This window comes from Lactuca sativa, chromosome 1 (assembly GCF_002870075.4).
Source record: "Lactuca sativa cultivar Salinas chromosome 1, Lsat_Salinas_v11, whole genome shotgun sequence".
NCBI classification, from domain to species: Eukaryota; Viridiplantae; Streptophyta; class Magnoliopsida; order Asterales; family Asteraceae; genus Lactuca; species Lactuca sativa.
Window position 1 is genome coordinate 115,657,869 of NC_056623.2, and position 144,179 is coordinate 115,802,047.

Genomic DNA, 144,179 nt, shown 5'->3' on the forward strand with positions numbered 1-144,179 from the left:
GTTAGAGGCCAACGAACGGGCCATAATCGACGTTGCGTACAGTCATGAGCGACTGGCAAGCCTTGGGTAATGCCTTCTGCCACCCCTCTCTCTCTCACTCTCTCTCTCTCCCCATTTCCTTGCTTTTTCGAGCAACTGTGACGTAGGTCATGTCCTCACTGTTGCTGCCGGCGTAAGCGACCGTTTCTGTTAGCTCTGACGCCGCCAACCGCCAAGTTGGTGGCTGAATGTTGTGATCTCATGTCGTGTTATGCGTGTATGCTGCTAAAATCATGAAGCTTGTGGAGTAGATAACATTTTGGCCGAAGATGAGGCAAACCACCATGGCTGCCAACGATGTTAGCAGCCGCTAAATCTCTTCCTCCCGCCACCACTAACCACTGTGAGGAGCACATTGTGCACATGAATTAGTATGTGTATGAATGTATTTATTGGGTTTAATGTGGTATGGATCTCTCTTTTCCAGGAAAACAGAAGGAAACTCATCACCACCACAATGAGGTGGCGGCCACCATCTTCTGCCGTCGTTCTACCACTGCTAGCCACCATCTTGGGTGGTTGTGTGCTTTCGGGTGCGATTAAATTGATGCTTGGAGTGATTTTGGTATTTTTTTTGGCATAAGATCATAACCACCACCACCGTGAGGTGGTGGCTGCCGTAGTGAACCATTGCCAACCACCACTGCCCGGGGTGGTAGTTGCTGGTACCCGACTTGATTAGACTTTAATTAATGTAAAACTTAACTATTGGATCAATTGATTTTGTGATTTCGTTGGAAACCCTAATTAAGGTTTAGAAAAACCCTAATTTTGGATATGTTAGTTTTGGATTTGTCGGGACCCACGTTTGGACCATTAGATTTGAAATTTTGAATTGCACCCGAACGCATTGTATATTTGGATTACTGGAGTGATGGACCTAATGAATTAAGTCCTTATTGGATTAAATCCTTAATGGGTTAAGCATGAACACTTAACCCTAATTGTTATTGTATGTGAAAACCCTAATTGGGTTTGGGTTTTTGTTGGGCCATTTATTGGACTAAGTTGTTATGGGCCTTCGTGGGCCAATTGAGAACATATTTATGGACTAAGGAAATTATTAGGCTTTAGTATAAGGCCCGTTGGAAAGGCATAGGCCCAATTTGGAAAATTAGGCCGTAAGTGGGCCATAATTGGGTCTTGATGATTATGAGATATTTTTCCAACAGAATGCGAAGTGTTGGACTAGAATTAATGGTTGGGCCCTTAAATAAGTCCATGTAGAGGTTTTGGCCTAATTTGAAAAATTAGTCCATATGTTGGGCCTTGGTTGATTATTGGGATTTTTGGCCTTCAGAGTGTGAGTTTGGGCTTGATTTTGGACCAAGCTAGGTTAGGGGTAAAATGGTCCATTTACCACAAGTGTATGTATTAGAACCCAATTATTAATTTGGTTTCGTTTTGATGATTGACAGTTCGGGAATCTGTTAACTAGCAGCTAGAGTTTTATCTGCGGGACTTCAGCAGTGCCAGGTGAGTCTCCTCACCATACCAATGGGTCTAAGGCACCAAGGCCGCCCAATTTATTTAGTTGAGATGATTATTGTTGATGTACTATCGATACATTTTGTATTTATGTGAAGACTAAGTGGGGGTTCCCATGACAATTGGTTATATGTGGTATGCTAGTTGATTGTGTGGTATTTGGTATGCTAGTTGTCTTTGTGATACTTACGTGGAAGACCTCGGGGGGTTCCCAAGGCATTTGGAAATAAGGCCATGTGGGGGTTCCCACGGCATTCCAGGCTAAGACCATGTGGGGGTTCCCATGGCAGTGAGCTAAGACCATGTAGGGGTTCCGATGGCTTCCGGTGTAAGACCATCAAGGGTTTCCATGGCACCTTTTGTTGGATTAGGGGTCTAAGCCCATAACTATGATTGTTATGTACTTGACACGGCATAAGCATGGTCCATTTGGGTTGCAACTCCATGGAGCAAATTGATAGGATGGATATTTGAGAAAGGGGTTATCTATGATTTATTAATATATTATAAGTATAATATATTAATTGAGAAATCTTATTATTTAATTAGTATTGATCACGAATTAATTGGAATTAATTTAGTGATCAAAAGAGACTAATTAAATTGACGGGGACTGATTATGTAACTTAGTGATACATATGGTTTGGGCTATTGATCCACGATGAACTAAGCTTATGTGAAAGTCCATGAAATATTAGTCCAAATGAATTATGGATCAAATGCCTATGTGTAAGAATTAGGGTTTGCTTATGACTCTTGGAATTCTACACTATATATGTATTCCTCTAAAGCCAAAAATCGTGTACTATGTGTGCTTAGAAGCCCTAGACGATTTTTCTGTCTCCAAACCTATCTACCAAGTTCGTCCTCTTGTTCTAGGTGTGTTGTAAGACATTTGAGGCATCACACTTGAAGTTCTAGGCTCTTCAAAGACCAATATCTACAAGCTACAATTAAGAGGTATTCTTCTAACTTCCTTTTATGATTCATATGATAAATATTATGCTAGTTGTAGGCTTCATGCTTTGGAAAATTTTGTTGCATGTATAACTAGAGAAAACTTAGATCTAAAAGCTATTAGGGTTGTATGTGCACAATCGGAGTATTATAGTACCTAAAATCCAATAGTGGTATCAGAGCCATGGATGTTTTCTTTTATATAGATGCATAGATTAATTGTTCAAAGTTGAAAAAGTTGAAAATTTGCATTCTGACTAAAGGACTCGACGAGTCCATACATGAACTTGATGAGTCCATGTTCATCAGTGATGAACTCGACGAGTCCACTATCCGACTCGACGAGTTGGATCACCTGTTTGCAATTTTTCGGGTTTTTTGGCCAAAATTGGATTAGGATCATTACCACAAACTATTTTGTATCATAAAATCTGTTTTTTCTGGTATGGTAGTGATTATCCTCATCTAACTAAGAGGTAAATTGTCAAATTATAAAATAATTACAAGATTATATGATAAACTAATTATTTGTGTAATTTGATTTGAAATTATCTTACTACAAGAGTTGTATTATGATCAAATTGGTAACAGATAAAATGGTTATTTTATAAGTTTAAAATTTGATCTAAATGTTTTTAAGGAGTTACAAAACTTGTCATCATGTTTTGGAACTCAAAAGTCTTTTAAGGCGTTACAATATTTGTCATCAAATTTGGAACTAATTTTTTTAAGGAGTTACAATATTTGTCATCAAATTTGGAACTCAAAAAGCTTTGAAGGGTTTGATAACTTGTCCTCAAGTTATGGAACATAAAAAGTCACATTCATAAAAAAAACATTAACTCCTTAAGTTATGGAATTCAAATGTTATTGAAAAGTTACAAAAATGGCTTTCAAGTTTTGAAAGTTGAAAAGTCACAATTATGAAACATTGAATTCTAAAAAAAAAACCTAGTAATTTGAAAAGTTTTCAAAAATGTAAGGGTTCATAACTTAAAATTAATTAAAAAGTTTTGATTTTGGTTTAACATCTTGATGTTTTGAATAGTTCAAATCAAACCCTTATGTAGTTTATTAATTTAATTAAGTGTTTAACTAAAAGAGAATTAATAAATCCATAATCATATGGTTTAAGTTAAATTAAATTAAGAGTATAATCTATTAATAGATTAAACCATCAAGTATTTTAAAAGTGTGAAATACACCTTTATAATATATAACATTAAAAGTTTAATATATTATATATGTATAATTCAAAGTCAGTTTTACCGTTAGTAGGCCTCATTCATGAAGCTAATCTATAAGGGGGTATAAGAAAAACTGCCTATAAAATGGCAGTTGAATGGGTATCCACTCTCACCCACTTCTTCCTTGATTGGTGGAGGGTCGTTAGCCGAACGGGTAGGATGGGTCACAAACATCCATTAAGAATATAATGAAAATAAACTAAACATTTATAATATCCCAATCTTAGTTACTTAGGAAAAATGTGAAAATGGTGTTATTCCATGAAATTGCACTTTGCACCTTGCTAAGTCGTTAGTAGAGCATGTGTGGTTAACCGACACAATAATTTGGGACTAGAAAGGGTAGGAAAGGGTAGCTTGACGTTAATCATGGATCAATGGAGCGTGTATGGTTAACCGGCACATAGATTACATGTTAGGTAACATCGAGAGTACCAAGCTAATTTGCATGGTTCTTCACACCTTGCTTGTGATCCTGGGCATCTCAGTCACAAACTTGAAGGGCATAATCGATATTAAACATGCCAATGTAAAGTTATATGAATGTCAAAAGATCTAGGAATTTCTATTCATGTAAAACCTAAAATTCATTTTCCTTTTTCATGGTGTAAATTGGTAAATCGTCATTTACCTACCTTCAAATATTTTGTAATTGGATTACGACATTCCTCTTCCAAATTGTAAATTATTGTGTTGGGTCCTAGCCTTATTATTTCATTTTGGGTGTTACTTTAAGGACTTAAATCAATTTTTTTGAATTTCTCCCTGTAGGTGTCTAGTTCGGACAACTATGGTCTCCCCAAATCTTTTGGAAAAAGCTTTCCTCATGAAGATGATGTTCCACGATTGGATCGTCGAAATGGAAATCATGCTTCAGTTCGTCCACCTCCTCTAATAGTTCTCCCTAACCCACTTGTTCGTCGACTTGAAAAGTTCAAAATCACTCAAGCCCTATTGGCAAGCAAACATGAATATGGAAAGGTTGTATGTGCTCATGTCTTGTACATGAAGATGCATATTGACAAGCTGGAAATGTTGGATGTCATGTTCCCAAGTAAGTTGGATGTTGGCTTGGTTCTTCATTCACTTCCTGATTCATATAGTTAGTTTGCTAAAGACTACTAGGTGATAGATCACAACATGACCCTTATCGATCTTACCTATTTGCTTATTGTTGTTGAATCAGAAATGATTTGGTGCATTGGTAAAGCAAACCCAATTGGAAAATCTACTTCCCAAGATGGCATGGACATAGGCATCGACATGGATATCCCATAAATGATTCCTTCTCCTAAAGGAAAGGAATTGGCCATGGTTAAAAGTTTTGATCATAAGAGAAAAGACAGTTTTGAGATAGTTCCATGTGAAAATGCTAAAGAGTCCATTTGTTTCTACTGCCATTTGAAGGGACATTGGAAACGAAGCTGCTCTGACTACCTGAGAGATCTGAGAGAGGGTAAAATCAAATTGTATGGTTCTACTTTAGGGTCAAAGAAAAGAAAGAAAGCTTAAAGGAAGAGTAAGCAGAGTCTGATCGCGAAGAGATGGATTTCGATCGCATGGTTTGATGATCAGATTTTTGCGCTGCTACTTTAGAGTTATGACAGATTGCTTAGAAATATTTAGGAACATAGTTTTCATATGTAGTTTCATTGTAAAGACAAGTTTTTCCGCATTTTTATAAATAAAAAAATTTTTGTTTCTATTTTTTCTTACAATGGCATTTCTTAAAATTTGGTGTTTATATATTATTAGTAATACTGTGAATGGATTTGATTCTATCGTTTGTGGTAATGTCAAGAATTTACCAAATATGAAAGATTATCATAAACCAAGCTTCAATTAGACAGAAATTTGGAATCATGCAACTTGTATTTTATAATGAATGAGAACCTTCATCCTTGGGAAATTAAAACTAATTCTTTGTTCACATGTATATGTGAGTCAAGTGAAGGACTAAGGGATTGAGTACACATCATTGTGCACTTTTCAGGTCCACCAAAAAGAACAATAAGACTATTGGTTATGATTTACTAGAAGTTTGGTAAATATGGTTATGCTTACAAGGTTAAGTGTGATTCTGAATCATTGAAAAAGTTTCAATGTATAGTAAAGTGAATAAAAAGAACTAAACAGGTATAAAGATTAAAAGTTTCTCCAATCTGAAAGGAAAGGAGAATACTTCAGTATCTTGTTTTACGATCACTTTAATGATTATTAAAACCATATCACTATTGATCCTCTAAGGACACCTTAGTGCATTTGTATTACTAAGAAGAGCAATCGGGAATTGTTGAAATACTTAAATCAATTAAGGTGAGTCATACTTCATTCCAAAATCAAAGTCTTAGAGTCATACTCCAAGATTATGACTTGAGTGACATATATTAAGTAGGTTATAACACATTCAAATTGGTAGTTGTGATATTTTGTATAAAACAATGACCAACTAAGACCAATTGTGTGAAGTGTTATTCCTGATATTAATTCGCACTAACTCTTGAATATTTGTTTGTCAAGGAATGTTTTTGTTGGATCTGGTGCCTTCACCGGTGCAATTTGATAGGATGGATTTTTGAGAATAAGGTTATTTGTGATTTATTAATATATTACAAGTTTAATATGATAAAATTATTTTATTAGTATTGATCAAGAATTAATTTAGAATTAATTTTGTGATCAAAAGATCGTAATTAAATATATAGGAATTGATTATGTAAATCAATGATTCTTGTAATGTGGGCTAATGATCCATGACTGTATAGTTGGGCTTAACCAATAAGATAATCCATGGATAGTCCATGGAGGATAACCCATGGAGCATAAGAATGTGAAAATTCATGGATCATTAGGGTTTACAAAGTGTAACCCTAGCGTTTGCCACATTATAAATAGAGACCCCATAATCCAAAATTGCCTACACACTCTTTGGAGTCAAGTTGCTTATTCTCTTAAATCCTCTTCTTGCATATTGGTGTTTGTGAACCCTTAGAGGCATCACACTTGAGGTGCTGAAGCTTTTAAATGTCAAGAACTCTACCCTACTCACGAGGTAAGCATCCGAACCAAAGTTGAATATTATATAGCTTCAATTGTATGCTAGATAGGGAGAAAGCTTTGGAAAACAAAATGCATTTAGAATTAGAGAACACATAGATCCAAAGCATTTAGGGTTGCATGTGCATAATAGGAGTGTTATAGTGCTCAAAACACAACAATGGTATGAAAGCCTAGGATTGTTTCTAATATATTTGATGCTTACTTCCTTTTCAAAGCATAAAAGGTTGAAATTTTTGCCTCTAACTGGTGAACTCGTCGAGTACATGAACAGACTCGACGAGTCCAGTCAGTAAATAGGGCAACACGGCAAGTCAATTTATGCAATAGACGAGTTGAAGGCCCTGTTTGCATAATTTTGAGTTTCTTGGCCTGGCTTGGATTAGGAACACAACCACAAACTATTTTGGATCATAGAAAATGTTTTTTTTATGATATGGTATTGCTTGTACTCATCCAACCACAAGATAATTGTCAAAGTTTTTAAAATAATTGTTGTTTTATATGATAAACAAAGTTTCTTTTAAAATTGTTTATTTGAAATTGTCTTGATTATGAGTTTAGTTAGATCATGAATAATGTGATAATTTAGTTGTTTGAAAAATGATCTAATTGTTGTTTAGTGACCTCCATAACTTGTCCTCAAGTTATGGAAAATGAAAGGTCTCTTCATTAAAATCAAATTAAACTAATAGGTTATGAATGTGAAGAGTTTTGACAAGTTTTAAAACTTTCCCACAAGTTTTGAAATTTGCAAAGTCTCATTAAATGAAACTTTAATTCCAAACCCTAGAGTTTTAAAAGTTAATATCTAACTGTTATACTTTATCATATTATAAGTTTAATATATATATATATATATATATGTGTGTGTGTATGTGTGTGTGTGTGTGTAAGAACAAGTCAGTCTTACCATTAGTAGGGCCCATTCACAAAGCCGGTCTATAAGGGGGATATAAGGTTACTGCCTATAAAATGGTGGTTTAATGAGTGTCCACTCTCACCCACCGCTTCCTTGATTGGTGGAGGGTCGTTAGCCAAACGGCTTGGATAGGACACTAGTTCTCCCTCATTAAAAGTATAATGATAAAGTAACAAAAATTTTATTAAATTCCCAATATTTGTTACTTTAGGAAAAATGTGAAAATGGTGCTAATCCATGAAATTGCATTTTGCACCTTTGTTAAGTCGTTAGTAGAGCATGTATGGTTAACCGGCACAACAATATGGAACTGACAATGTGTGACAAAGGGTAACTTGGTGTTAATCAAAGATCAATGGAGCGTGTGTGGTTAACAAGCACATTAATTAGGTGATCTGTAACATTGGGTGTACCAAGATAATTTACATGGTTATTCATACCTTGTTTGTGATCCTCGACATCCCAGTCACAAACTTGAAGGGTACACCGAGATTTAAACATGCCATTGAAAAGTTCAATGAATATCAAAGATCTAAGGATTTCAAACCAATTAAAACTTAATATTCTATTTCTTTGTTCCAATTAAGTTAATTATGCATGTGAATTCAATGAGTTCTCATTTTGAACGCATAAAAGGCAAGGCACCTTGATCAATGGAAAGTACATTGATAGGAAAGGGTGAGCTGCTTAACTACTTGGAAGACATGGTGGGCAACTGTGCTACCATAAGGCAAGGAATCAATACTAAGAAAGTTCGGTCCATATGAGTTTGAATTTGTCGTAAACTTTGGTTTTAACAAATTCACATGGATAGGAACAAATACACCATTTAAATCTAAGTGTCATAAGATTTCCTCCTTCATGAAAATGATTGTGAGGAAATGCTTTCACTAAGAAAGATTTTAAAAAGATAGTGATTGTAAAATTGCATTCTCGAATTTGATTATGGTTACGGTATCCCTTTCCATGATTTGAATTGTGAGGTTTGGCAATTAGTCTTAATTGTTTAGACACATATATGAGCTATCTAAGACAGAGGTGTATAAGTTCAAGAAGCCTTGATAAAAGATTATCAAAGCACTAGGTATTAGAAATATGAACTTAAGAAATTCAATAAGTATTGTTTTTTTTCTGGAAGTTTAGCCGGTTTCTGAATACATGGCATAGCTAGTGGGAGCATAAGTGTTATGTTTATAATAATCATCATGATAGTGGGATCATAAATGTTATGACTGTATGATTATTAAGGCACGTATTGCAAGTTGGCAATATTAATTATAGAAAACAAGAGTTATACCTTGCAAGTCGTAAGGGTTGTAAAGTTGTTTTGCTATAATTAAGGGAGAGAATATTATGCTTCATTTCAAATCTAAAGGCTTAGGTTGAGAAATGTTAATAAATTTAGTCAAAAGTACATAGTGTGTTCTCAAAATTTCGATTATGATTATGACATTCCTCTTCACAATTCGAATTTTGAGAACATAACAAATAAAATATTATGGCAGAAGATTGATAAAGCATCAAATCTTTATGTAAGACATTATGCATCGTGTCCCATACGCTTCAGATATAGGATCGATTTCAAATGCTATAATATTTGACCATTCTAAAATTTTCCAAATGTCTAGCGCATTTAGAGGGAAAAGGGACTAGAATCGGTTTTGACTAAAATAATTTAACAACTATCAAAGGACAATCCAAAGTTCGACGAGGATTGGTTGCTTGTGAGTAGTTGGAAGCATGGTATTGAATGGACCATATCGACATTATTATGAATAGATAAGATTCTATTAAGAATAAGTTGTCATATGGAAAATATGGAAATGTATCCATATTGGGAATTGAATATTGAAAATCTATGACTAGATTAGAAATTTTTATGCAAAACGATGTTCAAAGAATGTACTTTGAGTGAGAGACATCACGTCTATGGAATTGTCTTGTAACAATCTCTGATAGAGGACTTTGTAATTTCATTGGCAATAGTCATTGTGACTTTTGTGCTATGACATTACGAAAGGATCGTTGCATAAAATGTTAGAATCTAACATATTCTATAATTAGCAAGAATTTGATATTCTTACACTTATTAAAAAGGATTTGGAGTTGTGAAATGAGAATGATTGGAAATGTGTTCAATTTGATCAATTTCACAAAGTAAGAACCATAGGTAAACATTGTGTGCATGCTAGGAGCATGGGACAAGTGTTGTCATTCAAGTAAGAAGTTGATTAACCGAAACGACAAATAATGAGTAATCGATATGGTGATAAATAAAAGGTGTTTTATTTATGCTCAAAGGGTTGAGGCCATATGTGATTAGTATTATTCTTGTGTTTCACTTTGCATGTTTTGACTTCCTGAATAATTTAATTGGTTAAGGACAGTCAAATTATTCAAACAGGCCAAAGTCGTTCATATGTTGGAAGTAGGTATGAGTGAAGACTGTCGTGAAATGGTGGGTGGAATGTCTAAAACAGTATTAGACATAAGCAAATGTTTGCTGCAACGTTCATGAGTGCTTATGAATATGAATTTAAGCATTGGATCAAACCCACACTCATTTGGATCACTCCATGAATTGGATCACGAGTGATTGGTGAGACGATAACATCTTATATTCTTGAAACCGAGATGTGTGAGTTGTATCTTGCAAATCGGTTGCACATTGATAATATGTAAACGCACTAGTAACTTGGTGTTACAAGACATATTGTTGTGTGTGATTCGGTGTGTGAGTGCAATCGAACATTGTATCAAAGTTTATCCGTTCCTTTTATCCAAAGTAGGATAAAAGCGATATCTTTGGGCCCCTCGATGATTTAGTGATGACAAACGTAAATGCTCGGCTGGGCTAGGGCTAATTTGATTTGTTCAATTAGTTAGTCGTCATAAATCGGAAGTCGAGAAATAGTACAAAGAGAATGATTAGAAATCATATCTCACGATATCTAGAATGGAGGAATATATGATCCCTTATCTAAAGGACACGCGTATCTGATTGGATCAGAGTTGACAGCGGCTTTGGAAAGCTACGATTGCAGATCAGGATCTGAAGTCATACGCATAATAGTTATTAGACTTATCCAAGTGGGAGACTGTTGGATTAGTGTCTAAGTCCATAACTATTTTGGTATGTACTTGACCCGATGGTGCATGGTCCTTTTGGGTTGCCTTCACCAAAACAACTTGATAGGATGAATTCTGGAGAGAAAGGATTAAATATGATTTATTAATATATTATGAGAATAATATATTAAAGGAGAAATCATATTGTTTAATTAATATTAGTCAATAATTAATTGGTAATTAGTTTTGTGACTAAAAGAGATTAAGTAAACTTAAGGGACTGGATTTGTAATTATAAGACAATTGCAATTTGGGCCATGGATTGACTTATAGTAAGGGGTGGACGAATTCTATGGGAAACCCATAAAAAATCGTCCAAGGCCTTAAGGAAAGGGATCAATGGGTTGTTTAGGGGTTAAGCATCCAAATTAGGGTTTCCTTGTTAGATAACCCTAATAGCCTCACTATAAATAGACCCCTTATGACCTAAAAACATGGCTAAGACTTGTTCTAGGGTTTCACACGTTTTTTGGGCAGCTTCCATTCTCTCTCCTCTTCATCCTCTTGCTTATGGTGTTTGTGAACCATTAGAGGAGTGACATTTGTGACTCTAAGCTTTCTAAAGTCATTACAAGGAGATTTGGGATTGTTATTGCTACATATCAATCAAGGTAATATCTTAAACCCATTCTTATGTTAATATGATTACTTGTATGCTAGAATTAGGGTTTATAGTCTTGGATAACTTGCATGTACAATAGAGAAACCTAGATCCAAGCATTAGGGTTTGTATGAGCACATAGGATGTTCTTATAGCTAAAACCCATCAGTGGTATCAGAGAGTAGACTGGTTTCAATTGTATTGATGCATTGTATAATTGAAAAATTCGATTTTTGTGGTTCTGGAGGCTAGACTCGCTGAGTCCATAGATGAACTCGCCGAGTCCATGCTGACTCGACGAGTCCATGCCTGACTCGGCGAGTCGGCTGGTCAGATGGAGGGTAAACCGGGATTTCTTGCTGTTTTTGCTTAAGGATAGTTGCCTTATCACATTAGATCAATATAAATCCGATTTTTTGATATATATGACTATATTCTTGATCTAATTGAAGATATTTATCAATTAATAAAATATTTGTTTCCTTATGTGATAATTGATTAATTATTTTGATTCAGTTGGTAAATTGTTTTGCAAGAAATCATTAAATAAATCAAATATGGATAATTATGTGATTAAATGTTAATTTAGATTATTTGTTATTTGATACTTGTTGTTATGAAAAGTTTCATGTTTTCCCCTTTAGGTTTTATAGTTTAAATTTGAGCTCAAAAGTTTTGTTGTTTTGAAATTTAAATAGTTGAAACCCTAATGTTTTGAAGGGTTTCAAAACTTGCCCTAAAGTTTTGGAATTTAAATTTTGAATTAAAAGTTTAATTTTGATGTATATTTAAATTCTGAACCCTAATGTTTTGAAATGTTTCAAAAGTTGCCCACAAGTTTTGGAATTTAAAAGTTGATTAAAAGTTTAATTAGGAATGTTAAATTCTAAAACCCTAGTATTGTTTTGAAAAGTTCAAATCACACCCTTATGGGTTTATTAATTAAATAAGGTGAATATTTAAAAGAGGTTTAATAAATCCATAAAAGTTTTGGTTTACAATTTAATTGAATTAAAAGTATATTTGTTAAATTTGACCACCTAGTATTTTAAAAGTGTAAAATACACCCTATAATATATATATAACATTAAAAGTCTAACATTATATATATGTACGAGTAAAAGTCAGTCTTACCGTTAGTAGGCCTCATTCACGAAGCTGGTTTATAAGGGGTGTTTAAGGAAATTGCCTATAAAATGGCGATTGAATTGGTATCCACTCTTACCCACCGCACTCTTGACTAGTGAAGGGTCGTTAGCCGAACGGGTAGGATAGGACGAAACGTTCCATTATAAGTATAATGAAGTACAAAAGTAACTAAATGTTTTTCAAATTCCCAATCTTAGTTACTTAGGCAAAAGTGAATTGATGCAATTCCATGAAATTACACTTTGTGCCCTTGCGAAGACGTTAGTGGAGCGTGTGTGGTTTACCGACACACTAAATGGTTCTAAGCAAAGGTAACAAAGGGTGACTCAATGTTTGTCATTGTTCGGTGGAGTGTGTATGGTTTACCGGCACATCGAATAGGTAACTGTAACATGTGAGGGCACCATGTAAGTTTGCATGGTTATTCACACCCGCTTTGTGATCCTCGACATCCCAGTCACAAACAAGAGGGGCATATCGAGATTTAAACATGCCATTGAAATGTTCAATGAATCTCAAAGGATCTAGGAGTTTTCATAGATTTAAAACTTAATTTTTTTTTTGTTTTTCATGGTGGAAATTAGTGAATCATCATTCACTTACCTTCAAATGTTCTGCAATTTGGGTTACGACATCCCTCTCCCGAGTTGTAGAATATTGTGTTGGGTCCTAGCCTTAGTATCTCATTTGGGTGATTTACTAAGGACTCAATCAATCAACTAAATTGAATTCATTTTCTCCCGTTTTGTAGATGTCAAAGTATGACAACTATGGTCTTCCCAAATCCTGTGGAACAAGCATTCCACATGAAGATGATATTCCATGATTCGATCGAGGAACAAGAGATCATACTTCACTTCCTCCTCCCCCTCCAATTATTCTCCCTAGCTCACAAGTTCGAAGGCTTGAAAAGTTCAAGATCACTCAAGCCCTTTTGGCAAGTAAACATAAAGAAGGAAAGTCGGTGTGTGCACACGTCCTAGGGATGAAGTCACACATTGATAGGTTAAGAATAATGGGATCCATTGTCTGTGAGGAGATGGCGGTTGATTGGGTTCTTCAGTCGCTTCCTAACTCATATAGTGAGTTCGTAAGAGAGTACTATATGATAAACCCCGATGTGACCCTTATAGATCTCACCTATATGCTTATTGCTGCTGAATCAGAAATGGTTTGGCGCAATAAAAAAGCAAAGTTGATTGGTGAATCTGCCTTCAAGACCTCTATGGATATGGACAATGGCAAAGAAAAACATGCTATGATCGAAAAGTTTGATCATAAGAGAAAGGCAATGTCTGAAGTAGTTCCATGTCATGTTCCAAAAGAGTCAATTTGCTTTTATTGCCAAGAGAAAGGGCATTGGAGACGAAGCTTCCCCATTTACCTAAGAGATCTAAGAGATGGGAGAGTCGAAACGTATGACTCTAATATAGGTAAAATCCATTAACTAACTCTTTTAAGCTTCTATTCTAGATTCTTAATACATAACGTGATAAGATTGCAATTGATGTTTTGTAGGATCGAAGAAAAGAAAGGAAGCTTAAGGGAAGAAGTGAGCAGAATCTAACCGTGAAGGAATGGATTTCGATCGCATTTCTCGAAGATTACATTCTTGAGCTACTACATAGAGTTAGAATTAGATTTCTAAGAAAAATGTATTAGCATAGTTTTTCAATGAATTTCATTGTAAGGACAAAATTTTTCCGCTATAAAATAAATTTTGATTTTATATTATTTATTTATCCTTGCAATGGCGTATATGAAAAAATGATGTTTGAATGTTTCTATTATTAGCAATAATGGATTTGGTTCTTATTATGTTATTTATGAAAAGTCGAGAATTTACCAAATAGGGAGAGTTTCTCTTCACCAAAGTTTCAATTGGACAGAAACTTGGAATCATGCAACTTGGTTGCACGATGAATGAGAAATTTCATATTTGGAAATTAGACTAATTCATTGACAAAGTGTCAAGTGAAGGACTAGGAGATCGAGCACACAAAGTTGCGTGTTAATCAAGTCCACCATAAGAGTAACAATGATATTCGTCATGATTTACTAAAGGTTTAGTAAATATGATTATACTTACAAGATTAAGTGTAATTCTGAATTGATTGAAAAAGTTTAAATCAATAGCAGAACGAATAAGAAGAATGAAGTAGGCAGAAAGATAAAAGTTTCTCCATTCTAAGAAGAAGGGAGAGTACCTTTTATGCTTTATGATAGGTCTTAATGATGAAGAACCATATCTCAGTTGATCCTCTAAGTGAGTCTTAGTACAATTTTATGTCTAAGAAGAGGAATCAAGAATTGAAGAAATGGTTAAATCAAGAAGTCAATCATACTTCGTTCCAAAACAAGTCTTAGAGTTAAGATTGTGACATTAAGTGATAAGTATTAAGAAGGTTTATAACATTCATCAAATGTGGAGAGTTATGATGTCTTGGATAAGACAAAGACCAACTAGGACCAAATTTATGAAGTGTTTTGATAAAAGCTACACTAACTCTTGAATATTTGTTTGTTAAGAAATGGTAATTAACAAGAAAATCGTATATGTCAAGGAGTAAGTGGGAGTCTTAATGGTCTTGAAAGGTTTCAAGAACAAATAGAAATAGACCTTATTGATCATCACTAGCACACGAGTTGAGGTTTACAACCTATTGTGTTGACATTATTTTGTTTCTGTGTTGTTCCAATTAAGTTAATTATGCATGTGAATTCAATGAGTTCTCATTTTGAACGCATAAAAGGCAAGGCACCTTGATCAATGGAAAGTACATTGATAGGAAAGGGTGAGCTGCTTAACTACTTAGAAGACATAGTTGGCAGCTGTGCTACCATAAGGCAAGAAATCAACACTAAGAAAGTTCGGTCCATATGAGTTTGAATTTGTTGTAAACTTTGGTTTTAACAAATTCACATGGATAGGAACAAATACACCGTTTAAATCTAAGTGTCATAAGATTTCCTCCTTCATGAAAATGATTGTGAGGAAATGCTTTCACTAAGAAAGATTTAAAAAAGATAGTGATTGTAAAATTGCATTCTTGAATTCGATTATGGTTACGGTATCCCTTTCCATGATTTGAATTGTGAGGTTTGGAAATTAGTCTTAATTATTTAGACACATATATGAGCTATCTAAGACAAAGGTGTATAAGTTCAAGAAGCCTTGATAAAAGATTATCAAAGCACTAGGTATTAGAAACATGAACTTAAGAAATTCAATAAGTATTGTTTTTTTCTGGAAGTTTAGCCGGTTTCTGAATACATGTCGTAGCTAGTGGGAGCATAAGTGTTATGTTTATAATAATCATCATGATAGTAGGATCATAAATGTTATGATTGTATGATTATTAAGGCACGTATTTCAAGTTGGCAATATTAATTATAGAAAACAAGAGTTATACCTTGCAAGTCGTAAGGGTTGTAAAGTTGTTAATAAATTTAAAGGCTTAGGTTGAGAAATGTTAATAAATTTAGTCAAAAGCACATAGTGTGTTCTCAAAATTTCGATTATGATTACAGCATTCCTCAATTCGAATTTTGAGAACATAATAAATAAAATATTATGGCAGAAGATTGATAAAGTATCAAATCTTTATGTAAGACATTATGCATCGTGTCCCATACGCTTCGGATATAGGATCGATTTCAAATGCTATAATATTTCACCATTCTAAAATTTTCCAAATGTCTAGCACATTTAGAGGGAAAAGGGACTAGAATCGGTTTTGACTAAAATAATTTAACAACTATCAAAGGACAATCCAAAGTTCGACGAGGATTGGTTGCTTGTGAGTAGTTGGAAGCATGGTATTGAATGGACCATATCGACATTATTATGAAAAGATAAGATTGTATTAAGAATAAGTTGTCATATGGAAAATATGGAAATGTATCCATATTGGGAATTGAATATTGAAAATCTATGACTAGATTAGAAACTTTTATGCAAAAGGATGTTCAAAGAATGTACTTTGAGTGAGAGACATCACGTCTATGGAATTGTCTTGTAACAATCTCTGATAGAGGACTTTGTAATTTCATTGGAAATAGTCATTGTGACTTTTGTGCTATGACATTATGAAAGGATCGTTGCATAAAATGTTAGAATCTAACATATTCTATAAGTGACAAGAATTTGATATTCTTACACTTATTAAAGCGGATTTGGAGTTGTGAAATGAGAATGATTGGAAATGTGTTCAATTTGATCTATTTCACAAAGTAAGAACCACAGGTAAACATTGTGTGCATGCTAGGAGCATGGGACAAGTGTTGTCATTCAAGTAAGAAGTTGATTAACCGAAACGACAAATAATGAGTAATCGATATGGTGATAAATAAAAGGTGTTTTATTTATGCTCAAAGGGTTGAGGCCATATGTGATTAGTATTATTCTTGTGTTTCACTTTGCATGTTTTGACTTCCTGAATAATTTAATTGGTTAAGGACAGTCAAATTATTCAAACAGGCCAAAGTCGTTCATATGTTGGAAGTAGGTATGAGTGAAGACTGTCGTGAATTGGTGGGTGGAATGTCTAAAAGAGTATTAGACATAAGCAAATGTTTGCTGCAACGTTCATGAGTGCTTATGAATATGAATTTAAGCATTGGATCAAACCCACACTCATTTGGATCACTCCATGAATTGGATCACGAGTGATTGGTGAGACGATAACATCTTATATTCTTGAAACTGAGATGTGTGAGTTGTATCTTGCAAATCAGTTGCACATTGATAATATGTAAACGCACTAGTAACTTGGTGTTATAAAACATATTGTTGTGTGTGATTCGGTGTGTGAGTGCAAGCGAGCATTGTATCAAATTTTAACTGTTCCTTTTATCCAAAGTAGGATAAAAGCGATATCTTTGGGCCCCTCGATGATTTAGTGATGACAAACGTAAATGCTTGGCTGGGCTAGGGCTAATTTGATTTGTTCAATTAGTTAGTCATCATAAATCGGAATTCGAGAAATAGTACAAAGAGAATGATTAGAAATCATATCTCACGATATCTAGAATGGAGGAATATATGATCCCTTATCTAAAGGACACGTGTATCTGATTGGATCAGAGTTGACAGCGGCTTTGGAAAGCTACGATTGCAGATCAGGATCTGAAGTCATACGCATAATAGTTATTAGACTTATCCAAGTGGGAGACTGTTGGATTAGTGTCTAAGTCCATAACTATTTTGGTATGTACTTGACCCGATGGTGCATGGTCCTTTTGGGTTGCCTTCACCAAAGCAACTTGATAGGATGAATTATGGAGAGAAAGGATTAAATATGATTTATTAATATATTATGAGAATAATATATTAAAGGAGAAATCATATTGTTTATTAATATTAGTCAATAATTAATTGGTAATTAGTTTTGTGACTAAAAGAGATTAATTAAACTTAAGGGACTAGAAATGGTAATTATAAGATAATTAAAATTTGGGCATGGATTGACTTATATTAAGGATTGGACGAATTCTATGGGAAACCCATAAGAAATCGTCCAAGGCCTTAAGGAAAGGGATCCATGGGTTTCTTAGGGCTTAAGCATCCAAATTAGGGTTTCCTTGTTAGATAACCCTAATAGCCTCACTATAAATAGACCCCTTATGACCTAAAAACGTGGCTAAGTCTTGTTCTAGGGTTTCACACGTTTTTTGGGCAGCCTCCATCTTCTCTCCTCTTCATCGTCTTGCTTATGGTGTTTGTGAACCATTAGAGGAGTGACATTTGTGACTCTAAGCTTTCTAAAGTCATTACAAGGAGATTTGGGATTGTTATTGCTACATAACAATCAAGGTAATATCTTAAACCAATTCTTATGTTAATATGATTACTTGTATTCTAGAATTAGGGTTTATAGTCTTGGATAACTTGCATGTACAATAGAGAAACCTAGATCCAAGCATTAGGGTTTGTATGAGCACATAGGATGTTCTTATAGCTAAAACCCATCAATCATTGCCTCCATGATCACAACCAAGATGATGGATGGTGAACCCATCACGACCCACTGTGGCTCATTATCAAATTTTAGGCTAGCAAGAAATTTTTAAGGTTGCTTCTAAGGAGTTCATAGGCATGATTGCGGAGATCATTGAGAAGAAGATGTGGTTGGGTGCACTGGGAAGATCTGACGTGCTGGTCATCGAGAAAGACTAAATTTATGCTAGCCTCAAACCAAGGGGGAGACTGTTAGGTCATCTTTTATTTTTTGAGCTAGGCATCTATCTGTATGAGTCTTGTTATTTTGTGTTTATGTAATTGGGGTGTTTGCATATGGATGAACCGAAAACATGTTGTTTTCAGTTCACATGGTGTATGTGGTCATACACATGTTTGCGGCCGTGAACCCGTTTGCGGTCAAGTATTCCTATAAATAGGTGTCAGTCTTGTCAGAGTGGTGTTCGTTTGTATGTGTGTGTTCCTTTGTACCTGACGTTTAGGGCCACATATAAACGTGTGCATTTTGGAACTTTCTTGCTTCTACTACTTTTTGTGCTTATTGATCTTAGCTTGATCTTGTGTTTGATCACTGGTTAGATCATGATTTGTGGACTTACACTACTCATAAGAGGGATGCGACAAAGGTATATTGTCATATGATTGCAACCATGATTGCAGAGCTACAGAAGTCCTATGAGGACTACTATCCTTATGAAATGTATCATGATTTGATGGAAAAATACCATCGAAGTGCTCGGCAGGAGAGGTATGAGATCATTGCCTCCATGATCACAACCAAAATGAAGGATGGTGAATCCATCATGGCCCACTTGCAAAAGATGCAGAGATTCATGGACCACTTGCTTAAATTGAATGTCAATTTTGATGAAGAGTTGGCGATATATATTATTCTAGACTCTTTACCTCCTTGTTATGATCAGTTTCGTATGACCTATCATATTAACAAGGAGAACGTCACTCTTAGCAAGCTTCAAGGCCTTTTAAGGATGGATGAAAGCAACCTAAATGGCAAATCGGTTGTGCCTACTCCTACTACTACTTTTGCCCCTGTTCTGGCAAACAGACATGGAGAAGGAAAGAAGAGAAAGGATCCCTCCAATACCCGCAAGGGAAAGTCTCTTGATGGATCCATTTCTAGTGAGACGAAAGTTGGTTCTGCTAATTCCTCTAATCTGAAGGATGCAGAGTGCTTCCACTACCATGAAAAAGGGCACTAGAAACAAAGCTACCCAAAGTTCTTCCAAGACCGAAAAGATGGGAAAATAAAACCCTCATTTGTAGGAATTTACACTATTCAATCTAAAAACTCATCAGATGCTAAGTCTTGCGTCCTTGTTACATGTTGTGGATTTCACATTTGTTCTGATTTGTATTGACTAAAAAGAAGTAGGGATGTGGAGCATGGGAAAATAAACTTAGTCATGGGAAATAGGAAAATGTCGCCTGTAACCAAGATTGGAGTTTATTCTTTATTGCTTAGTAATTGTTTAAATTTAGATTTGAATAATTGTTGTTACTCGGCCAATTTGGCAAGAAATATTATTTCCTTTCAGAGTTTGTACAAACAAGGTTTTACTTTTTCGTTTAATAATGAAGTTGGTACTATTAATGCTTATTACAATGGTGTATTTTATTTTGAAGCATTACCTTGCAATGGTGTGTATGAAACTGTGAATGTTGTAGATAACTTAGGATATACTGTGTTACACATTGATTCTTCCAATAATTTGTATAAATCATGCTTGTGGCATTATCATCTTGGACATGTCAAGAAGAAGCGCATAGCCCAACTCTAAAAGGATGGAGTTTTGGAGTCATTCGACTTTAAGTCGGATGACAGTTGCCAATCTTGTTTACTTGGAAAGATGAGCAAGTCACCCTTCACTGGTACTTGTGAAAGGGGTGAAGTTCTATTGGATCTGATACACATTGATGTGTGTGGACCATTCACAATCGCCACAAAGGATGCTAATCGCTTCTATGTGACATTTACTGATGATTAAGGTAGATATTGCTATGTCTACTTAGTCAAGAACAAGTCAGAAACCTTCGAAAAGGTCAAAGAATTTAAGCAAGAATTGGAGAATCAATTGGGTAGAAAGATAAAGATGTTGCAATCCAATCGAGGAGGAGAGTATCTTAGTATTGAGTTCCGTGACTACCTTAAGGAATGTGGAATTATTTTACATTTGACGCCACCTAGGACACCACAGCTTAATGGTGTGGCTGAGAGGCGCAATAGAACCTTGATAGACATTGTTCCTTCCTTGATGAGTAGAGCTTCGTTACCTATCTCATTCTGGGAGTATGTCTTAGAGACTGCCGCCCATATCTTTAATCTAGTCCCTACCAAAAAGGTTTCCAAAACACCTCACGAGATGTGGACTGGGAAGGTTCCCACATTAGACCACATAAAGGTTTGGGGTTGCGAGGCTTTTGTGGGACGCGAGACTTATGACAACCTTAAATCTCGGAGTGAGCAATGTATTTTCATCGGCTACCCATAAAAGTCCTTTGGGTATCTCTTTTATAGACCGAGTGACAATGTTGTCTTCGTCGCGAGGAGAGGATTCTTTTGTGAGAAAGTAATCATATGCCAATGGGATAGTGGCAGACAAATTGACCTTGAAGAGCTTCAAAAGTCAACAGTGAAGGAACCTCAAACACTAGCACTCAACCCGAGGAGGAAACTCCGGTTGACCCAATTAATAAGTGCCTACCTCTGAGGCGTTCCAGTAGAGTTAGAGTTCCACCTGAGTTTTATGGATTCCATATTACTGCAGAAGGTGATACATTTATCAGTGATAACACACTGGTAAATCTGGATGAACCTAACAACTACAAGGAAGCCATGGCAGACCCCTAGTCTGCTAAATGGAAAGCGAGATTCAGTCCATGTATGACAATCAAGTTTGGAACTTGGTTGACAATGTTTTGGGTCGGAAGAGAGTCAAGTGCAAATGGATCTTCAAGAAGAAGACTGACATGGATGGGAATGTACACACATATAAGGCGCGAATGGTTGCGAAGGGCTTTACTCACACTCCAGGAGTTGACTATGATGAGACCTTCTCACCAGTAGTGAATATTAAATCTATATGGGTTACGTTGTCCATTGCTGCATTTCATGACTATGAAATATGGTAAATGGATGTCAAAACTGTTTTCCTTAATGGAAAGTTGGCTGAAGATGTTTGCATGAGTTAGCCAGAGGGTTTTGCCAATGCAAAGTATCCTAATAGAGTGTGTAATCTTGATAATTCCATTTATGGATTAAAACAAGCATCTTGCAAATGGAATCTTTGTTTTGATGCGAAAGTCAAAGAGTTCGGATTTTCGAGAAGCAAAGATGAGTCCTGTGTAGTCAAAGCTAGTGGGAGTATAATGATCTTTCTGGTATTGTATGTAGATGACATACTACTCATAGGAAATGACATCCCCACCTTGCAGGAGGTTAAGTCGTGGCTTGGTAAGTGGTTCGCTATGAAGGACCTCAGAGAAGCTGCCTATATCCTAGGGATAAGGATATTGAGAAATAGATGTATAAGACTAACAGGACTTAGTCAAAGTACCTACTTGTACAAGGTGTTGAAACATTTCAGCATGGAGAACTCCAAGAAAGGTTACTTACCTATCCAAGGCAATATCAAACTGAGTAAGACTCAGAGTCCGAGTGTAAAGGCTGAGATAGCATAAACGAGTGATATACCATATGCTTCCATAATTGGTTTGATCATGTATGCTATGACCTGTACTCGACCTAATGTGGCCTTTGCTTTGTGCATGGTCAACAGATATCAAGGGAACCTTGGTAAAGCTCATTGGATTGTGGTTGAGAACATTCTTCAGTAACTGCGGAGGACTAAGGACTGGGTCCTTACCCTTTATGGGGGTGATGAATTGAAAGTGACAGGGTATAGTGACGCCAGCTTTCAAACCGACATAGATAATTTCCGCTCTCCGTCATGCTGGGTGTTTAACCTGAATAGATGAGCAGTGACATGGAAAAGTTCTAACCAGGAGATTGTAGCTGATTCAACGAGCGAATCAGAGTACATAGCAGCAAGTAAAGCATCGAAGGAGGAAATATGGTTGAAAAACTTCATCGGAGACCTTGGAGTTATTCCTTCCATAAGGGAGCTTGTGGAGATTTTCTACGATAATGAAGGGGCGGTTTCCTTAACCAAGGAACCAAGAGATCTTGGAAGATCCAAACATATCGACATAAAGTACCACTTCATAAGTCATCAAGTAGAAGAAGGGCACCTTGTAGTGAAGAGGATATCGTCAGAGGACAACCTATCAGATTCCCATGCAAAAGGACTGATTAGGGTTAAGCACTTGCAGCATGCAAGGAGCATTGGGCTAAAGGACAATATTAGTTTTAGTGATTAGATAAATTGAAATGTGTAATATCTCAATTGTAATTAACATTTGATGATGAATAAAAGGGGTTTTATTTATAAGTAAAGTTACTGTCTTGTGTCAATCACTTACTATTGTTTCATTTTGCATGTTTTGACTACTAGAATAATAAGATTTATTCAAACTATCCACAGTCGATCATACTTTGGAAGTAGGTATGAAAGAAGACTGTCATGAGTTGGCTTGCAGATTTGTCTATGGAGTTAGGCATAGCAACAGGTTTGTTATACCAATCATAAGTACTTCTGAAATAAGATTTGGAGTATTGGATCGACTCGCGCTCACTTGAATCACTTCAAGGAATTTGTCTCGAGTGATCGTGAGACAATTATATCATATAAATCTTCAAAACAAGATATATGAGTTGTTGACTACAAGTTGGTTATGCATTGATTGCACGAAAATGCATCAGTAACTTTATGTTATAAAACGTGTCGTTATATATTCCATTTTATCCTAAGAGAATTAAAATTGATATCTTAGTCCCCTCGATGATTCTGTTTTGACTTATGTGTCGGCTCGGTCAGAACAAAATTAATTTGTTCAGTTGTGTTCTTTGTCAGACAAATCGAAAATTGGGAATCAAACTTGTGGACAATAAGTATGACATTGTTCCATATATTTGTTCGGTTGATATCTTAAGAACAAAGGACTATATGATCCCTTATCTAAAGGATGTGTCACTGACTGGGTCAGAGTTGACAACGGCTTTTAAAAGCGTATGATTGCTAAGTCGGATCCTGAGGTCACATTGGGAGCTATAAATATTAGACTTATCCAAGTGTGAGACTGTTGGATTTGGTGTCTAAGCCCATAACTATAACTGGGATGTACTTCACCCGATAGTAGCATGGTCCTTTTGGGTTGCCTTCACTAGTGCAATTTGATAGGATGGATTTTTGAGACTACGGTTATTTGGAATTAATTTTGTGATCAAAAGAGACTAATTAAATATATGGAGATTGGTTATGTAAATCAATGATTCTTGTAATGTGGGCTAATGATCCATGACTATATAATTGGGCTAAAGCAACAAGATAATCCATGGATAGTCCATGGAGGTTAATGCATGGAGCATAACAATGTGAAATGTCATGGAGCATTAGGGTCTACAAAGTGTAACCCTAGCATTTGCCACATTATAAATAGAGACCCCTTAAGCCAAAATCAGCTATACACTCTTTCGAGTCAAGTAACTTATTCTCTTAAAGGCTCCACGATCCTCTTGCATATTGGTGTTTGTGAACCATTAGAGGCATCACACATGAGGTGCTCAAGCTTTTAAAATTCAAGAACTCTACCCTACTCAAGAGGTAAGCATCCAAACCAAAGTTTGATATATATTGCATCAATTGTATACTAGATTGGGATAATGCTTTAGAAAACAAAATGCATGTATAATTAGAGAAAACATAGATCCAAAGCATTTAGGGTTGCATGTGCACCATAGGAGTGTTATAGTCCTCAAAACCCAACAGTTTCCTGACAACAGAAACGTATATATCAAAAGGATAGTGGGAGTGTTAAAGATCTTGAATAGTTTCTAGAACTAATCAAGAATAAAACCTATTTGTTTATCACTAGTGCACGACTTGAGGTTTGTAACCCATCGTGTTGACATATTCTTCATTTTGTGCCCATTCAAATTAAAGTTGACTATGCATGTGAGTTCTATGAGGTTTCAATTTTTTCGATAAAGTTAAGCACCTTGTTCAGTGAAGGTTCATTGATCAGCAAGGGCGAGCTGCTAAACAACTTGGAAGACATTGTAGGCCCTAGTGTTACCAAGTGGAAAAAAATTATGATTGAACATGTTCAGTCCATATAAGTTTGAATTTCTGATAGACCTTGTCATACGATAATGGTTAGAAATAATAAATTCACATGGATAGGAACACATGTTGGATTAGGTGTCTAAGCCTATAACTATAAGTGGTATGTACTTAACCCGAGAGTAGCATGGTCCATTTTGGGTTTCATATCAGTAGGACAATTTATTAGGATGGACTTTTTAGCAAAGGTTATTTATGATTTATTAATATATTATAAGTGCTAATATATTAACATGAAATCATATGATTTAATTATTATTGATCAAGAATTAATTTGGAATTAATTAAGTGATTAAAAGAGACTAATTAAAGCAATGGGGACTAATTGTGTAATATATATATATATATATATATATATATATATATATATATATATATATATATTGGGCTTATGATACCTGATGGACTAAGTTTATGGAAGAATCCATAAAGAGTTAGCCCACTAGATTCATGGATCATGGATAATAGGTGCAAGGGTATGGATTAGGGTTTACCATGAATGCTACAACTACATATATAATATCGCATGACCTAAAATCGGCCCCTACATGTTCTAAGAGTTCATAGAGCCGATTTCTAGTGCAAGACTATTCTCTCTCAAGTCTTCCTTTGTGCAAGGGCGTGTTGTGAATCCTTGAAGGCATCACATTTTAGTTGCTAAGTTCATAAAGGCCAAAACTACAAGCTACAACTAAGAGGTTACTCTATAAGTCATTTTTATTTTGATTAAGTCAATAGTATGCTAGTTGTAGGCTTAATGCATTAGAATCAATATTGCATGTATAATTGGAGAAAACATAGATCCAAAGTATTTAGGGTTGTATGTGCACCATAGGATGTTTTAGTATACAAAACCCTACAGTGGTATCAGAGCCTAGGATTTTTTCTATTATATTTGATGCATGGCTTAATTATCAAAGTTGAAAAATCGATTTTATGGCCTCTGACTGATGAACTCGCCGAGTCCACTGGCTGAATCAACGAGTCCACTCAGTATAAGTTCAACTCGACGAGTCATGTTCATGAACTTGACGAGTTGATGCTTCTGCTGGTAGAATTTCGTGTTTTTTTTGCCTGTTTTGGATCAGGATCATTTCCACAAAATGTTTTAGTTCATAAAATTTGATTTTGTTGATATGGTAATGATCATGCTCATCCAATTAACAGATAATTGTCAAAATTTCAAGATTTGTATTAGTTTTAGGCTAATTTCTTGCAAATTTTTAATATGAATTATCTTGACTTATGAGTTTAACTCGAACATAGGTAAATTATTTGACTATTTTGTTAGTTAAAATTTTGACTTAAATGTTTTTAAAGTACTCCATAACTTGTCCTAACACTATGGAACATGAAAAGTTTTTCATTAGAAACCACATTAAACTCATAAGTTATGGAAATCAAAAGTTTTTCAGGAGTTACAAAACTTGACCTCAAGTTTTGGTATTTGAAAAGTATGAAATTTAGAAACTCTTGTAATTAAAAGGTGTAACTCTTGGGTGCAGAAATTAAAAAAATTAACTAAATAATTTTTAATTTTGAAATTTTATATTTAGAACCTTGAAGTTTTTACATAGTTCAAATTACACCTTATGGACTTTATTAAATTAATTAAAGTGTTCGATTAAAAGGGGTTAATAATTCCATAATGACATGGTTTAAGTTTAATTAAATTAAGAGTGTAATTTATTAATAGATTAAATCATTTAGTATTTTAAAAGTTTAAAATACACCTTTATACTATTATAATATTAAAAGTTTAATAATTATATATATGTATAAGAGAAGTCGGTCTTACCGTTAGTATGCCACATTCACAAAGCCGATCTATAAGGGGGTATTAGGTTAGTGCCTCTAAAATGGCAGTTTAATGGGTGTCCACTCTCAACCACAACTTCATTGACTAGTGGAGGGTCGTTAGCCGAACGGGTAGGATAGGACATTAATTCTCATTAAGAGTATAATGAAAAATACCAAGTAACTAACATTTATAAATTTCCAATCTTAGTTACTTGGGAAAAATGTGAATTTGGTGCTAACCCATGAAATTTCACTTTGCACCTTGCCAATTCGTTAGTGGAGCGTTTGTGGTTAACCAGCACACTAACTTGGAGTAATAACAGTGGCAAAGGGTAGCTCAATGTTTGTCCTAGATCAATGGAGTGTGTGTGGTTAACCGGCACATTGATTAGGTGATAAATGACATCAAAAGTACCAAGCTAATTTGCATGGTTATTCACACCTTGTTTGTGATCCTCGACATCCTAGTCACAAACTTGAAGGGCACAATCGAGATTTAAACATGCCATTGAAAAGTTCAATGAATCTCAAAGGATCTAGGAATTTCAATTCATTTAAAACTTAATAATCAATTTCATTTTTCATGATGGAAATTGGTAAATCGTCAGCTACCTACCTTCAAATATTTTGCAATTGGATTACATCCCTCTCCGAATTGTAAAATATTTTGTTGGGTCCTAGCCTTAATATTTCATGTTGGGTGTTATATTAAGGACTTAAGTCGACTAACTTGAATTTCTCCCATTATAGATGTCTAGGTTAGACAATTATGGTCTTCCCGAATCTTATGGGAAAAGCTTTCCTCATAAAGATGATATTCAACAAGACAATCAAGGTGAAAGATTAATCCCTTCTTTCAGCTATAGTGGAACTTCACTTCCTCCACCTTCTCCAATAATTCTCCCTAACCCACAAGTTCAAAGACCTGAAATTTTTCAAGGTCACTCAAGCCCTATTCACAAGCAAACACCAAGATGGAAGGTCTATATGTGCACATGTCTTGGAGATGAAGTCACACATTGACAGGTTGGGAATGTTAGGAGTCGGTGTCTCAAGGAAGTTGGCTATTGAGTGGGTTCTTCAATCACTTCCTGAGTCGTATAGTATGTTCATTAAGGACTACTATATGACAGATCACGACATGACCCTTAACGATCTTGCCTATTTGCTTGTTGTTGCTGAATCAACAATGATTTGGTGCACTGGTAAAGCAAAATTGATTAGAAGATCTACTCCCCAAACTTCCATGGACATTGACAATGGAAACATTGGAAGTCCAGAAAAGCTTTCTCTTCCCAATGGAAAGGGATTAGCCATGGTCAAGTCAATTGACCAAATGGTAAAAAGAAAGGCTCAGTCTGAGATAGTACCGTGTACCATTACAAAAGAGTCCATATGTTTCTATTTCCAAGAGAAGGGGCACTGGTTGCGAAGCTGTCATATTTACCTGAAAGATCTCAAATATGGTAAAGTAAAAAAAATTGACTCTACTTCAGGTAAAATCCATTATCTAACTCAATTAAGTTCCTATTTGGAGATTCTTAATGCATGATGTAATGTACTTACATTTTGATGTTTTGTAGAATCAAAAAAATGGAAGGAAACTTGAAGGAAGAGTAAGTTGATTCTGATCGTGGATTTTCAGCTGCTGCTTAAGAGTTATGATAGATTGCTTAGGAATAGATAACATTGTTTTCATATTTGTTTGCATAATAAGGATAATTTTTCCGCAATTTTTATAAGTAAAGAAAATTTTTGAAATTTATCTTATTTTAAGTTTCCTTACAATGGCATTTATGAAAAATTGTTGCTTATATGCTTCCATTGACAACAATATTGGAAAATGGATTTGATTTTTCGTATGTGGTAGTGTCAAAATTTACAAAATAAGGAAAGATTCTCATCACCCAAGTTTCACTTGGATAGCAACTTGGAATCATGGAATAATTTGTATTGTGTGATGAATGAGAACCTTTGTCTTTAGGAGATTCAGACTAATTCCTTATTCATATGTGTATGTGAGTCAAGTGAAGACTAGGGGATCATGTACACTTGGTTGTACGCTGATCAAGTCCACCACAAAGAACAATAAGACTATTCGTTATGAATTACTAAAGTTTAGTAAATATGGTTATACTTACAAGATTAATTATAATTATGATCCATTAGAAAAGTTTCAATGTAAGGTAGAACGAATAAGAAAATTCAAATTAGGCAGAAAGATAAAGTTTCTACAATCTGAAAAGAAAGGAGAGTACTTGAGTATTGTGTTTTATGATTATCTTAGTGATTATGAAACCATATCACAATTGATTCTCTAAGGACATCTTAGTGCATTTTATATGGCTAAGAAGAGGAATCGTGAATTGTTGAAATGGTCAAATCAAAAGGTGAATCATACTTCGTTCCAAAATCCAGTCTTAGAGTCATACTCCAGGATTGTAACTTCAGTAAAATAATCTTAAGAATGGTTTATAACACTTATCAAGTGTAGAGTGAAATGTTCTCTACTATTGTTCATTTGGAATTGGTAAGTTGTGATGTTTTGGATAAAACAAAGACTAATTGTCAGAAGTTGATAAGAAACTACACTAACTCTTGAATATTTGTTTGTCAAGTAATGTTGCTTGACAAAGAGAATCTTATATGTCAAGAGGTCAGTGGGAGTCTTAAAGATCTTGAAGAGATTCAAAAACTAATCAGGAGTAAACCTATTGTTAATCACTAGCACACGACTTGAGGTTTGTAACCTATCATTTTGACATATTATTGTTTCGGTGCCCATTCCAATTAAAGTTGATTATGCATGTGAGTTCTATGAGTTCTTAGTTGTTTGCATAACAACTTGGAGGCAGTGGTAGGCCCTTGTGCTGCCAGGTGGCAAGAAATTAAGATAGAACAAGTTCAGTCCATATGAGTTTGGATTTGTCAGTAACCTTGTCTTGTGATTATGGTTATGACAAATTCACATGGATAGGAACACATATACCATAAAATCTAAGTTTCACAAGGTTTCTCTCAAATTAATGAAAATGATTGTGAGGAAACGCTTTCACCAAGTAGATATTAAATAGTTAGCAGTTGTGATGTTTGCATTCCCAATTTCGATTATGATTTCAACATCCCTCTTCATAGTTCGAATTATGAGAAATGGCAAAAGCCTGAATATTTGAGACTTATTATATTAAGATCTAAAATTTTTTAGACACATAAGTGAGCTATCTAAGGAAAGGTGTATGAGTTTGAGAAGCCTAGATAAAGTCTTATCGAAGCATCTCGTATCAGAAATCTGAACCTTGGTAAGAAAGTCATTAAGTATTGATTTTCTTGAAGTCCAGCTGATTTCTGAGTACATGTCAAAGCTAGTAGGAGCATAAGTGTTATGGTAATAAGAATGTAAGTATTATGCTAGTGGGAGCACAATGATTTATAGAAAGCAAAAGTTTCAATTTTAAAAGATGCAGGGTTTCAAAGGTTGTTTTGCTATAATTAAGGGAGTGGAATTCATACTTAATTTCAAATCTAAAAGTTTAGATTGATATTTTAATTATATTTAGTCAAGGATATATATGAATGTTATGTTGACAAGATTTGACATAAGGAAATTCTAAATATGGAAATGTTAAAGAAAGAGACTGGTAAAGTATCATGTCTTTATGTAAGGCATTATGTATCCTATCCCATATGCTTCAGGTATAGGATCGATTACACATGCTATAACATTAATCTCTTCTAATTTTCCAAATGCCTAGGGCATTAAGAGGGAAAAGGGACTAGAACGGGATACGACTAAAATGGTTAAGCAATTGTCGAGGGCAATCTTAGGTTTACCATAGATTGGTTGCTTATGGACAGTTGGAAGTATATTCTGAATTTTTGGAAGGACCATATTGACATACTCTGAAAAGAGTTAACTCTCATTCAGAAGTGATAGTCAAAATGGGAATATGGAAATGTTTCCATAAGTGGAAGTGATTCTTTAAATCTGTGTTAGATTAGGAAACTTAATGCAAGAAGGATGTTCGAAGGAATGCACTTTGAATGTGAGACATCGTTTCCATGGAATTTCCCTCCATTGGAATACTTTGTAGTGTATGTTGCCAAGTCTCTATGACTTTTGTGCATAGTCATTACAAGAGGATCATTCCATTTAAGTTTATAATCTAACAGAACACGGTAAATGACAAGAATTTGGTATTCTTACATTTACGGTAAGGCTTTGGGATTCTGAAATGAGCATCATTGAAATGTTGTCTATTGATCTATTTCACAAAGAGAGGACCGTAGGCAAACGTAGTGTGCATGCTTGGAGCATGGCATAATCATTGTTTTAATTCAAGTATTAAGTTGATTAATCGAAACATTATACAATGAATAATGTGTAATCAATATGGTGATTAAATAAAATGTGTTTTATTTATATTCATAAGTTCTGAGACCATATTGGATTCGATTATTCTGGTGTTTCACTTTTCATGTTTTGACTTCCCGAATAACTAGGTTATTAAAACTATCCACAGTCGATCATACTTTGGAAATAGGTATTGAGGCAAGACTATCATCAATCTGACTTGTAGATTTTCTGATGTGTTTAGACATAGCATAAGTTTTCTACAACATTCATGAGTACTCATAAGGTTTGAGTATTGGATTAGGCTCATGCTCATCTGAATCACTTCATGGATTTTATCAGGAGTGATTGTGAGATGATAATATCTTATATTCTTGAAACCAAGACATGTGAGTTGTAGTTTACAAGTCGGTTGCACATTGACATATGTAAACACGCCAGTAACTTGTGTTATAAAATATATTATTGTGTGTGATTTGATGAGTAAGTACAAGTAAGCATTTGAGTCGAAGTTTATCCATTCCTTTTAGCCTTAGAGGGATAAGAGCGATATATGTGGGCCCCTCGATGATTTACTGATGACAAACCTAAATGCTTGTCCAGATCTGGACTGAATTGATTTTCTCAATTAATCAATCGTCATAAATTGGAAATCAGGAAACAACAGATGGACTAAGAGAATGATTATAATCCATGTCTCAGTCTATATTATATCTTGTAGAATGGAGGAATATATGATCCCTTATCTAATAGACGTGTCATTGACTAGGGCAGAGTTCGACATCGACTTTTAAGAGCTACGATTGCTAGTCGGGTTGTGGAGTCGTACTTTCAATAATAGTTATTAGACTTATCCAAGTGGTAGATTGTTGGATTAGGTGTCTAAGCCCATCACTACAATTGGTATGTACTTGACCTGAGAGTAGTATAGTCCATTTCGGGTTGCATATCACCAGGACAACTTGTTAGGATGGACTTTTGAGAAAAGGTTATTTAAGATTTATTAATATATTATAAGTACTAATGTATTAATATGAAATTATATGATTTAATTAGTATTGATCAAGAATTAATTTGTAATTAATTTAGTGATCAAAAGTGACTAATTAAATCAATGGGGACCAATTGTGTAAATTAGTCATATATATATATACATATATATATATATATATATATATATATATATATATATATATATATATAGGGCTGATGATACATGATGGACTAAATGTTGGTTTTTTATCACTATAACACTCATATGGTGCACATGCAACTCTAAATGCTTCGGATCAATGTTTTCTCTAATTATAATGCATTTTGTTTTCCAAAGCATTCTCTCCATCTAGCATACAATTGAAGCTATATAAGATAAAACTTTGGTTTGGATGCTTACCTCTTGAGTAGCGTAGAGTTCTCGACCTTTAAAGCTTGAGCACCTCAAGTGTGATGTCTCTAATGGTTCATAAACACCAATATGCAAGAGGAGGCTTTAAGTGAATAAGTTACTTGACTCCAAAGAGTGTGTAGCTGATTTTGGATTATGGGTGTTTATTTATAATGTGGCAACTGCTAGGGTTACACTTTGTAAACCCTAATGCTCCATGACTTTTTCACATTCTTATGCTCCATTGGTTAACCTCCATGGATTATATTATTGGTTTAGCCCAACTATATAGTCATGGATCATTAGCCCACATTACAAGAATCGTTTATTTACATAATCAATCCCCATATATTTAATTTGTCTCTTTTGATCACAAAATTAATTCCAAAATAATTCTTGATCAATAGTAATTAAATAATATTAATATATTAAACTTGTAATATACTAATAAATCATAAATAACCTTCTTCTTAAAAATCCATCCTATCAAATTGCACTAGTGAAGGCAACCCAAAAGGACCATGCTACTATCGGGACTAGTACATCCTAGTTATAGTTATGGGCTTAGACACCAAATCCAACTGGATATGTCTAATAACTATAGCTGCCAATGTGACCTCAAGATCCGACTTAGCAATCATAAGCTTTTAAAAGTTGTTCTCAACTCTGACCCAGTCAGTGACGCATCCTTTAGATAAGGGATCATATAATCCTATGTTCTCAAGATATCAGCCAGACAAATACACGGAACAATGTCATACTTATTGTCTAGCAGTTTTTTTCTGATTTTCGAGTCGTCTGACAAAGAAGATAACTGAACACATCAATTTAGTTCTTACCGGGCCCGACACATAAGTCAAAACAGAATAATCAAGGGGCCTAAGATATCGCTTTTAATCCTCTTAGGATAAGAGGGAACATATAAACTTCGATATTATATGCTTGTACTAACTACTCAATAAATCATGCAAAACGACATGTTTTATAACATCAAGTTACTGATGTGTTTTCGTGCCACCAATGCATAACCAACTTGTAGTCAACTCATATATCTTGGTTTGAAGACTTATATGATATTATCTTATCATGATCACTCGAGATAAATTCAATGATGTGATTCAAGTGAGCGCGGGTTGATCCAATACTCCAAATCTTATTTCAGAAGTAGTCATGAATTGTGCAGGAAACGTGTTGATATGCCTAAGTCCTTAGACAAATCTGCAAGCCAAATCATGACAGTCTTCTTTCATACCTACTTCCAAAGTATGATTGACTTTGGAAAGTTTCAATAAATATTATTATTTTGGAAGTCAAAACATGCAAAGTGAAACAATAGTAAAAGATTTACACAAGACAGTAATTTTACTTATAAATATAAACCCTTTTATTCATCATGAAATTTCAATTACAATTTAGCTATTCCACGTTTCAGTTTATCTAATCACTAAAACTAATATCATCCTTTAGCCCAATGCCCCTTGCATGTTGCAAGTGCTTAACCCTAGTCAATCTCTTTGCAAGGGGATCTGTTGGGTTGTCCTCTGACAATATCCTCTTCACCACGAGGTGCCCTTCTTCTACTTGATGTCTTATGAAGTGGTACTTTTTTTCGATATTCCTGGATCTTCCATGATCTCTCGGTTCCTTGGTTAAGGCAACCGCCCCTTCATTATAGCAGAAAATATCCACAGGCTCCCTTATGGAAGGAATAACTCCAAGGTCTTCGATGAAGTTTTTCAACCATATCGCCTCCTTCGATGCTTCAGTTCTGCTATGTACTCTGATTCACACATTAAATCAGCTACAATCTCCTGCTTGGAACTTTTCCATGTCATTGCTCCACCATTCAAGGTAAACACTCAGCCCGACGTAGAGCGGAAATTATCTATGTGGGTTTCAAAGCTAGCGTCACTATAACATATCACTCTCAAGTTATCACTCCCACCAAGGGTTGGGACCCAGTCCTTAGTCCTCCTCAGGTACTTAAGAATGTTCTTAACCGCAGTCCAATGAGCTTTACCAGGGTTCCCTTGATATCTGTTAACCATGCTCAAAGCAAAGACCACATCAAGGCGAGCACAAGTCATAGCATACACGCTCGAACCAACTGCGAAAGCATATGGTACATGACTCATTTCTGTTATCTCAGCCTCTATACTCAGACTCTGAGCCTTACTTAGTTGGTATTTCCTTGGATAAGTAAGTCACCTTTCTTGGAATTCTCCATGCTGAAACGTTTCAACACCCTGTCCAAGTAGATACTTTGACTAAGTCCTATTAGTCTTCTAATTCTATTTCTAAAAATCCTTATCCCTAGGATATAGGCAGCTTCTCTGAGGTACTTCATAGCGAACCACTTCCCAAGCTAGGACTTAACCTCCTTCAAGGTAGGGATGTCATTTCCTATGAGTAGTTTGTCATCTACATACAACACTAGAAAGCTCACTATACTCCCACTAGCTTTGACATATACATAGGACTCATCTTCTCTTCTCAAAATCCGAACTCTTTTACTTTCTGATCAAAAAAAAGTTCCATCTGCGAGATGCTTGTTTAAATCCATAAATCTATTTCTCAAGCTTACACACTCTATTAGGGTACTTTGCATTGACAAAACCCTATGGCTGACTCATGTAAACATCTTCAGCCAACTTTCCATTAAGGAAAGCGGTTTTGATATCCATTTTCCATATTTCATAGTTATAAAATGCAGCAATGGACAACATAACCCTTATAGATTTAATCTTCGCTACTGGTGAGAAGGTCTCATCATTGTCAACTCCCAGAGTTTGAGTAAAGCCCTTTGCAACCAGCCGCGCCTTATATGTGTGTTCATTCCCATCGATTTCAGTCTTCCTCTTGAAGATCCATTTGCACCTGACTGTCTGCCGACCCGGTACATTTTCAACCAAGCTCCAAACTTGATTGTCATATATGGACTGAATATCGATGTATATAGCCTCTTTCCGTTTAGCAGACTCATGGCCTGCCATGGCTTCCTTGTATTTTTTTGGTTCATCCACATTTACCAGTGTGCTATCACTGATAAATGTATCACCTTATGCAGTAATATGGAAACCATAAAATTCAGGTGGAACTCTAACTCTACTAGAACACCTCATAGGTATGGACTAGTCAATTGGCTCAACCGGAGTTTCCTCCAAGGGTTGAGTGCTAGTGTTTGAGGTTCCTTCACCCCTTGAATCTTGAAGCTCTTCAAGGGAAATTTCCCTCCCACTGTCCCCTTGGCATATGAGTTCTCTCTCACGAAAGACTCCTCTCCTCACGACGTAAACAACATTGTCACTCGGTCTATAGAAGAGATACCCAAGGGACTTTTGCGGGTAGCTGATGAAAATAGATCGCTCACTCCGAGTTTCAAGCTTTTCATGAGTCTCGCATCTTACGAAAGCCTCACAACCCCAAACCTTGATGTGGTCTAATGTGGGAACCTTCCCAGTCCACATCTCGTGAGGTGTTTTGGAAACCTTTTTGGTAAGGACTGGATTTAGGATATGGGAGGCAGTCTCTAAGGCATACCCCCAGAATGAGATAGGTAATGAAGCTCAACTCATCATGTAATGAACCATATCTAGCAAGGTTCTATTGTGCCTCTCAGACACACCATTAAGCTATGGTGTCCTAGGTAGCGTTAATTATGAAACAATTCCTCATTCCTTAAGATAGTCAAGGAGCTCGATACTAATATACTCTCCTCCTCGATCGAATTACAACATCTTTATCTTCCTACCCAATTGATTCTCCACTTCTTTCTTAAATTTTTTTGAACTTTTCGAAGGTTTTTGACTTATGCTTGATTAATTAGACATAGCCATATCTACTGTAATCATCAGTAAAAGTCACATAGAAGCGATTAGCATCCCTTGTGGTGGTTTTCAATGTTCCACACACATTACTGTGTATGAGATCTAACAGACCTTCACTCCTTTCACAAGTACCAGTGAATGGTGACTTGGTCATCTTTCCAAGTAAACAAGATTCGCAAGTGTCATCTGACTTAAAGTCGAATGACTCCAAAACTCCATCCTTTTAGAGTTGGGCTATGCGCTTCTTCTTGACATGTCCAAGATGACAATGCCACAAGCATGCTTTATCCAAATTATTGGAAGAATCAATGTGTAACAAACACATTATATCCTAAGTTATCTACAACATTCACAGTTTCATACACACCATTGCAAGGTAATGCTTCAAAATAAAATACACCATTGTAATAACCATTAATAGTACCAACTTCATTATTAAACGAAAAAGTAAAACCTTGTTTGTACAAACTGTGAAAGGAAATCATATTTCTCGCCATATTGGCCGAGTAACAACAATTATTCAAATCTAAATTTAAACCATTACTAAGCAATAAAGAATAAACTCCAATCTTGGTTACAGGTGACATTTTCCTGTTTCCCATGATTAAGTTTGTACAAACCATTACTATGCACTTCTTGTTGACATGTCCAAGATGATAATGCCACAAGCATGCTTTATGCAAATCATTGGAAGAATCAATTTGTAACACATTATTTCCTAGGTTATCAACAACATTCACAGTTTCTCGCCATATCGGCCGAGTAACAACAATTATTCAAATCTAAATTTAAACCATTACTAAGCAATAAAGAATAAACTCCAATCTTGGTTACATGTGACATTTTCCTGTTTCCCATGATTAAGTTTGTACAAACCATTACTATGCATTTCTTGTTGACATGTCCAAGATGATAATGCCACAAGCATGCTTTATGCAAATCATTGGAAGAATCAATTTGTAACACATTATTTCCTAGGTTATAAACAACATTCACAGTTTCTCGCCATATCGGCTGAGTAACAACAATTATTCAGTTCTAAATTTAAACAATTATCCAATCTTGGTTACATGCAACATTTTACTATTTCCCATGATTATGTTTATCTTTCCGTGCTCCACATCCCTACTTCTTTTTAGTCCCAAAAAATTATAACAAATATGAAATCCACAACTTGTATCAAGGACCCAAGAATTAGCATGTGATGATTTTTTAGATTGAATAGTGTAAATACCTGCAAAGGAGGGGTTGATCTTCCCATCCTTTATGGCCTGCAAGTACTTTGGGCAGCTTTATTTCCAGTGCCCTTTTTCACGGGAGTGGAAGCACACTACATCCTTCGGATTAGAGGAATCAGCGGAACTAGCTTTGGTCCCACTAGAAGAGGATCCATCAAGAGACTTTCCTTTGCGACTCTTGGAGGGAGCCTTCCTATTCTTTCCCTTTCCATGCCCGATAGCCAGAATAGGGCAAAAGTAGTAGTAGGAGTAGACACAACCGATTTGCCTTTCAGGTTGCTTTCAACAATCCTTAAAAGGCCTTGAAGCTTGCTAAGAGTGACCTCCTCCTTGTTCATATGATAGGTCATAAGAAACTAATCATAACAATGAGGTAAAGAGTGTAGAATAATATATATGGCCAACTCTTCATGAAAATTGACATTCAATTTAAGCAAGTGGTCCACAAATCTCTGCATATTTTGGAAGTGGGTCGTGATGGGTTCACCATCCTTTATTTTGGTTGTGATCATGAAGGAAATGATATCATACCTCTCCTACCGAGCACTTTGATGGTATCTTTCCATCACATCACGATACATTTCATAAGGATAGTAGTCCTCATAGGAATTCTGTAGCTCTGAAATCATGGTTGCAATCATAAGACAATATACCTTTGTCGCATCCCTCTTATGAGTAGTGTAAGTCCACTAATCATGATCTAACCAGTGATCAAACACTAGATCAAGCTAAGATCAATAAGCATAAGAAGGAGTAGAAGCAAGAAAGTTCCAAAATCCACACGTTTATATGTGGCCGTAAACGTCAGGTACAAAGGAACACACATATACAACCGAACACCACTCTGACAAGACTAACACCTATTTATAGGAATAGTTGACGGCAAACGGGTTCATGGCCGCAAACATGTGTACGACCACATACACCATGTGAACCGAAAACAACATATTTTCGGTTCATCGATATGCAAACACCCCAAATACATAAACACAAAATAACAAGACTCATATAGATGAATGCCTAGCTCAAACCAATAAAAGATGACCTGATAGTCTCCCCCTAGGTTTGAGGCTAGCATAAATTTAGTCTTTCTCGATGACCAGCACGTCAGATCTTCCCAGTGCACCCAACCACATCTTTTTCTCAATGATCTCCGCAATCATGCTTGTGAACTCCTTAGCAGTAGTCATGCTTGCAATCATAAGACACGATACCTTTGTCGCATCCCTCTCATGAGTAGTGTAGGTCCACTAATCTGGATCCAACCATTGATCAAACACAAGATCAAGCTAAGAATAATAAGCACAAGAAGGAGTAGAAGCAAGAAAGTTCCAAAATGCACACGTTTATATATGGCCGTAAATGTCAGGTAAAAAGGAACACACACATACAACCGAACACCACTCTGACAAGACTGGCACGTATATAAAGGAATAGTGGACCCCAAACGGGTTCACGGCCGCAAACATGTGTACGGCCGCAAACACCATGTGAACCGAAAACAACATGTTTTCGGTTCATCCAAACGCAAATACCCTAAATATATAAACACAAACTAACTAGACATATATAGATGGATGCCTAGCTCAAACCAACATAATATGACCTAACAAGTAGTGTGTTCAGCGATTTGTTCAGGAGTGGTATGAGTTACATCAATCTTCTTAAGCTCCTTATCCAGGAAATATTCTTTTTCCTCATAGAGAATAGCCATTATGATGTTTCAAATCCAATCATTAAAGTTCAAGCCATCAAAAATGATACTCCCAAATTGGTTCATGGGGGAGAAAGAGCCTGCACGAATTGGTGTAGAAGCATTGTTTGGGATAGACATCTAAAAAGAAGAAGAACAAAGTTTAGATTAGATGATAATCATTAATATTACACTCAATATGACATATTAAGGCTAGGACCCAACACAATATTCTACAACTACGAAGACGGATGTCGTAATCCAATTGTAAAATATTTGAATGTAGGTAAATGACAATTTACCAATTTCCACCATGAAAAACTAAATAGATTACTAAGTTTTAATTGGTTTGAAATTCCAAGATCTTTGAGATTCATTCAACTTTTCAAGGGCTTGTTTAAATCTCAGTGTGCCTTTAAGTTTGTGACTGGGACGTCGAGGATCACAAATAAGGTGTGAATAACCATGAAAATTAGCTTGGTGCACACAATGTTATAGATCACCTAATCAATGTGTCGGTTAACCACACACGCTCCGTTGATCTATGAATAACACCAAGTTGCCCTTTGCCACAAATTGTCTATGCTGGCTTAGTGTGTCGGTTAACCACATATGCTCCACTAACAACTTAACAAAGGTGTAAATTGCAATTTCATGGATTAGCACCATTTTCACATTTTTCCTAACGTAACTAAGATTGAGAATTTAATAAAAGTTTAGTTAATTTATCATGGATTAGCACCATTTTCACATTTTTCCCAACCTACCCGTTCGGCTAATGAGCCTCCACCAGTCAAGGAAGCGTTGGGTGAGAGTGGACACCTATTAAACCACCATTTTATAGGCAGTAACCTTATACCCCCGTTATAGACCGGCTTCGTGAATCGGGCCTACTAACGGTAAGACTGACTTGTTTTTATAATATTATAAAGTATAAGGGTTGAATTTGAAGTTCTAAAACTCTATGGTTTAGAATTAAAGTTTCATTTAATGATACTTTGCAAATTCCAAAACTTGCGGGCAAGTTTTGAAACTTGTCAAAACTCTTCACATTCATTAGCTATGAGTTTAATTTGATTTTAATGAAGAGGCCTTTCATTTTTCATAACTTGAGGACAAGTTATGGAGGACATTAAACATCATTTAGATCATTTTTCAAACAACTAAATTATCACATAATTCATGATCTAACTAAACTCATAATCAAGACAATTTCAAATCAACAATTTAAGAAGAAACTTTGATTATCATATAAAAGAACAATTATTTTAAAAAATTTGACAATTATCTTGTGGTTGGATGAGTACGAGCACTACCATATCATAAAAAACATTTTCAATGATCCAAAATAATTTGTGGTAGTGTTCCTAATCCAAACCAGGCCAAGAAACTCGAAATTCTGCAAACAGGGTTTTCAACTCGTCGAGTGCATAAACTGACTCGCTGAATTGCCCTGTTTACTGACACGACTCGCCGAGTCTGTTCATGTACTCGGCGAGTTCACCACTAAGAGGAAAAAAATTCAAGTTTTTCATCTTTGAAAAGCAAGTAAGCATCAAATATAATAGAAAACAATCCTAGGCTCTGACACCACTGTTGGGCTTTAAGCACTGTCACACCTATGGTGCACATGCAACCCTAAATGCTTTGGATCTATGTTTTCTCTAATTATACCTACATTTTATTTTCCAAAGCATTCACCTTATCTATGTAACATCCCGTTATTTTGTACTTGTAAAGTTAACCCTAGGTAACCAAAGTCAAATTTGGGTCAACTAAATCAATATAATGCTTATTCTATGTTAAATGAGTTAGAATAATATTTTATAAGTGTTTACACCTTGTATTCAAGGTGTTATATGTTTATTAGGTGAAAACAAGAAGTTCGAAAACCATTCTCTCTTTCCCTTCGGACAGTAGCCTCGCGGCCGTGATCAGCATCAGCCGTGAACGAGGGTCGCAAAACCTTTGACCGTGAATGCCTTGCTGGCCGCAATCTAGCATCTCAGCCACCAACACCTTCATACCATAAAAGAGGTTCATGGACGTGAACCCTTTCGGACCGTGAACTAGCTTAGGATCATCAAGTGCTCTTCATTCATCAAGAACTCCGGCCATAAACACCTCATTGGGCCGTGAACCCTTCATCTGGGCCGTGAACACTTCAAGTCTTCTTGGACTGTGAACCCATCAAGGGCAGCGAACCTCTCTTGTGTGGTTGTGATCATCTTTCAGCTCTACATTTTCAATTCTAACACTTTATTGTAAGTGTTTGCTAGTTGCTAAGGATGTTTCCCTTACATATTAGCTTTTATAGGCCCAAATTTCATACATATATTTGTTAATATATGCTAAATAGGATCTATTTGAGCTCGGGACTTCACTTGGCATACCAAGCATCCTATATCAATATTTCATCCAATTCATTCACACTAAGATGAGTTGATATCACCGTATTTTCATAATTTTTACAGTTTTAAAGGGGGGGGGGGGGGGAATACAAGTCTAACACGTGTTACAAAAAATGGTTTCAAAATATCTCACCAAAATGGATTTCAATTATCATCAAATCCAATGGTGTCAAATTGTGTTAAAATGACATCAAGTCATCAAAAGTATGTCACAATGTTAAACTCTTTAAATAATTTTATAAAATTATATTTTTCCCCAAAATCATACATATATATATATATATATATATATATATATATATATATATATATATATATATTTATAAAATTATATTTAAAGGGTTTAGGACTGATAACTCGCTTTATTTTCCTTTCCTTATTTGGATGTGGGCTTAGATTATCTATTATTTGTCCGACTGTCGTTTAAATTTAGTTATATATATTTTATATATGTATATAAATGTAAAGGTTATTTCATTAAGTTTCATTACCCTTTGTAACATGTTGAGTAAGGGGTTGCATTAATGAACTTTTTGTATCAATTCAGGAAGTACATATAAATTATAATAGGTATAATTTATGATTCATAGAACATTAATTCACGATTCAAGTATCCTAGAGTACACTATTTCACAACAACAAGGGTTTGATTCAAAACTAATCAAGGGTATACATCTTTCAAATACATGTTAAGCATACTAGTTCTGGAATATACTATGCATCATTTATTTCAAAATGATTGGGTTTTCATTTCTATTGTACACGTAACGTCTATATGCTTTTTATGAGTCAATAGATTCAGGTTGTTTATTCATTTAAACAACATAGTTAATGTCTTGACATTATAAAAAAAATCTCTAGTCGGGGATCATATATATATATATATATATATATATATATATATAAGATTTAAAGGGTTTAGGACTGATAACTCGCTTTATTTTCCTTTCCTTATTTGGATGTAGGCTTAGATTATCGGTTATTTGTCCGATTGTCGTTTAAATTTAGTTATATATATTTTATATATGTATATAAATGTAAAGGTTATTTCATTAAGTTTCATTACCCTTTGTAACATGTTGAGTAAGGGGTTGCATTAATGAACTTTTTGTATCAATTCAGGAAGTACATATAAATTATAACAGGTATAATTTATGATTCATAGAACATTAATTCACGATTCAAGTATACTAGAGTACACTATTTCACAAGAACAAGGGTTTGATTCAAAACTAATCAAGGGTATACATCTTTCAAATACATGTTAAGCATACTAGTTCTGGAATATACTATGCATCATTTATTTCAAAATGATTGGGTTTTCATTTCTATTGTACACGTAACGTCTATATGCTTTTTATGAGTCAATAGATTCAGGTTGTTTATTCATTTACACAACATAGTTAAAGTCCTGACATTATAACAAAAATCTCCAGTTGGGGATCGAAACAATAGTGTATATTTCTATATAGGAATTGACAACCCCGCACTCAGACTACTAGCTACAGCCGGGCATACACGTCTATGAGTGACAGTTGTTATCAAAAGTTTTGACACCTTCAAAGCGTTGTTTTGGGCCATCTAGTCTCGTTATGGTTATAATAACTCATTAATACGGTTAGTGTATAATTAACTAAACATGAGTACCTTTTCAAAGTACTAGTTTACAAGAAAAAATTTACAATATTACATTAGAGTATACAATAACAGCTGGTAAATCCAGGCACACTCATTTTTACAGATTTTACAAAGGAATACAAACACAAAATCTTGGTTTAGAAACAGAACGGTTTTATGAGATTAAAACTACTTTTCATATACTACAGAAAATATAGGATTTTCGGGAACAGATACATATTGAAAGAATATAAAACATACTTTTAAACATAAATACTTATGCACTCACTCAACTTTATGTGGATACTCTCTTTTCAAATTGCTTTTATTCTCAGGGAATCAGTTGATAGGTACTCCCCGAGCTTTTGAGAAGATGGAGCTGTTTTCAGACATATCTTATATCTCTTCATATAACTATTTTTGGTGCCAATATACTATGATTGAACACATGTTAAAACGTATAGTTATTAATGCAATGGTTTTTCGTACTTTGCTTACTATAATGAACGTGTTCTGATACTAAAAATGAAGTCATCCACCCCCAGACGTTTCCGCTGTCTGGTTTGGGGGTGTGACAGATTGGTATCAGAGCATTGTTTATAGTGAACTTAGTATACCAATTCATAAAAGATAGACAAACTATAAATGCATTGGGGATGAGAGCTTTGACTACAAGTATAATTTTAAAATTTAAGTATTTTTACAAGAAGTATACTAACACTCATACATACAAGAACAATATCACAGTCATAGCAACTCAAAATTATTTGAATGTTGGACACTACAGTCCAACCTGGGCAGTTATGTAAGCATATATGGGATCAATATAGCCTGATCAACTATATTGGTTTGAGATATGACTAACATGTGTTTGGGAGTGATGGTAGTGTTGCAACATGTCTAAAACTTACCAACTATACATATACAGAAGAACTCTATAACATAACATAAAGTTAAAATACTATAGGAGTATTTTAGGCACTATATACCAAGAACAAACATGTGAAAACAAAAGAACTATTGTTGGTAGAGCTATAAATATTAAGTGTATATTGAAGTTACATATAATTAAAGTTTTATAGACATAGAATATGTGATCTAGCTTTATTTCATGTTCCTTGTTTGGTTGTGGACTTAGAGCAGGATCAGTTAATCGAAGGTCTATTATACCAAGTTATATATAATTAGTGTACACTTTATAGTTATAGAAGTACCCAATACCAGTCATCTCATACATAATTCTTTATCTGTTAACTATAAGTTTCTCTCATAGAAACTTGTATTAGCAATCCATCATTACTAATTATATTCTATATTCCTTATATCCTTATTCTCTCTAAGATAAAAATGGTTTGATTCCATCTACCTAGAGACCCGTACTTTCCCAACCATGGAAATGGAGGATGGCTCGAAGATGAGCCATAATAGAATCCTGAAATTCCCTTATATGACAACTTTGCATAAAATTTTCCGGAAGATACTGATTCATAATCAAAAGCCTATAATCCACCACCGGTTGCCTAGAATCCCAATCCATGACAAAACATCCAAGGCTCGATGCCTCTGTGGGCGGTAAACTTAAAAGGTGGAGTAATGAACCGGGTCAGAACCATCCTTACCAAGGAGACCGAAGCTTTAACAATCTGGACATAGGAGGCTCAGCAGGTTGATGCTGCTACTGGGGTCAACATCGTTCGTATTCACAACCTAGAAGATAGTCATAATGCGACAAGGGACCGTACTAATTTAATGATGAGAGAACTGGCAGCATCCCAAGCTGAAGTTAGAGAACTACGAGAACCAAAAATATCACAAGACAAGCATATGTATGAAATAGAACGCTAGTTAGCCAAATCCAGAGTCGGATCCAGTAGGAAGTAGATCATACTCTACTCGATCGCTACTTACTCTTTTGGTTATAGTTAAGTCTACGGATATGTTCTAGCGTTATTTTTCATGTTTTCAGTACGACCACGAAAATCTCATTTTGGTAGGTCGGCATAATGCCGATGTTTTCCCAGTATTGTGGTGTATTGTAAACCTGTTTAAGGTCATGTTTTCCAGACACTATGTACTTAATATACCAATACAATCGACATGCATTTTCATACTCTTTGAAATATAACCACTTAAATTAATATTATCCAGTTGCAAGTTTTACTTGTAGTAGACTTCTATTTCCAATTCCTTAAGAGATTCATTTTTGAATTAAGTGTTTTAGTTCTGAGATATCAAATTTTTGTTGATTGTTGATATCTGACTGCCTTTTCATCTTTTAATTCTTAAAGTGAAAGATGTCTCCATGGAGAAACCTAAGGCGTGTTAATGTTAATGAAGCGCCAACACCACCTCCGCCACCACATCCTCAATTTGACGCTGCCATGTTTCTGGTGGTGGTCACTGCATCCGTTGCAGCTGCTATGTCTGATATAACCACCACTGTCTCAAGTGGATAGGGGGTGACGTACACCCTTCCAATCAAGGTGATACTAACGGGAACCATCGAGAGTGTACCTACAAGGACTTTTCAAATGCCAAACCCAGGACCTTTAATGGGATTGAGGGTGTTATGGCGTTAAGGCAATGGTTTGAGAAAACAGAGGTAGTCTTCGAGATTTGCTCCTGCTCGGAAGGTAGCAAGGTTAAATACGTTGTTTGTACCTTTGATGATAGAGCAATAACATGGTGGCACGGCCATGTTTAGTCACTAAATCTAGTGGTGGCTAACTCTATAAGTTGGGAGAACATGAAGACTATGCTGATGCGGGAGTACTACCCGCGGGGTGAAACTATGGTTGGTTCTGACATAACAATCTACATGAATAGGTTCTGCGACTTAGCGATTCTATGTCCAGAAATGGTTGCTTTGGAGAGCAAAAAGATTGAAAGGTACATCTGGGGGCTGTCACCCCAGATTCAGGGAAGTGTTATTGCTTCCAGGCCTGTTACTTTTGATAGTGCCAAAGAGTTGGCACGGTCACTTATTGTTCATGGAGCCCGTCAAAACTCGATGGTTGCTGCTCCAGAACAACCGAAGGGAAACAACAATAGTAACAATAAGAACAACAATAACAACAAGAAAAAGAACGGCTGGAATAAAAGGAAGGGCAAATCTTCTCAAGAACCCTCGGGAAAGCAATAGTTAGCGGCGGTCCATGCTGCTATTGTACCTACTGCTGTTCCTTCTAACCCCGCACCAGCTAAGCCCTATACTGGTAATCCCCCCCAAATGTAACATGTGAAACTTTCATCATAATGGAAATTTCTAGGGAAATGCAGTGTCGTATCAGCAATAGAAAAAGGCTGACTACCCGATTCTGTAAATCACCACCCCAACCGATTAACCAAGTACCTGCTGATGGAGTATACCAAGCGTGCTATGGATGCGGTGATATGGGGCATTTCAAAAGCAATTGTCCAAAAGCTGGAAATGCCAATGGAGTTGGGAGGATTCTGGCAATGGGTCACAAAGAAGCTGTGGCAGACCCTGCGGTGGTCATGGGTACGTTTCTTCTCAACAATATTTATTCAGGCCTTCTATTTGATAGTGGTGCTGAGAAGAGCTTCGTGAGACATAATTTCAAACACCTGCTGAATCAAAAATCCCAACCACTAAATGAAACCTTCACGGTGGAAGTGGCTAACAAGAAATCTGAACAACATGTACATAGGATGTACCCTTACCTTGAATAACTTTTCTTTCCCAATAGACCTTATATCGGTCTCTATCAAAGGTTTGACGTCATTATTGGTATGGATTGGTTGTGCTCTAACCGTCCCGACATCCTATGATTCGAAAGAGCCATTCGCCTGAACTTGCCAACTAATGAACCTCTTATCATCTACGACAACAAACCCGGAACGAACCTTCAAATAATTTCTTGCATCAAGGCACAAAAGTACCTTCGCAAGGAGTATTGTGCTTTCTTAGCTCATGTGGTAGACAAAAAAGCAAGAAGTGAAAGACATCGCAAGCATGCCTGAGGTCTACAACTTTCCTGACATATTTCTCGATGATCTTCTAGGGGTGCCTCCCGAAGAACAATTCGAATTCAAAATCGACTTAATCCCTGGGGCTACCCTTGTAGCCAAATCCCCCTATCATCTTCCACCTTCTAAAATGCAGGAGTTGTCCATCTAGTTGAACGAAATCCTCGGCAAAGGCTTTATAAGACCAAGCTTTTCACCATGGGGAGCACTGATTTTGTTCGTGAAAAAGAAGGTTGGATCATTCCGTATGTGCATAGACTATCGCGAGATGAATAAAATTTCCCTCAAGAACCGATATCCTCTACATCACATTGATGATCTGTTTGACTAACTTCAAGGTGTGAGCTACTTCTAGAAAATAGACTTAAGATTCGGATATCACTAATTACGAATTCTGGAGGATGTGTAACAGCCCAAAATCTCAAGTATTGCTAAATTGCATTTTAGGGTGTTTTAAAGGAGGGACTCGGCGAGTTGGAGCCAGACTCGCCGAGTAGGGTCGCAGATTTGGTCGCGGGTTCGCGACTGGACTCGACGAGTCCAGGTATGGACTCGGCGAGTCGACGCTGTTCAGCAGAAACCCTAGCCGTTTCGTATTGGGTCGTATTTAAGGGTTGCATGTCGTCATTTCACGTCTTTTGGCCGATTGTGGAGAACCCTAGACGACTGTGGCATTTGGAGCAAAACTTGAAGGCCATTATTGACTTTGAAGGAATTGTGGTGCAAGAGGAGGAAGGATTTTGGCCAAAGGAAGAGCATGGGGGTCGAGTTCTGAGGTTTGGGGACACAGAGAGTATGTTTTCAGGTAAGGTTTCGGATCATTCCTGTTATTTTGATGTGTACACGAATTTAGGGTTTATGAAACCCATTTGGAGATTTGATGGATTATTATGTTGTTATACAAAGGTTTCTACCCTAGTAATAGGATGATTAGAGGTTCAGAAGTCCCCATGAGTGTGTATCTCGGGAAAAACGTATCTCAGGAAGCAGTTGGATCGACTGCATGGCGTGGACTCGCCGAGTCGGATGATCAGACTCGGCGAGTAGCTTGAAGATTCACTGGGACTCGCCGAGTTGTTCTTCAGACTCGGCGAGTGGAGTCGGGGTGGCCCCGCGATTCTTCCAGGAGTGACTCGTCGAGTCAAAGAGGATACTCGACGAGTAGAAGGGGAATCTCAGAGGACTAAAGGACGACCAGACTCGCCGAGTCGCCAGGGAACTCGCCGAGTCCAGTCGAGCTGACATTGGACTGTTGACCAGAGTTGACTGGTGTGATTATTAGGGTCAGTTAACGTGGAAGATAGAAGTATTAAACAAGGGATATATGATGTTACAGGGAGCTTGAAGCTCAGAGGATCAAGTGCAAGGGATTTTAGGAGTTGCTATTTTCCAGTGTTCGCGAGGTGAGTCTTCTCACTATACCTCACCCGGAAGGGTTTGATTGTGTGACCGGAAGGTCAAGTATGTTGTGTGTTATGTTTATATGCTATGAATGGAAAGTTAGTTGCTACGCGTGATATACATGCTTATATATGGGCCGGAAGGCAAGGTATTATGTGACAGAAAGGTCAGGTATGATATATGATATATGTGCTTTATGTGTTAGAGTATTTGTATTAAGTGTTATATATGTTATGGGCCGGAAGGCGATATGATGTGTGATGGACCGGAAGGTCGGCGTGGGTAAGGCCGGAAGGTTTACCCAGCAGGGACGGAAGTCCCCTGAGACACATGGACCGGAAGGTCGGGCCGGAAGGCAATGTTATGTGGATCGAAAGATCCGGGCCGGAAGGCGTATGTGCGTAAGGTATATTGGGGAACTCACTAAGCTTCGTGCTTACGTTGTTTACGTTATGTTGTTTCAGGTTCTTACAGTAACGCGGGATGGCAACGGTTCGATTGTACACACCGAAGAAAGAGTTGAGTTTTGGAGGATCCTGGTCTTCTTTTATAACGAAGATGAAACTACGTTTTGTAATTTGAATGTGAATAAGATTTTAAACAAGTGTTTTTAATATTAAATTGATTAATTAAATGAAAATTTTATTTTTGGAAATCTGGGTGTTACAGGATGATGTTCCCAAAACAGCTTTCAGAACTTTTTATGGTCTTTACAAGTTTGTAGTGATACCTTTCGGATTTACGAATGCACCTGTTGTGTTCATGGACTTAATGAACAGAGTGTGTCGTCCGTTCCTAGACAAATTCTTCATAGTCTTCATTGACGACATCCTTATCTACTCAAGAAGCGATGAAGAGCATGGCCAACAGTTAAGTGTTACAAACTCTGACAACAGAGAAACTTTATGCGAAGTTCTCAAAATGTGAATTTTGGATCAGGAAGGTAGATTTCCTAGGTCATGTGGTCAGTCAAGAGGGAATACACGTAGACCATTCCAAAATCAAGGCAATTGAGAACTTGTCAGCACCTAAAACACCTACAGAAATCCATTAATTATTTGGTCTTGCTGGGTACTCTCATAGATTCATCCAGAATTTCTCCCAAGTTTCTAAACCGCTTACCACCTTGACACAAAAGGGTGTAAATTTTAGCTGTGGAGAGAAACAAGAAACAGCGTTCCAAACGCTGAAGCGTGTCCTGTGCAGTGCACTGATTTTGTCTCTACCTGAATAGACAAAAGACTTTGTAGTGTACTACGATGCTTTTAATCAAGGGCTTGGATGTGTTCTTATGCAAAGAGGAAAGGTTATATCCTACACCTCGAGACAGCTAAAGACACATGATGTCAACTATACAACACATGACCTTGAGCTGGGAGCAGTGATATTTGCTCTGAAGATCTGGAGACATTATTTATATGGGACGAAATGAACTATATTCACGAATCATAAAAGTCTTCTACATATCTTCGACCTGAAGGAGCTCGACATGATACAACGACGGTGGGTGGAGCTACTGAACGATTATGAATGCGAGATTCGTTATCACCCTGGTAAATCCAATATAGTAGCTGACACCCTTAGGAGAAAAGAATACTCAAGACGCCGAGTAAAGTCGTTGACCATGACGATCCATTCACATCTGTCCACACAAATCAAAGAGGCTCAACTCGAGGCCTTGAAACCCGAAAACGTGGCATGTGAAACCCTAAGATGAATGGATAAGAACTTTGAAATCAGGGATGATGGATTCTATTGTTTCATGAACCGGATCTGGACACCAAAGTTCGGTGGTTATAAAGATGTGGTTATGAATGAAGCACACAAAACCTGATACTCCACTCATCTAGGTTTAGACAATATGTATATGGACCTCAAGAAACTGTACTGGTGGCCTAACATGAAGGCCGGAATTGCTACCTTTGTGGCCAAGTTCCTTACTTGTGCCAAAGTCAAGGTAAAATATCTGAAACCTTCAGGTCTTTTGCAACAACCTAAAATCCCTAAATGGAAGTGGGAACGGATTACGATGGATTTCAAAGTAAGTTACCCAAGACAACGGGCGGTTATGATACTATTTGGGTAATCATCGATAGATTGTCCAAATCCGCACACTTCTTGGGAATAAAGGAAACAGATAAGATGGTAAAACTAATAAGAACTTACATAAGATAAATAGATATTTTGCATTGTATGACAATATCTATTATTTCTGAACGAGATAGTAGATTCACCTCTCGTTTCTGGCAGTCTTTACAAAACTCTCTGGGAACTAGGTTGTACATGAGTACAGCCTACCATCCACAAACTGACAGACAACTTGAGAGGAAAATTCAAACTCTAGAAGATATGTTGAGAGCTTGCGTGATAGACTTTGCAAAGGCATGTGATACTCATTTACCCCATGTCGAATTCTCTTACAACAATAGTTATCACACTAGCATAAAGGCTGCTCCATTCGAAGCCCTCTATGGCCACAAGTGCAGATCGCCTTTGTGTTGTGCTGAAGTGGGTGATACGCAACTAGCTAGAGGTCAAGTTGCAGAAAATACTCTCATTGGTCCGGAAATCATTCGTGAAACTACAGAGAAAATCGTATGAATTTGGGAGCGACTTAAAGCTTCCAGAGATAGACAGAAAAGCTACGCTGACAAAAGGAGAAAACCTTTGGAATTCTAGGTTGGTGATCGAGTCTTGTTGAAGGTCTCACCTTGGAAGGGCATGATATGCTTTGGAAAGCGTGGCAAGCTGAATCCAAGTTACATAGGACCATTCGATATTCTTGCTAGAATCGGTCCAGTAGCTTAGAAACTTAGACTACCTTAAGAACTAAGTAACATATATCCTACCTTCCATGCCTCAAACTCGAAAAAGTGTTTATTCGACGAGACTCTTGTTATCACACTCGACGAGATCAAGGTAAACAAGAGCCTCAAATTTGTGGAAGAGCCCGTAGAAATCCTAGACATGGAAGTCAAGAGAACCAAACAAATTTGTATCCCTATAGTGAAGGTTTGCCGGAATGCAAAGCGGGGACCTGAATTCACTTGGGACCGAGAGGATCAAATGCAACAGAAATATCCACATCTTTTTACCTAGTCTTTTTGTAATACTTTAATCCAAATTTTAGTGTGAAATTTTCTCTAACGGGGGGATAATGTAACATCCCGTTATGCCTTGTATTCAACTAAATCTATTTAATTCTTGTTCTATCATAAATGGTTAGAATAATGTTTTATTGGTGTTTACGCCTTGTATTCAAGGTGTAATATCTTTATGAGGTGAAAACAAGAAATCCGAAAACCATTCTCCCTCTCCCTTTGAACAGCAGCCTCGCAGCCATGATCAGCTTCGGCTGTGAACGAGGGCCGCAAACCCTCGGAGAATGAATGCCTTTGCTGGCCACAATCTCGCTTCTCGGCCGCCACTACCTTCGGACCGCAAACGAGGTTCAAAACCGTGAACCCATCGGACCATGAACCCTCGCCTATACATATGAGAGTTAGCCATTTTCTCCTCATTTCTCACATTCCAATCGTAAACTTCCCCATTCTCTCATAAGTATCATCAGCCAAGAACAACTTCTCTCCTTAAGAACATGATAAATTCATCCTTTCTCATCATATTCAAGTGATAATCACAAGTTCTTCCTAATATCTAACAGGTATCATTTCTTGATCTTGATATCATTTCAAAGCCATCCTTCAAATCTTCTTATACTAGGCTGAAATCCATGAATTTCACTAGTTTTCATGAAGAACACTCATCTAAAAAACATTGAATCTTCTTAGGAACTTTCTTAGGATCATCAAGTGTTCTTCGCTCATCAAGAACTCAGGGTCGTGAACACCTCATTGGGCCGTGAACACTTCATGTAGTCTTGGACCGTGAACCCATCAAGGGTCATGAACCCCTCTTGTGTGGTTGTGATCATCTTCCAGGTCTACATTTTCGGTTCTAACACTTTATTGTAAGTGTTTCCTAGTTCATAAGGATTTTCCTTTACGTATTAGCTATTAGAGGCCCTAATTTCATACATACATATATATATATATATATATATATATATATATATATATATATATATATATGTTAATATATGTTCATTAGGAACTATTTGAGCTTGGGACTTCACTTGGCATACCAAGCATCCTATATCAGTCTTTCATCCAATTCACTCACACTAAGGTAAGTTCATACCCCCGTATTTTCATAATTTTTACAATTTTAAGGGGGAGGGGGGGAATACAAGTCTAACACAAGGATTTATGTTACAAAAAAATGGTTTCAGAATATCTCACCAAAATGGATTTCAATTATCATCAAATCCAATGGTTTCAAATTCTATTAGAATGACATCAAATCAACAAAAGTATTTTAAAATGTTAAACTCTTTAAATAATTTTATAAACTTATATTTTCACAAAAATCATATATATATATATATATATATATATATATATATATATATATATATATATATATATATATATATATATATATATACAGAGTTAGGTTCAAATGTTTTCACTATCTATTGTGTGCCCGTATGATTGATTCTGGACAAATCATTTTAGTTATTTTAAGAAAGTAATTAATGCATATTAAATGCTGAAGATGTAATTAATACCTATTATATCTTCAACATGTAATATGCATTAATTACTTTCTTAAAATAACTAAAATGATTGGTCCAGAATCAGTCATACGGGCACACAATAGATAGTGAAAACAAAATAACCTAACCCTATATATATATATATATATATATATATATATATATATATATATATATATATATATATGTAAATAAGATTTAAAGGGCTTAGGACTGTTAATTCGCTTTTTTTTTCTTTTCCTTGTTTGGATGTGGGCTTAGAGTATCGGTTATTTGTCTGACTGTCTTTTACATTTTAGTTATATATATATTTTATATATGTATATAAATATAAATGTTATTCCATTCAGTTTCATTACCCTTTGTTAACGTGTTGAGCAAGGGGTTGCATTCATGAACTTTTAGTTTCAATTCAAGAAGTACATATAAATTATAATAGGTATAATTTATTATTCATAGAACACTAATTCATGATTCAAGTATACTAGAGTACACTATTTTACAAGAACAAGGGTTTGATTCAAAACTAATCAAGGCTATACATCTTTCAAATACACGTTAAGAATACTAATTTAGGAATATACTATCAATCATCTAATTCAGAATGATTGGGTTTTCTCTTCTATTGTAACGTAACGTCTATATGATTTTTATGATTCAATAAATTCAGGTTGTTTTTTCAATTAAACAACATAGTTAAAGTACTGGCATTATAACAAGAATCTCCAGTCGTGGATCAAAACAAGTGTGTATAGATCTATATTGGGATTGACAACCCCACACGCAGACTTCTAGCTACAGCCGGGCATACACGTCTACAAGTGACAGTTGTTATCAACAGTTTTGACGCCTTCAAAGCGTTGTTTCATGCCATCTAGTGTCATTATGGTTATAATAACTCATTAAAAAGATATTAACAATACTGTTAGTGTATAATTAACTAAACATGAGTACCTTTTGAAATTACTAGTTTACAAGATACAACTTACAATATTACATTAAAATATACAATAACAGCTGGTAAAGCTAGGCACACTCACTTTTATAGGTTTTACAAAGGAATACAAACACATAATCTTGGTTTAGAGACAGAACGATTTTATGAGATTAAAAATTCTTTTCATATACAATAGAAAATATACGATTTTCTAGAGCAGCTTACATATACAAAAAACAGAAAGCATACTTTCAAACATAAATACTTATACAATCACTCAACTTAATGTTGACACTCTCTTTTCAAATTACTTGTATTCTTAGGGACTTAGTGACAGGTACTCCCCGAGCTTTTGAGAAGATGAAGGTGTTTTGAGACATATCTTCTATCTTTTGATATAACTATTTCTGGTGCCAATATACTATGATTGAACACATGTAAAAACTTATACCTATTAATGAAATGGTTGTTTGTACTTTGATTACTATAATGCATGTGTTGTGATACTTCAAATGAAGTCATCCACTCCCGGATGTTTCCGTCGTCTAGTTTGGGGGTGTGACAATCTAGCATACAATTGAAGCTATATGGTATAAAACTTTGGTCCATATGCTTACCTCTTGTGTAGGGTAGAGTTCTTGAGCTTTAAAAGCTTGAGCATCTCAAGTGTGATACCTCTAATGGTTCAAAAACACCAATATACAAGAGGAGGCTTTAAGAGAATAAGTTACTTGACTCCGAAGAGTGTGTAGCCGATTTTGGCTTATGCGGTCTCTATTTATAATGTGGCAAATGCTAGGGTTACACTTTGTAAACCTTGATGCTCCATGACTTTTCACATTCTTATGCTCCATGGGTTAACCTCCATGGACTATCCATGCAATATCTTATGGGTTTATCCCAAATATATAGTCATGGATCATTACCTCACATTACAAGAATCATTTATTTACATAATCAATCCCCGTATATTTAATTAGTCTCTTTTGATCACAATATTAATTCCGAATTAATTCTTGATCAATACTAAAAAATAATATTAATATATTAAACTTTTAATATATTAATAAATCATAAATAACCTTATTCTCAAAAATCCATCCTATCAAATTGCACTAGTGAAGGAAACCCAAACGGACCATGGTACTATTTGGTCAAGTACATCTCAGTCATAGTTATGGGCTTAGACACCAAATCGAACACTAAGTTTATGGAAGAATCCATAAAGAGTTATCCCACTTGATTCATGGCTCATGGATAATAGGCCCAAGGGTATGGATTAGGGTTTACCATGAATCCTACAACTATATATATAATGTCCCAGGACTTAAAATCGACCTCTACATGTTCTAAGAGTTCATAGAGTGGATTTCTAGTGCAAGAATACTCTCTCTGAAGTCTTCCTTTGTCCAAGGGTGTGTTGTGAACCGTTTGAGGTAACTTTATTACTCATTTTTATGTTGATTATGTCAATAGTATGCTAGTTGTAGGATTAATGCTTTGGAAACAATATTGCATGTATAATTGGAGAAAACATATATCCAAAGTATTTAGGGTTGTATGTGAACCATAGGATGTTGTAGTATACAAAACCCAGCAACACATACACCATAAAATCTAAGTGTGATAAGGATTCTATCCAATTCATAAAAATGATTGTGAGGAAACACTTGCACTAAGTAGATTTTGAGGAGATAGTAGTTGTGTTAATTGCATTCTCAAATTCGATTATGATTATGACATCCCTCTCCATAGTTCGAATTGTGAAAAATGGAAAATAGTTTGAACTTTCAGAACTTATTAATATAAGTTCTAAAATAGTTTAGACACACATGTGAGCTATCTATGGAAAAGGTGTATGTGCTTGAGAAGCTAAGATAAAGTCTTATCGAATCATTTTGTATCAGAAATCTAAAATTTGCTAAGAAAGTCAACAAGTATGGATTTCTACAAATCCAGCTGATTTCTAAATACATGTCAAAGCTAGTGGGAGCATAAGTGTTATGCTTGTAAGAATATAATTATCATGATAGTGGGAGCATGATTATTATGTTAAGTGTTGCTGGTTAGCAATACTGGTTATAGGAAACAAAGGTTAAGAATTTTCGCAAAGTTGCAGAATTTGAAAAAAATTGTTTCGCTATAGTAACAGAGAGGATATTTATGCTTTATTTCGGATCTAAAATTTTAGATTATTAAAACTTAGTCATTGATATATATGAATACCATGTTGAAATACTTCAACATTGGAAATTCTGTATATATGGAAATATTATAGCAAAAGAGTGGTCGAGTATCATGTCTTTTTGTGAGATATTATGAATCGTATCCCATATCCTTCGGGTATAGGATCGATTGAATGTGCTATAATATTCACTTGTTCTAATTTTCCAAATGCCTAGGGCATTAAAAGGGAAAAAGGACTAGAACCGGATATGACTAAAGTAGTTAAACAACTGTCAAGGACAATCTAAGTTTCGCCAAGGATTCGTCGCTTATGGGCATTTGGAAGTATAGTAATGAATGGACCATATTGACATTATTATGAATAGACAGGATTCAAGTAATAATGAGTTATCACGTGGAAAATATGTGAATGTTTCCATAATGGGAGTTGGATATTAAGAATTGATGAGAAAGTTCGAAACTTTTATACAAGAAGGATGTTCAAAGGAATGTACTTTGAATGTGAGACATCATTTTCGGGGAATTGACTTGTAACAATCTCCAATGGAATACTTTGTAATATCATTGGCAAAGTCTATGTGACTTTGGTACCTCGACATTACAAAAGGTACATTGCATGATAGTTAAGAATCTAACACATTCTACTAGTGATAAGAATTGGTATTCTTACACTAGTAATAAGAATTTGGAATTGTGAAATGAGTTTCATTGGAAATGTCTTCTATTGATCTATCTCACAAACTAAGGACCATTGATAAATATAGTGTGCATGCTTGGAGTACGGGATAACTAATGTTTTAATTCAAGTATTAAGTTGATAAATCGAAATATTATACAATGAATAACATGTAATCAATATGGTGATTAATTAAAAGGTGTTCTATTTATATTCAAAAGTTTTGAGACCATATTGGATTCGATTATTCTTGTGTTTCACTTTGCATGTTTTGACTTCCCGAATATTAAATTATTCAAACTATCCACAATCGATCATACTTTGGAAGTAGGTATTGAAGCTACAATGTCATGAATGGGTCTGTAGATTGTCTAAAGGTGTTCATACATAGCACAAGTTTGTTGTAGTATTCATGAGTACTCCTGTAATAAGATTTGAGTATTGGACTAAACCCATGCTCATTTGAATCACTTCATGGATTTTATCACGAGTGATCATGAGACTATAATATCTTATATTCTTGAAACAGAGAGATATGAGTTGTAGTTTACAAGTCGGTTACACATTGATGATATGTAAATGCACCAGTAACTTGGTGTTATAAAACATATTCTTGTGTGTGGTTTGATGAGTACATAGAGAAAGCATATGAGTCAAAGTTTATCCGTTCCGTTTACCCTAAGAGGGATAAAAGCGATATATGTCTGCCCCTCGATGATTTAGTGATGACAACCTTAAGTGCTTGGCCAAGCCTAGAATGATTTGATTTGTTCAATTAGCCAGTCATCATAAATTGGAAATCAAGAAACAACACTTGGATAGAAACAATGATTATAATCCATGTTTCATGTCCATACGATATCTAGAATAGAGTAATATATGATCCCTTATCTTATGGACGCCATACTAATAAGATCAGAGTTCGACAACGGTCTTTTTGATAGCTACGATTGCTAATCGGATTTTGAAGTCGTACTTGCAATAATTGTTATTAGACTTATCCAAGTGGGAGACTATTGGATTAGGTGTCTAAGTCCATAACTATGATTGGTATGTACTTGACCCGATATAAGCATGGTTCATTTGGGTTGCAACTCTCTGGAGCAATTTGATAGGATGGATATTTGAGAAAGAGGTTAACTATGATTTATTAATATATTATAAGTATAATATATTGAGAAATCATATTATTTAATTAGTATTAACCAAAAGTTAATTGGAATTAATTTAGTGATCAAAAGAGACTAATTAAATTAACGGGGACTGATTATGAAAATCAGTGACACATATGGTTTGGGCTATTCATCCATGATAAACTAAGCTTATGTGAAAGTCCATGAAATATTAGTCCATATGAATTATGGATCATAAGACTAAGTGTAAGAATTAGGGTTTGCTTATGACTCTTGGAATTGTACACTATGTATGTATTCCTCTAAATCCAATAATCATGTATTATGCGTTCCTAGAAGCCCTAGATGATTTTTGTGTCTCGAAACCTCTCACTCAAGTTCCTCCTCTTGTTCTTGGTTTGTTGTAAGACATTTGAGGCATCACACTTGAGGTTCTAGGATCTTGAAAGACCAATATCTACAAGCTACAATTAAGAGGTATTCTTCTAACTTACTTTTATGATTCATATGAAAAATTGTATGCTAGTTGTAGACTTCATGCTTTGGAAATTTTTGTTGCATTTATAACTAGAGAAAACTTAGATCCAAAAGCTGTTAGCGTTGCATGTGCACCATAGGAGTGTTATAGTACCTAAAACCCAACACCTTTATATGTTTATTTGTATGGCTTATAGAGTTTGCATATGTGTACTATTAAATTATTATGTGTTATGTTGGTACGACATTTGTATGGAAGACCTTGGGGATTCCCGTGGTAGTAGTTAAGACCATGTGGGGGTTCCCATGGCAGGTGGTTGAGACCATATGGGGGTTCCCATGGCAGTGGGCTAAGACCACGTGGGGGTTCCAGTGGCACCCGAAGTCAGAACTTGGAAGGTTTCCAAGACATCCTTATATGTTTATATGCATCACTTGTGTAGTTGATATGATTTATGTGATTTTGTGTATAAGACCTTGGAGGGTTTCCATGGCTCCCTTATATGATTGTTATGGCCTATGTGATTGATATGGTTTATGCGGTTATTTGGATTAGGTGGATTATGTGGGGTATGCTCTGGGGAACTCAGTAAGCTTCATGATTAAAGTTTTGTTTATGGTTTCATGTATAATTGTCTTGGAAAGGAAAGGCTCATCTTGATCACAGCGCACACACCCGTGTTTTCTGCATAATGTGATTTTGGGATGAACTATGATAAATGTTTTCAATTAATCCTGTTTTTGGAATGTATGGTGTTAGAAGATATCTGTGTTTTGACTGTATTGAAAAATGAAATTTTTACCCTTGGTTTTGTTGTTGTTACAAAGAAGTCAACTATTAACTCAATATGAGAAGAGTAAAGTAGCTCAATGACTTATGTGAATATTAGTCTGATTGGGATGAAATATTCGTAGTGAAAGTTTCATTAAGGCTTCAACATAAAGTCTCAGAGGCTTTGGTCAACATGCAACAACATGCTTCTAGGGACGCTCTGCTAGTACATGGAATCGGAGTTATATACTTGCCCCATTATTCCAAATTGAGATGACAAAATAGTGCCTAAAAACAAATTTTAAAAGTAACACACAAGTAAACAAAATATTTTTGGAGTTTTTTGATTTTTTGAAAAGATAAAATATAAACAAGAAAGAAAATACTTTTGTATTTTGAATTTTCTTTAAAAATAAATAAAAACAGAAAATAAAATATTTTTGTGTTTTAAGATTTTTCTGAAAAAAAAAAGAAATAAAATAATTACCAAAAATACATAATGTACAAAGGAAACATGATGTTTCGAGTTCCAGATGAACAGTAGACACTGTGCCGTTGCGAGCACTTGGACCTATTTGGAGTGTGAGCAGTGTCTTGTAAGTACTTTCGAGGGTTCAGACTAGTTCGGAACTTAAGAGATGCATTCTGATTACGAAGTTGGTTTTGGAACAAATTATGCTTCTATCATTCCTAAGCCTTGTAGAATTCGATTGAAGGTTGTTTCAGGTTAGGCTTTCATGAGGATATCAGCAAGTTGATCAAATGATCTTGTGAAATATACTTCGACGTTCCCATCTTCTACATGATCCTTTATAAACTGATACCTCAGTGCGATATGTTTCGTCTTTGAGTGTTGTATAGGGTTGTGACAAATCAAGATAGCACTTTCTGAGTCACAATAGAGTGGAATCCTTTTCATGTTAATGTCATAGTCTCGAAGTTGGCTTTGTATCCAGATGACTTGCAAAGTACATTATGTAGCCGTGATGTATTCAACCTTTGTAGTAGATAGGGATACATAAGTCTGTTGCTTTGATTACCAACTTACTAGTTTTCCATCTAGAAACTGACATCCCCTTGAAGTACTTTTACGATCAAGACCGCATCCTCCGAGATCTGCATCAAAAAATGCTTGCATAATGAAACTGGAATTTCAAGGATACCAATTCCGAGTGAAGAAAATCTTTTAAGATATCTCAAAATATTCTTCACGGCCGTCATGTATGGTTCACGAGGATTTGCCTGAAACCTAGCACAATAACAAACAACAAACATTATATCTGGTTGATTGGATGTTAGATACATTAAAGATCCAATTATTTTTTGATAGAGATTAATATCCGCTGCAGGCTTTTCTAAGGACGGTGTTAGCCTCATTTTGAATGCCATCGGTACCTTGACTCGTGAATCCCCTACCATTTCGAATTTCACAAGTAACAACTTGGTGTAGGCTTCTTGATTGGTGAGTATGACATCTGAACTCTATCAATATTCAATCCAAGGAAAAAGTTAATGGGACCCATTGCGCTCATTTCAATTTTAGTCTCCATCAATTTTCGGAATTTGTCAGTTAATTGAGGATTAGTAAATCTGAAATGATATCATCAACATACATCTGAATGATCATAAAGTGGTCACCATCTTTCTTGCGAAAGAAGATTGGGTCGACCGATCCTTGTTTAACCTTAGATTGATTTAAAAACGAGTTAAAGTTTCATACCATGCTCGAGGAGCTTGTTTCAAACCATATGTTGCTTTATCCAAGATGTAGCAATGGTTTGGATATTTCTCGTTCACGAAACATGGAGGTTGTTCTACGTAGACCGTTTCCTATAAATCAGCATTCGGAAAAGCACATTTTACATCCATCTGATAGACTTCAAAGTTCTGGTGAGTTGTGTAGGCAAGAAAAATGCAAACAGATTCAAGCCTTGCAACTGGTGTGAATGTCTCTTTGTAGTATATGCCTTCTTTCTGGGAGTAGCCTTTCACAACCAACCGAGCTTTGTTCCATATAACATTCCCTTCCTTATCAAGCTAGTTCCGAAACACCCATTTTAAACCGACCACAGAAGCAACCTTCAGAATTGGAATCAATCTCCATATTTTGTTGCGTTCGGACTCATTAAGATCTTCCTGTATAGCTTGCACAAAATCAAAGTGATCAAGAGCAACCTTTACAATCCTGGGCTCAATTTTGGAGATAAACATATTCAACATTCAAAATTCCATCTTTGAATATAGTGTACTTTGATTCGCTTTTTGTTCAGCTCTCGTGAGAACTCCTGAAGATGGTGCTCCGATGACTTGAGTTTTTGGGATGTTCTTTGGTCTATTTGATTAAAGATGGATAGTTTGGATCATAGGTACAGTCCAATTCGGCATTGAATCTTTGAATTCTGCTTGAACATCGTCGGAGTTGTTATTTCCACTGTCGTCCCCCCTGGGAGTATGAATGTGACTCAATGTTCGAAATTGGATTCTCCAATTGATTTGGAATATCAGTATCGAATTCGGTGTTTGAATTCTCCCCCTCAACAGATGTATCAAATGTGTAGGTTGAAGTCAAACTCTCCGCCTGGAATGTAGTAGATGTAGGTTGTGTTTGTGGTGGTACTTCAGATGTTTTTGGAATATTAGTGTGAACTTCTGGATCCTTTGGATTTTGTGGTTTAGATTCGAGATCTTTCGCAGCATCGTCGATGATATTTTTTAACTCATGTGCTTGATTATATTTAGCATTCAATTCACAGGAAACGGCTTTCTAAGACTCATCAAAAAAATTCATGAATTCTTCTTACAGTTTCATCAGAGGAATCGTTTGAAAGAGTGTTTTTAGAAAATATCTTTGCAATGACTGTTAGACATCTGATACTTCTTGAGATAGATGTCGTCAAGAGTGACATAGTAGGTTTCTTCAATTATTTTGGACTTCTTGTTGAGAACCCTATATGCCTTCGAAGTAAGAGAATATCCTAAAAAGATTCATTCGTCTGCTTTCACGTAAAATTTGTTCCTTTGCTCATTGGAGTTGAAAATGAAACACCTGGAACCAAAAACATGAAAGAACTTAACGTCAGGTTTTCGTTTATTAAGAATCTCATAAGGAGTGATTGAGAATATTTTATTAATCAAGGAGTGATTCTGAGAAAAGTAGGCGGTTCCGATCGCATCAGCCAAAAAATAGAGCGGTAAGTTTGCAAATGAAAGCATGCTCCTCGTAGCTTCGCAAAGAGATCGGTTTCGTCTTTCAACGACTCCATTCTACAGAGGAGTGTAAGGAGTAGAGGAGTTGTTGGCAACTCCCTTTTCAGTTAAGAATTCTTCAAACACTTGGTTTTTTAATTTAGAACTGATATCACTACGAACTGGCTTTCGCAACTGAAGTTCCATTAGCTTTATAAAATCCTTTAGCCTCGAGTTTGCTTCTGATTTCTGTTCAAGAAATTAAACCCAGGTAAATCGAGAAATCATCTAAAATAACAAAAATATACTTGTTTCCACCAACACACTCAATGGAAGATGGGCCAGAAAGATCAATGTGTAAGAGTTTAAGTGGCTCGATAATTTTCATATTGATAATTGTGGAGTGACTCTTCCAAATTTGTTTTCCAAGTGCACAAGCTACACACATATGATCTTTGTCGTACTTTAGAAGTGGGAGTCCTCATACAAGGTCGCTAAGTCCAAGTTTGTTGATGCCCTTGAAATTTAAATGCGAGAACCTTCGGTGCCAAATTCAACTATCATCTGAAGATGCTTTCGAAAGAAGGCAAATGGATGGCTTCCCAACTATTGTTTTAATGTTCAAATAAAACATCTCTCCCTTTCTTTTGGATTTTAATAGAACAACCTTTTTTTCTTCTCAATTATTTTAGAACATCGTCAAAAGAAACCTTCAACCCTATACCTACAACCAATTTAGAAACGCTTATTAGGTTGTGTTGTAGGCCTTCCATATAGGCTACCTTCGGAATAAAGAATTCGCCATTTGTGATCATGCTATTTCCTTTGATCTCTCTTGTGGCGTTATTTCCATACTTCACTTTGCCACCATCCTTTAACATTCGAAATTCCTTGAGCTCTTCCCTCCTCCCTGTCATGTGACTTGAACAACCACTATCGATCTAACGTTTAGAGTCGTACTGTTCGTCACGAATTACCTACAAAAATCAGAGAGATTTAGGAACCCAAAGTTGCTTGGGTCCTTGTGAGGTTTTCTTAAGAACATGAAATGTTATTGACTCATCTACTAAATAACATCTCTTTATTAACATAGAATTCGCTCCTTTCATTATATTGAAAACAATAATCCTTTCATCATTGAGATTTCCTATAAAAGGAGTTAATTTGTTTGTTTTAAGGCTATTTGTCACTTAACAACCTTTTTGGCAATTTTCTTTTCCACCTTTTTCAACTGAGCATCGGAATCTTTGGAAGAGACTTCAGGTTTCGAAACTAGTTTGCCTTTGCCTTTAACATCTTTAAAGATATTGGCTATTTTTGAAAATTTTGATTTATGAGAAAAAGTTGTTTTGGCCTTTACAAATGGTTTCCAAATTTGAAGTTTTACAAAAAAGTCTATTTTTGCAACAGGTTTTGTCACCGAAGGTTTCGGAACAGAATTTGGTTTCGAACTCTGAACATGAGTAGATTTTACATTTCGAACCGGAGATCTTACTGAATGAAAAAAATTATAATTAAAATTATGAATTTTCCAGAATTGTTCCTAGCTTGTTGATTTTTCTTATATCTACTGTTCATTTGCTTTTTTTAGCTATCATTTCTTCAGCAGACAAATGAACGTTAGCTCTAGGATTTTCTTTTCAGATCATAGGACAAGACGGTTCAGAAGAGGTTTCGCATGGGACGTCATTTGTGCCACTAGGACTTGACTGATTGCTACAGGGTTTAGCGGAATTAATGGGATTTTAGACATATCTGACTTTCATCTTCCAAGAGGTCAATTTGGACAGACCTCTGTCTTATCTGCATTGTCTATGGGACTATCCCAGAAAAATTCAGGATAACCATCAGCATTATCATCATTCATGATGGTTGTGAGATATGCAGTATCTTTTGTATCTATTCTGGTCGTTATGAACCATTGGTTTGGAACTACTTTGACATTCGGGAAAATGGCAACCTTTTCTTTTAAAACACCTGAACCTTTATTTTCAACAGTATGAACATATTCAATAGATTTTTTAGAAATTAACTTATTATTGGATTCAGATTCTTTTTGAATAAAAACAGAACAATCAACCTCGTCCTCTACAGAAATTTCACTTATGTCACTCTCATCAAATTCAGAAACATTGCTAGCATCAAAAGTGTTTTCTGAACTCAATTTTGTGCATAACGAGTCAAATTTTTGCACATTATCATATTTAATTTTTGTTTATTTTTTCATCCAAAACTAGTTTTAACATGTTCTTATGGTCTTTGGACTGAATGTAGGCTTCAATTTTGTCAAGTCCAACTTCGTATGCATCTAAAACCTCTTCGGAAGATACTATGGACTCGCACTTGTAGCAATTTGAATCGATTTCATCCTCTTTCTATTCGAGGAAGGGCAAAATCATTTTGTGTATCTTTTTTCCTTTTTCACAATCAACATGCAGTTGGGTAATTTTAAAGTATAATCGTTTCGCAATCAATCAAAAAATATTTTGTTCTTTTAAAAGCTCTAAATTGCCTCATTTCGAATAAATGACATCATCCCTAGACCTAGTCAACTCTGACTCCTGCTTCTCTATCCAAATTCGTCTCTCTTCACTTTTACTTGCCATCCTATAGATTTGATTAGTTAGGTTAGAATTGTTTAGATGAGTTATCTATAAAATATAACTTAAACTAGAGAAAGTATAATTCAAATCATCTAATTTAGATTCATAACATGTAGCAGGAATATTAAGAGATTGAAGTATGGAGTGTACCTTGTTGATGACGTTTTCGCACTCCTACAACTTTTCTAAAACATGCCTCACTGCGAAAGAACTTTCAGTAGGACGACCTGCATCAGTTGTGAATTCATTCTGCTCCAAGACTTCGCTTTTCACCATCAGAGATTTCCCAACATACGTTTGTTTATCATCCTTCACAACTAAGCATTCACCATGTGTCGGATTTTGGACCTCTTCATCCTCTGAATCAGTTGACCATACCTCAGCTCTTCCAAACTCATACCAATCATCCTGAACAACCAAGGCAGATTTCTCATGCTCTGCATTCTTTCTCTTTCTTAGATCTTCTATCTTCTGAAGATAGTTAGCTTCATTCATTTCTTCTTCCTTTTTCTCATTCATCTTTCTTAGCGTGTATTCTTTGGAAAAATGGTTTTTGCCATGGAAATAGTTACAATCGTAACCCAAATCACCAAGCAACTTTGTCTCTTGGTTTTCCTCATCCTTGTGCGAACCTTTGAAGCTCTCATCTCTAGATTTCTAAGAATTGAAGTTTCTTGTCCTATTTTTGCCCTTTAGTTGACTGAAGTTCTATTTAATGAACTTTCTGGGATTAGAAACCATCCTTGCATATTCTTCTTTGGTTGGTTCATAATCCGAGAAGTCGGATTCTGACTCTTTTTCTGAAATCGGTTTTCCCTTGGCAACCAAGGCCAACGAACCCATACTAGATACAAGTTTCACATATTTTTTTAGTTCATCTTCATAAGATCTAATAATACCCACTAGCTTCGCCAATGTATAGCTCTTAAACTGTTCATGAGCATTCACAATTGAAACCACTGCTTTCTGTTCGGACCTCAAGCCATTCATGAAAGTGACTTTTTGCTCTATAGTTTCACGCTTTATCTTGTGTTTCAATATTCTGCTCAAAAGATGGTTAAAGTGATTGAAGGTTTGATTCAGTTTCTCTTCTGGCTTTTGAACGAAAGCACCAAACTCCGACCGAAGTAATGGTTGAACAGAATGTGCAAGATCTACATCGCTTGAATAGAGTTCTTTCAACCTGTCCCATATTTCCTTCATGATTTCACAACAACTTACCAAAAGAAACAAGTATGGAGGCAAGGCAAACCTGATTATCCTCATAGATTTTATGTTGCTCAGTAGCTTTTCCTTTCCATCTTGTGCAACATCATTAACAGTAAGAAGAAATTCGTTGTATTCAGCTTGAGTCTTAATGGATTTTCTTCTACCAGAATGCATGAAAGTCTGCACCGTCATTGCCTCCCATATTAGGGTTCCATTATCCTCAAGACCAAGGACATAGTCTTCAAAGTGTAGAGCCCAAAATTCATAGTCTTGTGGGAATAGGATTGGGATCCTGGTTGTTGATCCATTGCTGCTAGAAAGATTGAAAGATAGAGTATGTGGATCATCTGGATTCATCTTTGACAAGATTATCAATATTGTAATGAATCAGTTGTTTAAAATACTAATCGAGATTAGAGTAAAACAAAGACCCAGATCTAACATCTATAAATGATGATAACGATAGAGACGGCTTGAACAGATCTGATTAAAACTCAAAACCCTGTTAAACTCAGCAGGAGATATGCGTATGTATTACACAATCACCTTCTCTGATACCAATTGTAGCAACAATAAAATAATGATCGATAGATTCTAAATAGTTTATATGACTCAAACTACAAGAAAAAAGATAGAATATGATTGAAAGGGCGGCGAGTGCTTTATTAGCAATATCTTAGAAGAGTTTGAGTAGAACTTCTCTATAAAGATACGTAGGGAAATCAAAACATTAACCCTAAAACAATACATGCACGATATATTTATAGTTTAACCCTAGCACCATAATGACAAATGGATAGGCCCAATCTGTTAATAATACAGACTAAATACATGAATAGCAAAATTGACACAACACAATAAATATCCCAACAATAAAGGACTTAAGGATTTGGTGTTGTATCATGGGAAGCAATTGGGGTTATCAGACTTGTTGAGATTTCAGGGAGTATTCATCTGGATTTCAAGAGTTGTATGATCATCAAGATTGGCTAATAATGGAAAGCTAGTATTGGTAAGCATAGGTCATCGGTAGTTTAATTTATAAGGAGGTAAGATGGGTTGGGAATCCATCAAATTTTAAGGGTTGGCAGAGCTTCAATGAATCTAAGTGGGGGGAAATGGTTTAGATTTTCAGGAGTTGAATCAGGTATGAAACTAGGGTGAGTTTCACATCCCAGTTGGCAGGGAAGACACGTTAAGTGTTCATATGGCTTGAAGTTGTGTAAGTTAGGAGTTCAGGAAACTTCCAACAGCTAGTTGGCGTTTTCTTTGTGGTATAGCAGGCATGTGGATGGATCTAGGTGTGGGTTGTGTTTGAGCCTCGCTGCCGGTTCTTGATTGATGAAAGCTTTGGGGTTCGAAGCATGACCCGAACACCTTATTAGATTTCAGATGGATGCGGCTTCGACTCAGGATGATTGGGGTTAATGTGGTAGAGGTATGGTAAGGCCATGGGCGATAACAGTGGCAGGATAGGCATGTCGTAAGACTACTAGGTGGCCATAGCATTCATTGGATTGGAAGATAGTATGGGAGTGCTATAAGTCTACGATGGGATCTTAGCATTCGGTAATTTAAGATAGATCATCGTTTGTGCGTTATTGGTATAAAGAAGGATTAGTTTGTGCCTTGGGAAAGGTCGAAGGGATTGTCGGAGAGTGTTTCGCTATTATAGGAGGAGGACCGTTGGGTCCTAGGCGGGGTAGCATCTTTGTAGCTATCAATGGGGTGAGACCTGTGGGCATCACCCGTTCATTGGTATAGACTGGTTGAGACTTGTGCTCGAGGCCCGTGTGATTATGCCAATACAGGTGGGACCTCGTAGAGACCAATTGGGTCAAGGTATTAGATCGTGGTTTTAGTAGGGATGATTATGTGGTCAGTGAGTGGAAAAGGGTGATGCATAGGCTAGGGTAGCCTTATCAGTTGAAATCTCAAGAACCTGGTGGCTGGACCAGATGTGAGACTGGCAGTCTCAGACTCTCAGCGGTGGGGATCTTTATATCCCATTTTAGTGAATGGTGGTCGTGAACCAGAAGATTTCGGGTGAAATGCAAGTGTAAATCCTTGGAACTCCAGTTACGAATTATGTACCGTGTTGGCTTTTTGTTGAAACTTGCATTGGGAATTATGAGTGTATATGTACAAGGTCTTTAATTAAGCAAGATATAAATTAAGGAAACTGTATGCCAAGGGCATCAGCTAAATAGTATAGGGAAAATAGGGATGTTTCGAGTTATGATAGTAGAAAAGGCATTTATGATCATGCTTTGGAATGATTCTACATGTGCATAGGTTTGAAAAGTTATGGGACTACAGAATTATAGCAGTAGCATATCGATTCGGTAGTTAAGAAATCAGTGACTTGTTCAACAATAGAAGGTTAACTCCCAAATTGTCCCTTGTTGTACATTATATTCATGGATTTGTTAACTTCAGAATGAGTATTTTACTCAAAGGATTATCTAGTCCCTTTTTGTCAAGTGAAAACTTTCTGGCAGCAGCAAATGGTCAGTGATTCTGCTTTCCAGTGGAAACATCAAGTAATTAGATGTTGGGTAGTCATTCTGGAATTCAATGTGGAATTGAGTTAGTGGTTGTTCGCTATGGGTTGTCTGTTGGGGGGTCATACAAGTTTAACATTTCAAATGTCGAGTAGCGTAGAAATGGTTATTCTTCATGGGTTCGGTTGTAGAATTGGTTCCTAACGAAGGGGGGGGGGGGCAGATTTTGCCAACCTTGAGAGACAAGCTTCTTGTGTTGGTGAAAGTCTAGTGGCAGCATCTCAAGATTTTTTATTGGACGTGGGAGCTAGAAGATGAGTTGAGGGAGCACTATCTGGAGTTATTTGGAACAACAGATTTGGACAATGAAGTTTGATTCAATTGGGGGGAGATTTGTCTCACTCGATTCTATGTATGAAATTATTTTTGATTGTTTATAATATTTTCTTTTGAATTCCATGACGTGGTGAAGCCTCACCACGGTGTGGTGATAAGCTTTTGAGTTGTGGGAGTTTAATGACCCACCACGGCATGGTGTTTTTTGCCATGACGTGGTGGCGGCTGTTGGAGAAAATCTTAAAGTTTAATGGTTGAGCCCTAGTTAAACTCCCTAACCTCTCATATCCCCTCCCATCAGCCTCCATCTCTCTAAATCGTCCCTTACAAAGCCTAGATCCCTTGTGTGATTTTTTGGCCTTAAACTATGTATGCTTGGTGCTTGTAAAGGAAGAAGGTGGCGGAAAATATTATTGGGAGTCCAAAGTAACGTAGGTCCAGGAGTTTATCTTACTCAAGCATCTCAAGAAGGTATAAATTCTTCATCTTGATGAGTTAGTTGATAGATCTGTGGATTTTTCCCACTTTTCTCTATGCCTTGTTGTTTTGGAAGGTTGAATCTCATAAAGCTTGCAACTTTATGAATCTCCAGGCCATTTGGAGCTTTTGGCTCTTTAGACCTAACTTAGAATTAAGTTTTGAGGCCATGCACGCAATCTTGGCCCTTTTGACCAAATTTGACCTAATATGAGTTCAAGACATGCATTGGTCATGCATGTATGAAAAGCATTCATTTTTATGTTGTGTTGAGTGTTAGAAACTCTTCTAGAGCCTTTGGGCAAGAAACTTTAAGCGCTGAATGAATATCGCTTAAGCTATGTAGTATTTTTGTCCTTAAAGCTGAGATACATACACTTTGTAGGGTTCTATTGGATAAAGTTGGAAAGTTTATCCATTTAGACCGTATTATGGACCAGATCTGAGATGGTGTCACACCCCCAAACCTAAACAGCGAAAACGTTCGGGGGTGTAGGACGTCATATTCAATATCATAACAATTGAATAGTAAAGAAAGTACACACCACCATATCATATATTTAGTAAAGTTTACATGATTGTATCTATTACATGTTCAAAAGTTAAATACAAAGTCATGTTCCAAAAGAAGTTATTAACACCGGAGCGTTAATCCCAAAAAGTTGTCGCAAACTTGGCTTAGCGGTTTCCTGAGAATACAAGTTATTTCAAAGAAAAAGTGTCAACAATTAAGTTGGTCAGGTCATAAGTAGTGTTTTGAGAAAAGTAATGTCATTCGAAAGTTTATGTATGTTTTCTAGAAAATCCGATATTTTTTAACAAATATATGAAATGAGTATGAAAGATCGTTGTATAAGTTGTATGTATTTGAACTAGGAAAATCCTTTATTTTCCGAAAAGTGAAAGGAGGTCCTATTATAAAACAAAACTATAATAAGATTGTATTTGAATCTGTAAAGAACTGTAACAGTTACTTTTCCCGTGAAAACATAATACCATAATAATTTTCTATCCAGTGAGTTTTTATAACCGTACTATCATAATTTGCTTGTAGCGACGTTCTTCAGGCGAAATGAGATGACACTTATCACCCCGAGGACTGTAGCTAACAGTCAGGGCGCGGGTTCATTAGTCTCGTATAGATCTATACACACATGTCACGTTCTCTGGACGGGAGATTCTGGTTATTAACAGGACTTCTAGCGGTACCTTAATAGGTATATTGAAGATGAACGACTCACGAATTCTCAATTAAGTCTCGTATTAAAATGAATGCATTTGTTTCTGAAATGATTATCCTTTTCAATGATATTAACAAAGACATAATAGAGATTTATATTAGTTGAAATGTTTACTCTATAATATGCAAACTTATAAACAAAACATATTTCATTTATAAAGCATGTTGTTTTCCCAAGAGAGTCAAGTTGTGCTATGAGATATTTTGCATGATGATAACTTCATAAGATAGTTAAAACAACAGTATGAAAAGTATATCCAAGATTGACATTTCACACGATTTTAGCCGTGTGTTTACTTGTATCCCCTCCCCCATGAAAGCATTTAAAAAGGTAATTAAAAACATAGTGATAGGGGTGTGAACTCACTTAGTTGAAGTGGTAGCTTGAAGAAGTTGAGACAACAAACGAGTAGAACTTCGACTGGAAAAAGTTGATTTCTCGGGAATCTCGGGAGCGTCGAGACTTGCGTTATGTGCTAGGGATAATACCGGGGCTTCTAGGTAATCTTAGAGGGACTCGAGAGGTGTTCGGTGGAGGAAATGGTGATAGAATAACAACCAAAACCGGAGCCCTAGCCTCCTTTTTATAGTGTCGGGGACACACACAAACGTAGGGCGTTCCATATTGGAACACAGGGCGTTCTCCTGAGTCTTCATGGCTTACGTACTCTTGAATCGATAGATGGATGGGACTGGCTCTGTGCCCCAAGCGCAGGGCGTTCCCTCAGACCTGCCTCAGGTTTTGTGCCTTGATCTTGTAAAACGCATAACTTTCGCGTACGAGCTCCATTTTCGACGTTCTTTATATACACATGAAGGTGAGAATATACTCTACAACTCTCGTTTAGACTTCATCAGCTAATTTTGATGTTGTTTTTACTAATATATTTTTAACAAGTCGGGACTGGAAAAGTCCGTTAAAAATCCATAACTTCTTCATCCGATGTCCGTTTTCGTCTGTCTTTTTATCGTTTTACTACTATTGACGAGATCTTCGATTCTCGTTTAGGTTGTGTCGGCTAGAAATCGCTTGATCTCTATTTTGAGTTTTTAGCTGTCTACCGCTATATCTGAAACTTCGAAAAATCATAACTTCCTCATACGAAGCAGATTTGGACGTTTTTTTATGTATATTTTCGATTTAATGATATCTACAACTTTCATTTAGATACTTAAGGCTAAAAAGTATTTATTGGAATTTCATATTTTATGCTTAATAGTGTTTTACTGGTTTTGTTGCGGATCTTCGATCGGTCATAACTTTTTCGTTATAACTCAGATTTTAGAGTTCTTTATATTTCTGAAAACCTTGTTACGATATATACAACTTGGTACATCCCAATTATGGTTGCTGAACAAATTATTTTTGACCTAATTTTTGTTGGTGTTACAGTTGGAGACCCTTTAGAATCGAATAAAATGGTTGAATGCATTAAGCTTCTGAAAACCCTGTTACCACGACGTGATGGCGGCGTTTTTCGTTACTATTTTGTCGTTTTCGACACCACGTCGTGGTAAAGGGCTACCACAGTGTGACGGTCAACTTAGTTGTCTTTTCTTGACTTCTGAACCAATTGATCCAGTTTAACCTAATGGGTATTTTGGGTATTTAGGATTATGTTTGAGAATTGGTCTTTTGTTGGTTAGGCGTTGGTTAGAGCTGAGATTCGGAGTCGGGACCTCATCAACTATTGTTCAGATTCAGAGGTGAGTGTTCCTCACCATGGTTAAAGGGCTGACGGCACCAATGTCAACCCATGGTTTATTATGTTAGGGTTCTAGATGTATCCATGACTCTTGCAAGTGTATGTGTTTGTATGGTTAGTGGGCAGGGCCCAACAGGTAACATGTATGTTATTGTTTGTCATACTTGTATGTTTGTATGTTGGGTGGGGCCCATTATGTGAGTTAGGGTAAGGCCCATTATACTCAGTGGATGGGGCCCTTTATGCGAGTTAGGGTGAGGCCTGTTATACTCAGTGGAAGGGGCCCGTTATGCGAGTTAGGGTAGGGCCTATTACACTCATCGGGCGAGGCCCATTATATGTTCATATGTGTGGTATGTGGTATTGGGGGAAAACTCACTAAGCTTCGTGCTTACAGTTTTCAGTTTATGTTTCACATACTTTTGGTGCAATAGGGAAGAGCTCGGGGTGATTGCAGTGCACGCACAATATTGTACCGCATTTTCATGATAACTCTAATATTTTATGACGTATTGATACATTTGTTCCACATAGGATTTATGATGATGTTTTGGGATACTGTTTTATTAATTTAAAAATGAAACTTTTGGGTCTTATTTTTTTGGGATGTTACATAAAGAGTTCATTTGTTTCTACTATCAATTGAAGGGACATTGGAAATGAAGCTGCCCAAAATACATGAAAGATCTTAGAGATAGCAAGGCTAAGTCATGTGACTCTGCTCCAAGTACATCCATTATCTGACTCCATTATTTTATAAGTTCCCATTCATAGACTCTTAATCCATGATGTGATGATCATATTTCAATGGTATTAAAGGAGCTAAGAGAAAGAAGGAAGCTTAAGGAAGGTGAGCTAAGTCTGATCATGAGAAATGGACATTGGTCATGTGGTTTGAAGATCATAATTTGGAGCTACTACTGAGGAGTTGGGATAATTTAATAAATTGGTATTACTCTTTGGAGATATATAGAAACATGGTTTTCATTTTATGCATTATAAGGACAAGTTCCAAATTTAATTTTTTTCAATAAAGTCAAATTTTGGTTTATCTGGTTGCATTATTTTATATTTCCTTGCAATGACATTTATAAAAGTGTAGGTTACATTTCTAATATTAGCAATATTAATTATAGATTTGATTCTTATAATATCGCTTATGGTATTGTCATAATTAACCAATTAAAAAGAAATCTCATCACCAACTAGACAGATAGTTGGTGTTGTACAACTCACATTGTATATGAGAATCTTGTTCATATAAAAATTACGACTAATTCATTGATCATATATTTATGTGAGTCAAATGAAGGACTATTGGATCTAGTACATGTTCATATGAACTCTTCAAATCCACCATAAATGATGATAGCTCTATTCGTCGTGATTTACTAATGCTTCTGTAAATATGGTTGTATTTTTAGAATAAACATAGTTTTGATATTTTGAAATAATTCAAAGAGTAGCCGAACGAATCTGATCAATCTATTAGGCACAAATATAAATATTCTCCAATCTGAGAAGAAAGAAGAATGTTTTAGTACCATGTTTTATGATCATCTTAGTGACTGTGGATGTATATCATAATTGATCCTCAAAAAAATATCATAGTGCAATGGTATGATTAAGACGAGGAATCAAATATTGTTGGAAATAGTTTGATCAAGAGACAAGTCATACTTTATTCCAAATCAAGTTGTAAAGCCATGCTCTAGTAACTATGAATCATATCTTGAAACTTATTTCAAACTAACAAGGTTGAAAACACCTCCAAATATGTGGAGTAAAATGTTTTATTACTCTAGCACATATAGAATTGGCGTTGTGATGTTTTCAATAATCAGGAAACAAAAGATAAACTAAGACCTTTTCTATGAAGTTTTATATGGTCAAGAATCCACATGAACTTTTGAATATTTGTTTTAGGTCGGTAAGAAATGTTCCTTGAAAGAAAACTCATATGTCAAGAAGTTAGTGTGATTCTTATTGATCTTGAGAGTATCAAATGTCAACCAACAATAAACCTTTTAGTTATGACAAGCATGCAACTTGAGGTTGACCCATCATGTTTGATTGACACATTCTTATTTCTCTGCACGTATAGTTGAGTTGGCAATGCTTATGAGTTTTATGTTTTCATTTAATTACAAAATTAAAAGCATGTTGCTCAGTGAAAGTACATTGATCAATATAGGTGAGTTGCTAAAAACATGGAAGCATTGGTAGGCCCTTGTGCTACCAAAGGGCAATAAATTTTGAATTTCGAAGTTCAGACCATGAAGAAAAGCTAAATTTGAATTTGGTTTTTTCCTAAGCCTTGTCTTATGATTATAGGTTGGAAATGATAGATTCACATGGATGGAAATGTATGCACCATAGGATCTAGATGTTAAAGGTTCCTCTCTAATTCATGGAAATGGTTATGAGGAAACATTTTCACTAGTTGATTTAACAATCTGATAAAGATCGGGATAGATATTGGTAATATTGATTGCATTCTTAAATTCACAATATGATTACATCATCCCTATTCATATTTCGAATTATGAGAAGTAGTCATAGATTATTTATACTTTCAGGAGATATGTTTATCATGTTCTGAAAGAATTTAAACACATACTCTATCTAGATAAGGTGCATAAGCTTAAGAAGCCTAATTAAAGGTTTGATGAAGCATCGTGAAATAGGAATCTATGCTACCATTATAAATTCAAAAAGGTATGATTTCTAGAAGTCCACTTGATTTCCGAGTACGTGTCAAAGCTAGTGGGAGCATAATTGTTATGCTAGTAATGCATGTTGAAAACATTGTTCGAAAGGAACAATGTTTCCAATTTGAAAATTTCAAAGTTTTTTAATTGATTTGCTATAGTAGACTTAAGGGAGAGGGCACTAATTATTCTTTTCGAATCTAAATGTTTAGATGGTATACTTTAATAGAACTTAGTCATAGACATATATGAATATCATGTTGAAATGGTTTAACATAGGAAATTCAATAGATGGTAATATTATATCAAGAGATTGAACATACATTAAATCCTTATAAAAGATATAAAGAATAGAGTCTCCTATGCTTCAAATATAGGATCGATTATATATGTTATAATATTCACTTATGCTAATTTTTCAAATCCCCAGACCATTGTGAGAAAAAGGACTAGAATTTTGTGTGACTAAACTTGTTAAACAACTGTCAAGAACAGTCTAAGGTAATACCAAAAGAGTGGTTGTTTAAGGATAGTCAGAAGTATGATATTAATTTGGACGGACCATACTGATAACATGATGGATTAAGATGGCTCTTGATCAGAATTTATGGTCATATGGAAATACGAATCTGTTCCCATAAAGGGAGATACTTGAAAAGTCTACAAGTGAGTTGGAAACTTTAATGCAAGAGAAGTATTTAAGGAGTGTACATTGAAATTGAACCTTCATTACCATGGAATTGTTTCTAGTAACAAAGATTTCAATGGGATATTCTGTAATATCAAAGACTCTATCTTTGAGACTTTGGAATCCGATATCACAAGAGATTAATGCATGTTAGGTTGGAATCCATCACACCTTTGATAGAGATAATAATTTGGAATTTTGAAATGAACTTCATTGGAATAATATCCAATGACATGTTCATAAAGGAAGGACCATAGAGAGGCACACTATGCTTGTTTATAACATGACACGACTGATGTTTAATTCAAGTGGTTAGTTAATTACTTGAAACATTATATAATGAATAAATTCGTAATTATTATGGTGATTAAATAATATAGATTATTTATATTCAATACTTTTGAGACCATAGTTAATTAGTTTATTATTGGGTTTTGGCACACCCCGATCAATGGCAGAAAACGCCAGGGTTGCGACGTAAATAATTCGATCACAGTCAACCACATATATTGAACATTTAATTTATTTAAATTAAGTTATTATAGACATTTGAATTCAGAAATGAAATTACATCATTGTAATTTAAACAAACTATATTAATAATAAAGTAAGTCAAGTTTGTCCCAAAAGAAAGGAAGTATAATCTTCTTGGAACCGATGTTTTACCTCCGGCTTCTTAGTTACCTGAGAATACACATTATAAAATACCTAAACGAAAAATTGTTGGTGAGTTCCACAGGTTTTGACTCCGTGAGTTTTATAAAAAGAAGTCGTTATAAAATGTGAAATATTTAAACGAAATAGTTTGTGTAGAAATATAATCAACAAATTTTATTGATATATTTCGTGTGAGATCCAATACCTAAAATCTGGTACACGTATTAATATATTTATATTGAATAAGTATGATTAACATATTTTGTGTAGAAAAATATTAAGTGTTTATTTTATATAAATAAACACTAACAATTTGTTTATCGATGTACACAAGAAACTTTATAATACAAACGATCTTATTATAGTTCATGTTAGTATTTTGCATCCGGGATTCTTGTGAAACAATAACTGAGCTATATTACTTGATCCTGCCTCCGTGAATCACAATAAAAGGTTGGTGTTTGTTGTCCTAACGACGGTTCGTCAACGTCGTGAATAAAAGTAAAAATAAAACAAGAAGTTGTCATCCGTTTTGTTTCATCAAACGAGGGTTGTAGCTAACAAAAATCCAGAGTTTCGCTCATAAAGGATTAACAGTTATTAGAGAGGACTTTACTAAGTTGCAATTCTTAGTTAGATGAATGAGAAATTTTCACAAAAATCCAGAGTTTTAGTTATAGTTCAACAATTGTCTTTGTTTGGAAACTTCTTTAAAAAAACCGAAACTATTTCCTACAAGAATCTTGACAGTACCCCGACTGTAAGTGATTTTGACCCAAACTAGTTGTGTTCATAAAAAACACTGAGACATTGTGAGAACCTTTGTACAACACATACTATTCGATATAATGACACTTTTATGTCTCAAATGAAAAATGAATAATATCATAAATTATATCTTTTTCTCTATTCTTAGTTTTTATGTATGTATTCGGTTATATTGAAAATTTATGAATGCTTACGAAGCGTTTTGTTTTAGGTTGAGAATATTTCAAGACATATTTAGTGATTTTTCATGCAACCACAATATGTAAGGGTATTATTGGAATTAAAAGTTGCATGCAAAACTTAAGTTGTTCTTAATGTAAAAATGCCATCAAATATTCATATATAAACATTAATAGCTTAAGTTGTTAGTTTAACAACAAAAGTAAAAGAATAGTGAATTTCAGTCGATGAATGAAAGCTAAATTTGAATTTAGTTTTGTCCTAAATGTTGTCTTGTGATTGTAGGATGGATATGATAGATTCACATGAATGGGAATATATGCACCATATGATCTAGGTGGCAAAGGTTTCTCTCTAATTCATGGAAATGGTTATAAGGAAAAACTTTCACTAGTAGATTTAACAATCTGATAAAGATCAGGATGGATATTGGTTATATTGATTGAATTCTTAAATTCATAATATCATGTGACAACCCGAAATTTCCATTCTAATCAAACCATTTCAATCCAATAGAAGCAGTTACAGTGAAAATTCAGACTTATGGTATAAGTTTGACAGTTTTCAGGGTTTTGCACCTAAGGAGATATTAGGAGAGTGGATGCACTAGGATTTTGTGCAACACTATAATTCCATTTCTCTCGATCATTAGAATCAATTCTGAGAATAGAAATATTTTCTGCCAAAAATCTCAGGACTATAAATAGAATTCTGAACCAAATTGGTTCATTAGTTGAATTCCAGTTAGAGAAAAGCCAATTTCTCTCTCACGGATCTTCGGGTTTTCATCCCAGATTGTGAGTCTACTTTCCTAGATGTGTTTTAATACTTGTTATATGCTTAATAACATTATTTACATGTCCAAAGTACAGGATCCGGGAGTTTACCGCCCAAGAACGTTCTTGGGGAGTAAACTCCAAAATGGAGCTTTAAGGCCATCTAGTCCCATTTCCTTGTTAGGTATCTAGCTTAGGATGTTATGTATAAGCATTAGAGGCTAGAAATCAATCAAAACCATATACATTCTAGGAGTTTACGGCCAAGGATATGCTCTTGGGCCGTAAACCCCTTTTTCAAGGGCTAAGAGTGCCCTAATCACCCCCAAAGGCTTGGAATCTATTTTAGACAAATACCCTAATGTGTTTAGGACCTAGGAAACATAAGAAAGGCATAAGTATTGAAGAGTTTACGGCCAAGAGTGGTTCTTGGGCCGTAAACTCCCATAAAGGGGTCAAAGGACACCCTAAACCCTTCCTTAAGCCAAGAGACAATTTGGACATGTACCTAAATGTGTTATGGACCAGCTAAAACATTTAGAACCCTATGTGTGAGGGAGTTTACGGCCCAAAAGGTTCCAAGGCCGTAAACTCCATAAAATGGTGCGAAATGTGCCATAAACTCTTCTTAAGGCAAGTACCAAAGCCTAGTTTAATCCCTAGAAATGTTTGAGACTTGAAAGCACCATAATAACCCTCCCAAGGGAGTTTACGGCCGTAAACTACAAGGGAAGGTGGTCTTTGGGCCGTAAACTCCCCAAAGGAGTTCATTTGGTGCCCAACCACTTGTGTAAACCTAGAAACAATTCCCTACTAGAGTTGTAGAAATTCTAAGCACCATTTCAAGACTTGGTTGAGAGTTTACGGCTAGGAGCTTACTCCCCTGGGCCGTAAACTCCAATGAATATGGTCTTTTGACCTTAAACTTCCATTAGGGGCTTTGCACTCCTTTGTTGCAACCCATTAGCCTCCTAACACTTGACCAAAAGTGTTGTCCTCGCGTTTAAATGTTTATACTTGTATAATTAGTGATTTAATCCCTAATTATTTATATACATATGTTTTCATATGTAATTAGGATCTTTGTGTGTGTCTAAGTCTTCACTTGACACCAAGCTCTTGCCCGATCCTTCCGTACGATAACAGTCCGTTCAATTCCGATCACTTACTGCAGGTGAGTTCATACCCCTTAATCAATGGTTTAAATGATTTTAAATGTTTTAAATGGGGGGGGGGGGGGAATACAAGTAGAAAACAGTATGTTATTAAATCAATCTTATGTATTTTATAACTCTGTTTTCACTCGGTAGATTTCATATATTTCAAAAGGTGACACATGAAGTGGTTTTCTATCTTAAAATACCTTGACAACAAAAGTATTAGTTTTGAAATGTTTAATGACATCAAGTCACTCTAAATTATTGTTCAAAACTCCTAGATATCTTGCAAAACCATTATTTTACCTTCTTGAATCAAACTATACTTATGCGCATATGTTCATATATATGTTAGAGATTATAGTTTTCACCCTTCATTTAGTTTCCAGTACTCTTGGGTAGCAAGAGTGCATAAACCTACGTAAACAACCAATTACCTTCCAGTTAGCTATCATAGGGATAGTCAGAAGATATCAAACATTACTACTATTACAAGAAATCACACAAGAGTCAGTTCATTCATGAGTCCATACCAATACCTTACATGATACATGAGTACACTTACTTAGGATTACCTGATACATGAATATGTTTACATATACTTACCTGTTACATGAGCACCCTTACATGAATACCATACAGGAAGACTGTTAGTTAGGTGCATTATCCTGTATTTACTTACCTGGATACTTGTACTTAGAACTACGAGGATGATTTATTAGGACCTTCTGTGTAGATCTTCCTGCCTATCCCACAGTACCTCGGGATATCTAAGACAGGACCCTATCCCATAGTACCTCGGGATACCTAGATGGGCCTCTATCCCACAGTACCTTGGGATATACGTACGGGACTGACCATTCCGAATCCCACTGATTAGCACCAGTGGTCGATGAATATCTACGGATGTTTAAGGTTGTCACTTACTTAGTAGTCAGTGACGGGACTAACCATCCCTCTGTCCACTGTTGCAATAGTGGATGAGATGTGAATCTTCAGAGGATCATTAGGTTGACGATCGGTATTAAAAGATTGATGCAAGGACTAACCCTCCCTCCACCCTGCTGCCGCTACAGAGGATGAGTGGACAATCTTCGGATGTTCATTAGGTTATATGTATTATGTTAGCACCAGTACCTCCGGCTAACACTTACATGATTATATTTTCCTGTTCACTTTATTTTGTGATACTTTCACATAAACGATGAGTTAGACTAAGTACTCTAGTACTAGTCAATAGAAAGGAAAAGTTATCATATTACTAATAGAACATACAAGTCTTGGTAGAAGACTACTTAGCCATAACAGAACATACGAGTCTTGGTAGAAGACTACTTAGCCATAACAGAACATACGAGTCTTGGTAGAAGACTACTTAGCCATAACAGAACATACGAGTCTTGGTAGAAGACTACTTAGCCATAACAGAACATACGAGTCTTGGTAGAAGACTACTTAGTCATAACAGAACATACGAGTCTTGGTAGAAGACTACTTAGCCATAACAGAACATACGAGTCTTGGTAGAAGACTACTTAGCCATAACAGAACATTCGAGTCTTGATAGAAGATTACTTAGCCATAACAGAATATTCGGGTATTGGTAGAAGACTATCATATCATCTTCCTAGTTTACTTTATTTTGTGATATATTAACATAAACGTTGAGTTAGACTAAGTACTCTTAGTACTAGTCAATAGAAGGGAAAACCTGTTATTTTACTTGGTCATAACAAAATATCAGGTCTTAGTAGAAGATCACATTTCATACTTATATCAACTGTTCTATTTGAGGATTTATATGTAACAACCCGTTATCCCGGGCATTATAAACCGAGTCTTGTAACCCCCTTTTGAATGTAATGGGAATATCATCGATAAATGAATTGTTCAAAAGCTCTGATTTGGAGTACGCTATGTATTAGATATCTTCTTAAAGGTTCCAAATAAATAAAGAACACTAAAATCTGAGTTATGGCGAAGAAGCTATGACCACTCTAAGATTTCTGTCAAAACCGACAACACCGATCAAACGAAAAACGCAAAGTTTCAATACGATAACATTTAGCCTTAGGTATCTAAATGAAAGTCATAGATAACATTAAACCGTGAGCGTACACAAAAAGAACGTCCAAATCTGACTTCGCATGAGGAAGTTATGATTTTTCAAAGAAATTCCTTAAAAACGATTAGTTATAAAATAAATAATAAAAATAATTTTGGAATTTGCCAACGGAGTCTAAACGAAAGTTGTAGATCGTAGTCTCACCTACGCGTGGATATAAAGACCATCGAAAACGGAGTTCATATGAAGAAGATATGGATTTTTGAAGTTTATTAAATAAATTAATTAATTATTTAATTCAAAATTCGGATATTATCCGAAGAGGAGTCAGCGTCCTTCTCCGAAGTACGCGCTGCGTACTCCTGTACGCCCCGCGTAACCGAGAGGATTGGCCTCGGATCGTCCACGTCGCCATATCCGAGGAAGCCGACCCGTCCGACCCGTCCGACCCGTCCGATCCGACGTCCCATCCGACCCGGCGTCCCATCCGACCCACCTCCCCAGCAACCCGTCCCATCCGACCCGATAACCCAAGAACCCGTCCCATCCGAACCGAGGCAGTCGAGGCTTCGGTCATGCATGACGTACGCGTACGCAGCGCGTACGAGCGTACGCCCCGCGTACCGAGGCAGACTTGCCTTCCTATAAATAGAATGCGAGGGTTTCCAAAGAAAGGGTTCATTTCTCTTCTCTCTCTCTCAGCATTTCCTCGTTTTCCGTGTCCGTTCAAACCCGAAGCTCTGGTCTTTTTGGCTCAAGTCCCGAAGGCCGATTCCACTCCCGAGATTCCCGAGAATCCCAAGAAAAATCAGTTTCCCGAGACGAAACTCTGCTCGGTTTTCCACCTCACAATCTTCAAACTATCAAGTGAGTTCATATCCCCTTCGAACACTCTTTAAATACATTTTAAATGTTTTATACTCTTTTTGGGGAGGAATACAAGTAAACACACGACTAAAATCGTGTGAAACACCGATCTTTTGCTATACTTTTCATACTATTGTTTTAACTATCTTATGAAGTTATTATGATGCAAAACACCTCACAACGCAGCTTTACCCTCTTGGGATACAATATGTTTATATATAGAAATATGTTTTATCTATACGTTTACATACAAATACATCATATCAAGGGTAACATTCTTTACTAAATCATTTTATGCATTCAAAGAATTTATGATTTATGCTTTGTCAAACATTGTGAAAGAAGTTAAACTTTGCATCCAAACTACTACTTTAATACAGACTTAGTTGAGAATCCATGAGTCGTGTATATCTTCAAACGTTACTTTCTTTATTAGAAAATAATGCTGCAAGTCCTGTCTATAACCAGAGTCTCCCGTTCGGAGAACGTGTCAAATGTGTATAGATCTATACGGGAAGTCATGATCCCGCGCCCTGACTGTTAGCTACAGTCCGTCTTTTGGGGTGACAGTTGTCATAACGCTACGACGCCTGAAGAACGTCGCTACAGGCATATTATGTTTAGTATGGTTATAAAACTCATCGGATATACAATTATTATGGTATTATGCTTTTATGAACGAGTAGTCATTAAAACTATTCTTCATCTAATAAGTGCGATCTTCGTATAGCTTTACTATGTAAAACTATGCCACACCTTTCGAGCACGTCGATTGCTTGCGATTTTCGGTCTTAGAGACTGCCAGTTATGTCAGGGAAATAAGGGTTTTTCCTGTATACAAACCAAACAACTAATAGGAAAATAAGGGATTTTCTTGGTACAATTAGTTGCAATTTACATCACGAACATTCATATGCATTGCATACTTTAATAAGAAAATAAGGGTTTTTCTGGAAAACATGCAAACACTTTCGAATGGCATACATCTTCTCAAAACACTACTTATGAACTCACCAACTTAAATGTTGACACTTTTTCTTTGAAATAACTTGTATTCACAGGAAACCGCTAGCCAGGTAGCAACTACTTCTGAAGACTAACGCATTGGCGTTAGTAACATATTTTGGATCACCATTTTATATTTGATTTCTTTTGCAAACATGTAACACCTACAATCATGTAAACTTTTCAAACATATTTATATTATGGTGGTGTGTACTTTCCTTTCTATGAACTGTTATGATACTGAATATGATGTCCTCCGCCCCCGAACGATTCCGCCGTTCAGGTTTGGGGGTGTGACAGATTGGTATCAGAGCTTCGTTTATAGTGAATTAAGTATATCAAAACCATTTTTTTTATATATACAACTATAAACTCAACTGGGCAAAACACTCTGAGAAGAGTCATGCTTTTGAAAATTTAATCTATTTAGTTTTTGTAAGTAAGCATGCATTCATTTAGTAATAAATAACAGTTCCACATCGTACCATATTAGAAGTATTATTAATGAGTTGTGCAGTACAGGTACGCCTTGGGACATGTAATCGGAACTGGGAAGGATATAGCCTGATCAACTATATTTGTCCGAGAGCCGACTAACGTGTGCCGAGGGGTGTCTGCAGTGGACAACAAATTTTAAAAACTTACCAAACCGTTATTAGAATCAAACACAATAATTTAAATGCTATAGGAGTAGTTGCTATTTAAACTAACTTACATGTTTTGCATGTTCCGACTTTATTCAATTCTTATGACCCTATTTCTCGTACAGTCAAATGGCTGGATTTCACCACCCCAATGACCCCTACTTTCCCAACCAAGGCAACGGAGGATGGATCGAAGATGATCCAGAAGAGGATGAGGAACCCATAGAATTGGGTGATGACTCCGGTACTGACTCAGAACCTGAAGTGATCGATCCACCACCCATTCAACCTCCTGTCCATGTGAGGAACTTCCAAGGACCCACTCCCGTCTGGGGAAGTCACCTACATCATTGGAGCCAACAACAAGGCATACGCCCTCCCTACGGCATGTGTCGGGACTTCTACGATGTCCGCGGTGGCAGTTCGGCTGATCGAGCACTCCCGGTAATGGTTGGTAAGTTAGCCAATCAGTCCTATCAGTCCGGAGTACAAGCAAGCCGACTCCGGGATATCAACGTGGAAGTGCAGGTTCACACTTCCGATATCCGTAGACTGGACAAGATACAAGATAATGTCCAACTCCAGTCTGAGGCATTTCAGGCACAGATAATTGCAGCCCTAGCCGAGTTAAGGGAGCAACAAGCCGCTTTTGATCGACGCCTAATGGAATCGAAGCAATCGGATGCGGAGTCAAGCTCCAAGCGCAACCTACGTCGCAAGTAGTGCCTGCCAGGATTTCAAATTTTGTTATAAATTAGGACTGCGGATAAGAATTTCCTTTTCGTTGAAACTTTCTGTAATCGGAGACCTTTAGAAAGGTCAAAAAGTTTTGTCTAAACTCGGATGTAACACGACTATATGTTTTATATATATGGGGCATACCCCCCCCCCTTCTCTGATTTTAAATATGTGTATTCCGTTCAACTCATAAGTGCATCCATTCAAACGTTATTAATAAATCAAGCTCAAAACCCATTGTTGATCAAACCAAATTCTTAATCTATTTAAGGCAGTTAACCCAATATCATTCAACTTTGAACTGCCAAAACTTATAATTTTCTTCCATATTTTTCTTTTGGCAGCAAGATGCCTCCTCGTCCAAACTTAAGGCCCAGGCCGGGCACGGCACCACCACCGCCTCCACCACCAGCTTATGATCCGGCCATGGTTCAGGCTGCTATCACAGCAGCGGTAACCGCAGCCCTCTCGCAAATAAACTCCCAAGGGAATGGAGGGACGGGAAGCAGCACGAATCATCCAAATCATGGCACTGGTCATGGCCAAGGAAGAGAATGTACCTACAAGGAGTTCTCTAACGCTAAACCAAAAACTTTTAATGGAACAGGAGGAGTCATTGCACTAATGCAATGGTTCGAAAAGACCGAAACGGTCTTCGAGATCTGCTCGTGCCAAGAAACAAGCAAGGTTAAGTTCGCTGCTTGCACCTTCATAGATCGAGCCCTCACTTGGTGGAAAAGCCATGTGAACTCAGTGACGCTCACTGTCGCTAACGCCATGAGTTGGGAAGAACTGAAGGTACTACTACTGGAAGAATACTGCCCAAGAGGTGAAGTGCAAAAGCTTGAGCAGGAACTCTGGAATTTGAAAATGGTCGGGTCTGACCTAGTCGCTTACACAGCTAGGTTCAACGATCTCGCTGCTTTGTGCCCTACCATGGTCAACCCAGAATCAAAGAAGGTCGAAAGGTACATTTGGGGGTTGTCACCCCAGATTCAAGGGCATGTCCTAGCCTCCAACCCTATCACCTACAACAGCGCGAAACGCCTGGCGCAACGACTCATCGATCACGGAGCAAAACAGAGTACCATCACGACAGCCGCAAATCCACCTAGGGAGGCTCAGGGACAGAGTAGAACTTGGAACAAGAGGAGGGGACAAATCCTCCAGGAGAACCCTAAGAAACAACAAGTGATAGCGACCCACGCCATTACTGTACATACCAACTCTGCCCCCACAAGTTCATACAATGGAAAGCTACCGAAATGTAACCAGTGCAACTTCCACCATCACGGTCTCTGTCATGGCCTTCAATGCACCAGGTGCAATAAGAAGGGTCATACAGCCCGCTATTGCAAGGAGCCAACCCAACAATCCGCCCCCACTGCTAATACTGGAGTAAGCCGCGCTTGCTTTGAGTGCGGGAGCACAGGGCACTACCGCAAGGACTGCCCGAAGGCAAACAACAGGAATATCGGCGGGAGAGGCCGAGTTTTCGCAATGGGACAAGATGAAGCCATTGCGGACCCTACTGTTGTTACGGGTACGTTTCTTCTCGATAACTCGTATGCATGCATTTTGTTTGATAGTGGAGCGGAAAGGAGTTTTGTGAGTCACGACTTTAAAAGCATGCTAAAACCATTACCACAATCATTAAGTGAACCGTTCATAGTAGAAATGGCCAACGGGAAAACTGAAAGCACTAAAGAGATATACTTAAACTGCACCCTAACTCTAAACGATAATCCCTTTCAAATCAACCTCATGCCAGTCTCGATTAAGAGTTTCGATGTCATCATTGACATGGATTGGCTGAGTTCACATCGTGCGGACATTCTATGTTACGATAAGGCCGTTCGCCTTAATCTGCCAACCGGCGAAACCTTCCTCGTCTTGGGCGACAAACCTAGTACCACTCTTAGAATCATCTCAAGTATCCAAGCTCAGAAGCACTTACGAAAGGAGTGTCACGCATTTCTTGCACACGTTGTAGACGTGAAACGCGAAGTCCGGGACATCAAGGATGTGCCCGACGTATGCGATTTTCCCGATGTATTTCCCGAGGACCTTCCAGGGATACCACCCGTAAGACAAGTCGAATTCAGAATCGATCTGATTCCCGGAGCTACCCCAGTAGCCAAAGCACCCTATCGATTAGCCCCGGCAGAGATGCAGGAGCTATCCAGTCAACTGAATGAACTACTGGGAAAAGGATTCATCAGACCGAGCTTCTCACCATGGGGAGCACCCGTATTGTTTGTGAAAAAGAAGGATGGATCATTCAGAATGTGCATCGACTACAGAGAACTCAACAAACTGACGGTCAAGAATCGTTATCCTCTACCGCGCATAGATGATCTATTCGACCAACTGCAAGGGGCGAGCTATTTTTCTAAGATTGATCTGAGATCCGGGTATCACCAGTTACGAGTGCTAGAGGAGGATGTGCCGAAGACCGCCTTCCGAACTCGTTACGGACATTACGAGTTCGTAGTGATGCCATTCGGATTGACCAATGCGCCCGCAGTCTTCATGGATCTGATGAATAGAGTATGCCGACCTTACTTGGATCAGTTCGTCATCGTTTTCATTGACGACATCCTGATCTACTCCCGAAGTAAGAAAGAGCATGGCGATCATCTGCGACAGGTTCTAGGGATATTACGAAAAGAGAAACTTTATGCGAAGTTCTCGAAATGTGAATTTTGGATCCGAAGAGTCGAATTCTTAGGACACGTGGTAAGCGAAGAGGGAATCCACGTGGACCCATCCAAAATTAAGGCCATTGAGAACTGGTCAGCACCGAAGACTCCTACAGAAATTCGCCAATTTCTAGGTCTCGCTGGCTACTACCGCAGGTTCATTCAGAACTTCTCACGAATAGCAAAGCCTCTTACAACCCTAACCCAGAAAGGTGTGGCCTTTGACTGGGAAGAGAAACAAGAAAGAGCGTTCCAAACGCTCAAACGAGCCTTGTGCACCGCACCAATACTATCCCTTCCTGAAGGAATAGAAGACTTCGTAGTTTATTGCGATGCATCAAACCAAGGACTCGGATGTGTTCTGATGCAGCGAGGGAAGGTCATCGCCTACGCCTCGAGACAGTTGAAAACACATGAGGTTAACTACACGACCCACGATCTTGAGCTAGGGGCAGTAGTGTTTGCCCTGAAGATCTGGAGACATTACTTGTATGGAACGAAGAGCACTATCTTTACCGACCACAAGAGCTTACAACACATTTTCGATCAGAAGGAGCTCAACATGAGACAACGGCGATGGGTCGAGCTACTCAGTGATTACGAATGCGATATTCGCTATCATCCGGGAAAGGCAAACGTCGTAGCCGATGCCCTTAGTCGAAAGGAGTACTCAGGCCGGAGAGTGAAGTCATTAGCTATGTCGATCCATTCGCACCTATCAACGCAAGTCAAGGAAGCTCAATTAGAGGCCTTGAAACCCGAAAACGTGGCAGGTGAGGCCCTTAGGGGAATGGACAAGAACTTAGAAATCAAGAGTGACGGAGCACGCTACCTCATGAACCGGATCTGGACACCAAAGTTTGGGGGATTCAGAGAGGTAGTTATGAGCGAGGCACACAGGACCCCATACTCCGTACACCCAGGGTCAGACAAGATGTATCTAGATCTCAAGCAACTCTACTGGTGGCCAAACATGAAAGCGGAAATCGCTACGTACGTGGGCAAGTGTTTAACTTGCGCCAAAATAAAAATAGAACACCAAAAACCCTCAGGCCTACTCCAACAACCTGTTATACCTGAGTGGAAATGGGAGCAGATTTCCATGGACTTCATAACCAAACTGCCCAAAACACAGAGTGGCCAAGATACTATTTGGGTAATCGTCGACAGATTAACCAAATCAGCCCATTTCTTACCTATCAAGGAAACCGATAGGATGGAAAAACTATCAAGAACCTACATCCGGGAGATCGTACGACTTCATGGAGTACCAATGTCCATCATCTCAGATAGAGACAGCAGATTCACTTCCAGATTTTGGCAATCACTGCAAAAATCCATGGGAACAAGGTTGGACATGAGTACAGCATACCACCCTCAAACTGACGGACAGAGTGAGAGGACGATCCAAACCTTGGAAGACATGTTGCGAGCATGTGTAATCGACTTTGGCAAGGCATGGGATATTCACTTGCCTTTGGTCGAGTTCTCTTATAACAATAGTTATCATACTAGTATCAAGACCGCTCCGTTCGAAGCCCTTTACGGCCGTAAGTGCAGATCACCCCTGTGCTGGACGGAAGTGGGCGACACCCAATTGGCAAAAGGTCTAGTCACTAAAAGCACCCTTACTGGTCCGGAGATCATCAGAGAAACTACCGAAAAGATCGTGCAAATACGAGAACGACTGAAGTCCTCAAGGGATAGACAAAAGAGCTATGTCGACAGAAGACGTAAACCCTTGGAATTCCAGATTGGCGACCGTGTGCTACTGAAGGTCTCACCCTGGAAAGGCATGATACGCTTTGGGAAGCGTGGAAAGCTAAACCCCAGGTACATTGGACCCTTCGAAATCATTTCGAGAGTTGGTCCAGTGGCCTACAAACTCCAACTTCCAATCGAGCTTAACAAAGTACATCCAGTATTCCACGTGTCGAACCTGAAAAAGTGTTTGTCCGACGAGACACTTGTAATTCCACTCGATGAAATCGCGTTAAACGAAAATCTCAACTTTGTGGAAGAACCCGTCGAGATCATGGATAGGGAAGTTAAAAGGACCAAACAGAGTCGCATCCCAATAGTAAAAGTTCGATGGAATGCTAAGAGAGGACCCGAATTCACATGGGAACGGGAAGACCAAATGCTACAGAAGTATCCGCATCTCTTCCTCAGCCCCTAAAACTCTTACCTTGTATTAAATTTCGGGACGAAATTCCGTTTAACGGGGGGATGATGTAACAACCCGTTATCCCGGGCATTATAAACCGAGTCTTGTAACCCCCTTTTGAATGTAATGGGAATATCATCGATAAATGAATTGTTCAAAAGCTCTGATTTGGAGTACGCTATGTATTAGATATCTTCTTAAAGGTTCCAAATAAATAAAGAACACTAAAATCTGAGTTATGGCGAAGAAGCTATGACCACTCTAAGATTTCTGTCAAAACCGACAACACCGATCAAACGAAAAACGCAAAGTTTCAATACGATAACATTTAGCCTTAGGTATCTAAATGAAAGTCATAGATAACATTAAACCGTGAGCGTACACAAAAAGAACGTCCAAATCTGACTTCGCATGAGGAAGTTATGATTTTTCAAAGAAATTCCTTAAAAACGATTAGTTATAAAATAAATAATAAAAATAATTTTGGAATTTGCCAACGGAGTCTAAACGAAAGTTGTAGATCGTAGTCTCACCTACGCGTGGATATAAAGACCATCGAAAACGGAGTTCATATGAAGAAGATATGGATTTTTGAAGTTTATTAAAAGGACCAAGTTAGAACACTAAAAGTTCGATGGAATGCTAAGAGAGGACCCGAATTCACATGGGAACGGGAAGACCAAATGCTACAGAAGTATCCGCATCTCTTCCTCAGCCCCTAAAACTCTTACCTTGTATTAAATTTCGGGACGAAATTCCGTTTAACGGGGGGATGATGTAACAACCCGTTATCCCGGGCATTATAAACCGAGTCTTGTAACCCCCTTTTGAATGTAATGGGAATATCATCGATAAATGAATTGTTCAAAAGCTCTGATTTGGAGTACGCTATGTATTAGATATCTTCTTAAAGGTTCCAAATAAATAAAGAACACTAAAATCTGAGTTATGGCGAAGAAGCTATGACCACTCTAAGATTTCTGTCAAAACCGACAACACCGATCAAACGAAAAACGCAAAGTTTCAATACGATAACATTTAGCCTTAGGTATCTAAATGAAAGTCATAGATAACATTAAACCGTGAGCGTACACAAAAAGAACGTCCAAATCTGACTTCGCATGAGGAAGTTATGATTTTTCAAAGAAATTCCTTAAAAACGATTAGTTATAAAATAAATAATAAAAATAATTTTGGAATTTGCCAACGGAGTCTAAACGAAAGTTGTAGATCGTAGTCTCACCTACGCGTGGATATAAAGACCATCGAAAACGGAGTTCATATGAAGAAGATATGGATTTTTGAAGTTTATTAAATAAATTAATTAATTATTTAATTCAAAATTCGGATATTATCCGAAGAGGAGTCAGCGTCCTTCTCCGAAGTACGCGCTGCGTACTCCTGTACGCCCCGCGTAACCGAGAGGATTGGCCTCGGATCGTCCACGTCGCCATATCCGAGGAAGCCGACCCGTCCGACCCGTCCGACCCGTCCGATCCGACGTCCCATCCGACCCGGCGTCCCATCCGACCCACCTCCCCAGCAACCCGTCCCATCCGACCCGATAACCCAAGAACCCGTCCCATCCGAACCGAGGCAGTCGAGGCTTCGGTCATGCATGACGTACGCGTACGCAGCGCGTACGAGCGTACGCCCCGCGTACCGAGGCAGACTTGCCTTCCTATAAATAGAATGCGAGGGTTTCCAAAGAAAGGGTTCATTTCTCTTCTCTCTCTCTCAGCATTTCCTCGTTTTCCGTGTCCGTTCAAACCCGAAGCTCTGGTCTTTTTGGCTCAAGTCCCGAAGGCCGATTCCACTCCCGAGATTCCCGAGAATCCCAAGAAAAATCAGTTTCCCGAGACGAAACTCTGCTCGGTTTTCCACCTCACAATCTTCAAACTATCAAGTGAGTTCATATCCCCTTCGAACACTCTTTAAATACATTTTAAATGTTTTATACTCTTTTTGGGGAGGAATACAAGTAAACACACGACTAAAATCGTGTGAAACACCGATCTTTTGCTATACTTTTCATACTATTGTTTTAACTATCTTATGAAGTTATTATGATGCAAAACACCTCACAACGCAGCTTTACCCTCTTGGGATACAATATGTTTATATATAGAAATATGTTTTATCTATACGTTTACATACAAATACATCATATCAAGGGTAACATTCTTTACTAAATCATTTTATGCATTCAAAGAATTTATGATTTATGCTTTGTCAAACATTGTGAAAGAAGTTAAACTTTGCATCCAAACTACTACTTTAATACAGACTTAGTTGAGAATCCATGAGTCGTGTATATCTTCAAACGTTACTTTCTTTATTAGAAAATAATGCTGCAAGTCCTGTCTATAACCAGAGTCTCCCGTTCGGAGAACGTGTCAAATGTGTATAGATCTATACGGGAAGTCATGATCCCGCGCCCTGACTGTTAGCTACAGTCCGTCTTTTGGGGTGACAGTTGTCATAACGCTACGACGCCTGAAGAACGTCGCTACAGGCATATTATGTTTAGTATGGTTATAAAACTCATCGGATATACAATTATTATGGTATTATGCTTTTATGAACGAGTAGTCATTAAAACTATTCTTCATCTAATAAGTGCGATCTTCGTATAGCTTTACTATGTAAAACTATGCCACACCTTTCGAGCACGTCGATTGCTTGCGATTTTCGGTCTTAGAGACTGCCAGTTATGTCAGGGAAATAAGGGTTTTTCCTGTATACAAACCAAACAACTAATAGGAAAATAAGGGATTTTCTTGGTACAATTAGTTGCAATTTACATCACGAACATTCATATGCATTGCATACTTTAATAAGAAAATAAGGGTTTTTCTGGAAAACATGCAAACACTTTCGAATGGCATACATCTTCTCAAAACACTACTTATGAACTCACCAACTTAAATGTTGACACTTTTTCTTTGAAATAACTTGTATTCACAGGAAACCGCTAGCCAGGTAGCAACTACTTCTGAAGACTAACGCATTGGCGTTAGTAACATATTTTGGATCACCATTTTATATTTGATTTCTTTTGCAAACATGTAACACCTACAATCATGTAAACTTTTCAAACATATTTATATTATGGTGGTGTGTACTTTCCTTTCTATGAACTGTTATGATACTGAATATGATGTCCTCCGCCCCCGAACGATTCCGCCGTTCAGGTTTGGGGGTGTGACATTATACGACACTCTTAACAACATTCCAAAACAGGACAATATCACATAAATACTTATGAATTCACCAGCTTTAAAGCTGATACTCGCTTTCAAAATAACTTGTATTCTTAGGTCATCAGTTAGACAGGTGCGGTGGTCAGGTTTTTGAGAAGATGGAGCACAGACAAGACTCGCCTTATTTTGATTATTCATATTATTGTTGTACATTATGAAATAACACACATGTATTAAAACTCTTCTGATAATGCAATGGATGATGTTGTTGCTTGTTTATTATATTACACTGTTGTGATACTGTACATGACGTCCTCCACCCCTGAACGTTTCCGCCGTTCGTGGTTTTGGGGTGTGACATATGATTACATCATCCCTATTCATATTTCGAATTATGAGGAATGGTCATAGATTAACTATACTTTCCGGAGATATGTTTATCACCTCCAGAAAGAATTTAAACACATACTCTATCTAGATAAAGTGCATAAGCTTAAGAAGCCGAACTAACGGCTTGATGAAGTATTATGAAATAGGAATCTACGCTACCATTAGAAAGTCAAAAGGTACTGATTTCTAAAAGTCCACTTGATTTTCGAGTACATGTCAAAGCTAGTGGGAGTATAATTTTTTTGCTAGTATTGCATATAGACAACACTGTTCGAAGGGAACAATGTTTCCAATTTGAAAATTTCAAAGTTTTTGAATTGTTTTGCTATAGTGGACATAAGGGAGAGGACACTCATACTTATTTTCAAATCTAAATGCATAGATGGTATACGTTAATAGAACTTAGTCATAAACATATATAAATATCGTGTTGAGATGGTTCAACAAAGGAAATTCAATATATGGAAATATTATAGAAAGAGATTGACCATACACTAAATCCTTATATAAGATATAAAGAGTCGAGTCTCATATGCTTCAGATATAGTATCGATTATATATGTTATAATATTCGTTTGTGCTAATTTTTCAAATGCTCAAACCATTGTGAGAAAAAGGACTAGAATTTTGTGTGACTAAATTTGTTAAAAAACTATCAAGAACATTCTAAGGTTATACCAAAAGAGTTGTTGCTTATTGACAGTTAGAAGTATAATATCAATTTGGACGGACCATGGTGAAATCATTATGGATTAAAATGGTTCTTGATCTAAATTGATGGTCATATGGAAATATGGGTATGTTTCCATAATGGGAGATACTTGAAAAGTCTACATGTGAGTCAGAAACTTTAATGCAAGAAAAGTATTTGAGGAGTGTACCTTGAATTTCAGCCTTCATTACCATGGAATTGTTTCTAGCAACAAATTTCCAATGGGATATTCTATAATATCAAAGACTCAATCTTGGAGACTTTGGAATCTTGATATCACAAGAGATTAATACATGTTAGATTGGAATTCCATCAAATCTTGGATAGAGATAAGAATTTGGAAATTTGAAATGAACATCATTGGAGTACCGTCGAATTGATTTGTTCACAATGGAGGGACCATAGAGAGGCACAGTATGCATGTTTATAACATGACATGACTGATTTTAATTCAAGTGATTAGTTAATTACTCGAAACATTATAGAATGAATAAAGTCGTAATTATTATGATGATTAAATAATAGAGATTATTTATATTCAATGGTTTTGAGGCCATAGTTAATTAGTTTATTATTGTGTTTTGGCATACCCCCACCAACGGCAGAAAACGTCGGGGTTACGACGTTAACAATTGGATCACAGTCAACCGCATATATTAACCATTTAACTTATTTAAATTAATATATTACAGACGTTTAATTCAGAAAAGAAATTACATTATCATAATTTCAACACACAATATTAATAATAACGTAGGTTAATTTTGTTGCAAAAAGAAACGAAATATAATCTCCTTGGAACAGATGTTTTACCTTCGGCTTCTTAGTTAACTGAGAAAACACATTTTAAAATACGTCAACGAAAAGTTGTTGGTGAGTTCTACAGGTTTTGACTCCGTAAGTTTTAAAAGAAGTGGTTATAAAACTTGAAATATTTAAACGAAATATTTTATGTAGAAATATAATCAACAAATTTTATTGATATATTTGGTGTGAAAACCAATACTTGAAATCCGATACAAGTATTAATATACTTATAATGAATAAGTATGATTTACATATTTACTGTAGAAACATATTATGTGTTTATTTTATATAAATAAACACTAACAATTTGTTTAGCTGTTTACACAAGAAACATTATACCACATATAATCTTATGATAGTTCGTATTAGTATTTTGTATCCGGGATTTTTGTGAAACATTAACTGAGCTATATGATTTGATCCTGCCTTCGTGAAGCACAATAAAAGATTGGTGCTTGTTCTAACGACGATTAATCAACAATGAGTTTTTTCACAACAAAACAGTGAGTTCTTGACAGCAAAACAGTGAGTTCTTGATAGCAAAGTGGTGAGTTTTTGGATCACTTTTGGTCACATGAAAACAGCTTTGTTTAGGGCTGATTTGTTCTCATTTGTTTACAACAAAACATAAGGTTTTTGATAGCAAAACAATGGGTTCCTAGATGTTAAAAGCCACTAAAAAAACATTTTTGATGTTCTTTAAATCCACGTATAGGTATTTTCGAGTACTACAAACTTTCTTTTAGATTCCAACAGCTAATCTTTCATGGCACCAATAACGGTTTTATTATGGTACCCATGGAGGAACCATTGGTGGAATATTTTAATTAGAGGTCCTTATGTCATAGCAGCGGTTACGGACTCATTGTAGCACAATTTTAGAAGCATTACACTTTTTCGATATACAAGAATGAATGTTAAGTAGCTCCTTATTTCAATGTTTTGGGTCTCAAAAATTTAGCAAGAACAAAATAAAAATAAGAGAGGCATGTTAAGGGTAATTTTGGGATAAAAATAGGGTGAAAACAGGTGCTAAACGGCTGTGACAGAAAGTTAAGAACGAAGAGACAACAACTTCATTTCTTCTTCTATTTTTGATGGGTTTCGTGGAGAGGGGAGGAGTTGTAAGGAGATTGATTTTCTGATATGATATTGAGGGTAATTTGAAGTAAGGAAGGTGAGACGAGGGTGGAATCGAATTTATAGGAAAGGAAAGAGGTAGGAAATTGTCATCAAATCTCTTCAAGATTTTACATCATTAGTTAGATTTTTCTGAGTCTTATCTAGTTGATGTTTAACTGATTAAGTTAGGATTTAGTTGGAGGAAACAGAGGGTTATGAGAGAGGGAGGGGAACGAAATGGAGGGTGAAAGGTCTAACTATGCATATGCATGAAATTAGTATATAGGTAGTAGATATTTGAAGTTAAATTTTTGTAGCTACATGCCTGGGAATGTTTTTAAGTTGTATTGATAACTTATATTTTATTTGATATGTGACCTTATATTCCATGTAGACTTTCATCTTGTAAAGTCCACCATGCTTGTCATTTCTCCTTTTCTATTTACATATTATATATATATAAGGTAATTGTATAAAATAGCAATATAGATTGTAAATGTGGAATACATGTATTTGTCTTTTTAATGTTTATACTTGTATGTATAATCCATGAATGCTAAAATATGTTTAGTAGTTTTTTATATAAATTTCATTTTCTTTTATATTTTTACACAATGAATAAAAGTTTGATTGTCCATGGTGTAATTTGACATATTTATCATTTGATAAAATTATTACTTCTTTTTCGTCGTCTTCATTCCTAAACGACTAAGTTTGATTTTTAACTAATGGTATGAAATTTCATTGATGGTATCAAACGTAACCATTCTAAAAATGTTCCATTACCCGGAGCCGTGTAATTCTAATATTTTTGAACACACGGGTTTTCATTCAATCGTTTTCACGAAACTGGTTCTAGTTTAGATTATAAAATAACATTGTTTTAAGACAATGCCTTCAATCATGAAATTTCTTCAAATTATTATATAAATCTAAGAAAATTATCTCAGAAATTTTAGATAATATAATGTTCGTTATTTATTATTTATATAGTTTATTGTAAAAAATTATATATTTTCGTCAATTGCTACATATTTTACTTTGCATGTTTTACTTCTTGAATGATTTGATTATTTTAAATTCCACAGTCATTCATACTTTTAGAAGTAAGTAGTGAATTAAGGTTGTCATGAATTGAATTGTAGATTGTCTATGGAGATTAGACATAACAATGGTTGCTACAATATTCATGAGTACTTAGAAAATGGAGATTTTAAGTATTACATAAACCCATGCATAGAGAATTACTTCTGGGATTCTATCACAAGTAATGTCAGACGATAATATCTTTTATTCTTAAAGTGGAGATATATGAGTTGTAATTTACAAATCGGTTGTCCATTGGTATGGTGAAAACGCATCAGTAATGTGGTGTATTAAAATGTAGTGTCATGAATGATTTGGGGAGTAACATATACAAGCATATACGTCGAAATTTATTTGTTCCTTTTGCCCTAACGGGAAAAGTAATATATTTGGGCCCCTCGGTGATTTGTGTCAACATCTAAAGTACTTGGTAGAGCCTAGACTAAATTGGTGTGTTTAATTAGTAGTCTGAATTTAGTCTTCATAAATTAGGAAATTGAGAAACAAAATCTTGGATTATAGGGATTTATTATAATCCATTTCTCATATCCATATGATATCTCGATGAACAAAGAAATATTTGATCACTTATCTAAGGGCCAATGTCTGATTAAATCAAAGTTCGGCAGTGGCTTTCGAAAGCACTCTTGTTGTTTGGTTATAGTTACAATTGTAGTTATAAACTTATCCAAGTGGGAGACTGTTCGATTAAGTTATCTAAGCTCATGACTAAATTGGTATAAACTTGAAAAATAGAATCAAAGTCCTTTTGTGTTGCCCTCATAACCAGGAGTATCTAGAAATGATATTAAGAGAGAGAAATGTTTTGTTAATATGTATTAATTGGGAATAGATAATTCATATGTTAATTTTTTATATGATTAATAAATTAACTTGAGATCAATAGATAAATAATTGATTGTTAATTTATATGTTTAATAAATTAATAAGAAATCAATTAGAATTAATTAATTATTAATCAGAATTAATCGGGAATTAATATTTGATTAATTTGAATTAACTAAAGGTGCAATGGGTAGATTGTAATTCTTTAATAGTTGAACAAAAGAATTAATTATAGAATCATTCAAGGGTTAAACGAAATTAGGAGTCTTTCTAGGGTTTCTGGAAGCCTTCTGGTTGCAAAAAAAGAAATGATTTGAATTCGGATTAAATCTATGATTTAATCAATTCAAATTTTGCTTTGCTTGCAAGTTACCTAAACTATAAATAGGACCCAAGGCCATCAATTTTCGTTCCTGAAATTCCTAAGAGTATTAGGAAAATTTTACATCTCCTCCCTGTCTCTCCTCTTCATTCTAAGGTTTTGGGTGTGAGCCATCAGAGGCACGAGATTTCAAGTGCTTACTTTCTAGAGCTTGTTTAATAAGGATTTTATTGATTATTTACATCAATAATCAAAAGGTATGTAAACACTAATCCCTTTGTGAATTTCGATAATGCTAGGGTATTCCAATGTCCAAGGGTTCTAGATGTTCAATTCTTTATTGCAATCAATAGAGAAAACTTAGATCCAACTGGTTGCATGTAAACTTATGGTTAAGTTTTTACGCCACAATGTTTTTGTAACCTATAAAACCCAGTGAAGAGTAGATAAGCGAGATTTAAATTTAGTGTTACCATATAAGTATGTAATGTGATATGTATCAATCAGGGTTTGATTTATGTAACGGGTACTGACAAATCTAGTTTTAAAGTCTTTCTTAAAATCACCAATGTTATACATGGTTTGATTCATTTCAATCTTTTTGAAAAAGGAAACAAAATGTCACACCCCAAAACCACGAACGGCGGAAACGTTTAGGGGTGGAGGACGTCATGTACAGTATCACAACAGTGTAATATAATAAACAAGCAACAACATCATCCATTGCATTATAAGTAAAGTTTAATACATGTGTGTTCTTTCATTATAATAAGACACCAAAAATATACAATCAAAATAAAAGACGAGACTTGTCTGCTCCGTCTTCTCAAAACCTGGCCTCCGTACCTGTCTACTGACGACCTGAGAATACAAGTTATTTTGAAAACGAGTATCAGCTTTAAATCTGGTGAATTCATAAGTATATAAGTGTCATTGCCTTGTTTGTGAAAATCTGTTATGAAGGTCATGTAAACCTTTAAATGAAAATCTTGAGGTAAGTATGAAGTCCTTAGAAAAACCCTTATTTTCTATAAGTATGAAATGTAGTCTTCTACCAAGACCCGAATGTTCTGTACGTATGAAGTGTAGTCTTCTACCAAGACCCGAATGTTCTGTTTGTAAAATGATAGTTTTTCCTTTATGTTGACTAGTACTAAAAGTGCTTAGTCTAACTCATCGTTTATATGAATGTCTCACAAAATAAAGTAAACAGGAAAAATGTAATACTGTAAGTGTTGTCACTGGGTACTAGGACCAACATAGCATCGCGCTAAGCGAAATATATAACCAAATGAACATCCGGATATTGTCCAAAACAAGTATTTATGTAAGTGTCATCGCTGGGTACTAGGAGTAACACAATCATCGCAATAAGCGAAAGGTATAACCTAATGAACATCCGAAGATTGTCCAATTGTCCTCTGTAGCAGCAGCAGGTGGGTGGAAGGGTTAGTCCCAAATCGATCTACCTAATATACATAGTAACCTTAGACCTCCGAAGATGGTCATCAACCACTGGTGCTAATCAGTGGGGTTCGTAATGGTAAGTCCCGCCTAGCTATCCCATTGAACCGAGATAGGAAAGACAATTTACACAGTAAATACTAATAAATCATCTTCGTAGTTCTAAGTACAAGTATCCAGGTAAGTGAATACAGGATAATGCACCTATGTATATATGTTCCTGTATGGTATTCATGTATGTGTGTCCATGTAACAGGTAAGTATATGTAAACATATTCATGTATTAGGTAAACATCTGTAAGTACTCATGTATCAGGTAATGTACTAGTATAGACTCATGAATGAACTGACTCTTGTGTAATTCCTTGTAATAGAAGTAATGTTTGATATCTTCAAATTATCCCTATGATAATTTACTGTAATATAACTGGTTGATCATGTAGGTTTGTACACTCTTACTACTCAAGGGTGTGGGAAAACTAAATGAAAGATCTAAGCTATAACATCAATACATATATAAGAATATAAGTGTATATGCATAGTTTAGTTCAAGAATGAAAAATGGTTTTTGTAAGACATCTTATGGGTTTTGAACAATAATTAACAATGACTTGATGTCATTTTAATAAACATTTCAAAGGTAAAACATTTGGTAACAATGTGTTTTTAAGATGTAAAACCATTTCATGCATCACATTTTATAGCATGTGAAATATGTTAAATGACAAACACAGTTATAAAATACATATCAATGATCAAATAACATGTTTGTTTCTACTTGTATTCCCCCCCCCCCCATTACAGCATTTAAAATCATTTAAAATATTGATTACGGGTATGAACTCACCTGTAATTGGTGATTGGAATGAACTGAATGGTATAGGACGGTTAGGTGTCAAGCGAGGACTTGTGCACACAGTACGATCCTAATGAACATATAATCACACATATATGCACTCAATTAGACTCAAATGACTAATTGATAATGTTAAGACATCCTAGACATAATAAACACTTTATATAAGTGTCTTAAGCCTTAAGGATTGCATCTAAGTTATTGTGGGACAGGGTATTTGTGTTTAGGGTTTCCAAAAGACCCTATATGAGAGTTTACTCTCCATAAACCATCACACATGGAGTTTACAGTTGTAAACTCTTGAGTTTACGGCCGTAAACTCCCAAACATGTGTGTTTGGTGTGTTTTGAAGTCCCAAATGCTTTCTAGAATTATCCTAACTTAGTGGTTAAGTCCTTGGAAGGGTTTAAGGTCTAGAAGTACTCCAAATAGGAGTTTATGGCCTCAAGACCATTTCCCCTTGGAGTTTACGGCCGTAAACTCCCTTGGGGTGTTGTTTTTGTTGTTTTCAAGCCTCTTGCACTCGTGGGATATGTTCTAGACTTTTATTCCTAGCATATGAAGGCATTAGGCACACCTTAGTGCCCTTTTTAGGAGTTTACGGCCCAAGAACCATGTGTTGGCTGTAAGCTCACTTGGTGAAGTGATTTTGATGTGGTTTGGTCCTTCATTTTAAGTGGAACAATTTCTTGTAAAGGTCTAGGGCTTTAGGTGTCATGAAAACACCCCTTATGTCCATTTATATGGAGTTTACGGCCTAAGCTTCACTTGGGCCGTAAACTCACTTTTGTTTGTGTCTTTTGATGTGTTTAAGACCTTATACCAATTGGGAAAATAGTCTAGATGCAAGGCTTCAAGTCCTTAAGTCCTCAAATCACCATTTTGGGTTAGAATATGGAGTTTACGGCCTATGAGAGTTCTGGGCCGTAAACTCCCAATCTTGGGTGGATTTGTGTATGTTTTCTTGTCCCTAACATGCATACATAATAGTCTAAGGCTTTATCATAACACAAGTGTCGGTTTTTGGCTTCGTTTCGGGAGTTTACCGCCCAAGAACACCTTGGGGAGTAAACTCCTAGATCTAATGATTTAGCCATCTAAATCATGTTATAAGCATCTAATAGGTATTCTAAAACTACTAGAAAGAGTTACTCACAATCTGGGATAAAAACCCGAAGATCCGTCAGAGAGAAAATGGCTTTTCTCTAGTTGGAATTGTGAATAATGAATTAATTTAATTCAGAAAACTATTTATAGTCCTGAAACATTTTGACAGAAAATACTTTTATTCTCGAACTTGGACTCTAACATTATGAAACTTGAAATGTTCAAATTTCACAAACCCAGGAGCATCCACTCTCCTGATATTTCCTGAAGTGTAAACCCTAATGTACACAAACTTGTTCGGAAAAGTCTGAAAATCACTGAAATTGGACTGCCTTCTATTGAATAGATATTGTTCGTAACAAATGGAAATTTCGGGTTGTCACATCATCCCCCCGTTAGAAGGAATTTCGTCCCGAAATTAGAATGTAAGCAAATAAGAAATTACAAATAACTAAGCAAAAAGGTGACGGTATTTCAGTTTCATCTGATCCTCACGTTCCCAAGTGAATTCCGGTCCACGCTTTGCGTTCCAGCGCACCTTCACAATCGGGATACGGCTCTGCTTTGTTTGCTTGACCTCTCGGTCCATGATCTCTACTGGTTCCTCCACGAAGTTGAGGCTCTCGTTGATCTCGATCTCGTCGAGTGGAATAACAAGAGTCTCGTCGGATAGGCACTTTTTCAAGTTTGACACGTGGAAGGTAGGAGGTACGTTACTGAGTTCTTTCGGCAGATTGAGCTTGTAAGCCACAGGGCCGATTCTTGCGAGAATCTCGAAAGGCCCTATGTATCTTGGATTGAGCTTCCCACGCTTTCCAAAGCATATCAAGCCCTTCCAGGGTGAGACCTTCAGTAGGACTCGGTCGCCCACCTGGAACTCCAATGGTTTCCTACGCTTGTCGTCGTAGCTTTTCTGTCGGTCTCTAGAGGCTTTTAATCGTTCACGAATTTGAACGATCTTCTCTGTCGTTTCCCGAATGATCTCCGGACCCGTGAGAGTGCTTTCGGGAACTCGACCCTTAGCTAACTGGGTATCACCCACTTCAGCCCAGCACAGAGGGGATCTGCACTTTCGGCCATAGAGGGCCTCGAATGGAGCTGCCTTTTTGCTCGTGTGATAACTGTTGTTGTAGGAAAATTCAACAAGGGGTAAATGAGTATCCCAAGCTTTTCCAAAGTCTATCACACAGGCGCGCAACATATCTTCTAAGGTTTGGATAGCTCTCTCACTTTGCCCGTCGGTCTGTGGATGGTAGGCTGTACTCATGTCCAGCCTAGTTCCTAGGGAACTTTGTGACAACCCGAAATTTCCATTTGTACGAACAATATCTATTCAATAGAAACCAGTCTAGTTTCAGTAATTTTCAGACTTTTCCGAACAAGTTTGTGTACATTAGGGCTTACGTTTAAGGAGATATCAGGAGAGTGGATGCTCCTGGTTTTGTGAAATTTGAGCATTTCAAGTTTCATAATGCTGCAGTCCAATATCCAGAATAAAAATATTTTCTGCCAAAATATTTCAGGATTATAAATAGATTTCTGAATTTAATTAATTCATTATTCACAATTCCAAATAGAGAAAAGCCATTTTCTCTCTCACGGATCTTCGGGTTTTTATCCCAGATTGTGATTCCACTTTACTAGATGTGTTTTATTACTTGTTATGTGCTTTGTAACATTTATTACATGTCTAAACTGCAAGATCTGGGAGTTTACCGCCCAAGAACGTTCTTGGGGAGTAAACTCCAAAATGGAGCTTTAAGGCTACCTAGTCCCATTTCCTTGATAGACAACTAGTTAGGGACTTATTGTATAATCATTTGAGGCATGAAATCATCCAAGAACACAAAGTAATTGGAGTTTACGGCCCAAGAGTTCTTGGACCGTAAACACCATTTTCCAAGTGCCAAAGTGAGCCTAAAGCACCCTAAAGGCTTAAGGCATTAACCCTCAAATGCTTGTAACCATTTTAGGCATCAAAACACTCCAAAATCATTAAGTTTTAGGAGTTTACGGCCAAGATATGCTCTTGGGCCATAAACCCCTTTTCCAAGGGTGAAATGCACCCTAAACACCCCTAAGGCATTAAGACAAATACCCTTGATCACATAGGACTTGAATGGGGAGTAAAAGAAATCAAAACCATCCCTTAAAGGGAGTTTACGGCCAAGGAACATTACTTGGGCCATAAACTCCAAGTGAACGCACAAATGTGTGCCTCTTTTCCCCTTTAGCCTTAGATAAAAGCATGGAAGCTATCCTAGATGTGCAAGTGCCTCAAATGAATTAAAATCCAACACCCCATAGGAGTTTACGGCCGTAAACTCTAGGGGACATGGAAATTAGGCCGTAAACTCCCCTATGGAGCATTCTAGGGCCTTAAACTACTTCAAGGTTTATTCCATCAAGGCTAGTCTAATTCTAGGATCAAGATAACACCTTAAAACACCCAAAACCACCAAGTGAGGAGTTCACGGCCATAAACCCATGAGTTTACGGCCGTAAACTCCAAGGGTGGGGTTTGTTGGGTGGTGAACTCTTATACAAGGCCATTTGATGCTTCAAACCCTTTTGCCTTGTCCCGTAGCAACTTAGGTGCAACCATTAGGACCTTTAACACTTATGAAAAGTGTTTACATGTTCCTAAATGTCTTAACTTATTTGTTAAGTTATTATTTGGCTAATTAGTTATATATATGCTTATTATATGATAACTATGCTCGTGCGTGTAAACCAGTCTCCGTTTGCCACCTAGCACGGTATCCGACACTGTAATTGAAACAGCTCACCACAAGTGAGTTCATACCCCTTTAATCAACCTTTGAAATGATTTTAAATGTTTTAAATACTTTATGGGGGGGAATACAAGTCAAACACTTATAGTTATTGCTTCAATCACATGTGATTGCATTAAATCACATGTGATTAATAACTAGGAAAACAATGATTTTTACCACTGTTCAAACTGTTTATCAAACTGCTTTACTTTGAAATGTTTTACAAACTCTTTTACTTTCCAAACTTATTTACAAACTGTGATTTAAACATATGTTCCTTGTACTTAAACTGTTTATCAACTTATGCCTTCAAATTGTTTATAGATTGACATCAAGTCGATCTTATCTTGAAATAATATTTATGGTTCAAATGTCTTATAAAATTCTTATTTATGCTTTTACTTCTTATAAATTGCATGCCCATATATGTACAGATGTATAAATAATGTTTAAAGGGCTTAGGAATGCCATCCACCCTATTTCCTTTTCCTCGATTTGGAAGTGGTCTGGTGGGATTTCGGATGACCATCCGAAGGTCGTTTCAATATTAATTATATATCAAATATACATATATAGACATAAAAGTAGTTCCATATTCATACGTACTAGACACATCATTAGTTAGTTACCATCGGGGTAACACAGGATCATACATATACAACTATACTAGAAACATGAACATATACAGCTATAATAGAAACATGAACATATACAGCTATACTAGAAACATGAACATATACATCTATAATAGAAACATGAACATATACATCTATACTAGAAACAGGACATATACATCTATACTAGAAGGAGAACATATACAATTATACTAGAACGATAAACATTACATATACATGAACACGTTAACAATTGTGATCCACTGTGTCGGAGCATGCCTTAAATGTCATGGCCCGAGTTGTAGCCAGAATTCTCTTGGGGGGAGAGCGTGAGTTTGCATATAGATCTATACTGGATTGACTATCCTACACCTTGCTGCTAGCTATAGCCGAACTTGCAGGTCTGCGGGTGCCAAACGTCATTTCTTTATTACGACCATTCATTATGTCGTTGTTACCAGTCGATAGCATGGTGCAATTTATCACATTATACCTTAATATAAATCCGGTTTAAGGTAGTTAGTACAACAGTAGTTCTTATCATACAAAACTACAGTACTACAATGATTTACCCATTACATATTTTAGTGATCACCTCAGTTAAGCATTAATGTACAAACTATATTTTATTAAATGATAGTTATACTTGTGTAATTACACACTTTTACAACAAACGAGTACACAAAACAGCCCTCTGCGCATTGAAATATGACCCCGTGGTCAATCTCCACCAATCCTTCGCCCCGAGCCTCAATAGGTTCAGAGCACACCTCACCCTCTAATCAGCAGGGCATAAACTCGTGGAGAAACACCCCTCCACGTCTGATAACCATCTCATAGCAACAATCGGGTCCTGAACTCCATCGAATGTGGGAGGCTTCGTATAATAGAAGTCCCGATACTGAAAACCCCGACTAGCTCCTCCCCTTACAGCCGCTGCTACAGCCGCTGTAGCCGCCGCGGCAGCCGTCTCTGCGAGAGCCGCATATCGCTCATCAAAATACCCAATCATGGCGGTCTTGATCGACCCAAACAATTCCGGCAACTCAACCCGGAACAATGCAGCAACCTCATCACACAGGATCTCGCGAATCCTCGCATCCAACTCGCTCGTGCTCGTCTGATCGATAACTTCAGACGGCACCGATCCACCCGGAACTCGCTCTCCAGCTCCCGATCCTGATCCGGATCCACTATCATCATGCCTCGAAATCTCCATACCGAAGACACCATACCAATCTCAGACACTTCTCACAATCCTGGGATCCAACTCTCGTAACCCAACCCTAGACATCATGGTTTCCCTGATACGCGTATGGGTCCTGTGCTTTCAGTAGTATGGGCCCATACTACCTTCCACACCTACCCATATTTGTATGAAGTACTACCACAATACCCTAGAGAACATGCGTAACAACTACCAACCCTCACCACTAGAGGAACACTGAGAATCTCCCATAAGGGACCCTAGGCTACAGGCATCACAAATCAGGCAACATTATCATGAATTCCTGAAGATCCCTAGCCTAACTCTAGCATGCTGTTCTATCAAGCTCAATAAGACAAATATCATGTATGGTATCTTGGGGTTACTTACTGGCTCCGGCTGATCGTACCTCTGCGTCCTCCTTTTACTTAATTTGAAAACCATTTTAATTTCTCTTTTTAAAATCCTCCTCGATTTGAGACTGGAGTCACACGAATGTTCCCCCAATTCACTCAAACCAAGGCTCTGATACCAACTTGTAACGACCAAAATTTCAAAACAATTAAAACTTTTCAAAAATCACTCATTTTAATAACGTTGTTACAAAAGGTTTTCAATACATTATTTAGCAGAGTATTTTCCCAGGTTCATATCATAAAACATCAACGCGAGGGACGGTACGATCACGCCTTTGCCTTGTCACAGACTCCTGAGAACCTGAAAACATAAAACCACAACTGTAAGCCCGAAAGCTTAGTGAGATACCCCCAAAATACCAACCACATTTACGCCTTTCCAGGCCACGACCTTCCGGTCCAAAACATATCGCCTTCCGGCCCATAACGCAATGCCTTCCGGCCCATCACATATTACGCCTTCCGGCCCATAACATATTGCCTTCCGGCCCATAACATATTGCCTTCCGGCCCATAACATATTGCCTTCCGGCCCACAGCATAACAATCATACATATCAGCATAAAAGCATACATGACATAACAGAACATAGAACGACCCTGCATACCGGGTCACACCCCAGGTCTAGCAATCATACGCATAACACATAATCATATAACAGTTCACAGTCAGCAATCGATCAACAGACCACATAACATAGCATTACTCTATTCAAGATACCGGCCTAGCCGGTCACTAGCATAACGTCACCCTACGAATCAGTAAACATACTAAATGCACACATACGCCTTTCCAGGCCATGACCTTCCGGTCCACATAGCAATGCCTTCCGGCCCACAACATGTAATGCCTTCCGGCCTGCAACATATAACGCCTTCCGGCCCATATCATAACAACTAACAACTACCCGGATTTCCATCCGATAAAAAGGTTGGCCTTGGTGCCATAAACCCTAGCGATATAGTGAGGATAACTCACCTCGAAACTGCCGACTAAACAGATAGCTCAAGCTGCTCTGATCACTGATACGATCTCCACCTCTGGACAGCCACCAATGCACTGAACTCAAACAATAAACAACAATTACCAAAATACCCCTGGAACCACTGGTCAACCCTTGGTCAAAGACAAGGTCAAAGTCAACCCCTGACTGAGCCTACTCACCGAGTCAACCCTATGACTCGCCGAGTCCCCATACTCAGAACTTCACTCAATCCGCGATCTAACTTGCCGAGTCACCCCGAGACTCGCCGAGTTCAACAACTCTGAGACCACTCGCCCTCAACTCACCGATTCTCTAAGATTCCCTTTCTACACGTCGAGTATCCCCCTTGACTCGACGAGTTCCTCCTGGAAGAATCGCGGGGCCACCCCGACTCAACTCGCCGAGTTTGAAGAACAACTCGGCGAGTCCCAGTTAATCTTCAAGCTACTCGCCGAGTCTGTTCATCGGACTCGGCGAGTCCATGCCATGCAACCGCTCAAACTGCTTTCTAAGGTCAGATCTGCTCCGACAATTCATAGGTCTGGCCTTCCTAAACTAATTCATCACGTAAAGTCCTCACTTCGGTGCTCATAATACACCCCATGACTCATAATTTACATTTTGACCTAAGGCATAAGGATTCCAATCCAAAACCTCCATTGATTCCCGAAATGCTCAGGCATGGGACATTCTGGACTTCCAAGAGTCCCAATATAGGGTTCCAATCGCTTGGGGGACTAAGGAAACATTCAATCTAGCCACAAAAGGGTTCAATAAACCCTAAATCCATATACACATCAACATAGAAGAATGCAACTCGAAATTATTACCTGAATAACGTTGCTCTGTGTCTCCAATCCTCAGAATGTGGCTTCTCTTGTTGTTCCCTTAACCAAGCCTCATTCTTCTTGCAAAACAACACTTCCAAAATCAATAATGGTCTTCTACCTTGCTCCAGATGCTCACAATCGAATTAGGGTTTCTCTCAGAGGACTAGGGTGAACAATGACGGCCATAAGGCCCCTCATATACGTCCCAAACCTGGACGATTAGGGTTTCGCTAAACAACGCGGACTCGCCGAGTCCATATCCGGACTCGTCGAGTCCAGTCGCGAACCCGCGACCAGATCCGCGATCCTACTCAGCGAGTCTGAGCTCCAACTCGCCAAGTCCCCTCTTAAAACACCCAAAATCATAAATATAACGATACCTGGAATTCCGGGCTGTTACAACTCTCCCCCACTAGGACTAGACTTCGCCCTCGAGGTCTCACTCTGAAAAATAACTCCGGATGCTGCTCCCGCATCTCACGCTCCGGCTCCCAGGTCATTTCCGATCCCCTCCGGTGCTGCCACTGAACTAACACCAGAGGTATCTCCTTATTCCTCAGAACCTCGATCTTCCCATCTCTGATGACCGCTGATCTCTCGGCATAATTCAGGCTTGCATCCACTTGAATGTCTTCTAATGGGACCACTGCCGACTCTTCGGCTACACACTTTCTCAATTGCGACACCTGAAAGGTGTCGTGGATTTGTCCCAAATCCGTTGGCAACTCCAAACGGTAGGCCACCCGGCCTACCCTCGCAATCACATGAAAAGGCCCAATATACCGGGGCCCCAACTTGCCCCTCTTCCTGAATCGAATCACTCCTTTCCAAGGAGAGACCTTCTGGAGTACGAAGTCCCCGACCTGAAACTCAAGCTCGGACCGGCGTCTGTCTGCATAACTTCTCTGTCGGCTCTGGGCGGTCAATAACATCTGTCTAACCTGCTGAATCTGCTCTGTCGACTGAAGCACGATCTCTGTACTGCCCATCACTCTCTGTAACCGAGGATTACCCAAGATGCAACTCTGCTCTAAATCTCAACAATCACTCGACCCATAAGGGTTAGGAAACCATGAACCGCCGGATCCCCGATCCAAAGCCCACTTTGTCCATTCCGGACCGACTGAGAGACCCATTCTCACTCTCAGAGCAACTCTCACGAGTTCTCCTCTTGCAATCACATACACATGCTGAACTAGCCCCAACACCTTCAGGTTGGGAAATCTGATACCCTGATACTATCCTCAAACATCTCCCAGGATGGACCACTAATATCCACCCCATACCCTGATCAGAATCACACTGAGAATTCAAGATTCTTTCTCCCCCTGCATCCCTTCTGAGCCTCAACAGACATCCCAAACCGGATGGGTTCCTACTTCACTGCCTCGAACACGATGCTCAAAACCATACTCGAAATACTCTAACCATAACTCTGCTCTGCAGCTTTCACATTCGTGAACTTGCACTCCCCTTCAGAGTTACACACCTTTCTCTTTTCCTTTTCCAAGGAACCCTCTTGGCCATAATGCCACCCCCAACTGGTGCCACGGTGCTCGCCCCAAGCGACACCACCCTTTTTGTGTAACCGCTATTCACATACTCTGGCTCTCATTGCAGGGGCTCTCAAGCCCATGCACTCTCTCCACTCCACAAAATCACTACCTCAACTAAACAAAATCACTAACCCGGGGCCAGACCTTCCAATGTAATCACACTGCAACATACACAACCCGAAATCTCAACTGATCCAACAATACCATCAGAGTCCCCAGCATGACTGGACCGACTCTCATAACACACACTAGCCACTCGAGGCTATATCTCTGTGGGTCCGTACACCCAAACTCTGTGAACCCTCAGGTTCTAACTCTGGGAACCTTCCGGTTCCAACTCTAGAAACATGCACAACATAAATCCCGTGGGATTAATGCAGTACAACCCATCACGTACATCAAGCATACAAATACTCTGATCACATAACCCCGGTTACTTACTCAAACTTGATCCCGGCCTACTCCCAGGCGTCCACAATCAAATGCCCTAGGTCTGTATCCCGCCCCGCATACCCGACACTCGCTCTCGTCAGCCTATTCTCTGAGCTGACAGAACACTGTTGAATCCCAACAGCTAAGCACCCTAACATACTCATCGATCTCCCGGAGAATTCTCCAATTCTCCCCCACTTAAAGTACTGACTAACAACCACCAAACTATAACCATACCAACCTTCAGGGAACAACGGATACCAAAACGAAAACCCGAAACACCAATCCATAACCATGCCCAACCCGCGAAACAACGAATACCGCATCGAAATCCACACAAGATACCAGCACAAACAATACGCCACAATAAACGGAAGATAACAAGACATTAAAAAAGCAACATACCTGCAGCTGCCTCCGGCACTGCTCCGACTCCCTCTGCCGCAAGCTGATAAGCACGACCCTAAGCCCTTAGGGCTCCGCTCCATCCTGTCCTCCTCCTGAACTCCTCAAGGTGGCCGGTGCTAGAGCCTGCACCGGTCCTACAGAAAGCTGTGGACAGTTGACCCTCAAATGTCCAACCTGCCGACAATGATAGCAAATCCTCAAATCCCGAATCGGCACTGACTGCCGACAATCCCGCGCATACTGCCCCTCCTTTCTGCACTTGCGGCATGCACCACCGGACCAACAAACTCCGGTGTGACCCCTCCCACACTCCCACAAGTGTGGCCGCTCCGATCCCCCACTCTAACATCAACGGTCCTGGACCGTTTCGGCACTGGCTGCGACTGCATCGGAGCCTGCCTCAGCTCACGCAACTGCAACTCAACCTCTAACTCCCGCCGTATGGCGGCCTCCTTCAACTCCAACAAGGTCTCGCACATCTGCGCAGACACGAACTGTCTGATATCCCCCTTGAGCATACTCAGATATCGGGACATCTGGGCCTGCTCCGAAGCGAACTCAGGGCAAAACATCGCCCTCTCAATAAATATCCTGGTGATCTCAGTCACCGACTCCGAATCCTGCTTCAGCTCAAGGAACTCCCGAGCCAATCTCTCCCTCTCATCCCGCGGAACATAGCGAGTACTGAACATCTCTCTGAACTGATCCCATGAAACCGCAACCCTCCACGCATCGAAATATGACCCCGTGGTCAATCTCCACCAATCCTTCGCCCCGAGCCTCAATAGGTTCAGAGCACACCTCACCCTCTGATCAGCAGGGCATAAACTCGTGGAGAAACACCCCTCCACGTCTGATAACCATCTCATAGCAACAATCGGGTCCTGAACTCCATCGAATATGGGAGGCTTCGTATAATAGAAGTCCCGATACTGAAAACCCCGACTAGCTCCTCCCCTTACAGCCGCTACTACAGCCGCTGTAGCCGCCGCGGCAGCCGTCTCTGCGAGAGTCGCATATCGCTCATCAAAATACCCAATCATGGCGGTCTTGATCGACCCAAACAATTCCGACAACTCAGCCCGGAACAATGCAGCAACCTCATCACACAGGATCTCGCGAATCCTCGCATCCAACTCACTCGTGCTCGTCTGATCGATAACTTCAGACGGCACCGATCCACCCGGAACTCGCTCTCCAGCTCCCGATCCTGATCCGGATCCACTATCATCATGCCTCGAAATCTCCATACCGAAGACACCATACCAATCTCAGACACTTCTCACAATCCTTGGATCCAACTCTCGGAACCCAACCCTAGACATCATGGTTTCCCTGATACGCGTATGGGTCCTGTGCTTTCAGTAGTACGGGCCCATACTACCTTCCACACCTACCCATATTTGTATGAAGTACTACCACAATACCCTAGAGAACATGCATAACATCTACCAACCCTCACCACTAGAGGAACACTGAGAATCTCCCATAAGGGACCCTAGGCTACAGGCATCACAAATCAGGCAACATTATCATGAATTCCTGAAGATCCCTAGCCTAACTCTAGCATGCTGTTCTATCAAGCTCAATAAGACAAATATCATGTATGGTATCTTGGGGTTACTTACTGGCTCCGGCTGATCGTACCTCTGCGTCCTCCTTTTACTTAATTTGAAAACCATTTTAATTTCTCTTTTTAAAATCCTCCTCGATTTGAGACTGGAGTCACACGAATGTTCCCCCAATTCACTCAAACCAAGGCTCTGATACCAACTTGTAACGACCAAAATTTCAAAACAATTAAAACTTTTCAAAAATCACTCATTTTAATAACGTTGTTACAAAAGGTTTTCAATACATTATTTAGCAGAGTATTTTCCCAGGTTCATATCATAAAACATCAACGGGAGGGACGGTACGATCACGCCTTTGCCTTGTCACAGACTCCTGAGAACCTGAAAACATAAAACCACAACTGTAAGCTCGAAAGCTTAGTGAGATACCCCCAAAATACCAACCACATATACGCCTTTCCAGGCCACGACCTTCCGGTCCAAAACATATCGCCTTCTGGCCCATAACGCAATGCCTTCCGGCCCATCACATATTACGCCTTCCGGCCCATAACATATTGCCTTCCGGCCCACAGCATAACAATCATACATATCAGCATAAAAGCATACATGACATAACAGAACACAGAACGACCCTGCATACCGGGTCACACCCCAGGTCTAGCAATCATACGCATAACACATAATCATATAACAGTTCACAGTCAGCAATCGATCAACAGACCACATAACATAGCATTACTCTATTCAAGATACCGGCCTAGCCGGTCACTAGCATAACGTCACCCTACGAATCAGTAAACATACTAAATGCACACATACGCCTTTCCAGGCCATGACCTTCCGGTCCACATAGCAATGCCTTCCGGCCCACAACATGTAATGCCTTCCGGCCTGCAACATATAACGCCTTCCGGCCCATATCATAACAACTAACACCTACCCGGATTTCCATCCGATAAAAAGGTTGGCCTTGGTGCCATAAACCCTAGCGATATAGTGAGGATAACTCACCTCGAAACTGCCGACTGAACAGATAGCTCAAGCTGCTCCGATCACTGATACGATCTCCACCTCTGGACAGCCACCAATGCACTGAACTCAAACAATAAACAACAATTACCAAAATACCCCTGGAACCACTGGTCAACCCTTGGTCAAAGACAAGGTCAAAGTCAACCCCTGACTGAGCCTACTCACCGAGTCAACCCGAGACTCGCCGAGTTCAACAACTCTGAGACCACTCGCCCTCAACTCACCGATTCTCTAAGATTCCCTTTCTACACGTCGAGTATCCCTCTTGACTCGACGAGTTCCTCCTGGAAGAATCGCGGGGCCACCCCGACTCAACTCGTCGAGTTTGAAGAACAACTCGGCGAGTCCCAGTTAATCTTCAAGCTACTCGCCGAGTCTGTTCATCGGACTCGGCGAGTCCATGCCATGCAACCGCTCAAACTGCTTTCTAAGCTCAGATCTGCTCCGACAATTCATAGGTCTGGCCTTCCTAAACTGATTCATCACGTAAAGTCCTCACTTCGGTGCTCATAATACACCCCATGACTCATAATTTACATTTTGACCTAAGGCATAAGGATTCCAATCCAAAACCTCCATTGATTCCCGAAATGCTCAGCCATGGGACATTCTGGACTTCCAAGAGTCCCAATATAGGGTTCCAATCGCTTGGGGGACTAAGGAAACATTCAATCTAGCCACAAAAGGGTTCAATAAACCCTAAATCCATATACACATCAACATAGAAGAATGCAACTCGAAATTATTACCTGAATAACGTTGCTCTGTGTCTCCAATCCTCAGAATGTGGCTTCTCTTGTTGTTCCCTTAACCAAGCCTCCTTCTTCTTGCAAAACAACACTTCCAAAATCAATAATGGTCTTCCACCTTGCTCCAGATGCTCACAATCGAATTAGGGTTTCTCTCAGAGGACTAGGGTGAACAATGACGGCCATAAGGCCCCTCATATACGTCCCAAACCTGGACGGTTAGGGTTTCGCTAAACAACGCGGACTCGCCGAGTCCATATCCGGACTCGTCGAGTCCAGTCGCGAACCCGCGACCAGATCCGCGATCCTACTCAGCGAGTCTGAGCTCCAACTCGCCAAGTCCCCTCTTAAAACACCCAAAATCATAAATATAACGATACCTGGAATTCCGGGCTGTTACAACTCTCCCCCACTAGGACTAGACTTCGCCCTCGAGGTCTCACTCTGAAAAATAACTCCGGATACTGCTCCCGCATCTCACGCTCCGGCTCCCAGGTCATTTCCGATCCCCTCCGGTGCTGCCACTGAACTAACACCAGAGGTATCTCCTTATTCCTCAGAACCTCGATCTTCTCATCTCATATTATTTTGTCTTACATTATATTGGTGTCTATAACTGTACAGAACACGCTTGTATTAAAATTATATATTTAATGCAATGGATGATGTTGTTTACTTATTTAAATTTACTGTGTTGTGCTACTATACATGACGTTCTCCGCCCCAGAACGTTTCCGCCGTTCTTGGTTTTGGGGTGTGACAGATTGGTATCAGAGCATTGTTTATAGTGAATCAAGTATATCAACCCATAAAAGATATACTAAACTATAAACCCATTAGGGATTAAAGCACTCTGACCAAGAGTCTATACTTTAAATATTAAAATATTTAACTAAGTATACTAGTATGCATTCATACTAAAATCAGTGTCACAACGACAAGGACAAAAGTATTACGATTGTTAGATATCACAGGTAAGCTCGGGGATGTATGGTCAGTCTTGGGAATGGCATAGCCTGATCAACTATGCTGGTCCGAGGAATGATTAGCATATGCCCTAGAATGGTTGTGATATGTTAACAAGTTTAAAAGCTTACCAACACTACTACGATAAGAACATTGGAACAGAGCATAAGTCTAAAATACTATAGGAGTATTTTGGGTTACTATAATTACATACCTGAGAACTAATAAGGTCTCTATCAAGTAGGTCAATAATTGTTAAGTGTATACGCTAAGGTTATATGAAATTTAGGTGTTATAGACTCAGAATCTGTGACCTTGCTCACTTCCTGTTCCTTGTTTGGTTGTGGATTTGGAGTTAGGGCCACTTATTCGAATGGCTATCCTACTCTAATTTCATATAACTGGTATACACTACACAAGTATTGACATAACTAATGAAGATCATCTTATAATTATCTTAGTTTAGTACGCCTATTTATAAAGATTCTTATACCCCTTTTCTCGCATAGATATCATGGCTGGATTCCATCACGGCGACCCGTACTTTCCAAATGAAGGCAATGCCGGGTGGATCGATGAAGAGCCTGAAGATGATCATCCAATCCCTTTGGATGATCACTTCGCAGAAGGCTTTTCTGATGGATCCGACTCCGAGCCTGAAGTCAACAACCTACCGCTTGTAGGTCAAGCCCCAAACAACAACCCTCGACCAGCTTTTCCAGGTCCTACTCCCATGTGGGCAACCAACTTGAATCGCTGGAGTGATGAGCAGGGTCAACCTTTACCGTACTTTGGGGACCGAACCTTTTACAACATCAACGATGGTGGCTCTGCTGACAGAGCTCTACCTGTCATTATCCGCAGAATTGCTCGTAATGTCGAGCAAAGTCGAGCAGCCATCGACCAGGTCATGGAGATTGATGCCAATTCAGGTGTCAACACAGTCCGCATCCGCCGTCTTGAAGAAGACATGGAACGAACCTGGAGAACCAACGAAACCCTGCAACAACAGCTGGCTGCCTCCCGAGCTGAGGTCTTGGAACTTCGAGCTCATCAGAGAGCTCAGGATCGACACCTTCAAGAGGTGTTTCGTCAAGTGTCCGACCTCAGGGCTCGCCCGAAGAATTCCCATCACCATTAGATGATGTCTAGTACATCTCTGTCTTTTGATTAGGGATTAGCCTTTAAACATCTGTGCTCTAAGTAGCGCTTGTCTGTAAACTATTCCTAACTTTCAGTACTCTAATTAGGAATCTAAGAACTATCAAACTTATCCTTTTGGTATGATGTAAGACCTACTGTTAGGTCGATTTTCCTTGAACTTATTACATCAGTAATACCCGTACTATTGAAATCTATCTAATATGTGGGAAAAATCTGTACACTTGTGTATTCCTACTAATATTTCATATTTTGATTTCAAACACTCATTCAACTACTGGGCTATGGTTAGTTAGTCCATGTGTCACTCTCACGTTGCTTATAAATTGATTCTTACCATCTTTCTTATCTTTATAAACTTATAGCTGAAAGATGCCTCCTCGCAAATCTCCCAGGAATAGGAATAATCCTGCGCCTCCACCGCCTCCGGTCATCGATACTGCAGCCCTGAATGCTGCCGTAGCTGCAGCAGTGGCAACTGCCATGGCTCAGTATCACTCATCTGATGCCAGCAGAGGTGGAACCCCTGTTGAATCTATTCCGATCGAAATCCCTGTGCGCTTGAGAGAGTGCTCCTACAAGGATTTCACAAACTGCAAGCCAAAGCCTTTCTATGGCACCGGCGGAGTCATTGCCCTCTCGCAATGGTTCGAGAAGACTGATTCAGTCTTCGAAATCTGTTCATGCCCTGCTGCGTGCAAAGTTAAATATGCCGCATGCATCTTTGAGGGGAAAGCCCTAACGTGGTGGAACGGCTACGTTAAAGCCCTAACATTCGTCGTGGCTAACGACATTGGCTGGGAAACGATGAAGGACCTCATGACTGAGGAATACTAGCCGAGGGGCGAAGTCCAGAAGTTAGAACATGAACTCTGGAACCTGACCATGAAGGGCACCAATGTGATCGCTTACACTGCCCAATTTAGCGAACTGGTGGCCCTCTGCCCCAATATGGTTCCCACTGACGGGAAAAAGATCGAACGGTACTTATGGGGGCTAATGCCTCCGTATCAGGGGAATGTCATAGCATCAAACCCTGCTACCTTCGACAATGCCAAGCGTTTGGCACAAAGACTCATTGACCATGGAGTCAAAACCCCTGCAACCACAACCACCCTAGCCATCCCAGAACCCTCCAAACCCGCTGGCACTAAGCGGAAATTCTGGGATGAGAAGAAGAAACAGCGAGCTGCCAAGAGGCAGCAAATCGTGGCAGTGCATGCCGCGGTAACCCCTGCTGTTGTTACTGCTCCGGGGAAGCAGTATGCTGGAAGTTTGCCAAAGTGCAATAAGTGCAACTTCCACCACAACGGCGCCTGCCATGAAATGCAGTGTTCTAACTGCAACAGAAAAGGACACACCGTCCGTTTCTGTAAGTTCCTGGCTCAGGCGCGAGCCCAACTTGCTATGGATGTGGCGAAACAGGCCACTTTAAAAGGGACTGCCCCAAAACGAGGAATGCTGGAGGAGCAGGGAGGGTACTAGCTATAGGCCACGGTGAAGCAGTTGCTGACCCGACAGTGGTGACTGGTACGTTCCTCCTTGATAACTCCTATGCATGCATTCTGTTCGATATTGGAGCGGAGCGAAGCTTCGTAAACCACAAATTTGCTCGCATGCTTAAGCAACAACCACACGCACTTAATGAACAATTCACAGTAGAAATGGCCAATGGGAAAACTGGATGTACTAATAGCATATACTTAGATTGCCTCCTAACTTTAGATAACCATTCATTCCCAATCGACCTTATGCCGGTCTCAATAAAAAGTTTCGACGTTATTATCGACATGGATTGGTTAAGTCTTCATCGCGCCGACATCATGTGCTACGAGAAAGCCGTCCGTCTAAACCTCCCATCTAATGAAACTCTTATAGTCTACGGCGACAAACTTGGTGCGAGTCTTTGCATTATATCAAGTATTCAAGCACAAAAATATCTGCGCAAAGAATACCACGCATTCCTTGCTCACGTCGTCGACACGAACCTAGAAACGAAAGAACTAAAGAACATCCCAGTAGTGAGCGACTTCCCCGACATTTTCCCAGAAGAACTACCCGGATTACCTCTGCAACGACAAGTCGAGTTCAGAATCGACTTAGTCCCAGGAGCTACCCCAGTAGCCAAGTCGCCCTACCGTTTAGCACCAGCCGAGATGCAGGAACTCTCTGGTCAACTTAACGAACTGCTCAGCAAGGGCTTTATAAGACCAAGTTTCTCACCTTGGGGAGCACCGGTCTTGTTCGTTAAGAAGAAGTACGGATCATTTCGTATGTGCATTGACTACAGAGAACTCAACAAATTGACGATCAAGAATCGTTACCCTCTGCCACGCATAGATGATCTATTCGGACAATTGCAAGGGGCAAACTATTTTTCCAAGATTGATCTAAGATCCGGATATCACCAGTTACGAGTGCTAGAGGAGGATGTGTCGAAGACAGCCTTCCGAACTCGTTACGGACACTACAAGTTCGTGGTGATGCCATTCGGATTGACCAATGCGCCCGCAGTCTTCATGGATATGATGAATAGAGTATGCTGACCTTACTTGGATCAGTTCGTCATAGTTTTCATTGACAATATCCTGATCTACTCCCGAAGTAAGAAAGAGCATGGCGATCACCTGCATCATGTTCTAGAGACATTATGAAAAGAGAAACTTTATGCGAAGTTCTCGAAATGTGAATTTTGGATCCGAAGAGTCGAATTCTTAGGACACGTGGTAAGCGAAGAGGGAATCCACGTGGACCCATCCAAAATTAAAGCCATTGAGAACTGGTCAGCACCTAAGACGCCTACTGAAATTCGTCAATTTCTAGGTATCGCTGGCTACTACCGCAGGTTCATTCAGAACTTCTCCCGAACAGCGAAACCTCTTACGACCCTGACCCAGAAAGGCGTGGCCTTTGACTGGGAAGAGAAACAGGAAAGAGTGTTCCAAACGCTCAAACGAGCCTTGTGCACCGCGCCAATACTATCCCTTCCCGAAGGGATAGAAGACTTCGTAGTCTACTGCGATGCATCAAATCAAGGACTCAGATGTGTTCTGATGCAGCGAGGTAAGGTCATCGCCTACGCCTCGAGACAGTTGAAGACACACGAGGTTAACTACACGACCCACGATCTTGAACTAGGAGCAGTAGTGTTTGCTCTGAAGATCTGAAGACATTACTTGTATGGAACGAAGAGTACTATCTTTACCGACCATAAGAGTTTACAACATATTTTCGATCAGAAGGAGCTCAACATGAGACAATGACGGTGGGTCGAGCTACTCAGTGATTACGAATGCGATATTCGTTATCATCCGGGTAAAGCCAACGTGGTAGCAGACTCCCTAAGTCGGAAGGAATATTCTGGTCGCAAAGTCAAGTCATTATCAATAACCATCCATTCACATTTGTCTAAGCAAATTCAGGCGGCTCAACTTGAAGCCATGAAGCCCGAAAATGTGACGAGTGAATCCCTTAGGGGAATGGACAAGAATTTAGAAGCCAAGGGTGACGGAGCATTATATTTCATGAACCGGATCTGGACCCCGAAACACGGTGGTTTCCGAGACTTGGTCATGACCGAGGCGCACAACACTCGGTATTCCGTCCACCAAGGTTCAGATAAGATGTATCTGGATCTTGAAAAGCTATACTGGTGGCCTAATATGAAAGCAGAGATTGCTACCTTCGTAAGTAAATGCCTTACTTGCGCAAAGGTTAAGGTCGAGTACCAGAAGCCCTCTGGTTTATTGCAACAACCAGAGATCCCGGAATGGAAGTGGGAGCGGATCACTATGGATTTCATAACCAAGTTGCCCAAGACAACGGGTGGACTTGATACCATATGGGTCATCGTTGATAGATTGACCAAGTCTGCACACTTCCTGCCTATCAAAGAAACCGACAAGATGGAGAAGCTTACGAGAACATACATTAGGGAAATCGTACGGCTACATGGTGTACCTATGTCCATTATCTCCGATAGAGATAGTAGGTTCACCTCAAGATTTTGGCAATCACTACAACATTCCCTAGGAACAAGGCTGGACATGAGCACAGCCTACCATCCTCAGACCGACGGACAGAGTGAGAGGACCATCCAAACACTGGAAGATATGTTGCGAGCCTGTGTGATTGATTTTGGGAAAGCATGGGATACTCATTTACCCCTTGTCGAATTTTCCTATAATAACAGTTATCACACGAGCATCAAGGCTGCTCCATTCGAAGCTCTCTACGGCCGCAAGTGCAGATCCCCTCTGTGCTGGGCTGAGGTGGGTGATACCCAATTTGCTAGGGGGCAAGCTTCCGACAGTAGTCTCACCGGTCCGGAAATCATTCGGGAAACGACAGAGAAAATCGTTCAGATCCGTGAACGATTGAAAGCCTCAAGAGACCGACAGAAGAGCTACGCCGATAAATGAAGAAAACCTTTGGAATTTCAGGTGGGAGACCGAGTCCTTCTCAAAGTCTCACGCTGGAAAGGCTTGATACGCTTCGGCAAGCGTGGGAAGCTTAATCCAAGGTACATAGGGCCTTTCGAGATTCTTGCAAGAGTTGGCCCCGTAGCTTACAAACTCGACCTACCCGTCACACTTCATAACGTACATTCTACATTCCACGTATCTAACTTGAAAAAGTGTCTGTCCGACGAGACTCTTGTAATCCCACTCGACGAGATCGAGATCAACGAGAGCCTCAACTTCGTGGAAGAACCTGTAGAGATCATGGACCGTGAGGTCAAGCAGACAAAGCAAAGCCGTATCCCTATCGTGAAGGTTCGCTGGAGCGCCAAGCGAGGACCGGAATTCACTTGGGAACGCGAGGATCAGATGAAACAGAAATACCCTCATCTTTTCGCTTAAATAAATTGTAACTTCTTATTTGCTTAAATTCTAATTTCGGGACGAAATTCCTTCTAACGGGGGGATGATGTGACAACCCGAAATTTCCATTTGTACGAACAATATCTATTCAATAGAAACCAGTCCAGTTTCAGTAATTTTCAGACTTTTCCGAACAAGTTTGTGTACATTAGGGTTTACGTTTAAGGAGATATCAGGAGAGTGGATGCTCCTGGTTTTGTGAAATTTAAGCATTTCAAGTTTCATAATGCTGCAGTCCAATATCCAGAATAAAAATATTTTCTGCCAAAATATTTTAGGACTATAAATAGATTTCTGAATTTAATTAATTCATTATTCACAATTCCAAATAGAGGAAAGCCATTTTCTCTCTCACGGATCTTCGGGTTTTTATCCCAGATTGTGAGTCCACTTTACTAGATGTGTTTTATTACTTGTTATGTGCTTTATAACATTTATTACATGTCTAAACTACAAGATCTGGGAGTTTACCGCCCAAGAACGTTCTTGGGGAGTAAACTCCAAAATGGAGCTTTAAGGCTACCTAGTCCCATTTCCTTGATAGACAACTAGTTAGGGACTTATTGTATAATCATTTGAGGCTTGAAATCATCCAAGAACACAAAGTAATTGGAGTTTACGGCCCAAGAGTTCTTGGACAGTAAACACCATTTTCCAAGTGCCAAAGTGAGCCTAAATCACCCTAAAGGCTTAAGGCATTAACCCTCAAATGCTTGTAACCATTTTAGGCATCAAAACACTCCAAAATCATTAAGTTTTAGGAGTTTACGGCCAAGATATGCTCTCGGGCCGTAAACCCCTTTTCCAAGGGTGAAATGCACCCTTAACACCCCTAAGGCCTTAAGACAAATACCCTTGATCACATAGGACTTGAATGGGGAGTAAAAGACATCAAAACCATCCCTTAAGGGGAGTTTACGGCCAAGGAACATTACTTGGGCCGTAAACTCCAAGTGAACGCACAAATGTGTGCCTCTTGTCCCCTTTAGCCTTAGATAAAAACATGGAAGCTATCCTAGATGTGCAAGTGCCTCAAATGAATTAAAATCCAACACCCCATAGGAGTTTACGGCCATAAACTCTAGGGGACATGGACATTAGGCCGTAAACTCCCCTATGGAGAATTCTAGGGCCTTAAACTACTTCAAGGTTTATTTCATCAAGGCTAGGCTAATTCTAGGATCAAGATAACACCTTAAAACACCCAAAACCACCAAGTGAGGAGTTCACGGCCATAAACCCATGAGTTTACGGCCGTAAACTCCAAGGGTGGGGTTTTTTGGGTGGTGAACTCTTATTCAAGGCCATTTGATGCTTCAAACCCTTTTGCCTTGTCCCGTAGCAACTTAGGTGCAACCATTAGGACCTTTAACACTTAAGAAAAGTGTTTACATGTTCCTAAGTGTCTTAACTTATTTGTTAAGTTATTATTTGGCTAATTAGTTATATATATGCTTATTATATGATAACTAGGCTCGTGCGTGTAAACCAGTCTCCGTTTGCCACCTAGCACGGTATCCGACACTACAATTCAAACAACTCACCACAAGTGAGTTCATACCCCTTTAATCAACCTTTGAAATGATTTTAAATGTTTTAAATACTTTATGGGGGGGGGGGAATACAAGTCAAACACTTATAGTTATTGCTTCAATCACATGTGATTGCATTAAATCACATGTGATTAATAACTAGGAAAACAATGATTTTTGCCACTGTTCAAACTGTTTATCAAACTGCTTTACTTTGAAATGTTTTACAAACTGTTTTACTTTCCAAACTTATTTACAAACTGTGATTTAAACATATGTTCCTTGTACTTAAACTGTTTATCAACTTATGCCTTCAAATTGTTTATAGATGGACATCAAGTCGATCTTTTCTTGAAATAATATTTATGGTTCAAATGTCTTATAAAATTCTTATTTATGCTTTTACTTCTTATAAATTACATGCCCATATATGTATAGATGTATAAATAATGTTTAAAGGGCTTAGGAATGCCATCCACCCTATTTCCTTTTCCTCGATTTGGATGTGGTCTGTTGGGATTTCGGATGACCATCCGAAGGTCGTTTCAATATTAATTATATATCAAATATACATATATAGACATAAAAGTACTTCCATATTCATACGTACTAGACACATCATTAGTTAGTTACCATCGGGGTAACACAGGATCATACATATACAACTATACTAGAAACATGAACATATACAACTATACTAGAAACATGAACATATACAGCTATACTAGAAAAATGAACATATACATCTATACTAGAAACATGAACATATACATCTATACTAGAAACAGGACATATACATATATACTAGAAGGAGAACATATACAATTATACTAGAATGAGAAACATTACATATACATGAACACGTTAACAATTGTGATCCACTGTGTCGGAGCATGCCTTAAATGTCATGGCCCGAGTTGTAGCCAGAATTCTCTTGGAGGGAGAGCGTGAGTTTGTGTATAGGTCTATACTGGATTGACTATCCTACACCTTGCTGCTAGCTACAGCCGGACTTGCAGATCTGCGGGTGCCAAACGTCATTTCTTTATTACGACCATTCATTATGTCGCTGTTACCAGTCGATAGCATGGTGCAATTTAGCACATTATACCTTAATATAAATCCGGTTTAAGGTAGTTAGTACAACAGTAGTTCTTATCATACAAAACTACAGTACTACAATGATTTACCCATTACATATTTTAGTGATAACCTCACTTAAGCATTAATGTACAAACTATATTTTATTAAATGATAGTTATACTTGGGTAATTACACACTTTTACAACAAACGAGTATACAAAACAGTTAAGCCTTGGTAGAAGGTTACTTTAATAGAAAATATAGGATTTTTTGAGAGATTCAAACTTTTACAAACACTTTCAAACACTTACTTACATTTTTACAAACTTATACATTGAAACAGGTTCAAACGTTTTGACAACAAACATTGACACTAAAATACTTATGAACTCACCAGCTTAATGCTGATAAACTCTTTCAAAATAACTTGTATTCTCAGGTCGTCAGTAGACAGGTACCGATGCCAGCTTTTTAGAAGATGGAGTGCATTCAAGACTCATCACATATTATTTTGTCTTACATTATTTTGGTGTCTATAACTGTACAGAACACGCTTGTATTAAAATTATATATTTAATGCAATGGATGATGTTGTTTACTTATTTACATTTACTGTGTTGTGATACTATACATGACGTCCTCCGCCCCAGAACGTTTCCGCCGTTCTTGGTTTTGGGGTGTGACAAACTTTGTAATGACTGCCAGAACCTCGAAGTGAATCTACTATCTCGGTTTGAGATGATAGATAAAGGAACACCGTGCAGTCTTACAATCTCCCTAATGTAAGTTCTGGTAAGTTTCTCCATCTTGTCTGTTTCCTTGATGGGTAGGAAGTGTGCAGACTTGGTCAGTCTATCGACGATGACCCATATGGAGTCAAGTCCACCCGTCGTCTTGGGTAACTTGGTTATGAAGTCCATAGTGATCCGCTCCCACTTCCATTCTGGTATCTTCGGTTGTTGTAGAAGACCGGAGGGTTTCTGGTATTCGACCTTGACCTTTGCGCAAGTAAGGCATTTACTCACGAAGGTAGCAATATCTGCTTTCATGTTAGGCCACCAGTATAGCTTTTTAAGATCCAAATACATCTTATCTGAACCCGGGTGGACGGAATAACAAGTGTTGTGAGCTTCGGTCATGACCAAGTCTCTGAAGCCATCGTGTTTCGGTGTCCAGATCCGATCCATGAGGTATAAGGCTCTGCCACCCTTGACTTCCAAGTTCTTATCCATCCCTCTAAGGGATTCACCAGCCACGTTTTCAGGTTTCAAGGCGTCGAGCTGAGCCTCCTTTATTTGCATGGACAAGTGTGAATGGATAGTTAGAGTCAGAGACTTGACTCTACGACCAGTATATTCTTTCCGACTTAGGGCGTCGGCTACTACATTGGCTTTACCCGGATGATAACGAATTTCGCATTCGTAATCACTAAGTAGCTCGACCCACCGTCATTGTCTCATGTTGAGCTCTTTCTGGTCGAAAATGTGTTGTAGACTCTTATGGTCTGTAAAGATCGTGCTTTTAGTACCGTATAGGTAATGTCGCCAGATCTTCAGAGCAAACACAACTGCTCCTAGCTCGAGATCGTGGGTTGTGTAGTTAACCTCATGTGTCTTCATCTGTCTCGAGGCATACGCTATGACTTTACCTCGCTGCATCAGAACACATCCGAGTCCTTGATTGGATGCATCGCAATAGACAATGAAGTCTTCTATTCCTTCGGGAAGGGATAGTATCGGGGCGGTGCACAAGGCTCGTTTGAGTGTTTGGAACGCTCTTTCCTGTTTCTCTTCCCAGTCGAAGGCCACGCCTTTCTGAGTCAGGGTTGTAAGAGGTTTTGCTATGCTGGAGAAGTTCTGAATGAACCTGCGATAGTAGCCAGCTAGACCTAGAAATTGACGAATTTCAGTAGGTTTCTTTGGTGCTGACCAGTTCTCGATGGCCTTAATTTTGGAAGGGTCCACGTGTATACCTTCTTCGCTAACTACATGGCCCAAGAATTCGACTCGTCGAATCCAAAATTTGCACTTTGAGAACTTCGCGTAGAGCTTCTCCGTTCGCAATGTTTCTAAGATTTTACGGAGATGTTGACCATGCTCCTCCTTACTTCGAGAGTAGATGAGTATGTCATCAATGAAGACGATGACGAATTGATCTAAGTAAGGACGACACACCCTATTCATCAGATCCATGAATACTGCGGGCGCGTTAGTTAATCCGAATGGCATCACTACAAACTCGTAGTGCCCATAACGAGTTCGGAAGGCTGTCTTGGGAACATCCTGCTCTAACACTCGTAGTTGGTGGTATCCGGATTGCAGATCTATCTTCGAGAAGTAGTTGGCTCCTTGAAGTTGATCAGATAAATCGTCAATGCGGGGCAAGGGGTAACGATTTTTAATGGTAAGTTTGTTGAGTTCTCTATAGTCGATGCACATGCGAAACGATCCATCTTTCTCCTTGACGAACAAGACCGGTGCTCCCCATGGTGAGAAGCTTGGTCAAATGAATCCCTTCTTGAGAAGTTCGTTAAGTTGACTGGAAAGCTCCTGCATTTCAGCCGGTGCCAGACGATAAGGAGATTTGGCTACGGGGGTAACCCCTGGCACTAAGTCGATTCTGAACTCGACTTGGCGTTGTGGTGGTAAACCGGGAAGTTCTTCTGGGAATATGTCAGGAAAGTCGCGTACTTCTGGGATTTTCTGAATGTCTTTCAGTTCTTGACTGGTATCGACGACGTGTGCGAGAAATGCATGGTACTCCTTTCGCAAGCACTTCCGGGCTTGAATGCACAAAATGATGCGAAGGCTCGTACTAGGTTTGTCGCCGTAGATAATTAAAGTTTCGTTGTTAGGAAGGTTAAGACGAACTGCTTTTTCGAAGCACATAATGTCGGCACGAAGAAGACTCAACCAATCCATACCGATGATAACGTCGAAACATTTAATGGTGACTGGCATGAGATCTATCTTGAAAGTATGGCTATCTAAAGTTAAGGTACAACCTACGTATATGCAGTTTGTACTCTCTGTTTTCCCGTTAGCCATTTCTACTGTGAATGAATTATCTAATGCACATGGTTTTTGTTTAAGCAGGTGTGCAAATTTGTGACTTACAAAACTTTTCTCGGCTCCACTATCGAAAAGTATGCAAGCATATGAGTTATCGAGGAGGAACGTACCAGTAACTATCGTTGGATCAGCTACTGCTTCCTCGTGGCCTAGGGCCATAACTCTTCCCACTCCTTCGGCCATCCCTGCAATGCAGTTGGTGCATTGCATCTCTCTGCAAGGCCCGCGGTGGTGGAAGTTGCACTTGGTGCACTTCGGGAGAGACCCAGCATACGTTTTTGCTGGTAAGGGGTTCGTAGGGGCAACAGGAGTCACTGTGGCAGCATTGATTGCCACAAGTTGTTGCTTATTGGAGGATCCTTGCGGAGCCCCTCTTTTCCTTTTATTCCACCCCTTCTTGTGGTAGTCGGGGTTGGACTTTTGTGGTACAGGTGTAGGGATTGTTGTGTTCTGGGGTTTCCGGTGATCGATGAGGGATTGTGCTAGTTCCTTGGCGCTATCAAAGGTAATAGGCCTGGAAGCGATCACACTTGACTGGATCAGGGGCAACGGTCCCCAGATATATCTCTCGATCTTTTTGCTCTGGAGAGCAACCATGTCGGGGCATAAGTTTGCCAAATCACCGAACTTATTTGTGTAGGTAGTGATGTCGGATCCAACCATTTGTAGACCCCATAATTCCTGCTTGAGTTTTTGTACTTCGCCTCGAGGACAATATTCTTTCATCAGCATTTCTTTCAATTTTTCCCAGCTGATGGAATACGCCACTACCAGAGTTAGATAGTTAACATGGTTGTTCCACCATGTTAGTGCTCGGTCAGAGAAGGTACAAGCTGCGAACTTGACCTTGCTGCCCTCCTGGAAAGCACAGATTTCAAAGACAGATTCCATCTTTTCAATCCATTGTCTCGACACCATTACATCCCCAGTTCTGTTGAAGGTGCGGGGTTTGGAGTTTGTGAAGTCCTTGTAAGTGCATTCTCGAGGGTGTCCATGGCTTTCACCGTGGTTTGAGGGTGGTGCACCTGATCCTGATCCGCTAGGGGCAGGAGCGTTGATTGCTGACACAGCAGCTGCAACTGCTGCTGTGAAAGCTGCTTGGAACATTTTGGCATCAAAAGGATTTGGTGGTTGAAGAGGTACAGGTGGTGGTGGAGGTGGTGGTATTGGTGCTTCGTTGTTTGGGTTCCTCCTCGGATTCCTGCGTGGCGGCATTTTTAACTATACGTTTAAAAGATGACGACATGGATAAGAATAAATGATAAACGAATGTGTCTCATGGACTAAATCCCCATAGTCCAACAACAGAAAGAATAGTATGATTAAATGAAGAAGATAGCATTTGGATAATAATTTCCATAAGATTTGATATCTGTCAATAATACTGGAATTACAGATGTAACAAGTTCGGGAAAAATGGCCTAGAAGTAGGCCTTACATCAACCAAGATGGAAAATTTTGACAGCATTAAGACTAGATCAAGACCTAACAGGTCTAAGATTTATACAGATAGGAAATTAGACCAAAGTTTTACATAAACTAGGTTATATCCAAAAGATGAGTCGACGAGATTCTATCGGCGACTAGAACTGCTAGCATGAGTCATCGATCCCGACAGTAGACGTTCAATGTCCCTTATACGCCTGTCCGACCTCGCTTGCTGAGCTCCAAGTTCTCTAACTTCCGCTTGGGTTTCAGCAAGTTCCCTTTGCAGATTTGCATTGCGGACCAGAGTCCTTCCATGAGCAGACTCTAGTTGGCGAATATGGACAGTGTTAACTCCCGAGTTGGCGTCAACTTCCAAAACTTGATTGATAGTCGCCTGAGCTATTATCGAGTTCCGAGACATCCTACGCACCATGATTGGTAGGACTCTATCAGCAGAACCTCCTTCAGTGAGGTTGTAGAAACTTCGATCTCCATTGTAGGGAATGGGCGGACCCTGTTCATGACTCCATGTAATCAAGTTAGTGGCCCACAGAGGTGTGGGTCCTTGAAACGCAGGGCGAGGGTTCAGGTTTGGGTTTTGAACAGCTGGGGGTAGGTTGTTGACTTCTGGCTCCAAGTCAGAACTATCAGAAAAACCTTCAGCATGGTGATCATCCAAAGGAATTGGGTGACCATCTTCTGGTTCAGCCTCTAGCCAACCAGCATTGCCTTGGTTTGGGAAGTACGAATCGCCATGGTGAAATCCAGCCATTTTAATCTATGCGAGAAAAGGGATATAAGAAATAGCTAAAATAGACGAACTACTAAGATAATTACAGTAAGATCACATACCCATATGGTATTACTTTATGGTTGTGTTGGTAAGTTTTTAGACTTGTTGCCATATCACAACCATTCTTGGGCATATTCTAATCACACCTCGGACCATCATAGTTGATCAGGCTATGCCATTCCCAAGACAGACCATATATCCCCAGGCTTACTTGTGATATTCAACAATCGTAATACTTTTGTTCTTCTGGTTGTGACACTGATTTTAGTATGAATGCAGGCACATATACTTACTTAAATATCTTATTATTTAAAATTATAACTCTGAGACAGAGTGTTTTAATCCCATGTATTTATAGTTAGTATATCGTTTATGGGTTGATATACTTAATTCACTATAAACAATGCTCTGATACCAATCTGTCACACCCCAAAACCACGAACGGCAGAAACGTTCAGGGGTGGAGGACGTCATGTACAGTATCACAACAGTGTAATATAATAAACAAGCAACAACATCATCCATTGCATTATAAGTAAAGTTTAATACATGTGTGTTCTTTCATTGTAATAAGACACCAAAAATATACAACCAAAATAAAAGACGAGACTTGTCTGCTCCGTCTTCTCAAAACCGGCCTCCGTACCTGTCTACTGACGACCTGAGAATACAAGTTATTTTGAAAGCGAGTATCAGCTTTAAAGCTGGTGAATTCATAAGTATATAAGTGTCATTTCCTTGTTTGTGAAAATCTGTTATGAAGGTCATGTAAACCTTTAAATGAAAATGTTGAGGTAAGTATGAAGTCCCTAGAAACCCTTATTTTCTATAAGTATGAAATGTAGTCTTCTACCAAGACCCGAATGTTCTGTACGTATGAAGTGTAGTCTTCTACCAAGACCCGAATGTTCTGTTTGTAAAATGGTAGTTTTTCCTTTATGTTGACTAGTACTAAAAGTGCTTAGTCTAACTCATCGTTTATGTGAATGTCTCACAAAATAAAGTAAACAGGAAAAATGTAATATTGTAAGTGTTGTCACTGGGTACTAGGACCAACACAGCATCGCGTTAAGCGAAATATATAACCAAATGAACATCCGAAGATTGTCCAAAACAAGTATTTATGTAAGTGTCATCGCTGGGTACTAGGAGAAACACAAGCATCGCAATAAGCGAAAGGTATAACCTAATGAACATCCGAAGATTGTCCAATTGTCCTCTGTAGCAGCAGCAGGTGGGTGGAAGGGTTAGTCCCAAATCGATCTACCTAATATACGTAGTAACCTTAGACCTCCGAAGATGGTCATCGACCACTGGTGCTAATCAGTGGGGTTCGTAATGGTAAGTCCCGCCTAGCTATCCCATTGAACCGAGATAGGAAAGACAATTTACATAGTAAATACTAATAAATCATCTTCGTAGTTCTAAGTACAAGTATCCAGGTAAGTGAATACAGGATAATGCACCTATGTATATATGCTCCTGTATGGTATTCATGTATGTGTGTCCATGTAACAGGTAAGTATATGTAAACATATTCATGTATCAGGTAAACATCTGTAAGTACTCATGTATCAGGTAATGTACTAGTATAGACTCATGAATGAACTGACTCTTGTGTGATTCCTTGTAATAGAAGTAATGTTTGATAACTTCAAATTATCCCTATGATAATTTACTGTAATATAACTGGTTGATCATGTAGGTTTGTACACTCTTACTACTCAAGGGTGTGGGAAAACTAAATGAAAGATGTAAGCTATAACATCAATACATATATAAGAATATAAGTGTATATGCATAGTTTAGTTCAAGAATGAAAAATGGTTTTTGTAAGACATCTTATGGGGTTTGAACAATAATTAACAATGACTTGATGTCATTTTAATAAACATTTCAAAGGTAAAACATTTGGTAACAATGTGTTTTTAAGATGTAAAACCATTTCATGCATCACATTTTGTATCATGTGAAATATGTTAAATGACAAACACAGTTATAAAATACATATCAATGATCAAATAACATGTTTTTTTCTACTTGTATTCCCCCCCCCCCCATTAAAGCATTTAAAATCATTTAAAATATTGATTAGGGGTATGAACTCACCTGTAATTGGTGATTGGAATGAACTAAACGGTATAGGACGGTTAGGTGTCAAGCGAGGACTTGTGCACACACTACGATCCTAATGAACATATAATCACACATATATCCACTCAATTAGACTCAAATGACTAATTGATAATGTTAAGACATCCTAGACATAATAAATACTTTATATAAGTGTCTTAAGCCTTAAGGATTGCATCTAAGTTATTGTGGGACAAGGTATTTGTGTTTAGGGTTTCCAAAAGACCCTATATGAGAGTTTACTCTCCATAAACCATCACACATGGAGTTTACGGTTGTAACCTCTTGAGTTTACGGCCGTAAACTCCCAAACATGTGTGTTTGGTGTGTTTTGAAGTCCCAAATGCTTTCTAGAATTATCCCAACTTAGTGGTTAAGTCCTTGGAAGGGTTTAAGGTCTAGAAGTACTCCAAATAGGAGTTTACGGCCTCAAGGCCATTTCCCCTTGGAGTTTACGGCCGTAAACTCCCTTGGGGTGTTGTTTTTGTTGCTTTCAAACCTCTTGCACTCGTGGGATATGTTCTAGACTTTTATTCCTAGCATATGAAGGCATTAGGCACACCTTAGTGCCCTTTTTAGGAGTTTATGACCCAAGAACCATGTCTTGGCCGTAAACTCACTTGGTTAAGTGATTTTGATGTGGTTTGGTCCTTCATTTTAAGTGGAACAATTTCTTGTGAAGGTCTAGGGCTTTAGGTGTCATGAAAACACGCCTTCTGTCCATTTATATGGAGTTTACGGCCTAAGCTTCACTTGGGCCGTAAACTGACTTTTGTTTGTGTCTTTTGATGTGTTTAAGACCTTATACCACTTGGGAAAATAGTCTAGATGCAAGCCTTAAAGTCCTTAAGTCCTCAAATCACCATTTTGGGTTAGAATATGGAGTTTACGGCCTATGAGAGTTCTGGGCCATAAACTCCCAATCTTGGGTGGATTTGTGTATGTTTTCTTGTCCCTAACATGCATACATAATAGTCTAAGGCTTTATCATAACACAAGTGTCGGTTTTTGGCTTCGTTTCGGGAGTTTACCGCCCAAGAACACCTTGGGGAGTAAACTCCTAGATCTAATGATTTAGCCATCTAAATCATGTTATAAGCATCTAATATGTATTCTAACACTACTAGAAAGAGTTACTCACAATCTGGGATAAAAACCCGAAGATCCATCAGAGAGAAAATGGCTTTTCTCTAGTTGGAATTGTGAATAATGAATTAATTTAATTCAGAAAACTATTTATAGTCTTGAAACATTTTGACAGAAAATACTTTTATTCTCGAACTTGAACTGTAACATTATGAAACTTGAAATGTTCAAATTTCACAAACCCAGGAGCATCCACTCTCCTGATATTTCCTGAAGTGTAAACCCTAATGTACACAAACTTGTTCGGAAAAGTCTGAAAATCACTGAAATTGGACTGGCTTCTATTGAATAGATATTGTTCGTAACAAATGGAAATTTCGGGTTGTCACACAAAACCTTCAATATCACCACCAAGGATTTTATCAAACTGATCAGGAATTTGATCATTAATAATTAGTTGTAACATTATATTGAAAAAAATCCCAGTTGTTTATAATCAAATGAATGGTTTTCGCATGATCGACGACTTTTTCCTTTTCAACGTGACGAAAATCATTGGTCAGTGAGAGACAAAAACTTTCCTTATTCAAGAGAGAATGGGCATTCTCAACAGAAAAGAGTTTTTCTTTAAGATTTTTCAATTCAATTTTACGAGAGGATTTTTCTTTGTTAGAGTTAAAGAGATCAAGACGTAAATAATCAAACATGTCAGCTTTTTCAACAGAGGAGTAGTTGACAAATTTTTTTACCTGATACATTGAGGCTGAGTCCTAGTCCTGAGACTTTGAGTCCTTTGTAGCTTGAGAAAGATCAACGTCAAAACTACTAATGATGACCCTTGATACTTCAGTTGGAGGATCATCGATTTAAGCCATGACACACTTACCTTTTGTACCATTATCATTAGAAATCCCTTCTCTATCGAAAGCGGTTGATAAGGTATTCATCATCTCTTGTGCAGTTGTGCAACTTTAAACAAATCGATAGACGTAATATGGAACAAAATTCCCTATAACAATCCTTGCCTTTACATCAAGGTTTAGAACTCTTTTTTTATAGGCTTTCTGCTTTAGTCCATTGGAAGATCCATTGTCATAAGGATATTGATGCATAAAGATGATAGGACCCTTGTTAATGACATCAAGCATGTCATATTCCTTGATCTCGATGACATCCATAGCCTTTGATTTCCATGAAGAAAAGTTATCTTCATCGTGATGGGTTTTGGCCATATGAACATTCCTATGTGCACATGCAAACCCTAATGCTTGGATCTAGGTTTCTCTAATTAAACATGCTCTGAATCCAAGACTTCTAATGACTAATTAGGTATAAGAACAATACAAAATCAGATCTAGAGGTTTACCTTTGAATCTCTTGTTTTGATCTTGTTGTCTTGGAGCTCTAGAGTCACAATTGTCACTCCTCTAATGGCTTACAAACACCAACTAGCAAGGAGGATGATTTGAGAGATAGGAGAGGGATTAGAAATCGGCCAGGGTTTCTTTGCTTTAGCAGAGGTGCCGATTTCCCTTTCCCTAGGGGTGTATTTATACTTGTAAGGCTCCTAGGGTTTCACCCTTAAACCCTAGTTGGATAATCTTTCCTTAAAGCAATCCAAATCCTTTCCAAATATAAGCCTAGGACGAATTTGAGGCTATCCCAAGCCCTAGAATTCGTCCAACCCTTATCCCTTAAGGATTTACAGCCCAAAGTGCAACTATCAAACAATTGACAGTTTATAACCTCTTATTTAATTAATCTCTTTAAGTCACCAAATTAATACTAATTAATTCATGACTTATATTAATCAAACAACAATATTATTATTCATTATATTACTCTCATAATATATCAATAATATTTATTCTCTCATAATAAATCATCCTGTCAAGTTGCTATGGTGAAGGCAACCCAAAAGGACCTTGCATAATCGGGTCAAATACTCGCCTAATATAGTTGTAACCTTAGACACTATTCCAATAGTCTCCCACTTGGATAAGTCTAGTAAATATATGCACAAGTACAATCCTATTTGCAATCGTAGCTCTCAAAGACGCTGTCAAACTCTGATCTAATCAATCTTGTCCTTTAGATAAGGGATCGTATAGTCCTCTGTTAGATATCAGGCTGACAATTCTATGGAATGATTAGTCAAGCATTTAGGTTTCTCGATCTCTAATTTATTCGACATAGAACTTAATCGAACACATCAATTCAGTTCTGACTGGGCCCGACACATAAGTCAAATCAAATCATCGAGCGTCCAAGATATCGCTTTTACCTTCTTAGGATAAAAGTTACAGATAAACTTCGACTTATTGCATTTACTTATTCATTAATCAACTATACACAACAATGTGTTTTATAACATCGAGTTACCAATGCGTTTTCACATTATCAATGTACAATCAATTAATAAATAACAAACCATATATCTAGGTTTTAAGACTATATGATATTATCGTCTTGCGATCACCCTTTTTGTCGTATTCCATAAGGTGATTCCAGCAAGCACGGGTTTGTTCCAATGCTCAAAACCAGTTCATAAGCACTCATGAACGTCGCAGCAATCTTTTGCCATGTCTAATACCATTCAGACAATCTACGCACCAATTCACGACAATCTTCATTCATATCTACTTCCAACATATGAACGATTGTGGAAAATTTGAATAATTCGATTATTCTTAATAAACTCAATTACTCCGGAAGTCAAAACATGCAAAATGAAACAATAGTTAAACAATTAACATAATATAGTAACATTACTCATAAATAATACTCCTTTATTTAATCTTCAAACATTAATTACATTTATCTATTACACGTTTCTAATACTATCTAATCTATGCTAATATCATCCTTCAGCCCAATACTCCTAGCATGCTGCAAGTGCTTAACCCTACTCAGTCCCTTCGTAAGCGGATCTGCTGGGTTATCTTCCGATGATATCCTCTTCACTACGAGTTGTCCTTCTTCTACACGATGTCTAATAAAGTGATATTTTTTGTCGATATGTCGAGATCTACCATGATCCCTTGGTTCCTTGGTCAAGGCAACCGCTCCTTCATTATCACATAAAATCTCCATGGGCTCCTTTATGGCGGGTACAACTCCAAGATCACCGATGAAGTTCTTCAACCATATTGCCTCCTTCGACGCCTCGCTCGCTGCAATGTACTCTGATTCGCACATTGAATCAGCTACGGTTTCCTGCTTGGAAGTTTTCCAAGTCACTGCTCCTCCATTCAGGGTAAAGACCCAGCCTGACTGCGAACGGTAGTTGTCCCTGTCGGTCTGAAAGCTGGCGTCACTATACCCTCGCACCTTCAAGTCATCACTCCCTCCGAGAACTAAGAACCATTTCTTCGTCCTCCGAAGGTACTTAAGGATATTTTTCACCGCAATCCAATGGGCTCTGCCAGGGTTCCCTTGATATCTACTAACCATGCTCAAAGCAAAGGCTACATCAGGGCAAGTACAAGTCATAGCGTACATGATTGAGCCAACTGCGGAAGCGTGTGGTACTCAGCTCATTTCTGCTATTTCTGCTTCGGTACTCAGACTTTGATTCTTACTCAACTTGGCATTACTTTGTATCGGTAATTCTCCCTTCTTTGAGTTTTCCATACTAAAATGTTTCAGTACCTTCTCTAAGTAAGTGTTCTGACTAAGTCTTGTTAGTCTCTTACTTCTCTCTCTTACTATCCTTATTCCCAAAATATAGGAAGCCTCTCCGAGGTCCTTCATAGCGAAGCACTTCCCGAGCCAGGACTTAACCTCCTACAGAGTCGGGATGTCGTTTCCTATGAGTAATATGTCATCGACATATACAACGGGGAAGCTTACTATACTCCCACTGGTTTTGACATATACACACGATTCATCTTCGTTTCGTATAAATCCAAACTCTTTGACTTTCTCATCGAAGCAAAGATTCCATCTGCGAGATGCTTGCTTAAGTCCATAAATGGACTTCTCAAGCTTACACACTCTATTCGGATGCTTTGGATCCACAAAACCCTCTGGCTGAGCCATGTAAACATCCTCAGCCAACTTTCCGTTAAGGGAAGCCGTCTTGACATCCATTTTCCAAATCTCATAATCATGAAATGCGGAAATCGCTAGCATCACTCTAATAGATTTTATCTTCGCAACTGGTGAGAAGGTCTCGTCATAGTCAACTCCGGGAGTTTGAGTAAAGCCCTTCGCGACCAAGCGCGCTTTGTATGTGTGTACGTTTCCATCCACGTCGGTCTTCTTCTTGAAGATCCATTTGCAGCCAATGGTCTTACGTCCGGGCACATTATCAACCAAATTCCAAACTTGGTTATCATACATGGATTGGATCTCGCTATCCATTGCCTCTTTCCATTTAGCAGACTCCGGGCCTCCCATGGCTTCCTTATAGCTATTAGGTTCACCAAGGTTTATTAGTGTACCATCACTAATATACATGTCCCCTTCGGTAGTAATATGAAAACCATAAAATTGGGGTTGAACTCTAACTCTTTCGGAACGTCTAAGAGGTAAGGACTCGTTAATCGGTTCAACCGGAGTTTCCTCCTCGGGTTGAGTGCCAGCGGTAGAGGTTCCTTCATCTATCGACTCTTGAATCTCTTCAAGCTCGATTTGCCTCCCACTGTCTCCTTGGCCTATGGGTTCTCGCTCTCGGAAAACTCCTCTCCTAGCAACGAAGACAACATTGTCCTTCAGTCTATAGAAGAGATATCCAAAGGATTTCTGCGGGTAGCCGATGAAAATACATCGCTCACTACGAGGTTCGAGCTTGTCGTGAGTATCTCGTCTTACGAAAGCCTCGCAACCCGAAACCTTTATATGTGCCAACGAGGGAGCTTTCCCTGTCCACATCTCATGAGGTGTTTTGGCAACCTTCTTAGTAGGGACTCGGTTAAGGATATGGGCGACAGTCTCTAAGGCATACCCCAAAAAGAGATTGGTAGTGAAGCACGACTCATCATAGAGCGAACCATGTCCAACAAGGTTCGATTACGCCTTTCTGCCACACCATTACATTGTGGTCTCCTAGGTGGCGTCAATTGTGAAACTATTCCACACTCCTTGAGATAATCGTGGAATTCAAGACTTAGGTACTCTCCTCCACGATCGGATCGAAGCATCTTGATTTTCCTGCCCAATTGATTCTCCACTTCATTCTTGAAATTTTTGAACTTTTCAAAAGTTTCTGACTTTTGCTTGATTAAATAGATATACCCATATATAGTCATCGGTGAAAGTCACGTAGAAGCGGTTCCCATCCTTCGTGGTTGATCTAAACGGTCCACATACATCGGTATGTATTAGGTCCAATAGACCCTCGCACCTTTCACACGTACTTGTGAAGGGTGACTTGGTCATCTTTCCAAGTAAACAAGATTCGCATGTGTCATCTTCCTTAAGGTCGAATGACTCCAACACTCCATCCTTTTGGAGTTGGTCTATGCGTTTCTTGTTGACATGTCCAAGACGACAATGCCACAAGGATGCTCTATCCATACTATTGGAAGAATCTATGTACAAAACATCTAAAACCTTGTCTAAACAAACCATGAAATGAAATGATGTTTCTAGCCATTTCTGGTGAATAGCAACAATTGTTCAAATCTAAACTTAAACCATTTCTAAGAACTAAAGAATACACTCCAATCTTGGTCACAGGAGACGATCTTCTGTTCCCCATGATTAGATTAATTCTTCCAGCCTCCACATCCCTATTTCTTCTTAGTCCCTGCACATTAGAACAAATGTGGTAACCACAACCGGTATCAAGAACCCAAGAAATAGCATGAGATGAATCGTTAGATTTAATTGTGTATATACCTACGAAAGACGGCTTGATCTTTCCTGCCTTGATGGCTTGCAGGTACTCTGGGCAGCTTCTCTTCCAATGTCCTATCTTGTGGCAGTAGTGGCACTCTGCCTCCTTTGGGTTAGGGCAGGGCTTAGCAGGATCAACTTTGGTCCCACTAGAAGAGGCACCATCTCGGGCTTTAACCTTGCGATAGTTCTTAGACGATGCCTTCCTCTTCTTTCCCTTTCCTTGTCCAATAGTCAAGACAGGAGCAGCGGGTGGATTGGGAGTTGGTGCAACAGACTTGTCCTTGAAGTTGCTCTCAGTGACCCTCAAGAGACCTTGGAGTTTGCTTAGGGTGACCTCCTCTTTGTTCATGTGGTAGGTTAACCTAAATTGATTGTTGCTTGGAGGCAAAGAGTGAAGCACCATGTCGATCGCCAAGTCTTCTCCAAAGTCAACATTCAACTTGCGAAGACGGTCGACATACCTTTTCATCTTTTGCAGGTGCACGGTAAGAGACTCTCCATGACCCATCTTAGCGGAAATCATGTTAGTGAAAATCTCATAATGCTCTTGTCTCGCGTTTTGGTGGTATCTCTCCAATAAGTCTTGATGCATCTCGTACGGGTACATGTCCTCATAGGACTTTTGGAATTCGGAGTTCATAGTGGCTATCATGATGCAATGAACCTTCGTTGCATCATGCTCGTGAGTTTCAAAAGCGGTCATTTCAGCCGGAGTAGCGATTTCAGGGTTGATTTTCTCAAGGTTCTCATCGAGGACATACTCCTTATCCTCATAGCGAGCAATAGTGCGAATGTATCTTATCCATTCGATAAAGTTCGTTCCATCGAAGGTGGCCTTTTGACAAAGGCTCATCAATGTGAATGAACTAGCAGCAGCGTTGTTTGCGTTCGACATCTACAATTAGAAAGGACAAAGATAGATTAGTATATGAATCCCTAATTATCACCCAATAAGAAAAAATTAGGGCTAGGATCCAACAACAATATTTACATATTAGAAAAGGGATGACGTAATCTAACATGCAAACAATTTGAAGGTAAGTGAATTATAATTCACTAATTTTCCACCATGAAAACCTAACTTTAAGTTTCTAAATGAATTTGAGAATTCCTAGGTTTAGATGAGATTCATTGAAACATTTCAATGGCATGTTTAAATCTCGATATGCCCCTCTTGTTTGTGACTGGGATACCGAGGATCATAAAGCGGGTGTGAATTACCATGCAAATTCACATGGTGCCTTCATTGTAACGATCACCTATTCGATGTGTCGGTAAACCACACACGCTCCATCAAACTATGATAAACAATGAATCACCCTTTGCCACCTTTGCTTAGAACCAATTCGTGTGTCGGTAAACCACACACGCTCCACTAACTTCAAAGCAAGGGTGCAAAGTGTAACTTCATGGGATTGCATCAATTCACTTTTCTTAAAGTAACTAAGATTGGGAAATTTTCGAAAAACATGTAGTTACTTTGTATTTCATATTATACTTTTAATGAGAGGATGAGGTTGCCCTATCCTACCCGTTCGGCTAACGACCCTCCACCGATCAAGCAAGTGGTGGGTGTGAGTGTACACCCATTAAGCGCCATTTTATAGGCCGCAACCTTATACCCACCTTATAGATCGCCGTCGTGAATGAGGCCTACTAACGGTAAGACTAGCTTTAGTTATACATATATATATTAATCTTGTAATATTATATTGTATTTTAAACTTGCAAAATTCTAGGGTTTGAAATTCAAATTGTCTAAATTAAACTATTAATCACAAAACATAAATTTCAAAACTTGAGGACAAGTTTTAAACATTTAAAACATAGAGGATCAAATAACAAATAATCTTAATTAACAATTAATTCCGTAATTATCCATATTTGATTTATTTAAGATTTCTTGCATAATAATTTACCAATTCCATCAAAATAATTAATTAATTATCACATAAGGAAATTAAATATTTTATTAATTGATAAATCTCTTTAATTAGATCAAGATTATAGTCATATATATCAAAAAATCGGATTAGGGTTGATCTAATATGATAAAGGCAAGTTTCCATAAGATAAATATCAAAAAAATCCCGAATATGGCCCTTACTGACTCTCGGACTCGCCGAGTGCCCAACTGGACTCGTCGAGTCCACTATGGGACTCGCCGAGTCCATGACTCAGAAACACAAATTTCGAATTTTGCAAGTAAGATTCAAACAAACAAGCAACAATTTAATACAAACCAATCTAGGCTTTGATACCACTGATGGGTTTTTGGCCATATGAACATTCCTATGTGCACATGCAAACCCTAATGCTTGGATCTAGGTTTCTCTAATTAAACAAGCTTTAAATCCAATACTTCTAATGACTAATTAGGTATAAGAACAATACAAAATCAGATCTAGAGGTTTACCTTTGAATCTCTTGTTTTGATCTTGTTGTCTTGGAGCTCTAGAGTCACAATTGTCACTCCTCTAATGGCTTACAAACACCAACTAGCAAGGAGGATGATTTGAGAGATAGGAGAGGGATTAGAAATCGGCCAGGGTTTCTTTGCTTTAGCAGAGGTGCCGATTTCCCTTGCCCTAGGGGTCTATTTATACTTGTAAGGCTCCTAGGGTTTCACCCTTAAACCCTAGTTGGATAATCTTTCCTTAAAGCAATCCAAATCCTTTCAAAAGATAAGCCTTGGACGAATTTGAGGCTATCCCAAGCCCTAGAATTCGTCCAACCCTTATCCCTTAAGGATTTATAGCCCAAAGTGCAACTATCAAACAATAGACAGTTTATACCCTCTTATTTAATTAATCTCTTTAAGTCACCAAATTAATACTAATTAATTCATGACTTATATTAATCAAACAACAATATTATTATTCATTATATTACTCTCATAATATATCAATAATATTTATTCTCTCATAATAAATCATCCTGTCAAGTTGCTATGGTGAAGGCAACCCAAAAGGACCATGCATAATCGGGTCAAATACTCGCCTAATATAGTTGCAGCCTTAGACACTATTCCAACACATCGAAAGAAGGATCTTGGAAGCAGCAAAGGATCTAGGATTAAGTGAGGAAGAAATGATAACTAAAATGTATCGTAAACCCGTTTTGATACCAATTGAAGGTTTGTATCGATAGAATACACTCAAGTATGAATAATGATGAACAAACAACAAAAACAACGAGTAAACAAAAATAGAAGAACAAGGATGATCATAATGATGATTTCACTAAAAAAGGTTCTCACCTAGAGAATAGTTGCACAAAGCAAGTCACAAAAATCAATTAGGGTTTAACCCTAATAGTACAATATATATGATTGTAGAAACGGACATCCCACTATTTTAGTGTAACACTCCAAATCAGGTATTACCTTGAAGCCCTTGAAGATTTTAAAATATTGCACAATAAGTCCCTTAAGTACGCTAGGCGTACTCATGGGTACGCTTAGCGTACTTTGCAAGAATGATCACGAAGGGACAACACGTACGCTGGGCATAGGTGGCGGATGTCCAAACCCTAATTTTCGGATTTGAGACTTATATAAGCATCCTTATCTCATTCGAGCCTCACCCTAATCAGCCTCTTTCACCTTCAAACGTCTCTGAAAACCATAATATCATTTGAGAGTGTGTTTTGAGCTTAAGGAGTGCATTTGTAGCAATTTAGTGTCCATTCAAGAAGAAGAAGTTGTCAAGCAAGCTTGGAGTGGCATTGGGCTTCAACAATCTGCATCTAGTTCATCTTGGGGAGCTTCTGGAGGTATAAAGCTTTGATCTTGCCATCTTATTCATTAGATCTAGCTAGGGTTTTCTTTTTTTTTTTTACCTTTTGTTGGTTTTGGATCTCCTCTTGTGAGTTGAGCAACTCCAAAGGATGGAAAGGTTAGATCGGAGGTCCTTTGGTCCATTCATAGCATAAAAATGAAGTCTTGAGGGGTGTTTTGACCTCATGCATGGATTAAGACCCTTGGAAAGGTCTTAATGGGTTGTTGGGAACATATAAGACATGTAAAGGCATAAAGATGCCAACTTTACGCCCTAGGTCATCTTAATGAGCTTAGACCTAGCTATTAGATGTGAGAAAATCGAGTATTAAGCACTTAATGGAAGAAAGTGTTTAATCTATTAGTATGTTGGGCATAACTTAGCGTACACAACGCGTATGGCCCAGGGACTCAGTACGATGCGCGTACCATGGTGGTACGCTAAGCGTACGCACAACAGATGCACTTGGACTTGTTTTGGGCCTTTGAGTTTTTAGGTCTCAATTAGTCATTGGGCCTGGTCATGTTTTGGGTTTAGTGGGCCAGGTTATCTGTTTTGGACAATGGATGTCATGATTGGGCTTTATTAGGCCATGAGGCCCATTAATGATATGGACTTTAGGCACATTAACTAAGGAATACCTTTTGAGCCATTAAAAGTAAGATATATTGGGCTATGATTATGTTTGGGCTTTAGCGTAAGACCTATTAGATAGGTTGGGCCAATTTAGCAAATTGGGCCACTAGTGGGCTTTGGAAGTCCACCTAGTATTGGGCCTTTCATGTTATGGTTTTGGGCCTTGGGTTTGGACCAAATTAGATCAGGGGGTGGAATGGTTATTTTACCCCATGTATGGAATACGGAATATAGTATGGAACCCAATTTGCTAATTGGGTGTAAGGATGGGTATTGATAGCTCGGGAAGTTGGTAGGGCAGCAGCTAAGGATGACATTCAGGAAGGTTCTGCATACAGGGTGACTCTTCTCACCATACCAATGGGTCTAAGGTACCAAGGCCGACCCATTTTATGATATGTGGTACACTAGCTGTAGTAGAGATATGTGGTATGATAGTTAGTTTTATGTTAACTTCTATGCTAGTGATTATGTGATATTTGCATGAAAGACCATGGGGGAGCCCATGGTTGTCCGGCAGGGAAATACCATGGGGGAGCCCATGACACTTTGATGTAAGACCATGTAAGGGAGCCTATGGCTGTCTGACAGGGAAAACCATCGGGGAGCCCATGGAACTTAGGTGTAAGACCATGTGGGGGAGCCCATGGCATCCTTATGCAGGGATATATGGTAGAGATAGCTTTTATTGCTACTGCTATATGGTAGAGATAGTTTGATGGCTAATATGATATGTGGTATATGGTTGAGACAGATTTAAGGCTAAAATGATATGTGGTATATGGTAGAGATAGCTTTTACCGCTAATATGATATATGTTATATAATAAAGATAGCTTTTATAGCTAATATGATATGTGGCATGTGGTGGAGATAGCTTGTATAATTAATATGATATACGGTACATGGTAGAGATAGCTTGTATCGAAAATCTGGTATGCGGTATGTGGTAGAGATAGCTTTTATAGCTAATATGATATGTGTTAGGTGGATTGTGTCTGGGGTATGCTCTGGGGAAACCACTAAGCTTTGTGCTTACGGTTTACAATTTTAGTTTCAAGTATCATCGATTTCGAACAAAAGGGGTCTGATTGATCACAGTGCACACACCAATGATTTCCGCAATGAATGATTTTGGTATGAACTCTTATAAATGTTTTACTTAATGATGAATTGAAATGTTTGAAAGAAATCGTATCAATGTTTTAGCTATATTAAAAATGAAATTGTTACCCTTTATTTTTTGGCCGTTACAAGTTGGTATCAGAGCCTTGGTTTGAGAGATTTAGACATATTTCCGGGTGCGTCTGAACTCAAACTGAGGATCTATAAAGTTTTTAAAGGAAAAATGTTTTCAAGGAAAAGTTTTCTAAGAAATGAAAGGGTGTGGTGCATGCAATCAGCCAAGCTCAAGTAAATTTCCCCAAAATACCTAAATTTGTTTTCTGTTATGATTTGATGATGAATCTGTGTATCGCATGCTAGTTAGGGATAGGAGATATGCCTTTATATGTTGTATAATCTGGTAGACTTGCATTCTAGTGTTGAGTAGTTAGCAAT